Source organism: Carassius auratus, chromosome 44 (assembly GCF_003368295.1).
Source record: "Carassius auratus strain Wakin chromosome 44, ASM336829v1, whole genome shotgun sequence".
Taxonomy (NCBI): Eukaryota; Metazoa; Chordata; class Actinopteri; order Cypriniformes; family Cyprinidae; genus Carassius; species Carassius auratus.
In genome coordinates, this window is record NC_039286.1 from 770,837 (window position 1) to 892,732 (window position 121,896).

At 36.2% G+C, this 121,896-nt stretch overlaps 3 protein-coding genes across 6 annotated transcripts; all 3 read left to right on the forward strand.

Moving 5' to 3' along the window:
• Positions 1-38,503: 38,503 nt before the first annotated feature.
• Positions 38,504-67,761, forward strand: LOC113062037 (splicing factor, proline- and glutamine-rich-like). 2 transcript variants are annotated; one of them, XR_003278496.1, is made up of 12 exons: positions 38,504-39,194; positions 39,654-39,842; positions 39,957-40,258; positions 40,355-40,450; positions 40,738-40,934; positions 41,052-41,136; positions 41,217-41,331; positions 41,421-41,469; positions 45,606-45,715; positions 66,898-66,950; positions 67,035-67,114; positions 67,302-67,761. XR_003278496.1 is itself a non-coding variant. In XM_026231544.1 (10 exons), the coding sequence occupies exons 1-10, from the start codon at positions 38,667-38,669 to the stop codon at positions 51,253-51,255; spliced, it is 1,791 nt and encodes a 596-aa protein (XP_026087329.1). In that variant the 5' UTR covers positions 38,505-38,666; the 3' UTR covers positions 51,256-53,429. The 2 variants fall into 2 exon arrangements, 1 of the variants encoding a protein (XP_026087329.1); XM_026231544.1 differs by lacking the exons at positions 66,898-66,950; positions 67,035-67,114; positions 67,302-67,761 and adding an exon at positions 51,136-53,429 and having other exon boundaries at positions 38,505-39,194.
• Positions 67,762-72,504: 4,743 nt separating this feature from the next.
• On the forward strand, positions 72,505-89,916 carry LOC113062040 (zinc finger MYM-type protein 4-like). 2 transcript variants are annotated; one of them, XM_026231547.1, is made up of 27 exons: positions 72,505-72,690; positions 73,671-74,225; positions 74,526-74,578; positions 74,667-74,831; positions 75,649-75,721; positions 75,835-76,081; positions 76,168-76,297; positions 78,926-79,141; positions 79,222-79,372; positions 79,472-79,587; positions 81,571-81,789; positions 82,568-82,718; positions 82,856-83,031; positions 83,324-83,489; positions 83,581-83,733; positions 84,292-84,329; positions 84,420-84,558; positions 84,723-84,829; positions 85,311-85,482; positions 85,688-85,894; positions 85,991-86,094; positions 87,102-87,255; positions 88,082-88,233; positions 88,321-88,435; positions 88,513-88,752; positions 88,831-88,948; positions 89,117-89,916. In XM_026231547.1, exons 2-27 carry the CDS (start codon positions 73,745-73,747, stop codon positions 89,331-89,333), a joined length of 4,260 nt encoding a protein of 1,419 aa, XP_026087332.1. In that variant the 5' UTR covers positions 72,505-72,690; positions 73,671-73,744; the 3' UTR covers positions 89,334-89,916. The 2 variants fall into 2 exon arrangements, with proteins under 2 accessions (XP_026087332.1, XP_026087333.1); XM_026231548.1 differs by having other exon boundaries at positions 75,844-76,081.
• A 13,446-nt stretch (positions 89,917-103,362) lies between these two features.
• LOC113062038 (zinc finger MYM-type protein 4-like) lies at positions 103,363-121,355 on the forward strand. Of its 2 annotated transcripts, XM_026231545.1 has the most exons (29): positions 103,363-103,764; positions 105,385-105,630; positions 105,736-105,817; positions 106,082-106,294; positions 106,483-106,538; positions 106,647-106,775; positions 107,287-107,323; positions 107,546-107,753; positions 107,834-107,960; positions 108,079-108,294; positions 108,417-108,567; positions 116,005-116,120; positions 116,228-116,437; positions 116,629-116,779; positions 116,905-117,080; positions 117,205-117,373; positions 117,528-117,656; positions 117,797-117,825; positions 117,938-118,070; positions 118,216-118,325; positions 118,517-118,688; positions 118,807-119,013; positions 119,096-119,196; positions 119,304-119,433; positions 119,655-119,806; positions 119,893-120,007; positions 120,086-120,325; positions 120,402-120,519; positions 120,591-121,355. In XM_026231545.1, the coding sequence occupies exons 1-29, from the start codon at positions 103,471-103,473 to the stop codon at positions 120,808-120,810; spliced, it is 4,437 nt and encodes a 1,478-aa protein (XP_026087330.1). In that variant the 5' UTR covers positions 103,363-103,470; the 3' UTR covers positions 120,811-121,355. The 2 variants fall into 2 exon arrangements, with proteins under 2 accessions (XP_026087330.1, XP_026087331.1); XM_026231546.1 differs by lacking the exons at positions 103,363-103,764; positions 105,385-105,630 and having other exon boundaries at positions 105,794-105,905; positions 120,591-121,353.
• Positions 121,356-121,896: the final 541 nt, after the last annotated feature.

Below are 121,896 nucleotides of genomic sequence, written 5' to 3' on the forward strand. Positions count from 1 at the left end.
GGGTTTCCTCTGGTTTAATAAAAGAAGTGTTTGAATCATTTAGTCAACTGTTCATTCAATGACACTGATTCATTCAGAAATGATACAAGAGCCTTTTTGAGTGAGTCACTTAATCATTTGGCTAATTTTACTGATTTGTTCAAAGGAATGATCCATTCACAAATGGAGACTACTGCTTGTTGTCCGCAGACAGTAAACGGTCAAGCCTGTTTTGGCTTTCCTTGGGAAACTTTTCTTTAGCAGAGAAAAAATATATCAAATAAGTGAGTGGCAATATTGTTTCTAAAATCTTCCAATACTATAACTTAAACGCCAAAAAAAATGTGTTACTGACAATTGCAGGTTGAAACACACCACAGAGCAGCTTGTAACTGAAATAACCCAGACCCCACAGCACAAAACACACAGCTGGACAAAGAGCTTTTGTCTTACAGGGTTTACTACAACAGCTTTACTAAAACAAAACTGTCCATACCTATTATGAATTTGAGTGAAAAAAAAAAAAAAAGATGAGGATCATGATGATGATGATGAAAAACTGACGCACTTCAGTGAATATAAAAGTCCATTACTGGACATTCCATGCCAGCCACCCACATTCATTAGAGCTCAGGGAAAATAATGAAAGCAATTTGCAGTTCCCCAGGAGCATCGAGCAAAACATGTTCATCTCTTTCCAAATTTGTGAGGTGTTTATTTATCATGGCTGTAAATTATGCATATTTCTCTTTATAATGTTCTGAAGCCCACTTGCCAAATATGACATTATCTTTCGACCAAATCACTCACATTATTCTGATGGCATCACCTTTAGACCTTCCAAGAGGGTCATATTTTCCAAAGACTCAGTCTGGCTGCGGAAACCGTTGATACGACTGGTGGCTGCTGGGGGGAAAAAAAACTGTAAATTATTCGTTCTGCCATACAAGAATGATTTTTCATTTTCTCCTGGTTAAATATTTACTTTAATGGAGGAAATTGCACACATATATTCACTGGTCACATAATCAACAAATCACACTAAGTGCATAGCTGCTTCCCAATTCTCCTTGTGAAAGTAATCAGGCCCTAATTCTTCCCGGGTGGTGATAGAGGTAGCATATCAATGACAGCCTATGAGGCTTCCCCATCATAGTTTGTTGTCACTTAAGAAATAATAGATTTTCCCAGATCAGGAGAGGGATGAATATTTATGGGGTGAACAATTTATTAAAAGCCACTTTATATTCTCCTTTTTGCTTGATTGGTTCTCATGGAGCGTCAATGAGGCTGTGTTGATCTCAAAGCATACACTGTGACTGAATTAATGGACTTGCATTAGAAAAAGAATATCTGTGGAAAAGCAAAGACAGAGTATGTGACAGTGATTGCAAATCATTTACATTTTTGCTAATTGGGATGCACAGCATCCTAGCTTAAACATCTAAAGCATAAGTGCAGTAAGTGCAGTTGGCTCACTGTAACAGTGAAAAAACAGAATGAATATAATGGTAAATGTGTACATATTCCAGAGAAACAATTAAACATAAAAGGCTAAATATAAATTAATTAGATTGTGTAAAGGTATAAACTTCGTACACTTTGACCAATTTATTTATATATCCCTTCTTATATATATATATATGTATACTGTATATGTATATGGCAAAAGAAAAAGATCCACGACAGCGTTTCTATGACTTTCCAAAAGAGATTGATTATGTTGGTCAAAAGTCATTCTCTCAGCCTTTGTATCAGAAATACTCAAAGAACGGCGCCGACTTGTTTTAAGTAATTTAATGCCAAGGTAAACAAAGTATAGTGTTATAAAAGTACATTAAATGTGAGTTAAAAGTAAAAAACTGCTAGATTATACGTTCATTTTGAAAAAGGGTCCACGGTGCTGCTTTGGACCCATGACTATTTAAAAACAATTTTTACCATTACTAGCTAAAAATAAGTATAATCTAAAATTGAAAAGCATTACAGAAGCCACAGCTAAGGAAGAAAAGTGACAGTGTGGGGTCTAAGTGATCGGATTAAACCTACAATTCTTTACAGTCCACCCTCAACTGTAAATAACATCACATGCGCTGATATTCACTGCTTTTATAAGCCAGACAGAGTAATGGAAATCTTTTCTCTTCAGATGTAGGCCTATTAATAACTGTTAAGAGCACTTTTATGACATTTTGATGGTAAACATCAGAGGGGCTCTGAAATAACAATGGCTTCTGGATTGCTGCAATTAAATCAGTAAGTCTTGATTAGGGATTTGAGGAGGTGTCAGTGTGGACCATACCTGAAAAGTGAATAGTTTAATTGTCTGTTGTTACCATGGTGATGTTGCGGCATTGGCATTCCAACAAGATTCATTTTTATGAAGAAAAACTCCAAGCATTGGATTATTCTTCAGGAAATGCATCATATCAGACTTTATAATGTGTTTGATTTAAGCAAAGTGGGTGCAAATGAAGTATCTTGTTTTTAAGACATTACTTAAACATGCATTTGTCTGGTGTTTTTATGCAAAATAATTGACTTTGAATACTTTGAATTTAAATGCATTACCGGTTTCTCTGAGAATCAAGCACATGACCTTAGTTTTGCTGCTGCTGTTTAATTATTTGAACTGCAGGAATGCTACAGAAAGGTTTATGTGGGCCATTGTGCCCTGAAAGTATGTGGACTATGTCAGGAGCTATTTCAGACCATGTTCCATTTAGACTTGATTCTGTTCAGTTTGGAGTTTGGAAAAATAAACAATAAACAAATTAATAAATACATGAATTCACCATAAAATACTACTTAAATGTGATAGTAAAGATATACAGAGCCCCACACATGGCACGCAGGGAAAAAAAAGTAGGATAAATCGTGTACAAGATTTACTATTTCATTCCCTCGATTTATAAATTGTCCGCATGATTTACTAATTTGTTCCCTCGATTTGATAAATCGTGTACACCATTTATAAATCGAGAGAATGAATTAGTAAACTGTGTGCACGATTTAGCAAATCAAGGGAACGATATAGTAATCGTGTCCAAGTTATAGTACATCAAGGGACCGAATTAGTAAATGTATTTATTTATTTTTTCTTGAATGTCATGTGCGGGGCTCTGTAAAAATACTTACATTTTTAGATTTTTTTTTTTTTTAAATAAGTACTGTTCTTTTACACGTTCTATTCATCAAAGAAAGGAAAAACAGTATGTTTCCTCAAGAAAATTAAGCAGAAAGACCTTGGTGAGCACATGAGAGCGTAACTGGCTTACTTCTGTCATGCCAGTGGAAGGCTGAAAATGTTTGTCCAAAATTACTAACGATAATGAGCAATTATCTGTTTTACCATCTATAGCTCAGCTGGTTGCAAAGGCCGCTGTGAAATCAGATCCTCTCTCTCTCTCTAAGCATTAATTAACAGTGAAAAAAAGGCATTAGATTGCAGGACTCATTGTACTTAACATCAGGGGAATAAAAAAATGAATAAAACACTGATTCAATATTGAATGAAGCTGTGCTGAGGCTTCTGCATCAATGGACTGCTGATGTCTTTTAAAGACCACCAACATTTTGTATCCAACACAGCAAAGAATTGACAAGTGGAAGCACAACAGGAACAGGAAATACTGCTCAGGGTAGAGTTCTGTGTCTGTGGTTCAGTTAGGTAAAGTGGATGACTGAGAGTTTCACGCCCCCGACCAAAAGAAACAAGGAAACTCTGAAAAAGCTCTGTTGATTTTATAAAAGGCAGTTCTGAGTCTTTGAATGAATCTCCATACATATTACATTTACATTTACTAGACACTTTTATCCAAAGCGACTTACAAATGAGGACAATAGAAGCAATCAAAACTAACAAAAGAGCAACATGTAAGTGCAAATGACAAGTCTAAACACTTTTTTTTTAAAGGAAAATGCATTTGCACAGCAGTGCTGGTGTTGCTGAGAATTCAGTCCATCCCTAGCCGTCTGCTTTCAGACCAAACTAATGTCCCCTTTGGAATTTGGTAATCTATGGAGGAGTTCATTTTACAACACAGCTGACACAATTACAAAGTTTTAGATTAATATACTATCATAAAACACCAATCAATTCCTTGATAATGGCTTTTCTGAGTAATGTCTTCATCAATAGACAAACTGAAAAACAAAAAATAAACCTCGCCAGAGGTGCAAGAGGCCAACAAATTGCGTTTTTTTTATTATTATTTCTTTATTTTGTTTATTTCTTGTTTGTTTTACCTTCTAAAAATCATACTTATTAATTGATTCGTGTTTGTTGCATCACTATCCATTTTCCATTTAACAGAAATTACCGACTTAAAGTGGTCATATGATGCGATTTAACATCACTATGTGATATTGTAATTACTATGTAATATTTGCATAATGCCGCTCCAAATTTTCACGCAAAGAAAAAAGGCGTGGTTTCAGTAATCGCAGTTAGTGTTGAAGCAGCCATGTCACGGAGATGCTGTGTGTATCTAGACGAAGGCAAAAGCACTTTATATGGCCTTCCAAAAGTAGATGCATTTAGGAATCTTAAAGATTACTTACAACAGAACAGCAATGCATTTTATGGACTGTCACGAACTGTTTCGTGAACCTTGGAGAGGAGGTAATTCAGCTACTGTAAGTATGTTTTGTTATTAGTTTAAGTATTTGCTATTCAATGTTCAAATGCAGAGTTTTGCGCATTGTGTGTGTGTGTGTGTGTGTGTGAGGGCGCGTATGTAAGAGAGAGAGAGACTGGGTCACATCACAGTGGAGTCAGCTGTCTTAACCGTCCATGGCTTGTGTACTGCAAACACATACGAGCTTCATCACTTTGTCTGTCACTCCACTCTGTTCCCCTTTTTAGGCTTGACATGATGGTAAAAGTAAGGACATTATTAACTGTCTTTACATTTATTTTGAAAGATGAAGCTCGAAATTATGGAAAGGGACATTACCAATGAGTGCTTGCTGTGTTCAGCCAATCACAAAGCAGTTGGTCAGTTGGCCAATCAGAGCAGACTGCGTTTGTCGGAAGGGGGATTTTACAGAAAACGACACTTTTGAGAGAGGCGGGGTGAAGAGGTCCTACAATAATGTACAGTATTTGAAAAATAATGTTTTTTTGTTTTTTTTTTTACATTAAATCATGTAAACATATTATGTTACACCAGATAAACAAAATAATGATCGTTAAAAAAGCATCATATGACTCCTTTAAGTCATATGTTGAGTTGAGAAAGTACATTTTAAGTTAACATTGTATGCATGGTGATCAATCATACAAAGGCAACTGTCAAAGTGAAAAGAGTTTTCATAAGTGAGTTTGATGGGATGTGAGATACAACTGAGAAAAGTTGGAGAGCACACAGCTCTACTTAATTATAGACAAGGTGAAGCCTTCTGTGAGATTTAATGAATCTCCCACACTATAAGAAACTTAGAATCTGTCACTCTTCCATCTGGACTCCCACACAGCCACCACAGAGGGTTGTTTATAGGCTGTAGGTAACCACAAACCATCTTTAGATTCCTGTTGCAACTGGTTAAACCTTTGGCTTGTTAACCACACAACTTCACGTAATAATGCAGCTCACTTGAAATGTTCACATCTTTTATTAAAATATTTAATTTGTGTCTGAAAGCTTGTTTCAGCCTCAGAAAAATACATTTTAATTTTGAAAGTTTTTCTCATAATCATACTGTAATTTGCAATTCTGACTGAATGTGACCAGGGTAATTATCATTAACTAAAACTATTAAAAACATTGTCAATCATGGAACTTAAACTGAAACTTTGTTTACCTTAAACATTAGATGAAACCTTAAATTAAAAGAAATTTTTTTTTGGCAACACACTGGAATAAGTTGAAGCACTAAAATACTAACTTTAAATAAATAAAAATGAAAATGAAAAGTGAAAATACTGAAATAAATCAAATTCAACCTAAAAAGTAATAATATAAAAAAATAATAATAATACAAACAAACATGAAAATGAAAATAGAAAAACAAAATATTAATAAATATTATAATATTGCAGAAATAGTATTACAATTTGTATTTTTTCACAATTGCGAAAGCAGGTTTCCGTGTACATCTGGCAATCTCTGATCCAGATATGTAGCATTTGTTATGAGGCATTTATCCTTTAACAACGAGGATGCTTATGCTTTCACCAAACTCTCCATTAATGACTTTATACTGAAAATGAATTATAATGAATGGCTTGTCAAAAGGATATAGGTCTCTCAGTAATTACAGGATCGACTGACCGTGAGAGATTAATTAGCATTGTCCTTATAATTACTCAGAGATCAGCAGGGCTATTGTTTTCAATGACAGCGAAATGTGTTTAGCCTCAGATTTAGGTCAGTGCATTAAAAAGCATAATTGAGGTGCCAAATGAGCCTAATTAATGAACATACAGTAATTAAAACTCAAGGAAAGGAGAATCGTGTAACTCGGTTTGCTGCAAAATCGAAATATTACGAAGGGTGCTAACCTGATCTACAAGGCACACAGAGCTGGGATTTGATTTACTGTCACCTTCATGTATTTACACAGGTATTTGAAGCCTATCTCTCACTGGACGTGATCCAGGCTCCCCAGCAGCGCTGTGAGTAATGATCCTCCATCAGTCTTGCTCTTCAGCACTACCGCAGGGAGGATCTATGATTACAGCATCTCTGCTTCAGCCTGCTACAACCACCTCGCCGACACTGACAATACTGAGACGATGGCAAACATAATTTCCTTTGAAATTAATGAATGGTAAATAATTACTCTACATACCCAGAGAAGCTGCTGGATGGGAAGAGGAAGAAAGGAAAGAAATATGACAAGACAATCTCAACACCTCCAGCAGCAGAGGAGGGCAGGCATGAGGAAGAGATGGAGGAACTCTTTCATGGCCTTCAGGGAACCAGATATATGTTTGCTGCGACTGAACGCTCCTTACTTCTGCATGGAGTTCCTCCCCTCTGTCAGAGCTACAATCCTCATTCATTCATCAAGAGAATCAAGAGCAGAGGGCCCAGTGTACCCTGCATTAGCATATCAAAGCCGCTCTTATTTCTAATTCCATCTAAAGAAATTGTTAAATGAATATTGTTAACTGCTGACTAGCGCTAGGATATTGGATAAAAGCATCTAAGTTCAAGAGGAGGTGGTGGTGGTGTGATCAAAGGAATGGTAATATCTGCATAAAACAGCGAGGAGCTTTGACAACACTAAGCAGGAGGTACTAAGCTAGACTTTTTGTTTGCTTGTTTTAGACTGGCTGCAAGGGAGATGTGGCTTTTTATCCCATGATCGTGGATTTAGATTTTAACAGTGTGGCTTTTTTTCATTGCATCTTCATCCAACTCTTTTTTAACATAAGAACTTCAGTGTACTTCAGTGTGCAAGGCGTCTGGTTACTTTGGTATTTTACCTGTACAAAAACGGCGTTACGTTGCTTGATACTGAAAACTGGTACTTGTTACATTATTTTTATCTATTATCATAAATTAATTTACTGCATTTTTTGATTCTTTAAGTTATTTACCCATAGCAACTAATAAATCTTACATATTCACCATAAATACTTACCCGAATATACTTCCAAAATACAATGGATAGGTTTCTTTCTTATAATTATTATTATAAGTTGTGACTCTATATATCAAATTTTGCCTTTATATCTCACATTTGTGACTATATTTTACAATGTCACTTTTTTCTTCATACTTGTAATTTTATATTTCACACTTGTGACTTTATGGGCCCTTTCATGCATCCGTTACAATGTGACGCCAGGCACAACGCAAGTGTTTTTTGCTAGTTTCAGGCCCACGCAGTTATAATTTTCACGTCCTGCACCATGTAGTTTATATAGCAAATTCATTTGCACCTATTTGTGCACCCAAATAGACTGCGCCATTGACCAACAAAAACTTGGTCTAAAGTCTGACGCAATATTTGTTTTTTTCTTTTTCAGTTTTTATAATAGATGGATGCACTTTATTGGACTACAAAATCTCAACACCCATTCTCTACCATTATAAAGCTTGGAAGGGCCAGGACATTTTTTAATAGAATTCCAATTGTATATTTATCTGAAACAAGAAAGTTGCATACACCTAGGATGACTTCAGAACTTACTCACAATTGCAATTTTATATATCAAAATTAACTTTATATCTCACAGATGTTATTTTACGTCATAACTTTATTTCTCTTAATTGTGACTTCATTTCTCACAATGTATCTCAAGCAAATCACACACCTCTAAACTGCAAAGTTAGCATCAAGTGAACAGGGGATGCATGGTGGTTGCTGATGAACATAATAGAAAAAGATCAACTAAATGAGAATATTAAATAAATGTGACTTACTCCATGTGCTTTCTAAAATATGTTTGAGCATTGTCTAATTAACCTCATGCTGTTCAACAATAAAGCCATTTAGAGAATTCACTCCACTGAGGCATTTTTCAATTCTTCCCTTTTAATTTAATTAGAGTTACAGAGTAAAGACAAGGTCACCTCGACTGTTACAGCCATCTATTCTGGATAAATTTCAGCTGTGGGAGCCACATACAAGTTAATAGGTCGTTCACAAAGGAAGTGTTCTTGCTTCCTGTCTGCATTAGTTGTAAACAAGCCATAGCTCCATGCTTTTAATAAAAGTAGGTAAACTACTGAGATGTCCAAATGTGGATTCAGACATGCCCTAAGTGCACTTGTGCCGTGCCCTTTAGACTGCGTGCTTAGATCATTAAAATATGGCCCTATGAATCATTCATTCATTCAAAAAATTATTGACTATTTTTGTCTTGTTTCCAAGTGCAATTTTCTAAAGATTCTTTGATCAAGATATACAGTATCTATTTGAAAAGTGAAATGGCATATGATATAAAGTCTTGTTTTCTGGAAAATGTTTCTAAAAAATGTTTTAAGTTTAAACAAGAAAAAAAAAATATGTGCCAATGGCTTAGGAAAAACAAGCTAAATTCAAACAAAAACCAAGTTTATTTTTACTACCCCATTGGCAGATGGTTGCAGTTGCTTGTTTAGTTCCTAAATGAGTCAGTGAATCATTCACTCAACGGATTCATTGATCAACACTGATTCATTCAGAAATTAAACAAGCGACTATCTTTATGAGCAAGTCATTTAACCATTTATTAAATGCTCAATAGTTGGTGGATTTCGTTTGGAACTTTTTTTCATTGGCAAAGCAAAAGTAGAACATGTAGCTGAAAATTGTGTCTAAAATGAGGGCTAAAGGATTCACTAAATGACTTTTTTGTTCATTCAATTGCTATATAAAAGCAATATCAAATTCACGATCCTGTTTGTTGGCTTAGATATCAGGGCGGCTGTATGTGCCTTTGTGTGATGTTGCTAATATATTAGAAAATATCAGAAAATGTCTTTATATACACTGTCAAGATATTTTCCCTTGAATTAAAGAGAAAACAAAAGTAAAATTATCTAAATCCTGGCCATGTGTATGAAATGGAAATTAAATAATTTATTTTGTTCTGTTTTCACTTAATGGACTTTTTGTGCTGCTCAAACAAGAATAGTTACACTAGTATGTTTAGTACATCCCTATGAGGCCCACGAACGCCTGCACTTAAAAAACAACATCTGACTAAAATAGCTGAGTAAGGCCTAATGTATGAGAAAAATTAACAGCAAACCAGAATTTGCTTGGAAACCACCTGGAAAAACAATTCTCTGGGGCAGGTTGTTTGCTTCATATGACAGGAATCCAAATGTGTAGGATGGTAATGTGTTCATTCTGAATTGAGGGGCAAAGGTACAAAGAGAATGCTAATGGTGAGGGTTCTCATCAGGGGCATGGAACTTGCAGGAGATCCCTGTAGTTTGGTAAATCGTGTTACCGTGGCAAAGCAACATGTGCTGGGTAATACAGAGGGCCATGCTAATGCAGCACAACCCACTTCTCATTTCAAGCTCCATTTGCTTGTCTCTGAGAGAGGCAGTGCTTTCTCTCACACTTTTGTCTACCGTGTCAACACAGCACATTCACACCAACACTGACAGTTTAGGGATGATGAACTATATAAAAAAATTAACACATGTTATTATACTTAACTGATAACTGTTTTCTGTTTTAAAAGATTCACATGAACATCATAGGAAGACAAACATGCTAATAGAGCCAAAAGGTGTCTGGACATGACAGGTATAAGAGAACAACACCCCGTTAATGTTTTATTTCTATATCAAACCATGATGTTACCGTACATTATGTACATTAATGTACATAATGTTACCGTTACCGTACACATAATTCCAAATATGGCTCTTAGATACAAAGCTACTAGTCAAAGTACAGCAATAATACCTTGATAACATGCACTGGTAGGGAAAACAGGAGAAACTGTGACAGAATATGTTACTAAAAATACTTTAGTTACATTTAGCGTTAAATAGCCTGCATATAAGATATCAACATGATTTAGAGGGAAAAATGGATGATATAAGGCAAACAATATGTTCATGATTGCTACAAGATAATCATTTACTTTTGTTTCTTGACTATTTCATCAAGCACAAAAACCCACTCATCTAAATCATGTGACTTTCTACACCTAAGAGTTATTCTCTCACAAGCAGCTGAAATAGCATTCAGTAAGTGCATTTGAAACACAAGAAAACTATTGTTAGGTATGGTCTTCAGAAGAACACATTGAACTCTGTAATAAAAACTTGTTTTAGCCCCTGAACAGATTGTTCTGACTTTCAATTTAACAATTGAATCAATTCAATTGTTAAACTGAAGGTCAGAGTCGAATCTTTTTGTAAAGAATATGCTGAAAGAAAATGTTCACAAAACTTTCGTTTTGTCAAAAGTTTGTACTTTTTTGCAGTCTTTCTGCACATTGATTCTTTTAAATCGTATAAGATACATTAAGATGTGGTTCTCTCCTCATTTAACATCAGTTATCAATCAGTATGCCAAAACATAGTTTTTAAGAAACTAAGACAGATAAAAAATAAATAAATAAAAAGAAAAACTTTAATTCAGCAAGGATGCATTTGATAAAAATTAAATACATTTATAATGTCTCAAATATTATTTTAAATAAATGCTGCTGTTTTAATTGTTCTATTTACCAAAGATTCCTTTCAACAAGAATATTAAGTGGCACACTGTTTTTAAAATTGATTATACTATCAAATAAATAAATAAATAAATAAATAAAGCCATATAATAATCACCAATTGTAATTGAATTGTAACACTTTACAATACTACTGTTTTATTTTATTTTCAATCAAATAAATGCAGCTTTTTTTGGCATAATAGACTCAGCATAATAGATAGAATGTAAAAACCCTGTTAAACCAATTCTCACTATTAACTAGTTGCTTATTAGCATGCCTGTAAACATATTAGCTATTTATTAGTACTCATAAAGCACATATTCCCCATGACCATTTTATACATCCCTAATCCTACCCATTACCTAAACTTAACAACTACTTTACTAATTATTAATTAGCAGAAAATGTGTTAATTGAGGCAAAAGTCATGGTTAATGGTTTGTTAATAGTGAGAACTGAACCTCAAGTGTGACCAAATGTTGAACCAAAAACACTATCAATCTTTGACAGGGATTCATTCAAGCACCAGGTGTAAGAGATATTTGTTCTAGTTTAAACACACAAGGTCACTTTTGGGGTTGTACAGCACTGGGTTCAAATCAAGTTAAAGCAAAATATAGTGAGAGAGCACAAGGCCGACGCTGCTTTCATTTCAAGGGCTCAAATTTTCCACAGTGGGCTAAATATGTAGACATTTTGACAAACAGCCCGCCAGTATAAGTCAGTGGAGAACTGGCAAGACCCAAAAACAGAACAGAGGTAAGTCTCTATGTTCAGTCCCATTTCTCACCCTATGGAACACTTCTGTCAAGTACACAGCCTTTATTAAAGCTGCCCTGAGCAGCACATTCAACCTCACCATCAAACAGAGTCATAATTCAAGCACAAGGTTGGGGGTTCAATTCATCGGGAACACGTGATAGATAAAAATTGATAGTATAAATGCAATGTAAGTCGCTTTGGATAAAAGCATCTGCTAAATGCATTAATTATTTTATTTTCAGATATAACATTTACACCAAATTTTCACCTTTAATTATAAACATGTTTGAGCAGACAACAAGGGTTGTAAAATGACTTTCCGCATTTACTATACTGGAAAGCAAAAAGTTACAAATTAAAAGCAATCTCCCATTTAATTAACATAATAATAATAATAAAACAACTAAATTATAATAGTATTTACAAATTAAATAAATAAACAAATAATGAATAATGAAATAATGATTAAATAAATAATGCAAAATGCCAGCATCAACCTCTCATCGGAAAAAAAAAACTTTACAATTTTCTTCATCAAAATTATTTGTTAATTTACTGAAAAATAAACATATTTCAAAAATAAAAATCTAACTTTGTCATTTTTGTTATGGTTCGATTCTGATAAAACCTCATTTCTGCCAGAACCACTATCCTCAAAGATGCAACACTTAGCATACAGTTTGGATTGGCGGTACACTCTTTGTACCGAAACATACCTTAAAGATGCATGTTAGTACCTAAAGTGTACACATTAGAACCTAATAGGTACAAAAGTGTATCTTTTGAAAAGGTACTGCCCCGGTGACAGCTTTGTACCTTTTTTTTCTGAGAGTGTATGGTTCTGTTCTGGGCATGAACTCTCTGTGCATACAGAGGCAAGCAATAACCCCCAAAAAACAAAACCATATGCAGATATCCCCCAACACAAACTGACAAAGAAGATCTAAATGCCTTAAGAAATAAGCATGTTGCCATTACCCAATGATCCAACAAGTATGTTGCCTAAACCCGCATATAACATAGCAACAAGCATGTTGCAACCAGATGACCTAATGAGTATGATTCCAAACCTGAAAAGCTTAAGCAACAACATGTTCTCAATTACAACCAGATATCTTTTAGACAAGCATGTTTCCAACAGAAACCAGCAGCCTTAAGATCAAGCATGTTCCCAATACAACTATACAGTAGCTTTAAGAACAAGCAACCAGATAACCTTGTAACCATCCAATAACAACCAAACAGCACTGGAATAAGCATGTTTCCAATCGTGTCCAATACTCAAACAGAATCAACACTTAACCGACCTCACCAAACAACACCCGCTCACCATTTTCTCCCCAGAGCTGCGCCCACACTGTGATCATTATTGTTATTCCACCCACACCATGATCGTTATTTCCTCTCTATCACCACAAAGCTACCCAAATCTGTGCTGTAGACTGCTATATAAATAAAGGTGACTTGACTTTATAGGTCAATGCATGTTGCCTTTTCATAATTATTGTATGTGGATGATGAGGAGGACTACCCTGTTTAGAACGCAATCGTGAACAGACATAGGGGGGCCGTGCTCCCTACCTCACACTGGGGCCCGTCTCAGCTTGGGATGGCCATGACCAGGAGGATTGATCTTGAACATCTTCTGCAGCTGACCTTTATGCAAATATACAGGATACATCAATACAGCTTTGTAACAAAATCTATTAGCTGTTCAGGAATAAGAGGGTAAAGATCTCAGGGATGCTATTAACAGCACATTGAAATTCCATATATCTAGTTGCCTAGGTTACACAAACTGTAGTTTAGCTAAGTTGGTCGGTTTCTTAACTTTCGTGACATTTCTGTATGCATTCTAATTGCATTCTAAAGTAAAACTTTGGAGGCTATTTTTTTTACCTCTGTTTTATCTGGAGGTTCGGGTGATTTGTAAATGATCATGGTCTGACAGTGAATGAGTTGGCTCTTGTTAGCTCTTGTTAGCTCAGATAAACCCAGCAGACAACAGGATGAGTTCATGAGATTTGTTTCTGGCGTGGGTGACATACTAAGAATGATGTCCATTAAAGTTCAGGACTCTTGATGCATAAATAATACTGAGAGAGAAAGACAGACAGAAGGAGAGAGAGCATTGTCTCCAACTTTTTTGCCTTTCTCATCCACTGCAGTCCAATAAAGGACTAAGAAAAGAAAAAAAGATAAACACTGTGACTAATGGAATTGGTACATGGCCACAGGCTAAAGGAACAGGATCCAGTGTAAATCGAAACTGACAGATGCACAGAGGAATTATGCAGATGTGTTTATGACTCAAGATGAGAACAGACACATGCATGTATGGCCACAAAACAAATCATAAGCATAAGACATTTGCTTTTTGCCTAGCAATAACAAAGGAAGTTTATAAACTAAAGAAAGTACATTCAGGTACTGAGAAAATAAGCATGTTTGTTTTTTTGTTTTTTTAGCTAGAAAGATAATTCTATATTTAAGGGGCACTGAGTTATTTGTCCCATAGTTAGTTAGCATCAGTTAATGCATATTTTACAGAATTAATATTGTTGTATTTATAGGATTAATATTGGCTAATGTTAATTTATTAAAACATTTCCCTCAAAGTACATAAACTAGTGTTATTTATAGAACTCAATATATTAAAATGTATTTGTATGTAGAAATTAACCTGTAAATGCAAAATGAAACATTAAAAAAAGTGTTGTTTATTATACATTTATGATGTCTAATTTTAAAACGAACAAATAGTTAAACGTTATTGTGAGGTGTTCATGTATGTTTTTAATGTTTTATCAAAGTTTTGTACAGATTAAATGAAGACTAAACTTTTGCTCTTGCATGTGCCAGGGCAACTTAGGGAACTGGCAACAAAACTAACATGATTTATAATAATGAAGAAATTTGTTATTAATAACTAAATGAGTTTTAATTTTAGCCTTGTTCTGCTAGGGAAAAAATATATTTTTAAAACACTTGAAAACTATTAATATAGTCATTCATACAAACTTTCTTTGACAACTTGGATGACATTTTCTAAGTGAAAAAAAAAAATTATCCATGTACTTCCGTCACACAAAATGCCTTGCCAACAGTTATATTAGTTGATACATCATCATATTAGCTTCAAGACATTAAGTACTCAGTGCCTGTTCCATTACTGGTGACCCTATCAGCCAAAGCCATTCAACATATTTCATTCCACTCTATCCATGAAAATAAGCAGAGCAAAAATTATAGACATTTCTGTAGGCAGCACAATAAACAATTATTAATTAACAAAAAAAGAAATAGCCATACATCTATACATCTCTACATAAATACAGTCAGACCAATAACCCAAAACACATTTAATTAGCAATTCTAGCATTTTTCCACTGCCAAATTTCACAAAAGAAAACCTCTCACCATCTAGCCTAAAAACTTGTGCGGCAATGAATATCATCACTCTGATCTGTGTGCAGAGCCATCCCAATACAGTATCTATTATTAAACACAGCATGGAGAAACCCACAGGGAGGGGGTGCAGGGGAGAGGAATTTGGGGCACAGGACTCAGCTCGATTTAAAGAAAAGGTTAGAAGTGCAAGAAAATCCCACCTGCTGTTTTTTCAGCAGCATGGGATATATATACATATATTAATGTTGAGTTAAATATATAGAATTTTAAACTCTCTTCCACTCTGCATGAGGTTAAAATTCTACATATTTATACAAGACATATATACTTGCATAAATAGTATATTTTAAAATGAACAAAATGACTTTTACCACACATTACTAATGCATCTTTTACATAGTTAATTTAAAAAGTAGGTTTAACGTTAGTTTCTAAATATTTTTCATCCTGAATACACAGTTCATTTATTTAAGTTTCATTTCAGTTGATGTATTAACTTGGATAATTGAATCTTTTTGTAGATTTTCCTACTTTTTTTATTCATGCAAGTTTTTATTTAAGAAATAAATTAATAAATATACTAAAATATTATAAAGACTATACATGTACTTTTAACCCATCTCTGTATATTACGCCATGAGGTTAATATCAGGTATAATGCATATTCAAATAACATTTACATGTTAAAATGAGATCTCAGTTTTATATTTTTATGTTTTAAAATAATTTAACGGTTTATTATTATTTATTATTTTTAGTACAGCTTTGTGGTCAACTGTGTTATTTTTTTTTATATTATTATTTATTAAATATGCTATATGAAGCTGAACTTGATATATTTCTCTTTTACCAAGTACACTAAACAAAAACTGTACCACTAGAATGTTTTATTTTGGATTTTCATTATGAATTTTTAAGTGTTGTTGTTTGTTAGGTCAGATAAGACAACTAAAGAAATATAAATCATTTTGCACACAAAGTCAAGACATTAATAACAAAACGTGTGTGATGATGCCTATGGAAGGAGGCATGGAAAGAAAGCTAAAAGAGTAGGACAACAGCTCATGATCAGGTGTGCTGGTTGACAAGCCTTATAAAAATACAAAAAATAAATAAAAATAAGAAAAGTTTCCAATTTTAGTTTTACACTGGTGCAAGAGTTCCATACGCTTCCCTAAGCGTGAACCGCTACTTCCATTTTTGTACATCCACAAATGGCACCGATGACCTTTCAAAGTTTTGACTGAGAAGCGAAATGTGAAGTGGCAGGTAATTACTCATGTGTTGTGGCTGCCTGTCAATCTTGCCTCCCTAAGCCATTGTTATTTCAGCCCAATGCACTTCACGTACCTTCCTTGATGTGCATTTCTTTATTTAGGGTTTAAAATGGACATCCTGGTCCTTTGTCCTGTTTGCAGACAACAGCTCAGTATTATACAAAAAAATGTACCAGGTCACTTTAAAAGGGGCAAATGCAACTAATGCAAGCAGGGTTTACATGTACAGTTAAAAAAAAAAAAAAAGAAACGTTTAATGGCAACAACACCATATCCTATAACCTTCATAGGAAATTTTCAGCCTCATAACGAACTTGCACACAAACGCATCTATATATCCCAGCTAAGCCCTTTTAACTTTTTGTCAACATAACTGTTCGTTGTCCCCAATGGGCGCTCAAGTCTTCATCTCTGCTACAAAGGCAGAAATTTGCAAATGTAAAGAGTGCCTCTCCCCAGGGCACCAATTAAAACTTTTTTTTGGCTGAACAGCAGCATGAATTCCATCTTTTGGTAGCTTTCTTCTTTTCTTCTATCTTCTAAACTCGTAACAAACTCTTGAAATCTGCACAATAGAAGGCTATTAAAAACAAGAGCCCCGGTGATAAAGATGGAGGAAGATGCTATTAGTCACGCATTAGGCTTAAATTAGGGAATCGTTTCTGAATGTATAATCGAATATCTGGCGCTGAGAAATCATTATCATATGCTTTGCATTAACTTGGGTCATAGTGTATCCAGTGAGCTGAACGGGAATGTGAACTAGATTTTTTTAGCAGTCTTACATACATGTCATCCAGTTGTGCACCGCAAACCAATTTACCACACTGGGCCACAGGTTGAGATAAAATGTAAATGCGGTATTTGTATTTACGGTGGACTGGGAAGACAAATATGTCTCCAAGTACAAAGAGAGGCAGATGTATCACTCTACTCAAGCTGTTTTGTTTGTCGACACTGCCTACAATCTGAGGAAGCCAAACATGAGACGGCAGCAGGTGGCTCTGGTGCATCGTTTTAACATTCATTTGAGAGATGAAATCCTGACACTGAGAAAAAAGAAACTCGTGGCACTGATGCTCCTTCAGCACAGTTCTTTCACAGCATCAATCTGCCTTCTAGATGTCCATCTGTCTGTTGCTACAAGAAATGTGGATTATCTGTGATGGAGTGCTTGAAGGTCAATCATACAATCAATGAATAATTGCAGATGGTGATTGTCGGACATAAATCAATGGACAAATTTATGTGAGACTGTTTGTTAATGGTGCCAGTGGCAAAAACAAATAAACAAAACATACAGGAACATTATACTAGCTTTTAATTTCTTTTCCAACAGATCAGAAAGGGTATTTATTTTGAACATCATAATGAGCACTGGAATTCTATGCAGTAACATGCAGGGTTGTGTGCTGCTTTCATAAAATTCACAATTTAAACATTTTCTTGGTCAGTGTCAATAAATAGATTATATATATATAATAACTATTTTGAATATAAAATTCTACTCCATTCTATTCAGCTTATTTTTCAACATGGAAGTAAGCCATTTTCTGTGAATGTGTGAGACTTCTTGTTCATTGGCTGCTGTATGGAAACAAATGAGAACAATAACAAAAGTGCAGTAAACAGTAAAACTGTGTGCACTGCAACCAGTGTTTTCATGGTTTGATTTAAACTCAACAAGTTGGGGGAAAAAAATAGCCAGTTATCTGTTCATCCAGTGAAGTGCTGAACAAAGACATAGAGACAGAAGCCTTTAAATCCTTTTTGGATCACAAGGTAAGGAACAGTATCTGGGCTGTTGTTAGAAGCAGTGGGAAACTGTGGCATTTCTTGAACCAAATCCCTTCTGCCTGAAAGCACTTTGTCCCAAGTGATCAATCTTGATTCATGCTTTTTCTGCAACATCATCTCAACTAAAGGAAAATATCTTGTATCCACACTGTACACAGTTTATAAAATCTGCAGTGCTCAGAAGAAAATATATTAAAGCCTGTATGACTGCAGTCAATAAATATCATAGGCAAGTTTGCTATATATATGTTTTTTTTTTCAGACAGACTTTAAATTTGATATGGGGATTGTACTAGAATATATCAGGTTTTAGCTGATATATCATCTTATTTACAATGGCAGTGGTACAGATGCCTGGTTCCCAACCATTCATGGCATTAATCTGACTATACTGCACTATGAATCTTGGGAAAATATTGATTAATGGTCAAATCTTAAGTAAGGATACATAAACAATATGGACAAAAGCAATGGACCACTGTCTTAAATATAGAATTCAGGTGTTTCAGTCTGACCCATTGTCTCAGATGTCAAAAATCAAGTATTTACAAACATGTAAAAAAAAAATCATTCTGAAGTGCCCAGAGAATGCAAGTGTGATAAACTGATATGGTGCCACCTTTGTCAGTTTTGTGAAATGTCATCCCTTCTGGATATTCCTCAGTCTACTGTAAGTGGTGTTACTGGAAAGTGGTAGCATTTAGGAACAGCAGCAACTCAGTCACGAAGCAGAAGACCACAAATTCCAAACTTCCACTGGCATTAAAATCAGCACAATAACTGTGTGATGGGAGCTTCATGGAATAGGTTTCCATGGCCGAGAAGCTGCATGCAAGCCTCACATCACCAAGTACAATGCCAAGCGTCAAATGGAGTGATGTGAAGCATGCCCCCACTGGACTCTGGAGCAGTGGAAACCTGTTCTGTGGAGTGACAACTCATGCTTTTCTGTTAGGCAGTCTAATGGGCAACTCTGGGTTTGGCAGATGCCAGGAGAGTGTTACCTGACTGACTGCATTGTGTAGACTTAATGGTATGGGGCAGATTTCACAGGTTGGACAAGGGCCTTGTACTTCCAGTGAAGGGAAATTTTAATTCTTCAGCATACCATGACATACCCGGACAAATTTTATGCTCCTAATTTTGTGGGAACAATTTGGGGAAGACCATTTTCTATTCCAGCATGACTGTGCCCCTTGCAGTGCAAGAAGAACTTGACTGGCCCACACAGTACCCTGACCTCAAACTCACCAAACAACTTCGGGATAAAATGGAATGGAGACTGCAAGATTCCAGGCCTTCTCTTCCAACATCAGTGTCTGACATCACAAAAGAAATGGAAGCTGAGTAAATAAAACAGGGATCCTATTCTCAAAACATCTTAAGGCTAAAAGTAACCCTTAACTTTCCAAATTTGGGAGAAACTCTTAAAAATAATGGGTTTACCAGTACTAAATTTGATCATTGATTTGATTTGATTTTAGGACTCCTACATTTTTGCTCTAAAAGTATTTCACAAAGTGTTTTAGCACTAAAACCAGCTCGTAAATCTGCCAATTGCACCATCAGTTAATATCTTGTGAAGTGAAAAGCTGTGCATTTGTAAAAAGCCTCACTACAGAGCATTCACTGGTGAGCAAGTTATGTAATATTTCTAAAAGTGTTTGGGTGAAAAACAAACTCATCTACATCTTGGATTGCCTGAGTAAATTTTCAGCAAATGCTTATTTTTTGGACTATTCCTTTAAGAAAATGAGATAATAATTAAATTAAGCACAAAACCTGTGTAAGACATTGGACACGCACACTCACAAAAAAGCATTAGCATCTCCTGCGCGATCCCCGAGGTCTTCTTGAGTTTCAAATATCTCCAATTCTTCTCCCCTGTGACCTCAGAAAGAAAATTGCCTCCTAAATCATTATCATCTATGCCAGTTGCCATGCAGGGAAGGTCAGACCCAAGGGGAAATGCACAACATTTATATGAGACTGCATCTGCGTGACTGCCACCGTTTATCTTTCCCCAGCACCTTAGAACTTACCCTCACTGTTCACCACAAATGAGAAGCAGGGTGAGCCACAGTGTGGGACCATACAGTATTACCCCAAATCTATTTGCAGAATTTGAAATAAACATTTGGGGATCGGGTAACTGCAATGCAACCCACCTGTTACAGATCCCCTTTTATATGGTTTTCTGTAGTCAAGCCTGGCATTGATTCTTAGCTATCTTAGCTATCAACGATCACTGAATGCAACAAATTACTGTATACTTAAAAAAAAAATATTTCTAGATGGAAAGTATTGTTCATGTTCTAGTGGTTTTGGGGTTTTGTGTTAGGTTTTCTGTCCTTCTATTTTGTTATTTTCTGTCATGGTTCCTGATGTTTCCTTGCTCCTCATGTGATCATGTCATGCTACCCTTGTCTGTGTGTTATGTTCTTAAATAGTCGGTTTTGTCATGTGTTCTCCCGTCTGAGTATTTAAACCTCTTGGTTGTCATGTTAGAGTCAAGAGTCAAGAGGTATTTATTTGTCATTTGAATAGTTAACACTGTAGAAAACTTGGCATTGAAATGGTTGTGACGAGGCTCAGACATACAGTGACAATAACAAGACATAAAAGACATAGACGTACGTGGAGAGCACTGAGGTTCTTGAGTGACTACAGTGCCCATAGACAGAAAGATATTGACAGAGCATTATATGCCCATAAGTGGAAGTAACAGGTACAATAAAGGTAGTCAGCGTTAAGAGTTATAGTGTTAATAAGTAGTCCTGAGGTAATATTATGATTACTGGGGTAGAACGGTGTCTAAAATGTCATTGAAGAGTGACGCAGAGCTACATGAAGGAAAATTAAAGTGTTTTTTTTTTTTAGATGGAGGACAGTATGATGTCTTGAAGATAGAAGCTGTTCTTCAGTCTGGTTGTCCTTGATTGGATGGATTGGAAATGTCTGCCAGAGTGCGGTGTTTGATGATGCTGCAAGCCTTTCTCATGCAGCGAGTACTGCTGCATGGTGGGAGTCGTGGTTTCAAGTTTTTTCAAGTTATGGTTCAGTTTTGTTTGTTTTGTTCTTGTTATATGGAATAAAGCTGCAATTGGGTTCATCTACAACTCACCTCCAGTGGTATTCATTACATCTAGAGGACAAATGTTGCTTATGTAAAAAGTATGAATTAATCAATATGCACCGACACTGTAATATGATTCTGACCATTTAGAGCTTTAAGTGATATCAGCATAAATCCTGTTCATTTTTTTTTTTTTTTTTATGTAGGCCTATTGATAAGCGACAATGTAAAATATGACTAACATATTTGATTAAGTAAAAAATATCAATTCAGAACTTCTAAAAAAAAAATACATTTAAAACCACCATAACCTGTATGATGATAATGGACAAAACACAACTTTAAAAGGCATTTTTAGTGGGCACTGTATATTTTATATTTTAATAAAATCTTTATATTTAATTTAAAATCTAGGACCGCTTCAAAGTCTTTTTGCAAATGAAATCTAAACCAGCATAACCTGGTCTGTTGGTCAGGTAAAAAAAAATATACAAAAATAAAAAAATAAATAAAAACTTTATTAAAAAGCATTTACGTAAATAAATTATAAAGATTTATTAAATATGGTTGAATTCTCTACTTTAAGTGTTAGGACATCTTTGGAGGGCACTTTAATGTTTATTTGTGACAACTAGGATACTAGGATAACTTCTATGTTTTTATGAGCAACATAACAAAACTTTCACATTTGTGAACTAAACTTGTTAAGCTCTCCAACAATTCTTGATTGATCATAATGAGGGAATTGGGAGAAATGCTTGCCTTCCGAGTGAAGGGTGCAGGGCAGTTCATAAATCTAAGTCAATTCAGAAAACTTTGCAGGAAGTCAGAAATATGTGACAACTCCCCTTGAGGCACGTCCTGATTTTGCCAAGTTCGATGTGTTCCTAGGTCAACATATTTTGTTGACCATGGAACAACATTTTACTCCAAAAATATATTCTTAACCATATCCCTACACCTAAACCTAACCTTAACCATGAGTAATCCCTAAAATCAGAGGAAATGATAGATGAATGACACTGATGTACAAGCACCAAACACTGATTTTAAGCGTAAACTTCACAAAATCTAAAAACTGGTTCTTCAAATCTGATTGGTTAATCACACTGTTGTTCCAGGGTCAACAACGATGTTGTCCCAGGAACATGTCTCACTTGGTAAAATCAGGTTCTGCCCCCTTGAGACATTCATTATTTTCTCTAGGGTGAATTTGCCCATTTCATCAAGAAATAAACATAGTGATCAAAACCTCTTCAATCCTTAAGTCTTCTGCATTTCATAAGATTTCGGAGGAGTGCACATTAGCATCATGCTTCTGTGTGCAGATTTTCCAAGCACTGCTCCATTAATGCAAAATTGAATGTGTTCCTTTTAATCATTTCAGTTCAAAACCTTTAGCGGCCAAGTTCAGTATACAATATTACAACTAACTTAAAATGCTCCCGGCATAAATTCAAGATGTGTACAAAATACAAAAATGTGTAATATAATAATTAAAGGCAATGTTAAAGCATTCACCCCTCACAGCATTTGTGTGTTTTAATATCCAAGGTTAAATGGCTCTTGACGTAATGAGTGCTCTGATCTCCTGTTATCGTTCTCTGCTCACTTTTATCCCCTAATTGACTCACTTAAGGGCCATGTTGCGTTATTCAACAGCAGAAATAAATAGCACTTTGATCTCCCAACTATGGGCCCATGATCTTGAGGATTATGCACCCATCATTCAGCTCAAGCGTCGTCTCTTTTTCTCTAAGGATACCCACTCGACTGTGTGGGCCCACTCGAATACTGTGGGTGGACAAAAGCCACAGCCAATGACCTTCAATCAGTGCATTATCGCTGACGTCTGACTGCTTACTTTGTACATCTCTCAATACAGTATAGATTAGCCATCTGTAAAATAGAGTTATTGAAAAAGATTCCTTTGCAGCTTTCAGTGGATCTGCGCTTTCATAAAGCAGAGGCTAATTCAAAGCTTGGCTCTTGACACACAGACTGTTTGCAGGCTCTGTATAACCTCCTGAGATCAAACTTGAACTTCAAATGACATTTTCACTGAAGTAGATACAATTACATATATTAAAATATACTATTTCTAATAAAATAATGAGCATATAAAGCTATTAACTACAAATTCCTTGTAATTCTATCATGCATACTGCACCAAACTGGGACAACAAATTTTGCTAAAAAAAAATCCATCTGTTATTGTAAAATGCAAAAATAAATTCAGTTTATGTTGAAATTAAATACATCTAAATAAATTCAGAATTGAATACCATTATATTATCAAATTCATTTCATGGTGAAAACAGCAAATATATGCATGTTTTAAAAGCTTTTTTTAGACACTTCTCATCATGATGTTACTGTTTGCATTTCAGTTTTGGAATCAGATATGAGCAAATGATCTGCTACAGACTAATCACACATCATATAGACTATTTATCAAGTGCAAAATCTTTTTAAATTATTTAAGCAAAACCTAATTAATATGTATGAGCTATACTGTACCCCCACCACTTTAAAAAAAATCACTTTAAATAATTATAAATGAGGAAAGATAAAAACAGCTATGCAGTTTTGAAGACATAAATTGAATGTGCAGGTTTGTCTTTTTCCTCAGCAAATTCTGCTTTATCAACAAAGAATCAGGCCTACAACAGATTATCTCGAAAGGAACATTAAAGGAAACTGCTGTTATGTCAGAGCAGCTGCAAAGCAATAGACCCTGATCGATTTCTTCTGCTACCGTAACATTATAGATGGCATTGCCTCAGTCTTAACTGAAATGTTTAATTGCAATGCAAATGGTAATCCCAACATGTTGTCATTATTTCAGTGCCTGAAGAGTTGATCTCTTCCTATGTCATTTGGGTTTTGACCTTAGTTAAGGTTAGGAATTAACACAATGGGCCCCAAAACTAAAAAGCCTATTTATGATTTTCAAAGAGAGATGGTGGATCTTTTCCTCATACTTTTACTGGACAAAAATTAATGCAGCAGATCATGAAGTCACCAAAACTGATAGATTTGGTCATGATTCACTTTCTTTGCAAATACATATAAATTTCTCACCTTGTGTTTCATGGAACAAAGAAAGTCTTAGGGTTTGAAAGGTTCAAGTACAATGGTGAGTCATTCATTTCTGGGTGAACTATTTTCTTTAAGTTACCTCTTCCCCTGAAAAATCACCTCTACCTGTGTTGTCAGGAACATCCACTAGAGACTCCTTATCCTATCTTAGCTCAAAATGTTGGAGTGTAGAAGAGAGGAGTCCTGTACAGAGCGGACAAGAAAGTGTGCTGCTATCCCCCTCCATCACTGCCTGGTTGGTTACACAACTCAGCAGCAGAGGAACTAGATATGTCTGCAGCAATATATATACTTATATTATTATAAGTTTTTATTATTAATGGTTAATGACCAAATGAATATTTGGAGAATACATTTTGATTTGATTCAGCTTTTAGAACACTGAGAAACACTCCCATGGGTCTCGAGTTTTTAAATGCAGTAATATTAATTCTGAAGTGAAGTCCTCTGAGCTTGTTTTTATCACAACGGAAAACTGAGATGCAAGATGGCATCATTTCATTAATCAGTTTAGATGCCATATTGAATTTAACAGGGATGAAAATAAGACTATAAGGGATAGTCTAAAAGTATATTTACAATGGTATGCACTGTATAAAGTTATTAGATCACATTTTATTGGCCTGAAGGATGTTTAGTCAGCTGAACAATCTGTATGTTGTTAAACAACAATACATTCCATTGATCTCATAGTTCTTGTAGTGTCATTTTGATCACAATTTGGCACTGTCCTATAGGCCTAAAGAGTGTGATTCTGCAGTGTGATATGAGAGGCAGTATTGCTGATTTGAGCAACTCAGAAAATCTGACTGCTGAATGTTGCAATTGACCAGTCAGAATAAACAACGCTATCTCACGACCAATTCGTACGTTTTTTACAAGGTGGCTTATTCGTACTAATTTGTACAACGCCACTCGTACAATTTTATATGACCCAAGTGATGGTTAGGTTTAGGTCATTCGTACAAATTCATATGAATTGTGCAACTCGTAAAATACGTACTATTTGGCAAAAATCGTATGAATTTGTACGAGTGTGGTCGTACGAATTCATACGAATAAGCCACCTTGTGAAAAATGTACAAATTGCCGTGAGATCGAGTTGGAATAAAGCATACCAAAGGGCCATGTAAAAAGACTCGCCAGAAGACCTCCAATCGTAGACAGCTTCTTCAGATGTGTCATAAATAATCTTCTGACAAACAACATTACTGTTTGAAATGGCAGTTCTGACAGGAAGGTCTTGCAGAGCATGGTAAAATGGACCCACCGGGCAGTTTTAACTATAACTGGGGCCCACCTCCCTGCCAGTGAAGACATCTACACTGAGTGGAGAAAAAGGAAGTCCACTGACATCAGGAAGAGGCTCACTCATCCCTCACACAGCATGTGCACTCGACCACCCTCAGGGTGGAGGGTGAAGATCCTTCCAAAAACTATAAAAACAACAGTTTCACTGTGTAGGCAGTTTACATTTCACAGAGGTCTCTGTTTTTTTCATGCATACATAAATAATATATGAGCATACAGACTAATATGGATTATATGGGCCAATAAATTGCACAAGTTACGTTTCATAATCTGTCTCTAACAAGAAGCAAATTATTTTATATTGCAGGATATTGCTCGGTCTGATTTATTCTTACTTTTTTTCTTTACTTAGTTTATAGTCTGCATGTACTGTCTCTCATGTCTATTATTATCCATGTTGTGAATAGATTTTCGAAATAGTAAATGTTTGCTCCAAGGTTTAGCAAGAGCTGTTTTTTTTTTTTTTTTCGACAACAGACAATAAAATGGACTTGGTACAAAGGTTAAAGCTGTAATGGCATACTATCTTGAGATGAAAACAAACAAAAAGGGAAATCGGTCTGTTTGATTAAACTTTCAAAATAATAAAACAATACGTTGTCATTTTCTACACAGCAAGTTAATGTTTACGTATTTAATCATTTTTGCTGAATGTGTTTTAAATATTAACTTGATCTCTGTGATCCAGTGTTATATGTAGAGGTTATTGTGTCTAGCAGTAATAGCCAGATAGTCAGATGGATACAATCTTAAATATTTTGCCTGGTCTCTCAGACATCTGTTTTGTGCCATACAGCCACCATCATCAAGCCAATACAAGACAATACTTTAACACATAGTAACCAAAGAGAGGTGTCAAATAACATGAGAACATATGGTAAGAAAATAATCACACAATTATGTAATTATATAAGAGAATGAATATATCCAAAATTATTTTGATGGCTATAAATTGGTAAAATAATGTGTATTTATCTTGGGTGTTTTACATGATACGTTCATTTAGTGTCTCCTTGAAGCTGAAGAAATAAAATGTTTGATTCAATATATCTGGCCCTAAATCTCTCCTCAATGGTGCAACACTAGAGCCATCAAGTGGCTGATATACATAGTCTTTCCAGCTCAACTAATCTTATATCTACTAATGACATTCACCCTCGGCACCCCTTCTGATAATTCAAAGAAGGGGAATATCTGTTTGCAATCAATCTGCATGTGCATAAATTTTTACACTAGTATTCTGGACAATCTTGTTTTTAATATAACAGCTTCTGCCTAGGAGTGTAGGTCTATAATATGAATGCAGTTATGGTAATGGAAGTGATCCAGACGAAATGAAGTGCAAACTAGTGTTTTAGGCCAGAAAACGTACTTGAAATTGAATTGTTAGCATTCAGTAATGTTCAGTATAATCAACTGGAAAGTCCTTGAAATGTTAGTGCTACAGAAGAGTAGGTTACTTTAAGATAGGTAAGTAAGAAACTTTAAGTGTACAGGTGCTGGTCATATAATTAGAAATATCATCAAAAAGTTGATTTATTTCACCAATTCCATTCAAAAAGTGAAACTTGTATATTAAATTCATTTCTTATACACATAATATATTTCAAATGTTTGTTTCTTTTAATGTTGATTATTATAACTGACAATTTTTTTTTTTTAATTTTATGAGATTTAGTATCTCATAAAATTAGAATATTCTGAAAAGGTTCAATATTGAAGACACCTGGTGCCACACTCTAATCAGCTAATTAACTCAAAAAAACCTGCAAAGGCTTTAAATGGTCTCTCAGTTTAGTTCTGTAGGCTACACTATCATGGAGAAGACTGCTGACTTGACAGTTGTCCAAAATACGATCATTGACACCTTGCACAAGGAGGGCAAGACACAAAAGGTCATTGCAAAAGAGGCTGGGTGTTCACAGAGTTCTGTGTCCAAGCACATTAATAGAGAGGTGAGGGGAGGAAAAGATGTGGCAGAAAAAAAGTGTACAGGCAATAGGGATAACCGCACCTTGGAGAGGATTGTGAAACATAACACATTCAAAAATGTGGGGGAGATTCACAAAGAGTGGACTGCAGCTGGAGTCAGTGCTTCAAGAACAACTACACACAGATGTATGCAAGACATGGGTTTCAGCTGTCGCATTCCTGTCAAGCCACTCTTGAACAACTGACAGCGTCAGAAGCGTTTCGCTTCAAAATGGACTGGACTGCTGCTGAGTGCTCCAAAGTTATGTTCTCTGATGAAAGTAAATTTTGCATTTCCTTTGGATATCAGGGTCCCAGAGTCTGGAGGCAGAGAGGAGAGGCGCACAATCCACGTTGCTTGTTGTCTAGTGTAAAGTTTCCACAGTCAGTGATGGTTTGGAGTGCCATGTCATCTGCTGGTGTTGGTCCACTGTGTTTTCTGAGGTCCAAGGTCAACACAGCCGTATACAAGGAAGTTTTAGAGCACTTCATGCTTCCTGCTGCTGATCAACTTTATGGAGATGCAGATTTCATTTTACTACAGGACTTGGCAACTGCACACAGTGTCAAAGCTTCCAGGACCTGGTTTAAAGACCAAATGTTTCCCTGTTCTTAATTGGCCAGCAAACTCGCCTGACCTTAACCCCATAGAAAATCTATGGGGTATTGTGAAGAGGAAGATGTGATATGTCAGACCCAACATTGCAGAAGAGCTGAAGTCCACTATCAGAGCAACCTGGGCTCTCATAACACCTGAGCAGTGCCACAGACTGATCGACTCCATGGCATACCGCATTGCTGCAGTATTTCAGGCAAAAGGAGCTCCAAAGAAGTATTGAGTGTTGTACATGCTCATACTTTTCATGTTCATACTTTTCAGTTGGCCAAGATCTCTAAACATCTTTTATTTGTATTGGTCTTAAGTTATATTCTAATTTTCTGAGACTGAGAATTTGGAATTTTTCTTAGTTGTCTTGTCAGTTATAATCATCAAAATTAAAAGAAATAGACATTTGTAATGAATGAATAATATCCAAGTTTCACTTTTTGAATGGAATTTGTGAAATAAATCAACTTTTTGATGATATTCTAATTATATGACCAGCACCTGTATATTAGAAATCTACTTGAAATGTAATGGTAGTACTCAGGACAAGTACAACAGAGTGTACTGAGCACACTGAGTGTACAATCAAACTGAAACAGGCAATGTCACACTGAGGGTCAGTTACTAGATGCCACACACTTCAGTTTAGAGCTGAGTAACAGGTTAGAGTCAAAACCTTAAGTTGAAACGATTCGGGGCATGTTTCGCTTCAGGCCAACAAACTTTCATTTGAATATTTGACTGTCGAGACAAATGCAACACATAATAATGAGTTAAACAAAAATTTTGCCTGTCATGCTGAAGTAATTAACGAAAAATCATTTAAATTGACAGTGCTGAGACATTAAAGATGCTGAACCCCTTTTTTAAATTGAGTGGATTTGCTCTGAAGCACCAGCAAATGAATGTGTTCTCATCATGGTAATTAACTCGGAGTGCACTGAGCAGAAACAATTTGTTCAAAACACACTAATTGATGTATGTGTTTAACATTTATTTATTCCTGTATTAGTTACTAATGTCAGTAATCATATTTGTTTGATTTTCTCAAATGTGTCAGAAGCAATCAAATGTTTCAAGCAGAACTCATTAGTAACAACCAAGAGCACATTCTTGTCATTTCAAATGGCAAGGCTCAACAACAGCTGTCTTCATTTAAGAAGTTTCTTAAGGTATCTCATGAAATGAAATGACAAACATGAATGCTGTGATCTGTAAAGAGTACTGCATAATAATATTGCATACAAAAAGGGAAGGAGAAAGAAGGATAATATCGCCCCATGCTTTATATGATCTTGTCTTTTTAATAGTTTAATTAATTGCAACTTTAAAACATATTGCACTGTTAAATCATTGATTAAATTAAATGGAAAAACTCTCCTGTGCTTCTCCAAGGAACCTTTAAGTTATATATATATATACCCTTTTCTTAGTGTAAATACATTTTTAATAATCTAAAGAACATGTTCCACTATAAAGAACCTTTTGTGCATGGGAAAGGTTTCATAAAAACCATAGAACCATAAATATCAATAAAAAAAAAAGAAAAATCCAACAATTATGTAATAAATAGATCCTCACTGAAAAGTACAGACAAGAGACATGTTAAAGTTCTTACGAGGGCTGATACTGACCTCTAGTGTACAGAAAAATCAAAGCAGAAGGTTTGTGCAAACCCAGCAGGCAGGTGAGTGTTCAGACTATGTCCATAAAACAAAACAAATGTAATTCAAGCTCAAGAAAGTGTTTTTGTGGCACTGCGTCTTTACATAAATATTGTGAAAATGCACAGAATAGCATTAACTCGTATGTGTAAAGGACAGGACTAACCACCCCTGGATTACACCAATGCAATTGTGAATAAAATCAAGTGCCTCCTTTATAAATGCCCATGTAAGAAGATCTAAATGCCTTATATGTTTATATGTACTAAACTAAAGTATAGTTCATGCTGATAGGTACCCAGACAAAAGAATGCAATGCACTGTACTAAATCACTGTATCTGACACAAGTAGGTGGTATATTCACATATGTTTCTATATGATTTAGGCTTGATTTAAATATTTCAACCACTGATTAATACTCTTTTCACTATATTAGTCCCAGACACCTTTGGCATCCTGTGTAGCTAGCTGCTGTGATTTAATTCTTTTAATCTTGCATCCTAAATGAGTATCGTGCATACTGTAAGTCGCATCAGCCCAAAAATATGTCATGATGAGGAAAAAAACATATATAAGTTGCACTGGACTATAAGTCGCATTTATTTAGAGCTAAGAACCAAGAGAAAACATTACCATCTCCAGCCGCGAGAGGGCGCTCTATGTCTTCAGTGTAGACTACAGGAGCACTGAGCAGCATAGAGCGCCCTCTCGCGGCTATAGACGGTAATGTTATCTCTTGGTTCATTTCTCTTGGTCCATGTCAAATTAATTTTGATAAATAATCGCACCTGACTAAGTCGCAGAACCAGCCAAACTATGAAAAAAAGTGTGAGTTATAGTCTGGAAAATACGGTAATCGGGGTGCTTTAAATATTTCAAATGCTTAAAAAAAATAAACCTGGCTACTTTGTTTAATCTTTTCCTGAAGATACAAAAAGCCTACATGGTAGACAGAAATACACATACATTTAGACAACATTACAGCTTTAAAAAATGAATGAAAGCTTATTAGCATTGAATTGGTATACAGTTTCAGAGCTAGTGTCACCTTGCTTTGGAACTACAATTATGAAAAGCATGTTCTCAAACGACATTTGCAAACGCCAAGTATTCCATTAGCTGGCGATCAGGAGTAAGTATAACTCACATATCAAGCTAAATTCTTATTGCCTATTGGAAAACCAACATTTTTGTTGCAATGTTTGTGCAAACAATGTTCAGGTGTTATTTTTCTATCTAGAGAATGGTTAGCGATGTGTATTGTGCTACAATGGATAAAGGCAAAAAGAGAAGAAGAAAAAGATGAAGTGGGGGAAGTTTCTGTCATCTTCTGCAGATGTAGTAGACTTGGCCGGTATACCTTCTGATAGTGCCAAAGCCTCCTCCTCTTCCTATTCCTGGTAGTGCAAATTTCCATCTCTGCACCCGGCCTTCCAAAGAATTCTATCAGTGATTCTGCCTTGTGTGTCCCCCACCGAAACAGATGAGTCCTCTCGAGACTCACACAACCATTGCCGACACACAAACTGACATCTCTACTGATCCATCTTCCTATGCTTCCAGAGGTTGATCTGCAGGCTGCAAACTATGAGAAAGAAGCAATAAGAGGTTAGAGAATGTTTTAAAGCTATTACAAACTTAATGGTCATCCATCTTTTCCTGTATACATTGAATTTCTAGTGTGTAGTTAAAAACTGTATTGTTATCTTATCTCCTCACAGACGTAGATGGAAAGCAGAGCTCCGCTTCCAGCACTGAGGATGCTTCCTCATCCGCAGACAGGAGATCCTTCGATTTGCTGACTGCAGCCATGGAAATGGAAGCCATCAGCAGTTTGAAAGTTTATGTGCACTTTTGTCTGGTTTAAAAAAAAAACGGCCATATCATAAGGGGAAATGGTTCTAAAAGCGGGTATCCACAGTGATGCAACAGGAGAACCATTTTTTTGCACCACAGAACCTGTTAAATAGTGCAGTGGAAAGAATCAGTTGATACAACATTCTTCCTGAAATCATTAAGAAAAAGTTTTTAAAGAGTGTACATTTAAAATCTCATAGACAGTATTATGGTTTATTCTATTCACAGACGTGCCTGGAGAGTTAAGCACGTATACCAGCACTGAAGGTACTTCCACATCTTCAGAAAGCAGACCTCTTCCAGCACTGTGAGTGTTTAGTCCTAGAGTGATTAGTCCGAAGAGAGTGAGAAAAATGATCTCCTGGCTGAGCTTCAGGCCGCAGTGGTTCTTGAAAGTTAATTTGTGAAACTTAATATGTGACACATTCTTTAAAAAAAAATGATTCTTTACATGTCATCTCATTCATTCATAAAGCATCATACTCTGTCTTGTAAATTACTTACCTTCATGACGTCAGTAGATCTGGATGACTGGAATGCAGTGACAACTCATCAATACACATCAAAAAATACAGCTCAGGTAACATTAGCATCATGTAATATGAGAAAGAACAGCTACATGCTCTTCCATGTGAAGACGTAAATAGTACCACACAACTTACTGTTAAATAACCTTCAGTGCTTCGTTCAGTTGTATTAAGTCACCATTGTTTTGTAGTTGAGCAGCGACTAGTTTTTAAAGGGGAAAGGAACCACATCTGAAGCTAAAACATCAGAAGAAGAATACACTCTAAGAAATGAAATGTTGTATTTAATTAATAAATTTATGTCAACCGGTCCCACAAAACTTAGTTGCTTAAATGGAAAAGGTAATATACAATTAATTGTAACATAATGTTTTAAGTAAATCGTTCATAACGGTGTTAATTAAATGGTACATTACACAATTATTTTGAATAAATGTAAATTATTGTCTTGAATTTAATGACTATAGCTTGAACTAACATTACCTGATTAAGTTATATCTATTAAACAGAAATAAGCTAATGTTATCCATTTGTGTTGATTATACTTGCTCGGTTTAAAAAGAAAACTACTCAAGTCACTTTAATTAACTTTATTCACCTTTGGTTTTGAAATATAATTAAGTCAAAAAGTAATGTTGACCTTCAAGGTACATTAATATATCTGGGATTATCATGACTGATAAAATTATTACAAATACATAAGCAAACCTTACATACGAATACAAAGTGTACAAATACAATTGAAGACACCAACATAAATCCACGTATAAAATGCAAATAGACCAATATAAATAATAATTCAAAAATATAAAACTTGTTTGTGAATCTTCACCATCCGATAATGTTCAATCCCAATATAGCTTTATAGTAAATTGGAACTTTGACGTCAACAATGTCTAACAGGTGTTGCCTACTAAAATTAAAACTAAAGAGGCAAATCCTTGTTTTCTATATGGAGGGAGGTCAAATTAACTGAAGTTTACAATCAAGAGGATTTATGCTGCAGAAAATTCTCACTTCACCGTTAGAACATGTTCAGACTTTACATACCTGCTGACTTATCAAGAACATTTTTATGAAAAATACAAGGTTTATAGTTTGCATTAAAAGGAGAAATAGAAAATCAGCAATGTTTACGTAACAAAAAAAAAAACAATCTTCACCTTAAATAGTTTGAGATGGTTTCATTATAACAAACCAGTGTTTGTTGTATTTCACATCTTTTGATTATGAAGAAATCAGAAAACAAGAAAAGTTTAAATGCCAATTACCACAACCAACATTGTCTTTAGATTGCTAGATGTTTTGTCTAGCAGCAGTCCAAAATCCAAAGAACTGAGCCTCCCCAAGCAAGTCGATGACCAACTGCAGTCCCGTCTGCTTATTACAAACCATCATTGATTATAGCTTTATTTTGTCAAGCAGCAGTCCAAAAATAAAAGTAACAGTCAACACAACTAAAGTGTCCAAAGCCGGGTCCAGTCTTGTCTGGTGCAGGTGATTTTAATTATGCAGTTTGTTTTTGAGGACCTTGCACTTTAGTTGAGAGCTTGTTCCCATCCAATTCCATAAACACTTTCTGAAGAAATTCGAATGTGTATCGCAGCTCCTTGGGATAGCTCAGTTTAAACAGTATCAAGCCAAACAGGACTGCACATCCATTTGCAATCTCTCTCAGATCTCGCAGCACTGTGCAGCCTTCAATGACGACGCCAACATCCTCAGGTGGATCTGAAGCATCTGCTCCATCATGTCGAACAATGTAGACACCCAAAGCCAGTCTCTCCATTTCCGTCATTGCATCAACACCAGTATCCTCAGTAGCCTATGACAAAGAAAGAGAGCCATTATTAATTATGCATCTATGACACTAGAAACAAACCCAAAAGATGTTAAGTTTACAATTAGAGAACACAATCCCAAGAAGTATATTTGCTTATTATTTTGCCTGTGTTTAAATAAGACAGATTTTTTTTCTTTGGCTTAACTTTACAAAATGTTATACATTAATGTAGGAATTGTTGTCCATTATGTTTTTGGTTGATCAATCATCATATTTGTTTTTGAAAATTTGATATATTGCCAACATTGGCAAAAATCAATATAGCATAACATGCATGTTCTGAGCCTACAACACATTTCAGTTCACAGGTTTGTGAAATGAAAATATAAAAATACATATTTTTCTGTATCAATTTGTTTATGATTGACAAAGAATGCGACTTACCCAGTAGTCCTTAATAAGGCTGTCAGGCTTTTCAATCAAGTAGACGCACAACGCCTTTAGGATGCATGTCGGTCGTAATTCAACACTGGGATTCTGTGGGAAACCAACAACTGATTTTGAACATTTTATTTGAGGAAATTGCCATTATCATATTGACAAATCTATTACGACCTTATTCTACCATGCTTTTAATTAATTGATTTGTGCAATTTTCATGAAATGTCAGTTGTAAATCTGCATTTGTCAATTGCCTGACACACACTCATTCCTTTTAAGGACATCATTTTTGAGAAAATAATTTCACTGTTTAGCGAGCCACATTTTACATAAATGGCTCAAGTGTTTCTCAAGCTTATACCATTGACATCTTGAAGGAGGCAATACTGTTCAGTTTGAACTAAAATAAACGTAATTGAATGGACGAATGAGAAATTGCATCAGGCAATTCAGAAAAGCAGATTCAACAATTCACAAGCGGAGTTGCAGATGTTCAACTGACATTTCATGATAAATGTGCACAAAATTTAAAGTATCCTTTTTATAAATTAAAAACATTTACAGAAATACATCTCTTTGTACAAATCATAGAATTTTGTATTCGTGGATAGCAAATCATATTTGTAAATAGTGTAGTATTTGTATTCGCAAATAATTTATCTTTCCATAGAAAGGTTAAAGACCATAATAAAAAAAAAATAATAATTAAAAAAAAGCATAATTATGTTTAGAGTAAATGTTAAACCCCCAGGGGTCGGAGCCCAATACACCCAAAACACATACCATGTCCATTTCTGCAATGATTACGTCGATATCACGTCTTGCTGTTCCCCACTTCTTTTTGAATACCCTCAATAGCTGGCTAGAGTAATGATCCAGTCGGGACATAAGGGTTTAGTGGTGATGAGGGTGAATTCTGCATTTACCTGTATTAAAACACAAATTCACTATGAGTTTCTAAAGTTAAAACAAATATATTTAAAATGATCACATATGGTGTAGATAAGGCATGTCAAACTCAAACTCTGTGGGCTACATCTGGCCGTGGTACAATTATATCCAGTTTGCCTTTAAAGTGGAGCTGGCGTGTCCATAATAATAATAATAATAATAATAATATTAAGACAGCACTATGAGACTGTTTGGCACTCAGTACCATTTCTTAATTTTTGCCCTCTCTGAAACTTGAGTGTGACACCCCTGGTGTAGAGGGAACATGAGTTTGCTTTTGGCTAAATGTTTTTAGTTGGTGGCTCAATGTATCTGTAACCAATTTATATGGATGTATGTGTAATGTGCATTGTAATATAGAGTAGAACAACCACATGCATGGATTCTTACCACATTGCCTCCAAACCTTTGTCAATTGAATATGTGCTCATTTGTTTTATACCCAAATACAGTATTTAGACATTAATTCCACATATTTAAATTAAATACAGATGATGAATAATACTTTACCTGGCTCTCGGAAAACAGGCCTGGCCATCTGTTTTTGAACTCTGCTATGAAGGGCATATCTTCCAACAACTTCCTGTCTTCTATAGGCAAAGGTTCCTTCCATTTTACTTTTGATTACCTGTTGGTTTTTCTTCTTTTTCAATATTACTTGTTCTGTAGTCCTTAAATGTAAAACATCAACATGACATCAACTCAAATAAGTTTTAAGTGCATTCCATGTTTTGAATGAGCATGGGCATTCATAATATGTGCATGGATATCTGGAGTGTCCCTGACCCTAATGGCCATGGATTAATTTATAGTGTTTCAGTAATTGGTACCTTGTAGATTCACTTTCAGGACACTGTTTGCACCTCCACATTCAGAGCCTAAAAAAAAAGACATGAAAGTGTTAATGATATAGAATCCCTTCCAAATCTATAGCAATTATATTTGAGCCACTGACTGGCTCATCTCATGATGGGTGCAGTGTATGCCCGCCTTAACAGACAGTAAGGCTGCTCAGATCACGATCAGCCGATCGTTAATGTGCATCTCGTCAGTAAAGCCAGTAAAGGTTCTCTAATCAGCGGTTAATTCCATCAGGTGCGTGATTTCACATAGATCAGTTGTTACTACACAGAGTCGTTGTTAACTGAGAAGATGCGCAAATAAACGCTCAAAATGAATGTGGATTTGCGCATCTTCTCAGTTAACAACGACTCTGTTTAGTAACAGCTGATCTATGTGAAATCAAGCACCTGATGGAATTAACCGCTGATTAGAGAACCTTTACTGGCTTTACTGACGAGATGCGCATTAACGATCGGCCAATCGTGATCGGAGCAGCCCTAACAGACAGCAGCACTAATTTAATAATATAATGGAGTTTAAAAAACAAAACAAGAACAATACTAGTTTAAAACTGTAGCTAAAAAAAAACATTAAAAAAGAACATGGCTATGCCATGTGCTATATTAGGCTAATGTTAATTATCAATAAAAAGATAAAGCGCATTGTTTAAAGCTAAATTACAACACAACTAAACTAAACTAACTACACAGAATTCTAATATTTCGGTAATTTAATGACCACTTCAAACACTTAACTATGACAAGGATACAGGCTAATTCTGTGTTAATTAAGCTAGCAAGAAATCGTTTTTAACTATCAACAAAGTATACGTCGAAGCACACAAAAACATTTCACAAATGTGCAATTGTAAAATATATTACTAAAAAAACGTTCTACTTACCAAATAATTTATGGATGATAACGGATTTAAAAAAGTTGGCCAAGGGCAGATGGAAAATGGATGCTTCTTGCTTCCTCCCGTGCATGTGCGAAATTGCAAGTACGGAAAGCGCTTTGGGACAATCTTCATCTGCTAGTAGGTTTAAAATGATCTGGTTAAGTTGGTTTAAATCTGTGACATTTTGTAGACTTGAAATATTATACTATTAATTTAATGCAATGAAACTTGCTTATTTTTACTGTATAAACATAATACTTTTAGTAATTTTACCATAAAACTAGTATTTAAATTGAACTACACCCATGCTTCATTTCTAAGAGTGTACAGATGAACCTACAAAACAACAGAAAAGATGTAGACAGCGAGGTAAATATGTACAGTGCATCTGGAAAGTATTCTCAGCACTTTTTCCACATTTTGTTATGTTACAACCTTATTCCAAAATGGATTACATTCATTACTTTCCTCAAAATTCCACGAACAACAACCCATGAAGACAACGTGAAAGAAGTTTGTTTGAAATCTTTGCAAATGTATTAAATAAAACAATAAATAAAACGAAGTAAAATCAAATGTACATTGCACGTGTACAGTATTTACAGCTTTTGCCATGACACTCAAAACTGAGCTCAGGTGCAAGTGTAAAGAGTTTATTTTTTATTGTCATTTTAACTTTTGTGTTATTTGAGATCTAATTTAAAGTTTATATATTTTAAATGTAGGCTACTAAATCGCAACTTCATTACATAATGGGTAATAACTAATTATTTAAATACATATGTAAGTTTTATTAGAAAATGTCTGTCAGTATATTTGACTGCAAACTTTGGCCATATTTCAAAGACAATAAAGATGTTGCCTAAATAAATAAAGATGTAAGCTACTTAAGCCCAATTTAATTCGGTAAAAAACCCCTCTTAAGTTAATAGCATGCAATTTAGTGTCTGAAAACATTACATTCAGTTGGCACTGTATGTATAACAAATTCGCATTTACCCATTGTAGTTTACTACTGTTCATCAGCGACACAAAGTATCGCGAGAACATGAGTGCCACGAGAGCGCGCTCGTAACTCTGCGGACTTTGGGCGGAGGCTCGTGAGCACGTCAGTTCCTCCCTTTTCTGTGCTCTCCTCGCACAACCAGCGGCCATTTTACACAGCAAGCCTCGAGAGTGCAGGGTACCAGCTCATCTTTAGTTTTTGAATATAGTGCGTTATTTCACGTTATCTACTACTCTCGAAATTTTTTTAAAGGGTTTTCTAGTCTGCTTGTGTAAAAATGTCTCGTAACCGTGGAGGATTCCAGCACCGAGGCCGCGGAATGATCGGGATGCGCGGTGGCATGGGAAACCCTAACTTTCGAAATCAAAACCAGCATCCTTATCAAAACCGAGGAGCCCATATGGGTGGCGGGTTTAAGCCGAATCAGGGAAACCAACCCAACCAGGCTTCTACGCCACAGAAGCCGCAAGTACCCATTCAGAACAAGCCAGTTGTCCAATCACCTCCGGCGCCAGGCCCTGGTCTGGCCCAGCAGAGCAGCAACAAAGGCCCGTCCCCACAGCAGACCACCAGTCCCGCTCAACCGAAAATCCAATCTCCACCGCCGCAGAATACAGTGAAGACCCCGGACCTCGGTTCCCCACAGAACCAGCCCAGAAAGAACCAACCCAAAGTCGTGGTGGGAAATGGCCAAAAACCGCCTGTTCCCGTGAAAAAAGAGGCCGAGCAGACGCCAGCACCAACACCACCACAGCAGCAGCAACAACAACAGATTATCAAGAGCGAAGAGCGCTCTCAGACTCAGGTAAAATAACTTAATACTTAGAAAAACATACATAAGTGTTTTTGTTTGTTTGTTTTTTTGTAATAAAGTGAGGTATTTGGATTAGTTACATTTATAAACGTATCACTTTTAGCACACGTTTGCTCGGTAGTGCAGGAATAGAGACAGATCCGCCATTTTGTCGACGCTTAAACAAAGGTTGAGCTCCATACTGCTCCGCCTGGCGTCTTTGTCTGTATAAAAAACATTGAAACGTGATAGTTGGTAGGTTTTTCTTTTTCTATTTTACGTTATGAACGTGTTTTAACTAATTTTTGGTAATATTCCGTTTTTTTGTTGTTGTTGTGCCCTAGTTGTTAGATAAAAGTAGATTATGTTTGGGCTGTCTTGTCGAGTGCTTTAGTTTGCACGCATTACTTATGCTCAAACTCAGGTTTGCCTTAAGACTTGTGTATTTGTTTTGTAAATGTCTTATTCTAGGAATTGAAGGCAACGCTGTCTTTGCTGCGCAAGCCCGGGGAGAAGACCTACACTCAACGTTGCCGTCTGTTTATTGGGAATTTACCAAACGACATCACTGAACCTGAATTCAGAAAATTGTTTGCAAAATATGGGGAGCCCAGTGAGATTTTCATCAATCAAAGCAAAGGTTTTGGATTTATCAGACTGGTAAGGTTTTGATCTTTAAGTAATATGTAAAATACCACATTAATAAACGTAGTTAAGTTTAAATAATGTGTAGTTATACAACATTTAAAATATATATATTTATTTTCATTTTAGGAATCCCGTGCCCTGGCAGAGCTCGCAAAAGCTGAACTGGATGATATTCCGATGAAAGGCAGACCACTTAGAGTTCGTTTTGCCACTCATTCTGCTGCACTTTCTGTGCGCAACTTGTCTCCTTTTGTGTCCAATGAACTGCTGGAAGAAGCCTTCTCTCAGTTTGGAATGGTGGAAAGGGCTGTGGTTATCGTAGATGACCGTGGCCGCTCAACAGGGAAGGGCATTGTTGAGTTTTCTTCAAAGCCAGCTGCACGGAAGGCTATTGATCGGATCAATGACGGAGTGTTTCTTCTCACATCGTAAGATGAAATTCTCCCAAATTTGGCAGAAGAGCGATATGTGTAAGATTTATAGAACTTTGCTTGGATTAACCATTTTATTTTATCTTTTTGTAGGTCTCCTCGTCCAATTGTGGTTGAATTGTTAGAGCAGTATGATGATGAGGATGGTTTGCCAGAGAAGCTTGCACAGAAGAACCCAAGTTATCAGAAGTAAGTTCCAAATGCTCCATCACACATATTTGCATTCTTTGACTAGAATCAAAGTCTTTTGGGATAAGCAATCAGGTTTAATTAGTATGTGGTTATAAAATGTAAAGGTGGTGTAACAAGCATTTGAGTGTGGTCAGCTGGCAGCTGTAACGGATGTTATTCACCACATGCCTAGTTTTGTAGGATCAGCAGATCTTTCTTTATTTAGATTAATATATTTTTCCCTCTTCATGGTTTATTGGTCATAACGATAGACAGAATTGTTAACGGCTTTGATTTGACCTCAGGGAGCGAGAGCAGCCTCCTCGGTTCGCTCGTCCTGGCAGCTTTGAGTTTGAATACTCCCAGCGATGGAAGTCTCTTGATGAGATGGAGAAACAACAGAGGCAGCAAGTGGAGAAAAACATTTGTGAAGCCCGTGAGAAGCTGGAAGGAGAGATGGAAGATGCCTATCATGAGCATCAAGCAAACATGCTGCGACAGGGTGAGTGTCTGCTGAGTTAGTGTATTTATGTATGGCCTTTTTTGCTACTTTAAAAAAAATATTTTATTAAGATTATGGGTTGAATAATATATTTGGGTGATCATTTTGTTTCAAAAGACCTTCTTAGACGTCAGGAGGAACTTCGTCGCATGGAAGAGATGCACAGTCAGGAGATGCAGAAACGTAAAGAGATGCAGCTCAGGTATGTTTGATGTAATGTGTTGTGGTTTTGTAAAATCTCGTTGTAATGGTGGTTAACCTATCGGTTGTTCTCAACCCAAGGCAAGAAGAAGAACGCCGTAGGAGAGAGGAGGAGATGATGCGGCAGAGAGAAATTGAAGAACAGATGAGGCGCAAACGTGAGGAGTCTTACAGAATGGGCAACTTTATGGATAATGTAAGTAATGCATTTAGAAAGCTTTTAGCATTGACATACAGAGATGGTTAAATCCATTCAAGTAAAATTATATTTTTGTTTCTCTACAGAGAGACAGGGAGATGAGAGGGAATCCTAGTGGAGGCCTGGGATTGGCTGGTAAGACACATCTTATTTTCTTGATGGTTCAGTATCTAAAAATTCCGTACTTTCACACTTTTGTGGAAAAATTCTGTTAAAAATAAATTGCTGAAAAAAAACTGTATACAATTTATTGTATGCCTTCTGATCACTGATTTTGAGTTTACCAGTGTTTCCCACAGGGTTTTGTGAGACTGTGGTGGGTGGACCTCTGTCCCACTAGTGGGGTCTGGGAGGTGCCCCCCAAGTGAATTTTGTACATTTTAAAAGAGCTCCAATTCATGTTCAAAACAAAAGAAAAAAGCTGGTAAATTGACTTGAAAATTACTTGAAATTTAAAGGGGACTCAACTTTTTAGGTTTTTTATACAATGTCTTTCTAAATTACTCACACTGGTGAATTTGAAATCCAAACTATTTATAATATATTAACATTAATAATAATTAGGGGTTTAAAAGTGTAGCGGAATAAACTTGTACTAGATGGTTTGACAGATTATCAACAAAATTGATACAGAACATCTTCAGATGGTCCTAACGGTTATCAATAGCTTTTTGATAGATCCAACCTTTTCGAATAACACACAAATTAATTGAAAGGGCTGTGGACAAGTGCATGCAAAAGCCCATCTCCAAAACGAAAACTCAAAACTAGATGAACACATGCACCATGTGACTGTAAACAGGCATGCAAAGTTTCATCTCACCATAGGTGGTTCTATAACAATTAAAAAGGTGTCAAAACATAACATTTCTATTGTAACTGACTTCAAATTGCAATAAAATTTTCATATTATTAAATATTCATTAAATCTTCATATTATATGATATATCTCTTTATTCTAAACAACATTCCGTCTAGGGCCACTGCTGTCAATCAAACTGTTCTTTAAACATTTGAGATTATAAAAAAAAAAAAGAAGAAGTCTGTCGTTAGCCATTGGTTAATAAATTCTGGGCTTTGGGCAACTCCAGCTTCTGTGAAAACTGGTTTACAAACACGTCTAGTAACAAAGCTAGTGAAATACTGTAATCATTTGCCCCTTTGATAGTTTTCACATGACTACACATTTACAGGAATGCCCACATGGAGGGCAAAACACGGTTTTCTTTGGATATCTTTGTTTTATACTTTTTCGAGAGATGATCTAAGTACATTTGGACTGGAACAGATAGAAAATTGACAGTCTTGTGCTGCAGTTCTATGCTTGTTTTGCCCCCAGGTGTTTGAACGTATCAATTAAAATGTTGAATATTATGCAAATGTGAAAGCAAAGCATAACTGCTTTATGCGCACGCTAAACTGACAGCACTACTTTCATTTAATCCAAACTGTGTACATATTTAAAAAGCATTTTAATTTTAATGCCAAGAGTAACATTTAAGCTAGCTTGACTGTATATTGTGGCTTGGTTTTAGTTTGTTTGACAGATACTTAGTCAAAGCAATGGCGCAAAACACAATGTTAAAGACGTTTTATGTTATAAGGAGAAGAATGTATTTTATTTTTATTATGAAACTGGTGGGACAAATTATACTGGCCATTCTGGTTAATTTGATTAATTTTGGTTTAACTTGACTGAATTAACTTTTTTTTAGGGAAAAATCTATTTATCAAATATAGCACAACAGGAGTTTTTAATAATGTGTATCTCACAGCTCTCATCGTTGTTGCATTATATATTTTTGCCCTTCACAAGAATAAACTACTGAGCTTCAATCATAAAACTAAGCATAGACCGTAATCTTACTAAGAGTATGAAGAGCAATAGATTGACAGCATGTGTGTTTTGTTATTTAGTCTGCATTTTATGTAGTTTTTCCCCTTTTGAGTGTGATCTACTTATTTTCATATCATAATATAGGCCATTAAAAGCCTGATTTTATAAATATACCACAAAATATCAGGGCTCAACATTAACGCTGGTCCGGGACAAGTGGATTTTGTAAAGGGGCAGGTGAAAGAATTTAACTTGCCAGACCAGACAAGTAACCTGATCAATATTAATAACAAACAGTAATTAGGGCAGCACCGAAACTTTGGCACGAATGATTCTAATTTTATTACTTTCAGTGTAAACGGTGATTAATAACGGATAATGGATTGACAGTATCAAGGTCGTGTCAGTTGAGTCTTGTGCAGCTGGTGAGAAATCAACACTATAAGTGCAACAGCACACACAAAGAAACAAACATACTGCGGTAGAAAAAATATATAAATATTGTATATAATATATGCAACATCACATGACCAGGGGTGACATTTTCCCAACTTTGAGCTCAATTCCAAATGTGATAGTTTTTTTTACGACTTTAAGTAAATTAATTAACTGATTGACATTTTAGAGATGTTATGGGTTGTTTTTGCTCCATTTCGCTAACAAAAATAGTTCTAGGCAAAGCCACGGCAAAACAGGCATGCATCTCTGAACAACACACAACAGTCTTTCGTTACTAAATGATTCGTTTTTGAATGAGTCAATGATTCGGTGAGCCATTTATAAAAACGGTTTATTGAATGAATCAGCCATTTGAACAAATCGGTTGAATCAATGATTCACGCATTAAGACAGTGACTTGCCAAAACCTACTGCTGGTTTAATTTCATATTTAAAAGTATCATTGCATTTTTCCAACATTTCATATTTGTATCTCAAAGTAAAACATAAATCTAATAACATTATGTATGCATTTGGACAGATGTAGTTTGTTGATACTGTTTTCATTTGAATAGTAACAATCATAGTGTCTTATTATTCTTAATTTATTGATCAAATTTAAGAATTTGATGTAAATAAAGACATGTACATTTAATCAGTTGAGGAAAATATTGTCCTTCGTAAAGTTAAAGTGTAACAGCCATCGAATTAAGTCAAATATAAAAAATATGCTGATTAAAGTAATACCTGTTATAGATAAATTACATATGTGGCAAAAACATTATTTTTTCCCCCGTACAAGTAACTTTTACTCGGACAAGTGAATGATTGATTTACTCGTCAAAAAGACAAGCTCATGCCAAAGCTTATTGTCGAGCCGTGTGTGTGTGTATATATATCTATCTATCTATCTATCTATCTATCCATCCCCGGGAACACATGATATGTAAAAATTGATAGCCTGAATGCACTGTAAGTCGCTTTGGATAAAAGCGTCTGCTAAATGCTTATATAAAATTTTTATATATATATATATATATATATATATATATATATATATATATATATAAGGGCCGGGACTTTAACGCGTTAATTGAGATTAATTAATTGCACAAAAAATTATGCGTTAATTAAGATTAATTAGTTACAGAAAAAAAAAAAAATCCTGCATTTTTTATAACTTATTTGTCCACTGGATGAGTTTCGGCGGACCTATTATACTGAAGCACCAACTAGCGTTCGCAATCGCATATCACCGCAGCACATCAAACCTCAAGTATCACCTCAACGCAAAACATATACTGTAGCAGCTAGCGTGGACTTTACACTTTGTTGAACTATGTATTATTTTGTTGGTGCAACTGGCAGTTTATGTTGAACTCTTTATTGTTTTGGCCAAGGTTATTGAGAGTTGGACTTAGTATGTTATGGCCTCTGAAGCAACAGAGAGATGTTTTCTAATAGTCAGGGTTTCCAATGTTCTGAATGTAATTGACAGTATTGTGTTTTACTTAAAAAAAAAAAAAAAAAAAAAACACTTTAAAGAAGGTTCCAGCACCTATAAGCTACCTGAATTTCTGAAATGTACTATTTCTAAATTGTTTCTAAATATGCTATTGCTACACTTAATGGCAAAAATTGCACTGGTCTGCTAGACTTGATTGAACAAAAATAAACAATATTTTGTTGCTTTAAGCTTATGTATTCAGTCATTATTCAATGGTATACTATAAATCCATGTGAAAAAAAAAATTACTTCTCACTGTTCTCAGGTCAAATATTTATATGCGATTAAAATGCGATTTCGATTAATTACAAAGCCTCTAATTAATTAGATTAAATTTTTTAATCGAGTCCCGGCCCTAAAAAAAAAAAATATATATATATATATATATATATATATATATATATATATATATATAAAAAAAAAATTTTATACAGGGTTATTGATGCTAATGTATGCATTTTTTTTATTTATTTTTTTATATGTAAACAGATATGGCGTTTGGGTCACCCGGCCAAAAGTTCCCATTGGCAGGAATGAATTTTGAAGGACACCAGGGAATGGGGGGACAAGCATCAGGGGGCATGGTGCCCAACGAAATGGTAATGTATTCCTGAGTTGAAATCAAGAGTGAATGTGGTGCGTGTGTGTTGTATGCCTGAATCTTTGAATTGAGCTGTTGTGGTTCATAGGAACCAAGGCCATTTTGTGTTTGAAGGTTTAGTGTGGAAGTAAGATGTGGATGGATTATTTCTAGACCAGTCAATGGGCAGTGTGTTTTGATCCCTGTTGTGATGTGATTATATTGTCTCCATTTAATGGCAGAAGTCATTGCCAGCGCTCAAGCTCAGCTGCCCTCACTTTCCTTCTCTTGTTAATTTGGATGTCTATCTGTACTAAAGCCCAATCATTTTTATACAACTGTTTACTTGTAAGTCCTGTCTAAATTGCAAAAAAAGACAGGCATGTTTGCGCTCTGTTTGATGTGTAGTCTTTATATTAGCAATGTGCCATCTTTCACACACAAAGCCTGGTGAAACAATACCTTATGACATGCTGTGCTTGTTTGGTGGTGAAGTACTTTCTAGGGTTTTTTTTAGTTTACTGTTGCAAATCCATGACGAAGTCATGTCACTGCTGCGATGGTACCCACGTGGAAATGCTTGGAGCTCTTTTTTTTTTTTGTAGTGCCGACAGACTGTGTGGGCATTTAGTGCAGATAGAATTAAAAGCAACTTGATCACAAAATGAATGTGACTTGAAGTTATAGTGACTGAAAATGATGTGGCTGAGCTTTCGAGGAGCTGGTTGGAGATATGTTGGTTGGCAAACATACTTACATTTTGTTGATCTTGAATGGTGAGAGTGGAATTGGGTTTGACCCACATTTACTATAATGAAAAGAGATGGGGAGAATGTCTCTGAACATTGCACGCATTTCTCTAATCAGCAAGAAATAAATCGGTTTGTCTTATCTAGTGTGCTTTTAGATATTGCTGTTTTAATGTTAAGAGTTTAAGCATATGTCTTAAAATTGCTACAGCAAGTTTAATGACGTGGCTAAACTGACTTTTCATTTAAGCCTTTTAAGTCCATACAAAGTGAATTTGTACTACGTTTACCTGTCCTGAGGCCTTGCTGGGAAGTGTTTTGCAGCAGTAATTCAGCAGAAAGGCCAGTACCTTACAGATTTTTGCATTGTTGAATTTGTTGAATCAGGTTTTTTTTTTTTTTTTTTTTTTTTAGCTGAATGTTTTGTAGGTCCCTATGAAATCAGTTAAATTTTTTTCCAAATTCAATATTTTTTTTTTCTATTGAAATTTTTCTGGACTCCTTTTTAATGGTGTAATTTTATTACAAAAGCTTGTCTAATTAAAACCATGAAACTTATTCAATTTCACAAATTTCTTAAGTTTAATAAAAATTACATGCTTAGGGCCCTATGAAATGTTTTCGCACCATATGTTTATCAAATTCTGTCTTTCAGCATGTCTGTTTATTTGAATGCATACTTGTTTTTTAATATAGCCTTATCTAATGTTTCCTCCCTCAGAAATTCTGTTGCTTATTTCAAAATTTCTGGTTATCAAATGAAGGCATATAACATTTAACCTGTTAACTGTCACTCATGTTTTTGAAGATAGACTTGAATGTGCATGATACAAACCTAACTTTTTATAATTCATGACTGAAAACATTTTGTAACATGATTTTGATATACCATTTACATGGTAATGCAATGTCTGATTTTAAAATGGGTTTTAAAGGATGAATTTTGAGATTTTATGTTTTCAAGTGATATATAACTTCTGATGATTTCTAAAATGTGATAAAGACAATGAAGTATTTTTTTTAAACAAAGGTCAAAGGTCCTTTTGTAATGTAGATTTCTGAGGGTGCACTCTTGTCATAAATTCATCTATTAATTTACCTACATAATTTTTAACAAAAGACATTGGTAAAATATATATTTGGGAGTCTTAGACCTTTTCTAACAATATATAGTTTGTCAAGATTAGATTTGATTGTAATATAGTATAGTCAACGTAGGTGTCCCGTATACCGAATGGGGTGACAATTAACAGGTTAATTTCATTTCTTTCTATTTTTTTTAATGAAATAAACTTTATTTTTTGGTAAACAAATGGGATTTGCAATTAAATTTAAAACATGGAAGAAATGTGTAATAAAAAAAAAGTTTGTTTCATTCAAGTAGTAGTAGTCGATGTACAATCTACTGAACAATAGTAATATACATCTTTTACAGATATCTTCAAATTACACCAGACTTTTATTTTGATGGGTTGCTGTGAATAGCTATATGACTCTAGTTTTACTCAAATTAAATGGTAAAATGGCCGTGAAGTGACTTAGATCAGTTCTGGAGATGAATTTCATGTATTTATGCCCTGATTTAGTGAGATGACAGACGCTGAAATCACAGCTAGCATCACACGCACTTCAGAATGTGTGTAGTAAACAAAACCGCACATCTGTGCCGTTCACACACAGACAAACAACATGTAGAATACATATTTAAATAGTATTTTTGCAGCTTGATATTTACAGATACAAGCCCATATAGTAGTTTGAATTAGGTGTAATGACCTACTTTTAATTCAACATTTTACAAATTCTGTGACTTCCGCGTTATTCACTAAATTCCATTTTTATGACTGGATTCCCTGATTGTTAACGTTTTCCACATCGCGGAAATCATAGGGCCCTACTTTTGATGCGTTAGTTATAGGCAGTGTTAATAGGAACATGGGAATTGGCCTTTCCTTCCAATAGGCTTTAACTATCAATAATATACCTCCAACTTTCAGAGGGCTTTTAATAAATAGAATGTGTAAGAGAAACATTTTTATATGGGCATTCTCTCATTTTGTTGTTAAATGTAAAACCTGATATTTGTATATCAACAAGTTTATGATATTATTAATACAATACTGTTAGCTAAGCAGATATGCTTATTTTGTATTGAAATTGTATGAATTGTTTTAAGTTTCTGAAGGCAAGTATTTTCTTAAGTAAACATTTTAGTCAATCTCATTTTTAACTCTTAAAGTCAACATGAAATCAAAATGGACACCTTCTACTTCAATACACGTTAGTGTTTTTACTATGCATCTTATTCTTTTTATTTTATTGTAATATATATCAAATGTTATTACTTGCTTCACCTCTAAAATTGTCTTTGTTGGCACCACGGCCATCTACATTTTGTCATATGATTGCTGGTTGTGTTTTAGGAGGGAAAAAGTCCTCCACTGACCTTCAGATCTGACTTTGCCATGAATTGTTTTTCCCCTTGTTGACCATTTGACTGCTAAAATGTTTTATGGGGGAAAATAAATGTTGCAAGTGCTGTTTCATGTTGACTTTAAGTGGTCAACCTATTTTGCTTAAAGTATTTGACTCAAGCGGGTATAATAGTAGCTATTTTTGCAAATTCTTAATGTGTGGTTGCAGTGTTTAACCTTAAACAGCCAGCCATATAAATTCTGGAAAAAATACTTTTTTTCTGTTGTCAGTCTAGATGGGTTAATGTTGAACAGTTTGAAATTAGATGTAAATTAGTAAAATGCTGTTTGCAGATATTCAATTTCATACAATTAACCAGCATCACTACTGCATGTGGTGAAAAGTACCAGAAAAACGCTGTTTGACCAACTGAATTGACAAATTGAACATGGTTTAACACATCAAATATAGAACAATTTGATTGCTAAATAGTTTGAATTTAAAAATAAGTACTTTTTTTTTTCTCTAAAATCACCAAATCTCTTTGAAATGAAAAGGTGACCATTTAACACTTTCACATGTAATGTGTATAATATTTAAGTAAAACCCTTTATAAATACTTAATGTAAGGATTTTAGGAAACTATAATGTAATTCGGTAACACTTTACAATTAAAGTTCCATTAGTTAATCTATTAACTGACATGAACAACCGATGAACTACATATGTAAGGAATAATTGACTCCTGGCCATTTAATTATTTGAAAAATAGGTAGCCGAGTGGCAGTTACACCGAGTGTGCATTATTTCTATTAGCATTCATTATTATTATTTCTTATAATTCAACGGTCTGGAGTCAATTATTCCACTTATACTATGGTTACCACACCAAGACATTAATCATGATATATTTAAAGGGATTCGTCCGATTATTCGATATCGTGAGTAGGATTATTTCTTCCTCATCTCATCCAATGCCTCTTTTGCTAGTTCCAAAATGTAATTTTAAAGCTGGTAATGGAGGCTTAAGCAGTTGATGGCATTCTAATGCAATTATTAATGAAGTTATTAGAAAGAGAGCAAGAGCAACAGACACACACGAGAGCGAGCTTGTGTGAATTAGGCTAACATACCTATGTGCGTCCTTCAACACTTCTGCTGCAGCATCTCTAAACAGCACTGTTATTACCTCGCCAGTGAGTAATGTCATGTGTAGCCTTTAAGTTGCTACACCATATAGGCTAACTGATAAAATTGTGAGGGCAGCGCTGACAACACCTTTTTGTGCAAACTGCGTGACCGTGATTACAGTTTTACTATGCAAAGTGATATGGAACTGTTATGTGGTTAAGAGAGCTGTCTGGAACTACATTCGCAGTGCGTTTCCCAGAAAATGATTGCACACTTAAGAACTATCGTCAGCCAATCAGATTCAAGCATTAAAATAGCCCTGTAGTATAAATTACAGCATATTCATCTTTGTTAATGTTAATGAAAAAAGTTGTTAACCCTCTCAAGGCAGGCGTTGCAGATTTGCAACAGTAAAGTAACTAAAAACCTTATTACTCCAGATACATATTTTATGAATCTGGAGTACTAAAAACTTTACTATAGGTTACTAAATTTACTAAGTTACTAAAACTTAATTTGAGCCTGAGAGGGTTAATTCACAGTGTGTTAACTAATGTAAGCAAGCACAACTTTTGACTTTAATTAAACATTAAGATTAATGCTGTAGAACTATTGTTAGTTCATGTTAAAGTAGTTAACTAATGAACCTTGCTGTAAAGTGTTACCCCTTAGTTCTTAAAGCTAACTTGTTCATAATGTAGGGGTTTTGGTAGTAGCCCATATGGCTCGGATGGTTTTTGTATCAAAGTAAAAACCTCTCTGCCATTAATGAGTTTGGGCCATCCAACGCGTTTCTGCTTCAAAATCCCTCGTGCAAATAGGTCTAGTAATTGTTTCCTGCAGAATTTATCATAGCAGCGCTATTGGAATGTAATGTAATGGGATTTGACTAATGAATACATTACCCTCTCTTCCTTTTCCTATGTCACCTGTGGCACCTGTGGATCTGCGTGTTGGAACGGTTTCGCCGATTGTTTTCCTTGGATCCCACTTTTATAATACTTTGCTCAAAATACTCTTGGAACTCATGGAACTTATTACCCCTTTGTTGCTTTTCTCCCATACCCATGGACATAAACTCCATAATTTCTACAAAACTTACTTTCATACCCAACTGATATATAACTGAAAATGGTCCATGTAGCGCAATGAGCGTTTCCTGCAAGGTGGCCCAGGGGGTCCAAGGGGCATGGGTGGTGGAAACCCAGGATTTGGCAGGGTCCGTGAGGAATATGACGGATCTGCCAAGAAGCCACGCTTCTAATCTGGCACTTTAAAATCAAAGTTTGTGTGTGGAAATCCAGAGGCTCGGTTCTGGGGTCACAATTGATGTATTTAAGTTTAAAGAATTTTCTTGCAGTTTTAGCCTGAAAACTCATCCCCTTTGTGGCAAGACTTTTTTTCATCCTATTTTTATTTTGTATTCTTAATAGGTTTAATAAAACCATGGACTAATGGTTAGCACTGGCTTAGTGCTACAGACATGTAATCCCCTTTCTTACTAGTCTTTATCTTGTCATGTTACTTGTGTTATACTGGTGAATATTGTAAGTTGTTCTGATCTTGCTATGGCTGTGTTCTGTGCCATTCACATTTAAAATACTACATGTACATTTTCAATAAAGAGTGCAGTTTGTTTTCCAAAACCCCAATCAGGTGTTCTTGGCACAATGATTACATTTGTGAAGTATCAGGCATCGGAGACCAGACACGTATATAAGACAGGCATTTAATGCATTTTTTCCATCTGAAAAGTTGTTGCATATGGACCCCCTTATATTACAATTTAAAGGGGTGGTTGATAAGCTTTTTTTTTTTCTTCTCCCGAAGGCTTTGTGTTCAGTGGAGTGCAGTGTAATGTGATCATGCTTTGTTTTTAAAAACTGCATTATTTTAATTTTAGTTTATTTTAAGTTCCTGATTCTAAGCCCTTCCATCAGAAATGCACAGCATTCGTTAATCAGGTTGTCCAAAATTGTCACACACCCTTACCATTATGGGTAGTTTCATGTTTCCGGGGCCAGGTTTGATGTAAACATCTGGGTTAGTGAAATGTTTTAGTCCATAAACCTTTTTTTCTCTTTTTCGTCAAACCGCAGTTTTTGCAAGTACCCGCAATTTCATAGCATAATATTGCAAAAATATCCCGCATATTCCATCGCATTTTTCAAGAAAACCTGCCGCAAAATCAAGGATTTTTGCCCGCAACAATCACAAAAATAATCTGCGTTTTTCTGGAGGGACTGATACTACAGATATAATTACAACTAAGTTTTTGGTACTGTTGTGTAACAAAACAGTGCAATCGTACAACTATAAAGTTGAATCGTCTTCTGAATGAAACTACAACAGTGTTAGTAGCCTAGTGAGAAGGGGGTGTTGGGGAATCACCTTTTTTTTCTCTATTTCATCAAACCGCAAATTCTCGCAATATAATTTGGCTCCACTGTCATGTTACAAATCGGGAAACTGCTTCGCGCTTATTTTTGTTGGCATATAAGAATGATTTGTGCGCTTCAAATTTCACCCTGGTTTCACCGCGGAGTTTGCAGATGATGTTCACGTCACGTAATTACGTCACTTCATAAGGTTCCCATGGCAATAGGGGGAAAATGGTGCTTTACTTGTGTGAAGTAAACGCAACATTTTTCAACTTTCTGCTAATATATATGTGAGTATTTTGCAATGAAAATACAGGGATTATGAAATCATGCTAGCCCCGCATATTTTGCTTGCTGAAATCTGCGATTTATGTGGCAAAAGAGCGGCGTATTTGAAAGAAATTTGACCCCGCACAAATATGCGGCCTTTGGCTGATTATGTATTAAATCAGGCGATCGCATAATCGCGTTTTTCTGGAGGGACTGTCTAACAGCAACATTACACACTAACTAAAGTTAAATCTGAATCCACCACCCCATTTAAAGCTTGTATTTATCATTGACTTTTTGGAAACCTAGCTTAAACGGTTTAACTTGGGTTTTTTGAAAATGTTTACTTTGGTTTACAAATTATGCCCATTTCACTCATACCAGTGTTTCCCACACACAGACTTTACTTGGGCAGCCCGCCCAGGTATATTACTGGTAGCCAAAGTATATTTGGAGAAACATTTTTACTTGTATTAGTTTTATCGCCTTACACTTTTTTTTTTTTTATCCACCCGCAATAATTAAACTCTGCAATCGATTAACTAGTGAAAAACTCCCCTCTCCCTACATGTTTGTATCTGCTCGTTCTGTATATGTGAGAACAGTTTACTCCTATTGACATTTCCATGTGCACTGCAGAGATGCAGTGGATATTTCACAGACAACCACATGGCTTGATAGTGTGCGCTTCAGTCACATTTGCAACAAAATAGATGTGTGCGAACTGTAAAATGTAATTGAGACATGCACAAATAAAGCAAAATACCTCCGGGTGAATTTACTTGAATTTAATGTCCAAGTCTTCAATACATGAAATGGTAAAATAAACGTCTTAAACAATTTAAGATGTCTTATATTTTGGGGATGGTAAAACACAAATCGCGATGCTGCCCATTCATTACTAAATTTTAAAAACCCTTTGATAAAAAATAAATGGCAGCACTGCACGTTGCAGTGTCCAAAGGTGCCGCTGTTGCATGTTTTAAAGGCTCAGGCAACAGCGCTTCAGACTTCTTTATAGTGATTCTCAATCAATGTATAGCTCACATTTACAAGCGATTGCTTATGAGCTCAAGTTGAGTCGACTTTTATAATATTTTAGACGTTTTAAGAATGCATATTTTTATCTCTTATCTGATGGATCAGCCCACTATAACTTTCAAAATTAGTGTATTCTGGTGTATTTCTGGCTTTTTTTTATATACATATGATTAAAAGCCACAAGTTGTTGCTGGTTTCCTGGGCATTATTGGTATTTGTTACACAATTTATATCATAGTAAACTATTGTAGTTTCTGGCTGGAATGCTTCCCCACAGGATGAAAAGTAAAAGAATATTATTTGACATTTAATATTAAGATTTTACTAGTATCAGTAAAATATGTCTCATTCATTGAGAGAAACACTATATGACAAAGCAAGAGGAACCCTACCATTTAAATGCTGTAATTTTGCATAATTTACAATGCATGATGATTATGCAATTAAATGTAATAGCCCATGTAATAAAAACGAATTTCAGTAAATAAAAATTACACAATTAGGCCATTTGTTATGTCACATGTAGTAGATAGTTTTTGTGCTGTGGGTAGTAAAAGGATTTTTCACCAAACTACCACCGCAACAGTGATTCAAACCTGTTGGAAGTACTACATACTCCGGTTGTGTGTGGCTCATATGCAGTCCAGAAGCAGCACAGACACATTGTGCATTTATCCAAAATTTTAATCTCAAAATCACAGTACAGTTAATCTTTAAATATAAACAGTCTATTCAATGCATTTTACTTGTAAATGTATATATTAAGTTGCTTGAGCAAGTGGCAAGACATTTAAACATAGCTTACTACCTTTGAACATAACAAAAGTAGGTTATAGGCTATCACAAATATTTTAAATTAAAACTTATTAACAGAAGCAGTGAACTCATGCTTTTTTTTTTTTCATTTGCAATTTAAAACTTCATAAGCAATCCTGCCAGTCTTGAAGAGTATTATATTTTCTAAATCCAAGAGTGCCATCTATTGTGTCCTTGTTTTTTGTTTTTTTATTATTATTTTTGCTGTAGACCTAGCCAAAAAGTCATGTTGACTGTGAAACAACAGACTTGTGCATTTAGGATAGAAATTACTTAATGTTTGTAAAAAAAAAAAAAAATCCATGTTAATTTTCACTGTGATCAATGCTCTGTCACTTTCATTCAGCGCGTGCGGCACAGCAAGAAAAAAAAAACACACTGTGGGGAAATAATCTCCTGGAATGCAGTCAGACAACATCCATGTGCAGTGTGAATGCTCTTACCTGTTATCATGGGCATGAATAAAAAAATGCACCGAAATGGGAGTGTGTGTGAAACAGGCATTAGAACCCAATTGGTTCCAGAACTTTCCTAGAACATTGTTCTAGCTTCAATCATAAAATATAGTAATCAATTTTATAGAAAAATAAAAATAAACACTGCAGAAGACAAGTTAACGGTCATCACAATTGTTGAAAACTCTTACACTGCCCTGACCAGAAGTGACCGGATTCCAGAGACAAGCAATTTGGCTGTTCACATCAGATGTGACCAGATCACTCAAATACCACAGCCATTCAGAAGCACAGAAGTGCACTGCAGTTTATGATCTAATTCATAAATATTAAACCTTTTTAACATAATTAAAAGTGCATACTGAGTGACAAATATACCAGCTTTGTTATAGAATAAACTTGTTGGTTCACATCAAGTTATCAGTTTTAACATTTATTTGGTTTTCAAGATCTGAGATTAAATTTGTTGTTGTGTCATGGTGTCGCGTGTAGATCGGACACTGTGTTAGCCACATGATGGATTATCTATAGAGGCAACAAAAATGAAGGTTTATTCAGTTTTTTTTTTTTTTTTTACCAAATTACATAAAATGTCCCTGCTCTGTTTAAATTGAATTCTTCTAATCTAGTTTAGGATGTAGATTTTTCTCGTTTCCTTTTTTTATATAGTTTATACTGGAAAAAGCAGCGGTTTTAGATGGGCTATTTTGTGACTGATTGAAGTGTTTTTTGCTGCCAACTATAAATGCATGTGGTGTTTATTTTTTATTGATTTAAAGCAACTTTATGTGGTCTTTGAAGTTTTTTTTTTTTTTTTATTGGTTAATTTTTATTAAATACCAAAAAAAGCTGTTTTTACAGTAGATAGAAGTACACATGTATTTGTTGCCCCTAGTGTCACAAAATGGATTTTTTTGGGGGGGGTGAAGTGAACGTATAATGTATAAAGATTTACTTGGTTGTATCCATACATTTAAGATAAGATTAAGGATCCCCATTAAGATGCTATGAACCCTGGGGATGCTATTAACTCAACTGTTCTGTGAGATTTGTTCACGTGTATTTCACTTAATTGGCATACAGCATTTTGGCTCTTGAAAGACACCTTGGAAACTTGGAACTTTAATGGAGTTCTCCTGATTAAAATGTTAGATCCATTGGTCCATATTGCCCCGCTGTAGTTCTTATGCAACAAGTGCTGCATTGAAGTTAAAGACCACACACACTTGTTCATTAAGTAACATGTTTCTTAGAGTGATTTAATTTCTAAATGTTAAAAGCATAACCATTTCTAGTTAAGATGTTTGACTACAATAAAAAAGTTGAAAATATTGCTACTCCTCTCTGCTTGAAAGCAAAAAATATTAAATTTTTTATTTGTGTTGTGTGTACTATCCTCAGCACCATCTCATGGATTCAGTTGTTTGAATTGGATTATGGATCCATTGTCCTGCATTTGAAACAAAATGCTACAAACTTAGCAAATCTATTTTTCGATATGCCAAGATAATGAAATTGATTGCTTTAGTTTCCCTCTTTGTGTGATTGAGAGGTCCACCATAGAATGTAATATTTCTATAAATATATTTAAGCTGTAAACAGCTTAACCATCAATTAAATGTAAACTTGGAATTGGCTATTATTTTTATTATTCTCTTCATATAACTCATCATTATATAACACTATTATAATATAACAGTTTTCAGAAAGAGTTTACACCTTTCAATTAATATAACAGATTCATATATTTTTCAATATCTTTGTAAAACATTCTAGGTCAGATAACAATAACGGCTAATAAAGGTTCTCCACTGTAATTGTATGTTAGCTTAACTAAAACACATTGCATTTTTATATTAAGCTTGACTTCTATATTTGTACTGGACAGTTATCAAATAACTGGATTAACCATGCATTTATAGCTAGTAATTATATATATATATATATATATATATATATACACACACACACACACACACACACACACACACACACACACACACACACATACATATTAACAATTTCATTTCACTTTGCATGATGTGAGAGACCTACAATTGTTTGGGATTTTATAACTTCTGTAAAAAAAAAAAAAAAAAAACCTCAAATCTTAACTCTATATTGTTATTGCCTTGAGTGACATGGCTACTAATTAGATTTTCTTCTGCATTGTTTTCTTACTAAAATTTGTCAATTTGAAGGCCATGTGTAATATGACTTTAATTATTAGCACAATGTGTTGTTTTTCTTAATTGAATCACATGGCTTATGTTAATAAAGGTAATTTTGACATGAAGAATGGAGCTGGAAAAAGGTAATTTCACATGCAAATTTTGAAAAAAAATTTTGTTTATTGTGTTGGTTTTCTATACATTTTTTTCCCCTTAACAGGTTCGTGACTTCCGAAGTATCTTCAAGTTTGGAACCGTTATGGATTTTAGCCATTATTAGTATCAGCTTTAAACGGCATACCCATGGACTGTTTAACAGCTGTCTAATGCATAATGATTTTAAAATAGCTATAATGTCTTTTCCAAAATACAAGGCTACATAGTCTCATTCTACCAGGAGTCAGGGTGTTTAGGTTTTTTATCAGTCCACCTGGAAGTAATGAACAAGTTCTCAAGCTTCTTCAGTGAGAACTACAAAGAAAGAACTTGTTGCTGGATTTGCCATCATTTGTGAGTTTTGAAGAATTAAATCTTCAAGAGCTTTAAGACAATTGGAAGCAAGTAGACGATTCAACATTTTCCCTGCCGGTATGGTATATCTTGTTTTTAGAGCTATATCTCCTCTTAAAAACCATGTGTGAAAACATACCATGGTTGGTCACTTCATGTCATGTCGCCTCCTTTGGTTTGGGTTGTCGGTTTTTGGGCATAATAAATAATGTGAGACTAATTTGCTACAAAATATGACCTCCTGGCATGTAACTATTCTACTATTATTTACCAAATCTTTGTTGGCCTATTTGTCTGACTTGGAACAACCATTTTGTATATTGCTTCATCAATACAAGTGTTGCATCATTACTAGTTATTGTTGCTGCTTATATCTTTTGTGTCCCAAAGTTAGTTAGTATTACATTTGTATTTCTTAATTAACAGTACATCCTCTAAATGTCTTTTCAAGAACCCTGTTTTTAGAAAGGTAGTTAGTTCGAGGACAAGATTCATAGAACAAGAATACATTTTTGTATTCACACAAACTTTCCAAATAATGTTAGCTTTTTTTCTTTAGATTACTCTGATAATGAAACTTAAGAAAAATTGGAAGCTGAAATTGAAAAGAATGGTCATTAAACCATAAGACAATTACAACTGTACTAAAAACTATTTTAAAAACTTAGAATATTTTTTTTTAAACCATAGTGGGTCATATTGACCCAAAACAACATAATTTGAGTCAATTTGACCCACTTATTCATGGTTACAAGACCTAAAATAAAAGCATTTTTTTATGTTATTAGTTTATCAGACACTTTCATCTAGAGAAACTTACTCTTGACCTTGACAAGCCCATGACCTTATAGTTGTAATTGCCATGACTTAGTTCAAACTCAATTTGTCTTTAATCCCCAAAGGTGAGATGTTTATTGACAGCACACAGATACAGGATGCATTCCTGGGGCCCAGCATGAAAAATGCTCTGGTCAGTTGACTGAGTTGACATTGCACGCACAGTTGACACACGCACATAAAGTTGCCACTTGGACAGTGCACTATAGCGAATTCAGTTCTCTTTTGCTTCAAATACACACAAAAAATGCCTGTCTCTGCAAGTGTTCAAGTAAACCGTTGGTAATGTTTCATGGTCATGTCTTTAGTTTTACACCAACATTTTGGAGAAAATAGTTTCAATATAGATCAGTGCTTTAGGTCTTGAAGTGACAAAAGTCTAATAAGATTTTTGTGAATCTGGCCATAGTTCTAAATGTAATCTGTAATTGTAGGATAGCTGCTAATTTGTGATTTGTTATTTTATTTAAATGTGCTATTCTGTGCTCCTTTCTGTGAGCAACTTTCAGACTAGATTTTCTAGATTGCATTGCAATCCATAATTTATTTTGCTTCATTATTGATTTTAGTGAGGAATCTTGTAGTAATTCAGAATGAATTACTTGTTTATCAGTTTAATCTATCTAATTGCAGATTCTACTCTCTTCAAGAAACCAGTGCTTTACCATATGAAAACTGCTCTGGATTGTCATTGGTTGTTGGCAACTGGATTTTGTTTGGATCTTTTAGTTGTAAATTCACAATTACATAATACTTGCTTTTCCAAGCATAAAGGAGAATTTAACTGCTTTCAAGTTGCTATGCGTTGTCAGGGAAAAAAAATATTTGGTTTGGGAAGATCAAAACCAAAAAAGTCAGATTATTCAAAATATTTAAATATTCAATGTTTAGACTAAGGCATTTTGGATCAGCAGGAGGCTAGGAATTGAATGGGAATAATAATCGCCCCTCCTGTCTCCCTCCTGTCTTCATGCCTTCTCAAAATATTTTGACCTTCTTGATGAAAGCCTTGGATGTATGGGAAGCGTGTTCTCATTCCCACCTGAAGCAGGTGTAGCTAGTTATTTGGACTTAAACAGAAAGGAAGAGAAAGATAATTTACTGACTGCTCTATTTTCAAGAACACACCACCTCCAGGCTTGGTAAGTGCACAACGCATGATTATTTTACAGTCTGCCAAGTCCTACAGGCAAACCCATTTTAATAGTGCCTGTTTGATAGTGTTGGGGAAATGGGGTTTTTGTTTTAATTTAGCTCCACAGTTTACTACCATAGTTTTTAACACTTCAATCCAGATCAACACTTGAAGAGGAATAAAAAAATTACATAACCTGTTAACTGTCTCTCACATTTTTGAACATAGACTTGAAAGTGCATGATCCAAACCTACATTTTTATAATTCATGACTGAATACATTTTGTAACATGATTTTGATGTACAATTTTTATGATAATGCAATGTTTGAATTTTAAAATGGGTTTCAAAGGATGAATTTTTAGATTTTAAGTTTTCAAGTGATATATAATTTCTGATGATTTCAAAAGTGTGATAGAGAAAAGGCAACAAAGAAGACTTTTCTTCGGACAGGTCAAAACTTCTGATTTGATGTATCGTTTTTGAGGTGCACTCTTGCCGTAAATTAATCTATTACTTTTCCTACATCATTTAACAAAAAAAAAGATTGGTAAAATATCTGTTTAAGAGTCTTGGACGTTTCCAACAATATATAGTTTGTCACGATTAGATTATATTTAATTGTAATATAGTAAAGTACATGTAGGTTTCCCACCGAGGGGACCGAGCAACTTTAGGCCACATTTAAAGGCATATGTCACTCAGTGAAAATTGCTTGCCCTCATGTCATTCCAAACCTGTATGATTTTTTTCAGATTTTTCTGCATTTCCCAAGCCCCATCAAAAAGCTCCATACAAATCTTAGAAATCAACAGTATATTCCAAAACCTGTTAAGTGCTCAGGAAACAATCCTTGAAACAAAAAAAAAACATTTCAGAAAAAAAAATGAAATAATTGTACTACCTAATGTGTAAAAACTAATGTTTTTGTGGAAATAATGATTCTTTTTCAGGATTCTTTGATTAATAGAAGTTCAAAATTACCTTTATTTGAAATTGAAATCTTTCTAAAATTGTCCTTTACCTTCAGTTAGGAACAATTTAATGCATCCTTACTAAATATAAAATTATACTTTGCATTACAAAATTAATTTGAATGGTAGTATAGTAGTAAAATTTGAGATATGACAATTTAGGTTTCCATAGTCTGCTCAGAGTTGCCTCAAAATGATCGCATTCAGATGGCTCTAAAAAAAATTTTTTTAAATGACCACACCTTTAGTTAGGGCTGGGCAGTATATAAAGTTAAAGATATATTTTTAATAGGTGAAATGGTATGAGGCAATACCGCCTGTATAGATATACAGTAGTTTGATAAGAGCGCATCTAAATAAGAAGAGGTTACAGAGTGAGCTCCTGCAGGGAAAAGTTCATAATCCAGTTTGTCCTAAACATTACACGTGCTTTACATTTAGATGGATACTCCTTCCCAAAATGAACATTTTGTCATTAATCACCAGCCCCCATATTGTTTTAAACCTGTAATAGTTTTGTTCGTCTTCAGCGTACAATTTTAGATATTTTGGATGGAAACTGGGAGGCTTGAGACTGTCCCATAGACTGCCAAATAATTTACACTTTCAAAGTCCAGAGAAGTATGAAAGACATCGTCAGAATAGTCCATCTGGCATCAGTGATTCAATTGTAACTTTGAAGCAACGAGAATACTTTTTGTAAGCGAAGAAAACAAAAATAATGACTTTAATCAATTCTTTGTCAACAGTCTCTTCTGTGTCTCTCCATATCATCGTATGCCACAGGAATGATGTAGAAGAGCATACGAAGCATACGGTGATCTGGAGGTATCCCAATTTTAGGGATCAACTTTTATTTTCGTTCTCAATTCAACAAAACAAAACCAATTCAGACAAACAAAACGGGAAAGGGGAAGCAACAGACGGCAACAATTGACCTTTTATGGCCATTATTATATAGTCCAAAACTTTTGAAGATAAACATTGCTATGCATCGATGGTACAAGGTTTAGCCTTATGCAGTCGTGCTGTAGTACATTCACAAGTCACTATTTTAAGGAGGCAATGAATCCAGAATGTTTTGGTATACATGAGTGGACTAAACCACTTTTGTAGTATTGTCTTCTATGCAGCTGTAAAACCAGAAAACAACATTCTCTGCCTCAGAGTCCATAGGTTGACAACAATTGGACATTCCCAAAATTTGTGGAGAAAAGTACTTTATACAGAGTTACAGATATGCATTGTCATATAATTTTAAGCATACAAGTGTATTTTTATGATGGCAGATAGCAGTAATGGGGTTATCAAAAATAAAATGCATTCTGTGCTCTAGATTATTTACTTTCGTTTTAACATTAGTGACTTTTACTTCTGCCTTAAAATGCATTATTTTTGTATTCAAATTGTAATTTTACAATGTTAGAATGTAATGTCATTTTAGCCCTTTTTTGCATATGATGTATAGCGTAGACTGCTTTCACTTTCATTGCCTTTAATGTAACCATTGTTTTATTGGACAAAATTGGGCAGGAAAAACAAAATTAATATATATTTTTAATCCAAATAGAAAATGTAGAGACTACCGAGATGTATATGGCAATTCAGTTAAAAAAATACAGACATAACTTTTTGGCCATATTGCCCCACCCTACCTTAGTCACATGGGTTTGGAGTGACGCAAGGGTTTGTAAATGACGTACTTATGATTTTTTTTTTTTTCCCTGAACATTTCATTTAGAGCCATTGGAATATTTTTTATAGGGTAAAATTCAAGACACATTTTTAAGCTAGTAAATGTAAAAAAAAAAAAATACCTTGCTTTAATTTGAACATCTTAATTCATTTCTGAAATTTCAATAGGCTAGTAGGAATTTATAAAGAATATATCACCTAACATTTGCCAAATTTTTAAAATCAACCTGCATGTAGGTAGTACTGTATACACTGGGACCAAAAATTTCCATGTGCTTTGATCGTGTGACCAGATTCTATGGTTAAGACTCTTTTTCCCCTTGGCAGAATACAGTGGAAACTTGCCTTTTCAGGCTCCTGAGAATTTAGCAGATGTGACAAGAGCTTGTCTCTGTCTGTACTGTGTATTGAGTGAATGGTGGTGCTGTAGCTGAGCATTAGGGGCCAGTGTCCAGCTTACCAACAGACTCCAGCAGTTGGTAACATTGAGGATTAGTTCTACAAATCAGTGGACAGTTGAGCCTGGACTTATTTGCATCAAGAGGTATGCTTGCATATCACCGGAAAAGGTAAGTGATCTTGTCTTGTTCCATGCAAATAAAGTACTACTTTCATCAGCCGTGTTGAAATACTACCAGGGTTCTGGCATCACACTCCTGAAAACGGATTCATGGCGCAGAAATTGTTTTTGTAAGCAGTATTTGAAATGTGTTTGGTACTTTGGCGCTCTCTGTGTATTTCAGCTGTTGTGTAATATCTTCCACACAGTAGCTGTCTTTGGGGACAGCAGCAGCATCGCTACTTCATCAGGTACAACGTATTTAAGCACCTCACACTAATAAAAATCCAAAGACCTCATTAGTGAGGTGGGGGCATTCTATTGACTGGGGGCATTCTATATCTGAGATGCAGGGATAAAACTAAATATGGTCTGTTTATGGTGTAGGCTAGGGTCCTGAGAACTTGAATCTGAATACAAATGTTCAGAAATGTATTTTTTTAGTCCAGTTTTTGCTTTAAACTGCACTCAAATTTCATGATACTTGTGTGGGGCTTTCTAAACTTTTTATTATTATTATTATAATGCGTGATTTAAGCTTAAGCAGCAAAATCTGACACAATTGCTGGTTCGCTGCTTTCATGTATACAGAAACTGGAAAATTTGGGGTTGGGACTTTATTATTTTACTTGCTTCAAAATGTATTTTCAGCCGTCATTACTCCAGTTTTCAGTGTCACATGATCCTTCAGAAATAATTCTAATTTGTTGATCTGAAGCTCAAAAACATTTCTTAATGTTAAACAGTTTTGCTGCTTCATTTTTGTTGAAACAGTGATACATTTTTGGTTACATTTTAAGGTACTCTTGTTGCCGTTTCATTATACAAATAACTAATGATTAATATTCACATGTGCATTCTGTAGGGTTAGGATTAGGGTTTGTTGCTTGTAATTATGCATAATTTGCTGTTATTACTAGGGCTGCCACCTAATAGTCGACTAACCGTTAGCTGACGAGAAGAGGCTTGGTCGACCAATATTTAATTAGTCACTTAGTCGCAGGAAAAAAAAATCCACACGAAGTGGCGAAATCCTGCAGTCCGTGGCTGACAAATCGTTAATGACTGATCTATGTGGCCATCGGGCTGAACTTCCATATGCTAAACTAATGTTCATCAACCTCAAAAAGTCAAAACTTATCATCTGAAATATGTATGTTGTGTAGCAACTTTACATGCCAGCTAAATCTTATGTAAGCCTAGAAAAAGTGTCTGGCGGAGTGTGGAAGCCGAACAGTAGCAGGCTTTGTTACTGCATGACAGATGGAGGCGCCAGTGCGATCATTTGGTCTTCAAATACTTCAATTTTGGTCATACAGATAAGACATCTTTAATGCATCTTTAGTATCTGTAAAGACTTAATTTGTGTGCACTCAGAATAACAAAACGCTATATTTTTTTTAAAATAATGAAAGCAAATATAATGCACTTTCTGCCATCTCGGTCTGTGAACTTGAGTGCGTCACTTCGAAAATTTGTGTATTCTTGCCTTACAAGAAATTGATCTATACCAGTGGTCACCAACCTTTTCGAGCCTAAGATCACATCCAAAGTCCAAATGTAAACCAAGATCTACCATTTGCAAAAAATTATATAAAAAAAGGCCACAATTTAAGTTCTACTCTGACATTCTTGTTGCCTGTTAGTTAGATACTATTTGTATAGTTAAATAATTTGCTAGTGACTATACAAACTGCCGACTATAATTCAACATTTTCAACAGTAATATAACATAAATGTTTTCACAGACTTATTACTTGTATATTTCACTTTTCCTTTTAAAACATTTATCAAACACTTCAAAATGGAAATACTAAATAAAATATTGACAACAGTCATCCTTCAATTTTTCAAAAATATTTTCACACAAATTACAGACCTACATTTATCTTTAGCTACAGAAATTGAATAATGTAATCAAATGTAAAACAGCATCGCATATTTGACTGTATAAAAAGATTGTTCTTAAAATTACAAAAGCTTTTTAATCCGGAGCAGTGAGTGATTTATTTGCTGTTGCTGTTCGATTAATATAAAGCGGAGGCTCGCGCTTCGGTGCCAGGTGAAAAGTATAAAGAAAGCAGTTGTTTTACAGACACATGAAAACTATTTGATTGGACAGATATACCCCTCTCCCTCCTCTAGACACAATTTACTACACACAATAGGCTCACACAAGGTGCATTTTAAATTAATAAATAATAATAAATAAAAATATTGTTTACATTTATTTGTGATCGCGATCAACTTAAAATGCTTCCAAGAACGACTTGTCGACCGCGATCGACGGGTTGGTGACTCCGGATCTGTACAGATGCTTACTGGGGAGATGATGAGTCATGTGTCGCTGACTTCATCTCTAAAACCGAAAACGGAAAGCACTAGTGTAACAATAAATGAAAATGTTAATGCAGTGTAATTGCTGTTTTTTCCGTAACTCAATCATAATTATATTTGCTGGTGCGCTGTGGCAAGCCTTTTTTTTTCTGAATACGCTCGAGCGCTTATTAGGCTGTGTAGGCAGTTAAAGGCTCATTGTTATGATTGATATGGTTTATTAATAAGTGAATAATAGAATTTAATTGAATAGTCAACTAATGCTTAAAATGAACGACTACTAGTTGACCAGAAAAATATTTAGTCAAGGGCAGCCCTAGTTATTACTATTAAGTACAGTAAGTACATGTGACCCCAGGTCACTGTTATAGTGTTATCCTTTTTTCCAGGATTCTTTGAATAGAAAGTTTAAAAGAGCAGCATTTATTTCAAATATATATTTTTTTAAATAAAATAATCACTTTTTATCACATTTGTCTGTATTTAGCAGTTACCCCAGTGATGTGCTGATTTTGGGGGTGGTTCATATCAGTTTTCTATTCGTTTTGTTTTGACAAGTCCTTTTTGCTAAGGGCAAGAATATTAGATTCCTTGAAAACACCGCAGACTTGCCACTCATATACCCTCCGAACTCTTGAGTGCTTAGACCTGGTCTATCAACTGTTCTAGCCTGCAACAAACCAATATATTGGATAGCCCTTACGATTGTTGTTTTGCTGTTGCAAAAATTTATTTATGGCAGTGTAAATAGTTCTTTCTCTCCTTCTCTCACTTCTCAATCCTGGCAGTCTAATGAGTTTGATTCATATCAACATGGATATCACCGTAATGCTGTCTCCACTCTTTATAAACTTCTATAAACTTGTGGACTGGGGTGGGAAATACTCTGTGAAATGACTCTTGTTTTTAAAGAACATTTATTTGGTGTTTTCTCCAAATCTACTCTGATCTTTTATTCTTCACACAAGTTTTGCGCTCATGCCATTGATTCGTTCTCCAGCAGTGTATCACAGCCATGCTAGTGAACCGACTGTATTAATGGAGCTTGTGTGTGTATTCCTGCTCCTGTGGATGATCGGGGTGCTGGATCAGCATTTTGACCGTCTGGATGTGTGTGTACATGTCTGTTTATCTGCAATGTGATCCATTCATCTTGGCCCCAATCTGTCATTTTAATAATCCTAGTATGGGCCATGAGTTTTTAGCTCTATGGAGTGTGATGCCAGAACTAACCTTGTGACTCGGGCTGCCTCAGAGAGGCCGATCTTTAACACAACATCCTTATCTTTTAGAAATTTGGGATTGTGTTTGAGGTGCTGTCAGTATGGAGTTCAAGTGTCATTGACCTTGTCAGTTAATGAGCTGTACAGCAGTTGTAACAAAGTGTTTCTGCATGAAATTAAGTCATATTTGCTCTTCAGCTGTATAATAAAAAACAAAAAAAGTTTTTTTTTTTTCCTTTCTTTTGTTTAACTTCAATATACCTAACCATTTACTTGAATATTATGTGCTTGAGTAGTTTCCATGTAAGAGTGAATTTCCTTTTTGGAAAGAGAACTAAAATAGTTAATCATTTCAAAATGGTCTACTGAATCCTTCACCCAGTGTTTTCCAAAATATTGTTATTGTTAATTATAAAAGCCTGCTGTAAGTCAGAAAGCAGTTTAGGTTGGACTCTGTATTCTGGTTTACTTCTGTATCCTCACTGCCTTTCTCTCACTGCAGGGACCTCGGGGGATTGAAGTAGGTTAAGCAGCATCATACACTTTGGTATAAGGGTAAGCATTCACCAAACACTTTCATATGTCAAAGAAATGATGATCTTGCATGTTTGTGTGATGGGGTACTTTTTTTTTTCTTAGGTCAACCAAGGAACCTGTTCTCTCAGCAATTGAGCGCTATTGGCACTGAATGTTCTTGCACAGTGGACCATAATTTGCAGGTCTGTGAAATAATTGAACATCATTTAACAAGATTGACCATGTTGGTAAAGTTTTAGTTTTTTTTTTATTATTATTATTATAAGAAAAGGCTACTTGGTAATAATCTTAGTTTTAAATTAAAGATGAGAAATGTATGCAACTAGATAACTAATTTGTATCTCGTTTCTTTCTGTTTGTCCTATATAGTCCTGTTGGAGTGTGACGTGATGTGGCAGCTTGGGAAATCTTGAATTCAGCACAGGATGCATCATTGTACCCAGTTTTTAAATAAACTGATAAGATCCCTATGTCTGTTTTTTGAGATTTTTTTTTAGATGAAACCATTGCATTTTACATGGAACTGCAGAACCTTGATCTTGTAGCTGATTTGATGTATGTTTTAGAGTTCTTACTAAATATTAAGATTTTGGTTTAGCACAATTTGATGTATATCCAAATAAACTTGATTGGACTCTGCTTAAGAGCTTGTTCTGTAGGTCTATAAACACAGACAGACCTCTGTAACCCAGTAGCACCCAGGCTGCTGTCCAGTATCAATTAAGGTCAGGGTGCTATGTTTCTCTTGTTTTATCACTGTTGTGTCCTATTGTCTGACAGCTACTTCTGGAAATTGTTCAAGGAGGAAAATAAACCTGCCTTCTGAGAAGCTTGGTGCAGTAAATGTGGGTTACGTTTTTTTTGGCCAATGTTTTTTAACTAATACACTAAAGGGGATAAAATATAAAATTCATGTATTTTTAGACTGATAAATTTGATTGCTTAGTCATAATTTACTAACATGTCTGTTGGCAGAGAAAGTTTCAAGTTCTATGTGAGACAGATCTAAGATTACACAGGAAAACGGTAGAAACGTTTCTCTAAGAAATTGCTAGTAGACTTTACAATTCAAAATAATTAAGTAGCACATTTAATTAAAAGGTCTTGAAGTAAAAAGCTAAACCTACTCCAATGGTCTTTTTTTTATAACTTTGAAAAAAAAAAATATATATAGTGTATTTGGATTTGAGTATTCAGGTTGGGCCTACATAATCACAATTTATCTGCCAAAATTGGGATTTATTTAGTTTCGGGTGATTCAGAGACAATCCTCAGATTTTAACCCCATGTTCCAGGATATTTCAGAAATGCTCAAGCCTTTCTTTGTGCTGTAAGCAAAGCAGACAATGGATCTAGGGAAAGGGAGAACGGGAGGGAATATTTGTGTGACCAATGGGTTACCTGATGTATTTTTAATGCACATGAATGATTGATCGCTGTCCGTGGACACATGCTCCCCCAAGGGCTGGCTGCAGTCTGGTGATGTCGGTGTAGATATGAGTGTGATGAGGGGATCTTCTGGACTGAGCACAAACACTGTGGAGTTAAAGCATCAGTGGGCAATGCAGAGAAATTGTACTCCGGTCCAGACATTCTTGCTCTCCAGTTCTGTGCACCCACTTCCTGGCTCATGCAACCGAGATGATTTCAGACTTCCGTCGCTGTCCAGATCAACACATGGTCGGACCACCGCAGTGCCTCTCAGGTATGCTGATAACTGGTGCCTTGAAGCCTGATCTTCAGCATCAGCAATAGATAGGGAATTGACTACTGTGTGATATCAAAATTGCATAGTAAAAAAAAAAAAAAAAAATGACATGAAATTGCATTTTATTAATAATATTTAAGCAGGTTTTAATAATCATGCTCTTCATTTAAGAGAACTTTACATTAAATTTTTATTTAATTATTTTAACTTTTTAAAACTGAAAATGTTATGAGTTAATGAATACTTACAGCAACTTAATCCCCAGGATGATTTCAATTTGTTAAAACTTCAGACGTGTACAAATGCGAGTGCAGATACAGCTCTTCATCCGTCAGTAACGGGAAGTGTTAAATCCTCTGCACAATGGAGAAATGCTTCAGAAATCTGAGAAAAACATTCCTCTTGCGTGGCAACACACCAAAACCACTCACGGGGGAAAAACAACAGCTATATTACGCATGTTACCCAATGACTGCAGCCAATGTTTCCAGTGTTTCTCAATGTTGTACAATAAATGCTGTGCTGGCCATATTATAAAAAAAATCAGCAGAAGAAATAAATATATGTCATTAACAAAATACTTATTTTGGGGGAGCGTGACACCACATTTTACAACCTGAACTCACTAATGAACGTTATATTTTCAAAATGTAAAATATGTTCATCATAGAATCCCTCCTACGTTGCTGAATTAATGTGAATTTCTTTCAAAAATAAATCTTACAGACGGCAAACTTTGAATGGTAGTATTTGTCAGAACGTTATCCTTTCATTTCTTCAGCTAATTGAAGATATTCTGTTTAATTCTCAGTATCAGTGAGCCCTGCTTGTTCACCCCAGGCCCGAGAGCAGTTTTCGAGGGGTTTTCAAAAAACCTCCATCCCCTTCAACACCAACCTGGCCCATCTCTCTCCTGCAAGACCCTTGAGAAACCAAAGACGCCTCGGCAGCGTTATCATCAAGTGATGCACTTCTCTCAGCCTCTGAAGCCTGTGCCAAAGGTTGGACAGGCCTTTACTCACAGTCAGCAGCGCGCCACAGAGAACAGAGGCCTGCAGCCGTTAGTGAGGCAGCGCAGGCAGCCCGTAAACCTACAGACTTTATCTGTTAGAGGAAAGACTTGCCTTCCCACACAGCATTTACCCACATCTTCATCTAGTGCATCTCGCACACAGCTGCACGTGTTCCTGCCTGCAGAGGGTGCAGGACAGGAAGAAGACCGGGACAGCGAGTCTGTTGATGAGGGTTTCATGGATGAGCTGGATAACAGAGTCACCAACCTGAGACTTCAACAAGATCCAAAGACCCCCAAACAGATCAAAATATCCCTGACAGGTCAAATGGTCAAATTAACTTCCTAGTGTCCTGCTTTTAATTGTAGCATTTCATATTTTCATGTGTGTTGTATGCTAACACCTATAACTACAGAAATGACAAGTTCAGTATTTACCATTTTGAACACTAGTTTAAATATTTGCTCTCAAGCAATTTATGTAAATCATAATTTATGTAATTACAATAAATAAAAAATTATGATTAAAGGTGTGTTCTGATGTTTAAAAGGAAGGAAATGTTCCTGACATTACGAAACGTAAACTGTTAATATAAAGGTACTTTGTATTTGTATGGAAAACTATCTGTTAGTTAGTTAGTTATTATTTTATTTTTATTTGTCTTTATGATTTTAAGTGTGCTGCCTTAATGATTTACTGCTCGTTTTGTTTAATAATAAAAAGACAGTATAAAAGACTAACCTTTCACTCGTTCTTTTGTCACGTGACGTGACTGCATTGGATAGAGAAATTAATTTACTAACTTCTTTACAAACAGGCGCATAGTCATTATTATTATAATTATTATGTACTCTTACAGTTACTGCGTTTCTGGTAAATTTTAGCTTTTTACTTAATACAGTTTATAAATGTGTGAATTTCTGTCATGAGGGTTATTTTCCATACACTGAATGTTGTAACAAAGGTAATAAAGAGTTATTATTATTATTATTATTATTATTATTATTAAGTCTCTTTCTGGCTCGGACTGCATAGGTTAAAGGTTATGGGTATGTCACGTGATGAATGAACAACTCGAAAAAACCTGAAGACTCGATAGAGGCTTAATTAGAGACTTAACAGCTAGTTTGAAGGTTTTGGGGACAAGAGGAATTAATAATAGTCAGAAGAGGATCTGTGACTTCTGGAAGCACCCCTTTTAGGAGCTTAGGTGGAATAGTTCTAACATACATACACACATACATACATATTGTGATGGGGGCCCTGCAGTAAGCCATAGACTCAGGACCCAGTGAGGCCTTAATGCGGCCCTGATGACACACCATACAAAAAGGTGTAACAATTTATCCAATACCAAACTGACTAAAATATTTTTTTTCCACATCTTGCTAAAGTTTTCAGACAATGAGCCATTCACACTTCCCATGAAGGACTGATTATAGTTCTTTTGTATTGTAAAACATGATACTTGACTCTGAACTGCTGCTAATCATTATTTTGTCTATAGTACTCTGACTATTGGGACCCGTCTCACACCTAGATTGCCTACACTTCATAATTTTATTGTGGTTTTGTCCCCAAACGAAGAACACGCACACACATTTTGTGTGTGTGTGTGTGTGTGTGTGTGTGTGTGTGTGTGTGTGTGTGTATATATATATATATATATATATATATATATATATATATATATATATATATATATATATATACATACAGTACAGACCAACAGTTTGGACACACCTTCTCATTCAAAGAGTTTTTCATGACTATGAAAATTGTAGAGTCACACTGAAGGCATCAAGGGCTATTTGACCAAGAAGGAGAGTGATGGGGTGCTGCGCCAGATGACCTGGCCTCCACAGTCACCGGACCTGAACCCAATCGAGATGGTTTAGGGGTGAGCTGGACCGCAGACAGAAGGCAAAAGGGCCAACAAGTGCTAAGCATCTCTCGGGGAACTCCTTCAAGACTGTTGGAAGAGCATTTCAGGTGACTACCTCTTGAAGCTCATCAAGAGAAGCCAGGAGTGTGCAAAGCAGTAATCAAAGCAAAAGGTGGCTACTTTGAAGAACCTAGAATATGACATATTTTCAGTTGTTTCACACTTTTTTGTTATGTATATAATTTCACATTTGTTAATTCATAGTTTTGATGCCTTCAGTGTGAATCTTCAATTTTCAAAGTCATGAAATAAAACTCTTTTAATGAGAAGGTGTGTCCAAACTTTAGGTCTGTACTGTGTGTATATATATATATACATTCACATTTAGTCATTTAGCAGATGCTTTTATCCAAAGCGAGTTACAAATGAGGACAAAGGAAGCAATCAAAAACAACAAAAGAGCAATGATAAGTAAGTACTATGACAAATCGCAGTTAGCTTAAACGCATTACAGGTAGCAAGGGCTTTTAAATAATATAATAAAAATAAGACAGCATAGATATATATTCATATAAATATATAAAATGTGTATTATATATATATATATATATATATATATATATATATATATATATATATATATATATATATATATATATATATATATATAAATATATATATATATATATGTATATATATATATATGTGTGTATATATATATATGTGTATATATATATATATATATATATATATATATATATATATATATATATATATGTATATGACGTTATATATATATATATGTATATGACGTTATATATATATATATATATATATTTTTACTACACATTTTGGGCTGGTACTTTTTTTTTTTTTTAATGGGCGGGTCTTACGCAGTTGGGCAGGAGATATTAAAACCATGATTAAAACCAATCTGGCAACACTGCGTGTTGTGCGGCTCACCCATCATGCACTGCTGCACGCATAGGGGGAGGAGCTTTCGCAGCTAGTTTCAATCTAGTTTATGGTTCAGCATCTTTTGCAGTATTTTAATGTTTTGATTCAGAAGTGATCCACTGTGCACCTTGCAGGAGCTGTTGATCGACTGTCTTTTTAGGGGGTTTCTTGTAAGAATACGTCAGGCGTTCAAAGGTGAGTACGTAAACTGTTGAAAAGATTGGCCCGCGTGTTGTTGATCATCTCTGCAGAGATTCGCTGCAAAGCATGCATGCCCTGCAGCGTGTTGAATGGCTACAACATTCATGTTTTAAAGCCTCATGTCTGAGTATTTTTTTTTTCATTTCTATCGAATAATAGATATGTGACTTTAATATAAAATAGAATTAATGCAATGTTGAGGTTTTTAAGTATTTTACGGTATGTATGATCAGCCTGTGATATTAGCCAAATATACATCCTTTGACTGCATGCCGTATGCAGAAGTTGCTAAAGTACAGAACTGTTTGCTGCAGCAGACATTAGGCTAAAGTCCAATTCATTCAAGTCAAATTCTCTAGACATGATGTTTTTATGTTTCCAGTTCTAGTTGAATTTTAATTTTCTAGTTTTAATTAAAATCAATAATCAGAAATAAATAGTTGTGTTTTTATTTTTACATAGTCTAGTGTGACAACTTACCTGCCGATGGGGCAAGTTGTCACAAGTGCACATTCTCTATTCAAAAGTCTACAACTCCGTAATGATATAAGATATGAAAATGTAATGAAAACAACATATGTTCCCAAGACCATGACATTTATATCATTGTGATTTACGGTGCTCATTAAATGTAAGACAGTTTGAAAAGTGTGACAACTTACCCCGCTCTCCCCTATAGCTTTATAGCAAGATCCAAAAACAAGGGCGTATGAAGCAAAACATCACATAGTAATTTTCTACCCATTCTAACCTGTGCTTAAAGGAAATCATTCGTTTTCATGTTTGAACTTGCAGAATTTCTCAAAAATGTATAGTGCACTAATCCAAAAGTTTGCAATGCATTGCACTTGCACTTGTACAAGATTAGCTGTATAATATTGTGACTATACAGTACAGGCCTGATAGAGAGCCTCTGGCCATTCTTATTGTTGAACTCTGCCCTGTTGATAAATGTCATAATTTCTCACTTTCAGGAGTGAAGTCTGGCCCCTCACAGTCTACAGAAGCAGTCTCACCGCTGGACTCAACGTCTGCTGCAGGTGTCCCAATGGCCAGTGAAGATTCCACAGAACAACTTCCAGGAGACGCAGCGGATTCAGAAGTGAAGCCAGAGGCAGTGGAGTCATGCCTGCTGGATGGCAATGATGCTGGTGTAAGTAAACCAAACCTTCAAAACAGCCTGATGGAAAGCCATCAGATGGAGCAGGAGGAAGTAGAGAAGCTTCAAGGGGAGATGGAGGAAGATCTGGATTTAAGACAACAACCGGGTATGGACCATGAAAGGGGACCAGAAAAAGCCAATCTAACTGACCAGAATGAAGAAGAAAATGCACAGGGACAATCTCAGCAGAAGAATGCTGAAGAAGTAGAGAAGAATGAAGAGGGGGAGGTTGCAGAGGATGCAACACGGTGTTCAGAACAGCTTGTGATCGCTAAAGTCGAGGACTTTACCAATGAAATGGCAGTAGATGTGAACCAGACTGAGGATCGCAATGGGAAGATGGAGGTAGATGGATCAGATGATGCAGGTTGGTGTGACCTTTCTGCCTGTTACAAGATTTGTGTCCTGTTTAGATGACTTGCAAACGCATTTTGGTCATTAACTTATGAATATTGATTGATGATTCTGTGTTTTGATAAATGTTCATTTCTGAACATTACTTCACAGCCACGGAAAAGCATTCACTCATATTCAAAATGTTTTTAGATGCTGCGTAATGTTGCTGTATCAATATGATTTATTAATTAATTTATTGACATTTAACTAAATCGAATCGAGGAACAGACCTGTTTTTTTCTGCATCATTTTTTTTTTTTACATTTAACAGGAAACTCTTTTTCTAAATGCATAAAAAGGGAGAAAACAGAGCCATCTGTCGTGGTGAGCACTGTCATTATTCAATGTTCATCATTGAAGTTCATGTAGGACGTAAACTCCTAAAACTAAGCTCCTCTCTTTCTAAATCCAGCAAACACAGTCAGTGGTAAAAACGGAGTTAAAACCTCAAGTGGCCCAGCTCTCTGATGCCCTGCCAGTGAATGTGAAGGATGAGCCAATGGATGAGGAGTATGAGAAAGTGTCGGAGCCACTGGGCCCAGTGGGAAACATTAAAGATGAGCCCAACACAGCAGCTGTAAGTTTCACTAGGGATTTCTTTTTTTAAAATAAAGGTTAAGGTACTTGTATGATTAAATTTGAAAACTCTCTTATGCTTTTGAGGTCTACATTTGATCAAAAATACAGTAAAAAGTCATGTGTACCGCAAGTCAAGTGTCAGTGTTTCATGATGCTTTAAAAGTCTATCTAATATGTTGACTTGCGGTACACATGACTTTTTATTTTATTCATGGTATGTAGTAGTATATAAACACACAAAACTACAAAATGTGGCCTGTATTTTGTTACTCCGTTAATACATCTAATAGGGCAACATGTCTACATTAATATAATAAAATTCTATATGAAAATCCTACATTTCTGACACAATACCACCGTGAGTGGTACAGTTAGTGTTACTTATGTTATGTTAGGTATTTAGAAGTATTCTGACTGGATATTATAGCAATGTTTCTCCAGTTTTTCACATCAGTGTTGGTGAGAATAGTAGCACTGGTTCATTTGGCTTTAAAATACAAATCAGTGTGACACTGTGACCTCTGCTCCAAAGCTTGCAGGCTGTTATGTGTTATGCCTTTACGGTCACTTTTGGTCAATTGAATGCAGTTTTGCAAAATAATAACTGTACTAGAAAACTAAATTACTTTATTTTAATGGCAAAATGGTATTTAAAATGCAAAATAAACAATTAGATGAGTTAAATAATTGCGACAAGCCAAACATGAGCTAAATTGACATTGCTTCCGGTTAAATAAGCAGTACTGTTAAGTAAGGTATGAAACGTTTCATGAAACTTTGAATGGTAATTTTTTTCATTGTGTTCATGTTTTCAGGAGTTTAGCCAGACACCTGATGCGATCAAGATCAGCGCAGTTTTCTCTGTAGGAGGAAATTCCACATCCATCGGTATGAGCCCTGATAATATATTACAATGTTCCTTTACTATTTACTAACAGGATGATAAATGGTTTAATAAAATTAGTGTTGCTTGTTATATTTCTTCCATATTTTTCTTCAAGTCACTGCAGCTCCAGCAGCCGTTCCAGCAAAGGCGACAGCACCACCTACACTACCCCTTCGTTCTCTGGCCCATGCCAATCCAGTTGGTGTGGTCTGCACAGGCTGTAATAAAGTCCTCTTAAAGGGAGAGACGGCTTTCCAGCGCAAAGGCTGTCCTAAACTGTACTGTTCACCTCAGTGTCTTTGTAGCACCTCTGATTTGGTGGTCAAATTACCTAAGAAGAAACAATGTCACCACTGCCACAAGTATGCCTACAAGTCTTGCTTTTATTTTTTCTCTACATGCCCTTTATGAATGCAAACGCCTTTTGACAAGTTCTCTTCCCCTGCAGAGAGATTCTTGACCCGAAGGATTTGATCAATGCCCCGGTGGAAAAGTCAGGGACTTTGAAGGATTTCTGCAGTCAGCAATGCCTCAGCGCTTTAAGCTTCAAGTGCAGTGTGTGTCAGAAGACAGCAATGGTAAGTGACCATCTCTATTTGTGCAGGTGTTTCCTGCACTAGATCGCCGCTACTGAAAATGCGGCCCGTGAAATGAATCATGTTTTGCCCCTAAAGGCCTGTTCACAACAAGACAAATGGAAACATTTGAAATGGGATAAGCAAGTGTTACTGAAAGATGTGCAGTGCATTGTGTACTTGACTCTCCAGGTTTTAAGCGAAAATTGCACTCAATATTAGCACCAAACATACTGTTGTGAACAGGCCTTAAATTAAGGTGATCTGGGTACTGTGAAATAATGTCAAGACAACACATCTTTCTTTTGCGTTATCTTTTCTGGATGGACTCAAAAACAAACATATATCTCAAATAAGTGTTTTGAGTTCTTCTAATAATTGCACAAAAATAGGTAACATCTGGCTAGCTCAAGGAACCGCATGTCTTTAATTTCAGGTACATTTGACTTGAAATGAAGCCGATATTTAGTGTATTTAACCCTCTTGAGGCTCCAGTGAGAGAATTTGTTGTTATTATTATTATTATTAATAAACTGATTAACTGTATTGACAAAGTACTCTTGGTATTTATGGCTTTGCAGATATAAGTTAGACATTGTGCAACGCTGTAATGGGTCTGCTGTCAATTGTGGACTCAAATTAACACACTTACACAAAGTTGTGTCAAGGTGCACTTTGTGCAATCTTTTTTTTTTCTGTGAACTTTCAGAAGCATATCCAAGAAAATACACACACGTATGTGTGTGAGTGTGTGTATGTATGTATGTATGTATGTATGTGTATATATAAACTAAATGTAAGCATTTTTGATTGATCCTTGATTAATAATTATAACAAAAATGTAGCAACATGTGTGAATGTAAATGTATGAAGTGCATACATTGTTTAAAAAAAAAAAATATATATATATATATATATATATATATATATATATATATATATATATATAATACAACTAGTAACAAAATATGCTTTAATGTAAAATTTTAATCAGTTCAACAAATTTGTCGGCAAAAACATATTTTGCTCGCATCTTTCCTCAGGTAGATTGTATATTGTTGATCATTGTCACTCTGAGGTCTGACAGGCTTCCCAGCTCATGAATTAATCCCATTGTTGTTGTCAGTCAAGCGACTGTGAGTAGGATGCCTGCACAATAGAGATTACTTTGCGAATCCACTGATATTAGGGCTGGGACAATAAATAGATAGACAAGATCTTGATTTCCAGGAATGGCACAAAGCTCTTTGACATGGTTTTGACCTTGTGTCTTTTATTTTATGTCTTTCTGTCTATCTGCATGGTTGTACAGCATTGTAAATAAACTGCGAACAAAAACATTCTTTTTTTTAAGTCTTCTCACAATTATTTTTTTTTTTTTTTGGTTTCCTCAGTTGCATCCCACATTGATAGGTCTTTACCTTTACCTATCTGATGTGAAAGACATCAAACAAAAAAAAATATATATATATATATATATGTATATGTGTGTATATGTATGTATATATATATGTGTGTGTGTATATGTATATACATACATACATACATACATACACACATATATATATATATATATATATATATATATATATATATATATATATATATATATATATATATACATACATACATACATACATACCAAGATATTTTTCTTATGATACTTGTTGTATAATCTTATCTTTAATTGTAATGTTTAATGATTCTGTTACCTAGAATTTTCTTGAAAATTTAAAAGCATATGGACTTTGTCTTTTTAGTACTTAAAAGTATATAAAAATATATATATATATATATAATTTAAAATTAGAAATTATTCCAATATGCTGATCTGTTGCTCATGAAACATTTCTTATCAATGCTGCTTAATGGGTTAGTTCACCTGAGAATGAAAATTCGTCCATCTTCTACTCGTCCTCGAAGCATCCTAGGTGTATGTGACTTTCCTCTTTCAGAATAATCCAATCGAAGTTATATTAAAAACTGTCCTTGCTCTTCCAAGCCTATCACTGGAGGTAAGCAGGTGTTTGTTGTCAGCAGTTCAGAACACGTGAAATAAAGTGCGCACATCTGTAATAAAACGTCCCTCACATGTCTCCAGGGGGTGAATAAAAGTCCCCTGTATTGAATCCATGCATTTTTGTAAGATAATATCCAGATCAAATTTAATAAACAGTTATTTTTCTCACTTCTGTTGACTGTTGGGAACTGTGTGCAGGCAGATGTCGTAATTTGTCAGCGCTGCGTTTAGTGAAGTGTGCGGAGATAGAACAAAACAAAATGCTGGTCACGAATTAGAAGCACAAAAAGAGGATTTGTAAAAAAAAAATATATATATATACATATATATTAAAGAAACTTTGTTTCCTTTACTCCTACATTTCCCAGAGGTGCGTGCGTGACTCATATGTCTTCCATCTTCCACCTGCACGTCTTCCAGTTCCCAACAGTCAACTGTGAGGAAAAAAAGTGTTTATTACATTTGAAATCCTAGTATTTATCTTCATAAACGCATTAATTTATTATAGGGGGCCTATAGTAAAAGTTTAGACAATTGTGTATGCCTGCCTGTAAGGCCTATATAGAAATAAAATCTTTAAAAGATCAAACACCTTTTTTTATTTCTCATAGACTTACACACATGAAGTGAACTTAATGGGCTCCATCCATAAGCTGTGCAGTGACCGCTGCTTTAACCAGTTCCGCTCCTCCAATAAACTGACTATGAACAGCTGTGTGAACTGTGGAGGATATTGCTATGACACAGACGGTCAATGTCCGACTCTGCAGATAGAGGGCAGTCTTATAAAGTTCTGCAGGCAAAACTGCCTCATAGGCTTCAAAAAGGTAATTGCAAGTAAATAACTAAATAATGCTCCATTAATTTGTTGAAAGCCATTATTAAATAGATTGATCTTTCTTTGTAGAAAAGTTTGAAACCTGTCACCTGCAAACTTTGTCGTACCATGCGCCCGGTTGCAGAAATGGTGGACAGTCTGAATACAGCAGGAATCAGGGAGCTTTTCTGTTCAACTTCCTGTGTCACAACGAATAAGGTTCAGACTGTCAGTTCTTCAGGTAACAACCAGTTGTTCTTCAAGATTCCAGATTCTTAATGATTTTCTCCCTTTTTTTTTTTTAAATATGCTAAAATGTCCTTTTTTGCATACTAATAAGGTGCTCCGGTGGAATGCAACAGCTGCAAGCTTAAACTAGTGCCTCAGTATCATCTAGCCATGTCTGACGGAAGCATCCAAAACTTCTGCTCCTTGTCATGTGTAGTATCATATCAGGTACAGTTTACTAATCTTTCTGATTCAAAGGGGACATCGGATGCAAAATTACATGGTGTTTGCATATAAGTGTGTCTTAGTAGTGTGTGAACACAACCACCCGACAACAATAAAAAAAATAAAAAATCCATTCACTCATTTTTGAATCCCCAAAATACCTAAGCAGACTATACTTACTGGTTTTAGATGAGCCAGCTCAGTCATTTCTGGTCAACATTCAAGATGGCTAATAATCCATTCACAATTTGAAGAAAAGTGTTGTCTAAGAGGACCAAACGTTCACCTATACAGTTTAAGGAATGACAAACCTGAGTGTAAAAAAAAATTAAGTGTAAGAGTGAATTTACTAAATTGTGATGCAAGTCATTGCTATGATTGACCGTGATGAGCTGTAGCAATGGATAGGCCTGTTGCAATAATCAATATATTTATACCTTAATCATTTTTGGTGACTAAATCTATTGAATATTATATTTACTTAAAAATGAATGTCAACATGCTTTTGTATATTCCACTTGCACCTGTGTCTTTTGCAGCTTCTCGTACATAATTATGGTGTCATCATGAGGTGCTAGTTCAAATAAAAAAAATGCTTCTACAAAAAAAAAAAGTTTCATTTGCAGATATGGCCTTGTTTAGGGATCTGACGGACATCTGACTTCTAAGTAGTGATTGAATTTTTCAGCAATAGTGTGCACTCTTCATTTACAGAGAAAAGAAGAAAAAATCTCTTTGTGCATTTATCTTTTTTAACTTTATTTTGCACTTTTTGTAAGAAAATGATTAATATTTATTCAGTTCTTTTAAGGCATCTAATATTTTGATACTTAATTTCCATGTTCTAAATATTCTTAAATTAAAAGTTTGTTGTCATTTGGAAGTGTGTAGGCCTTCTTGCATTATTATGCTGTTACATTAGGATTACATATTTAAGTGGCATAAAACGGTCTTTAAAATGACAATAATATCGCTTATCACAGTTATTTCTGGGGCAATATATTGCACAACAAAAAGTTGTTATCATGACAGGCCTAACAATGGATGGAAGCCGATTCAAAAACAAAGCTGTGCTTTAAGTGATTCAGACTAAATTCAGAGTAAGTACAGCAGTAAGTCTGTGTTGGATGAATGTATTTGGCAGCTTAAAAGATAAAACTTTCAAATGTAGTTTAAATCTAAAAATATTTCAAAAGATTTAATGTTATATAATAGTTATTCCATTAATAATAATTATCTTGTTTAATTTGTAGTTAATTAACCCTTATAGGCTGGGCCTAATTATTTATTTTTTAAAAGACATGAGACTTTGTGACTTCCTGCACTTGCTATACTTTATACTTCAGTGCAGTAAAAGTACTAAAATTTGTTATACTAGTAATTCCATAATAAATTATCAAGTGTTTTGATTTCCTGAGCGGTATGATGTCACACCGCTCAGACCCCGCCCTCAGCCAGTTGTGCGCTGTCTACAATTTTCTTTAAGCTTGAGCAGCTTTAGCGACAGCAATGTCTCGAAATCAATGCAGGTGTTTTGTAATTGGATCTAAAAGAGAGTGTTGATATTTTCCCTACATCAGAGCCACTGAGAATGCTGGCTATTTCTGTGAAATAGTTATTTTGTTCAAAATGCCTTAGTTTATGAAAAGGCTTTGTGTTTGGAATGGCAAGTGGCGTTAACAGCTCTACAGAAGAAAGGGGCAGGATGAGCAGCAGCTCGTTATCATTTAAAGAGACATGCACCGAAATGGGTCGCTGTGAACAGCGCTGTTTTTTTTGTTTTGGTAAAGTGTTTTTTTTTTTTTACACAACCATTGAGGAATTTAAACCAAAGTATGTTCCGGACAGTTTCATGAAGAGCCTAAAGAATCATACCAATGTGGAAAATTGTCATCCGATGTCCCCCTTTCAAGATATGTCATTAACAGAAGCGGAGCTATTTTGTTACATTTTGAGTTATTTTTGTTTGTTTGTTTTTTACTTCAGGAGTCCTTCAGTAAGACGAAACCTAACGTACCAGTAAATGCTGTTACCTCTACAAGCAACAACACATCTACCCCAAAAACTGCTACTCTCAAACCTGCTTCCTCAGACTCCAGTTCATCAGTAAAGGCTTCCAGTGGTCCGGTGCAGACAGCCACCAAGATCCCCTGCTCTCAGTGTCTGAACTCGTTCTTTCACAGACCAGAGCTCCTGGAGTTCAAGGTACTCCTGTTTACTAGTTTAGACTGGCACTTATAAAATTGGTACTGGAACTGGTACTGTAGTAGTGGGTGTTTAACAGGCATAAGTACTTGGTGTAAGTGTGTTCTGTTCATATGGTTTCTTCATTTTTTTGTAGTATAGCCTGATCTCATTAATTGTAAATTGCAGTGATAGTTTTTCATGATTTGATGACATTTAACAATATGCAAAACTTTTTTGTATATCAATAGTTATTTTAAAGCTAATAACTGATATACTGGCCGTTTATAAGATCTGGATTTTCTGAGGCTAATTACAATTTTCTTTAATGGATTAGCACAGCCTTATTGAATTAATTTGAAATTAAAATCAAAGTTTGTTTTTAATATTTATAAATCTAGTGGGAGTGGGATTTGTATTTATACATTTAGCAGACACTTTCATCCAAAGCAACTTACAGCACATTAAGACTACTTTTTTTTTCTATCTGAATGCGTGTTCTCTGGGAATTGAACCCACGACCTTTTTCGCTGCTAGCGCAATGCTGTACCACTGAGCCACATGAACAGTATATATAATTATATGTGCAATAATATGTAAATTTTACTTATTAGACAATTATCTATAATTAAACATTAAAAAGTCTAATTATTTGGCCAAAATCGATGGGAGTCCTGATGTGTAACACATGTATGTTTGTATTGTAACACTTCATCAATAATCTAATCAGTAGTTTGTATTTGTCTGATGAGCAGTCGACTCTTAACCTAACTGGTTGCTTGTTTTCCTGATCTTTCAGAGGAAAATGTATGCTTTCTGTGATAACGCTTGTGTTGAGGAGTTCAAACAGATCAACAATGTCATGGCTCGCTGTGAATACTGTAAGCTTGATAAAATTGTCAAGGAAGTGAAAAAAATACACCAGATTGACCGCTCTTTCTGCAGTGAGGGTAAATACTAAAAGCAAAATCAAGAGATTATTAGTGTGTTGTTTGTTTTCTTCTTCTTTTTGCAGCATACATGCATGTCTTGATCTCAAGTTGTGGTTTCTGATGTCACAATTGCTTGTTTGTTTATCCCTGTACAGGATGCAAGTTACTGTATAAGCATGACCTGGTCAAGCGCTGGGGGAAGAAACACTGTCGCAGCTGCCTTTACTGTAGCGCATCTACTCCGACTTCAGTGACTGAAGTGATTAATAACGTAGAGGCGGAGTTCTGTGGGAAACTATGCTTGTTACAACACAACTTATTAATGCGTAAGGTAATATTTGATTTCTTTTGACTTATTCTGCGAAACAAAGTCAGAATCAGAATGAGCTTTATTCAAAGGAATTTGTTGTGGGGTTTTTTTAAGTGCTCTTGGTACAAACATACATATGACATTTAGAACAGAAAGAACATTTAAATGAGACTAAATAAATCATTTGGTGTGCATCTGGAACAGAAGATTTATGTACAGATTTGTGCATTATTATTAGTTCGGTGCTGCAACATTACTTTAAAGACTTTATGCTGTGGATGTGGCTTTCTAACAGAGAGTATGTTTCTGCCAGGAAATAAAGTGCTGCATGTGCAAGCAGGCCAAAACGATGACCGAGACTGTGAAGTGGCTGGGTGAGATCAAGCATTTCTGCAGCTTGCAGTGCTTGATGTTCTTTTGTAGTCTGCAGGGAACCACCGGGGCAGTCAGACCTGCAAACAAACCTCTACCCACACAAGGTGTGTAGATTTTTGAGTGAGTTTTATTAGTCCTTCTGATTCATATCTTTTTATGTCTGTATTTAATCTTTCTGTGACTGTTTTTCCTCAGGGACAAGACCAGCACAGTCTCCAGGCCCTCAAAATACAGTTAATCGCACATCACTGATAACTAAAGAGGCCACGCCAGTCATTGCCGGTGTTCTATCACTCTCAGGTGCATCCAGTGGACAGCCAGGTGTTTTAGGGAACAGCGGTCTGCAAGGTGACTAATTATTCACTTTGAGGGATGCACAGTGTATTCCATATTTTAATTAATATGTAATATTTATTTATTATGAATGTATATTAGTTGTATGTATTCTTTTTTGAATTATTATTATTATTATTATTAGAAATTGAATTTATTGCATTTATCTACCATCAGATTATAATGGATTTTGTGCATGCATCTTTCTCTTTTTACATTTGTATTTCTTTTGCCATTTGTCTAGCAGTCATTTCATTAAATAACTAAAAATAAACGAACTACAGCCTATATAGCTATAGCTATCTGAGTATCTGTGTTATCATACAATAATACTGATTACCTTGTTCGTTTGTTTTTTTATATAATTTGTATGTGGTTAACATTTTATCAAATTGTATCAGCCATTACATTATAAGTAATTGTGAACTAAACAGATCTGTGAGATTTTTAAAATCGGTGCTTAAACAACATGTTGATAATTACATAATTTAGTTTGACGTCTGTTGTCAATTGAGGAATGAACTGGTTATTTTCTGTGGCACATCTCTCACATTAACCTTTTTGTGTCCTCAGCCTCTGTTCCAGCTGCTACAGCAAAAAGTTCAGTAAATGTGAGTTTTTCAAAATGTAAATAATCCATTTGCTTTAGAAAAGTGTATAAAACTCAGCCAATTCTCATTTGTTCTCTGTCTTGTCTCCAGGTGGCCAGCACACAGACAGACGGTGAGAAGGCTCCAGCGCCTCGAATCCTGAAGAACAAAGCCTTGCTGTGCAAACCATTAAGTCAGAACAAAGGCACATCCTGTAAACCCAATGTGTGTGACATGAACACACAAACAGGTATTAGGAAGCACTGTTGCAGACATGTTTCTTTTGGGCATTGCATATGTGTGTCACTCATATTGTGTCGGCACGTCACCTCTTGATTCGTCACCATAATGTCCACTATATAACACTTTAACTTTTGGAATATAGTTAATGCATGTTTTTTTTTTGTCCTCTAGATGGACCTCCTGTCATAGTGCTGCCTGTGCCAGTGCCAGTCTATGTTCCGCTTCCCATGAACCTCTACACACAATACACTCCGAAGTCTGTTGGGCTTCCACTTCCGGTTTGTATCTCTACCACTTTCTGTCTTCATTATTATTCCCTGTTTGTCCTTATCTTCATCTTTGATTATTGAAGCTATTAAAGCTATATTTGCTATCAGAATGAGTATGTTAATCTATTAGGGAGTGTTAAAATTTTTTCATTGTTAATGAAAATCTCAACTAAAATGGAAAAAAAAAAACTAATACAAAACTCTAAACAAAATGTATCCCTCAAAATGTAAAATAAACTAAAATACTAGTATCATGACTAAAATAAAGAGGAGAAATTTAACACCATAATACATTTTTAAATAACTAATTTAAACAAAAACTCAAATCTGAGACTAGAAAACTGAAAAGTGAAAGCCAATGTTACCAAGTCAAAATGAAAATAAAAACTGCACGTATTAAAGTATTATAATTTAATCATTTCAGGCTCTCCTCCTAATTACACCACTAGTGTGTACTTGTGCCTTCATGAGTCTCTGTCTGTTATTTCAGGTTCCGGTGCCTTTGTTCTTCCCTACAACTCTGGACAGTGCTGAGCGCATTGTGAAGACCATTCAGGATATCAAAGAGAAGATCCCTGATGACCCTCTGGAGGCCGACCTCATCATGATGGCAGAGATGGTGGCTGAGGATGCAGAGAAGGAGAAAAGCATCACTGTTCCTGGTAAACTGGGGACAATTGGTAGTTTTAATATTGCTGAAACTTCTTACAATTTCAGCTAACATACTGATTGAACAAAACTTATGAGTTTGGTGTTTGGGCACTGTACAGGCTTTATACTTTTGGAGATATAACAAGATATTGCAGGTGCACACGTTTTTTTTTTCTTTTCTTTTGTCTTTTACAAGCCTCCTGTTTTGTTATTCAGATCCGACTAGTAACATAATGGATGAACTTGATCTGGAAGCCCTGTCCGGTAATCTGAGTTGGGAGGAGGACTCTGTGTCTTCTGCCCAGACATGGGATCAAAACCCAGAGCCTGAGATGCCTCCTCCGTCCCGATCTGACACACTGACCCCTGTCTCCACCGCAGCAGAAGAGCCACAGATGGACTTGGAGGCAGATTTCCCAATTGGTAAGAGCTTCTGCTGTGGTTAAGAGGTCTAAACATACCAATACAATCCAAGGCTTCCATTCATATTTCATTATTCTTTATCCTTTCATATTTCAGAGAGCATTGAACTTCTCAAAGAGCAAACACAAGAGGAGACAACAGATTCTGTCAAACGGAAGTCTCGCAAGAGAAAACATGACGGCTTCCCTCAGAAGAAACGGGTAAGAACAGCTTAAGCGGAGTTCTTCTTAACTTGCCACCATAATGTCCGCCATATAACAGTTTCAGTTTTGGAATACAGGTTATCATTTAATATTATCATATTCCTGTTTTGTGATATGAACCAATTTTCTACTGCTTTTTAAAAGCATTTCTATTGGTAAGCGAAATGACACTACCATACCATAGCTGTAATTTCAGTTTCAGAGGACAGATAGAGAATGACGGTGGAGCAGCAAGGTGAGAGGGGGCACTTGTTATAAATAAGTGTTTTAGAACCGGCTCTCTTCTTAGTGCAAGCTTCCATATTGGCATTTGTTTTGTCAAAAGACGCATGATTGAAGGGCTAAAGCAGGAACTGCGTTACTGCAGGTAGGTTTATGACGAGACCAAGGCTGCTCTATTAGATTTGAACAGCATTCACAAGGGGCTCATTAAGGCCCAAAAGGCTGTCCGTTTGCAGATGAGAGAGTCACAGGTGAAAACACAGACGTTGAGGAGCAAACTTGACTCCCACAAACCCCAGCAGTGGAGTGTAAGAGTGAGGATGCTTTTGCCCAGACTAGCAATGTAGGCAGTCAGCAAATAGAGCTATGTTGCCATCCTGACCTTTAGTTTTATTCTCCCTCAAAGGAGCTGAAGCTTCTGTTTGTGTAGAGTTGGACGCAGCCAGATTGTTATGGTTGCTTGCTTTTCCATGCCGTTTTTCCCCAGAAGTATAAGAAGTAGGCATCCAATACCAACTGGGATAGTGCGAGGGGCAAATTTGAACTGCCTTTGAACCTGCGGCACTTTATCATTAAGACCGTTTCTCTGAGGTTCTCTGAGGCAAGAAACAATGTTGGCCACAAGCTTTCACATTATAAGACAAAACCAGTAGATGACATTACTTTAGTCTTAAGTTTCACATGATCCATCAGAAATTATTATTCTATGCTGATTTGTTGCTCAAGAAGCATTTTGTTGTCCTGATTTATATTTCTGTGAATTGTTTTATGTTGCTGTGTAGGCCCAAAAGAAGGCAGCTGTTGTTCCAGTCAAATCAGCATTAGACAGCCTCTCTAACCTCTCAACACTGCAACATGAGTACGCTGTAAATGCTTGGAAGGAATGGGTACGCTGGAGGAACGTCCAACCCAACATGGAGACCCCCCGATTTGGCTGTAGGTCTCTCTTTTTCCCGTATTTCTTCCCAAAAGAAAGTTCCACCATGTAGAATGAACAATTATGCATGAAATTATAAGATTAACCATGCTTCCTCATTGAAACAGTTTCACTCACCAATGCTCTTCAGTAAATGAGTGCCATCAGAATGAGAGTCCAAACAGCTGAAACACCACAATTATTCATAAGTGATGCACATGAATCTACGCCATCAATTAACGTATTGTGAAGTGACAAACTGCATTTTTTTGTAAGCAACAAATCCATCAATTGAACATTTTAAACCATCACTTCTGGCCAAAATACAAGTCCATAATAATGCTTCCTCTGTCGAAAAAGTAAATCCCCTGTTTTTCTTCACAAAACATACTCGAGACTGTTTTGGACTCGATGCTTGTAAACGGTTATCTGTCCTGATTCAGATGTTATAAATCAGTGCTGGATTAATTAATTGAGGAATTGGTTACTTGCAAACACATTGCTTGTGGATTAATGTGATGTTTTTTTATTAGCTGTTGGGCTCTCATTCTAACTGCAGAGGATCCATTGATGAGCAAGTGATATAATGCTAATTTTTTCCCAATCTGTTCTGGTGAAGAAACAAACTCCTCTATATCTTGGATGGCTGAGGTCGAGTACATTTTCAGCAAATTTTCATTTTGTGGTAAACTATTCCTTTAATGTGTTTTTCAAGGGATAGTTTTTTAGTATATGCTTTCACAGGGAACTGAGCATTAGCCTTATTTCTGCATCATGCTCTTATAGTTAAACTACAGAATCTTTAACATGCCATTTAAGCATTAAACACTTCCTCTTCATCATTAGCACGCAGTATGACACTAAAGGAGGACTTGCTGAAGTGTTGCACAGCTGAACTAAGCTACGGCCTCTGCAAGTTCATTTCTGAAGTGCGTCGACCCAACGGAGAGAAATACAGCCCTGACAGCATCTTTTATCTCTGCTTGGGAATCCAGAAGGTAAAATGAGAAGAAACCACACAAACTGAACACATTCAGTCATGTTATATCGTTTTTTTTTTTCTCTCGTGTCGTTCATAATTGTAGTACTTGTTTGAGAACAATTGGATGGAGAACATCTTCGTGGATGTCTTCTACACCAAATTCTGCCAGGAGCTGACCAACATCCTCCGAGGGTGGAAACCAACTATTTCGTCCAGTGGTGAGCAATTGAAAACACAAATGTGTGCTGAGCTTGTTTTGCTGCTGCTCCACAAGCATGTCTGTTTGTTTGCTCAGGTTACGTTCATTCTCGCGTGGAGGAGTATCATCTGTGGGACTGTAAGCAGCTGGGGGCGTTTTCACCAGGTGTGCTGCTCAACACGCTGCTCTATTTCTTCACCAAGTACTTCAACTTCAAGACGGTGGAGCAGCACCGTCGCATCTCTTTTGGCCACATTGTACGCTGCTTTCAGAGCAAGGGTGACACAAAAGTGGCCTGTTTGCGTTTCTATCCCCCCAAAGAGGTTGCAAGCACAGGTCAGTGGTCAGTTATACGGGCTTGGCTTGACTGTTTTTGAGTTTGTTGTATCACTTGTTTGTTTTGTTTTACTTCAGTTGGCGTCCCTGCAAAAAAAAGGAAGGAAGATGATGACACCATATATGAGATAAAGGAGAATGCAGACAATCCTCTTCACTGTCCTGTCAGGCTGTATGATTTCTATCTCTCAAAATGGTATGCTTGTCTGAAATTCCAGTGATAGCTGTTTTGAACTGCATTTATTTTAAACTAAAATGTTAACTTTATAAAAGTTTTACTGTCACTATTGATTAATATAATGCATTCTTGCTTAACAAATGTGTTATTCTATTATAACAAGTTTCATAAATGCATTCTGTCCAGCTCACCCAGTGTGAGGCAACGCACAACCGACTTTTACCTGAGCCCCGAGCGCTCCTGTGTACCCGACAGTCCCATGTGGTTCTCGACCACCTCTCTGAGTGATGAGGCTCTGGACAGCATGCTCACGCGAATCCTTGCAATCAGAGAGCTGCACCTGGAGAGAGACCAATCACCCAATGAGACGGATTCGGACAGTGACTCGGACTTCAGGCCCTGATTTTGAAATGAAACGTACAGCATAAGCGCACACTAAATTTGCAGGATTAAGAAGTCATCTTGGTTTTCTCCTAGAGTATTTCTACTAAGATGACAAAATCTGGATGCCATTAAATAGGCCTTAAGGATATTGATAGTGATTCCAATGGATGTAAACCAAGTGTTTTGTCATTGTATTTTCCATGTTTAATTGGATTGAAGTTAATGAGGCTGTATAGTGTTTTTTGTGATCAAGTGTATGGAAAAACAATATTTGATACAAGCGGCTGAAAAAAAAAAAACATTTCAAAAGGTGCATATGGTTGTATTAATTTTTTTCAGATGACAATGCATAGGTTTATGCAATGCCACATTACACAAGTAATATTTTATAGGGTTTCTGCACATATTTTTATTAAAATGAAACACTACTGACATTGACTGCACCTTTTACAACAGGCATTTAAAACAGTGGCTGGTGTATCTACTCATTAAAAGGAATATGGGAGGGTTTTTCTTTCCTTTTTGCAACCTGACCACTTCAGGATTTAATTATTGTATGGTCAGGCCTGCAATTTTTTGGATAAAAAAAGACTATAAAACTATACGGGAGTCTTTCTTGTTTTTTTTTTTTGTTTTTTTTAAATATACTGCTAAGTCGTATATTAAAAGATGAGATATCAAATAAAATCAGTTAAAATATGCATTTTGCACACAAAAAATGTATTTGTGCATGCTGTCTCGTTTTAAAATATCAAAAAATAACTAAATGTAACTGAAATAGTTATAGTTACTGATATTCTGTGTATATGTATTTCAAAAACACGAAAGTAAACAAAAACTTCACCAAATCGAACTGAATCATTTTAAACTGTAGACACGTATTATTATAAAGACCTTTTGAAGTGAATTGGTATGTTTTAATCAGTAAATATTTTACTTTATTAACCTTAATCTCTAGCTTCCACTTCAGGGGGCCTTTATTAACCGCCCGGAGCTGTATGGAGCACTTTTTTTTTTATGAGGATGGACACAGTTTATTGGACTGAATATCTGCCATTATAACCCTTGGAAGAGCCAGGACATTTTTTTATATAACTCCTATTGGATTCGTCTGAAAAAAGAAAGCCATATACACCTAGAATGGCTTGAGGGTGAGTAAATAGTATAATTTTAATTTTCCTTGAAGTCTACATAATTCACGTGACGTTCAAGCATTTTGAACTTCCGTTGGCGCTTCTCTCTCTCATTGGCTCAGGTTTAAAGCTAAGGATAAACACGTGAAGAAATGAATTGATTCAACTATTATCTCTACATTGTATTAGTCCTAAAATGGTGTTTTCGTGTGTATATCCAAGATGTTTCAACATAGCTAAACCCTTAAGATTACGTGCGCGGACATCAAAGGGAGATACACCTTTATCATTTCACACATTCCCTGTCAGCAATCCTGAGCGATTGAAGCTATGGCTGCTGGCCATTCGCTGGGATGTAAATACACCCATGGAAAAAATCAATAGAAGCTTGCTGTGCAATGAGCATTTCAGCTCCGAGGATTACCAAGAAGAGAAGGGAAAGTCAAGGCGACTGAAATCATCAGCTGTGCCTCTGCCTGCGGTGTTTCAGCCAAATGAGGTTTGGCTATACATTCAACCATACTGTAATATTATTGTTTTACGAAGTTTTTAAGTAATCGCTTATGTAACTTGTACATTTTTTACTTTTTTTTTTTTCTTCTAAACTTCTAAATCCTCAGGGTTAGCCTACTCCGTTTTTGCAATTAGTATATAGTTTGTTCTCAGTTTACTTATTTTATGAAAATAAAGATGTTTACTACAGCTCTTGCTGTAAGGTTTCTGTGGCTCAGTGATTAGAGCATTTTGTTAACTGTGCAAAAGGTTGCAAGTTCAATTCCCAGAGAACACGGCCACGTTGATATGTATAGCCTGAATGCACTGTAAGTCACCTGTCTGACAAATACCAAAAATTAAATGTTAAACTACTTGTATACTATTGTAATTACACTCCAGTCAGATCACAGTAATGTGAATGCAAGATAAAATTTACTACACTGGCTCTCACATTGGGGCTTGTGGATTATCAGGTAAAAATATATAGAAAATGTGAACAAAATGAGTATATGTTTCATTCAGGGAACATATATGGTTTATTTATATTATATTGTAGTAAGCATTTGTTGATGCTATTGGACAATTCTCTTTAAATTCAACATATGTAATTATATACAACTATTATATTAAATGTTTGGAATTTAACTGTGTTATGCTTGTTCAGAGATTGTTTGTATAGTTATCTTAAATACAAAGAACACTATTATAACTCCTCTAACGTTATCCCTCCCTAGTTTTACTTACCGAGACTCGATAAACCTTGTCCCTGATGCTGGCCCTTACAATACCGGTAAGTAAACCAGCATCTAAGCTGCACTGTTCTACACGTCCAGATTTATAGAGGTTCTCTCCTCGATCTATGGTTTTTCTATTGCCTAAGAAAAAAGGATATAATAATGGAAACTGATACGGCCATAGCTAATGTTAGTGCTTCTGAAATGGTAAATGCATTTTTTTTCTTTTCTGGGCGAATTAGCAAATAGTTTGCAAACATACAATCAAACATAATACAGTGAAAGATAATCTTTAAAGTTTATTTAGGGCACAGTGATAAGGCATAATAATCTTAATCACAAAGAAAATAATATTAAGGTTTATATAAAATAACAAAATAATAAACAAATAAATAAAACATTAAGAAAAAAAATATTCAGAGAGACACCCAAACAAAATTAGTTTCTAACATTTTTGAAAAAAATTAATAGGCAATATTCTCATGGAAAAGTGTATAAGTGTTCATACACAGTGCAGATCATAATGAGTTTTTTAAACAAAGTTTGAGGAAGCTTGATGATGACGTTGATCCCCGACCATGGTGTGCTGTAGTCAGGGGGGCAGGGTTTCATTTTTTTTTTTTAACCACCCATTGGCTAGCGGACCCCCACCTATTGTTAGCATTCCATTGATTCCCATTCATTTTGGCGTCACTTTGACAGCGAATAACTTTACATCTGAGGTGTTTAAAGACTCCATTTGTCCATTAATTATTTCTAAAGGAACACAAAAATGTATAAAAAGCTCCATTACCTTGTATCTTACGTTATGGTCCCGTAGAAGCAGTTTTTGTAAAAAATAGGCTAACGATTGCGTCATAACCAGCGACTCTCTGTCGCACAGTAGAGAAATTACCGTATGGACAGGAGGAGAAGCTCGCAGGCAATCTTTTACTGTCTATGAGGCTATCGGGGGGATGTGGAGGCATGAAGTCTAGGGAGATTATTAATCATAATAATTGCTCCTGTTCACGCTCGCCTTCTCTGGAAGATTCGGTGGGTTATTCCGATTTCTCTTTGCACAGCCATTAGAAGACTTACAGGTTGCTCACGTGACATCTACGTCATCAAGCTCAGTTTGAGTCTGTGCAGAACGCCTGACCCCCAGGAAGTGCGTGCTTCTAATTGACTTCACTTGTCTCCGTTAAATCCAATGGGGTCGCTGTGGCCATTTCTTTTACTGTCTATGGCTGTAGTCCGTTTATAGCCTACCGTTAGCATTTTAAATCTGAAGGCTTTATTTAGGCTTTGTATACATTTTGGAGTAATTTGTAAAGATTATCTTGATAGATAAAACGTGTAAGGGTCATAACTCTTTGTTGAACACGGATCTTATTTTTTGCGATTTTCCAAAAGCCTATGGGGAAAATGCATGGCTTTTTGATCAAGGTAACACATGCGCCGCCAACTTCCGGGTTGTCCTACAAAGTGACATCATAACTTCGGCACTCTATATTTGTGGTGGTACTTCCCTCAATGGGGAGTGAAAGATTGTTTTGTTTTATTTATAATACTAAAAATAATGCTCCAATGCAAATTTTTCTAATTGCTTATAACTTTATTTACATAATTAAACATAACCCGTGAACAGAATTTTACAAAATCTATTTTTTTAAATGTCCTTTATTAAGAAAGAAATAAAAAACTTTACATTTTAGCTTTTAAACCATTATTTAAAACAAAAGGATGAGTCAAAAGTTTGATATTTATTTAAAACATTACTGTGTGTTGTTAAAAAATATGGGTCAATTTGATAGATTTTCTATATGAGTGGTCTGTTACTCTCTTTGAAACAGCTTACATCTGCCTTTTAGGGAAGTTGTTGCCTAATGGTTAGAGAGTCAGACTCACAATCGAAGGGTTGTGAGTTCGAGTCTCGGGCCGGCAGGAATTGTGGGTGAGGGGAGTGCATGTACAGTGCTCTCTCCACCCTCAATACCATGACTTAGGTGCCCTTGAGCAAGGCATCGAACCCTGAACTGCTCCCCGGGCGCCGCAGCATAAATGGCTGCCCACTGCTCCGGGTGTGTGTGTTTGTGTGTGTTTGTGTGTGTGTGTGTGTGTGTGTGTGTGTGTGTGTGTGTGTATGTGTTCACTGCTCTGTGTGTGTGCACTTCGGGTGGGTTAAATGCAGAGCACAAACTCTGAGTATGGGTCACCATACTTGGCTGAATGTCATGTCACTTTCACACCTAGTTGTAACATTCCGGTCTCTCTCTGAAACCAACACGGAAGTGACTAAAATTGCAATTCATTGACTGGCCGCTAGAGGCTGGCTCCAAAATTGAGTCAGTGCCATAGACTAGAGCTGAAGATCTTTGCCCAAACCTGACGGGACCCGATGGGTTTGGGCTTACTTTATATCATCTTACGCGGGCTCGGGTCGGGCTCGGGCTTGCGCTCCGGTCATGTTTGGAAAAGTTTTGACCGTGTTTATAATGAGAATAATGAGTGAATATATGACGCACCATCAGTGAGCGCAGGAACGCGCTGAAGCCATCTACAGTGGATTCAATCATTTTCCTCCACAAAAACATAGGCTTAGCCTAATGTCTGTGAGTGAAGGTTTTTCAAATGATAACTAAATATTCATTGATTCTTAAAGGTCCTATGACATGAAAGTTTCACTTTCTGAGGTTTTTTTTAGATTAATATGAGTTCCCCTGGCCTGTATATGGTCCCCAAGTTTCTAGAAATTTGAATCGGTGTAAATCAAGATTTTTCTATCTTTCTCTGTCTTTGAGAAAATGGAAGCTCAAACAGGCTGATCTTGAATCTCCTTGTTGTGACGTTGCAACGAGAATTGTTACCTCCCCTTTCTCTGCTTTGCCCGCCCAAATATTTACATATAATTCAGCACAGGCGTTACAAACAGACTTTTATGATATGGATTCGACAGCAGCGGCACAAACAGTGAGTAACAGTGTTCATTAATGTCTGATCTGCGATCAGTGATTTCTGATGTGTAGCTAATCATTCAAGTTCACACAGACTTTCTTTCTAAATCATTTAATACTGTTTGTGCATCAGTGAATCAAGCCAGTGACTAAACGATCAACTTCACGTTGTTTCTCTTAGTAGCATGAAACAAATCTGTTATTTAAATTGTGATTTAACTACAGAGAGCAATCAAAGAAAGCTCACTTTTTTTCCGGAGCTGTCACACATCGCGAGTATATCTGCACACTTGCCCAAACTGCCGTTACAATGAATGACGCTGTTATGCTGCACAACGGAGCTCTTACTGTATTCATGTGTTTGCTGTTAGCTGTGGTGAAAGCATTTTGTGAGATAGCATGTTGCAATAATGAAAAGATCACTGCATCACTCTGTCTACTCAATGCTCATCACTGCAGCCTTTCATGTGATGGGGAAAAGATCGAACATTTTTTTAATCCACACTTCCACGATTCGTTAATCTCGACTGCTGTAATAGTAAAAAAAAAAAATTATATATATATATATATATATATATATATATATATATATATATATATATATATATATATATATATAGAGGGGTTCCACATGAACGCATTTCGAATGCAACGATGTCAGCCAATCACAACAGTTGTGGTTTACTCGGAGTCTCACAGCAGACACGCCCCTTCAAACAGAGCATTCAAGCCAGGGGGCTAATATCAGGATATAAAAATGCTTTTTATTTCTAAATTTTAAATGTAAAAATCATACTAACAATATAAGTACACCTAAGAGAACATTAAAAAGCATTTAAAGATAAGGAAATTATCCATGTCATGGGACCTTTAAATGCATTATGTAGACAGATTATTTACGCTAATGTTGGCATTGTTCTTTTATTAAATGTCAGCTGCTAGTGGCGAAGCAAATCCGGCGGAGCCTTTATCTTAATTTCGTTATTGCCAAATACCCATCTTAATTAAAAATGTATCTTAAATTAATTTTTTTTAAAGACTCATTTTTATTGGTGTGTTGGTCTATTTATACGCTAAATGAGCCTATGCCTATTTGTTAAGCTGTTACAGAGGACTTATTTCTTTATTCCAACTTCCAAGTGGCCTAGTCTACGTTAGTTATGAATAAATTATGTTAAACATCTACAAATGACTCATTCTCATCCTAACTTTTAAGACCCGATTACAGCTCTTCCATAGAATGTCCATGATAAAAACCCCAACTTTACAGCAGAAAAAAAAGTGTTTACAGCCCAGTACAAAAAGTGATTTTGGTCTATGTAGCTTATTTTGCCCTGCATGACAATGGGTGAATTCATCCATAAAATATTTATTAAGCCTTAAAGTTCTGCATAATTAAGGGTGTGGCCACTTAAGTGACAGGTGGATTGCTGCTGCTGCTGTCACCACCATAGAGTTAGGTGGGCATGGCTTCAGCAACCAGCTCCCGCCTCTTTGTCCATTTTAGATTATCCAGGAATGACACTCTGTGATGCACTGCCAAGATGGCCACTGCTGGCTCTGCCCACTTTGAGCTTCAAAATTGCATTTCAGAAATCTATGGGTGACGTCACTGACAATATGTCCATGTTACCATGCAGTCTATGGTCTACACTGAGGCAGGGGACTGCTTACATCATGTAAATATAAGTAAATGTAATGTTCATATCTAGTTCTCGATGGCACAGCACACGGCTGCTTTAGTGCTTAGATCTCCAATGTTTGTACTGTTTTTGTTCGTTCTTCCTGTTTTAACAAACACAATAAATTTCAACGGGGGTGAACTGCTCAACATTTTGCAGAACACACCACAAAATCTTTTACCGGATTTGAATTATTCAGACGTTTTACCTAATCAAACGGTGCTGATCAAACGTTTCAGGACGGGCAGATGGGGATCAATCATGGGGACAATTAGGGCCAGATTCGGGACAACGGTTTAGATTTCGGGACTGTCACAAATTTTTCTGGACGTCTGGTCACCCTAACTAGAGCTCGTTGTCATAAGTGCAACACAATTTTTGCTTCTAAGGGTGGAAACACAAGCAATCTGTCAAAGCATCTTTCAAAAGTGCATTACGTGCAGACAGAGAAATGCAAAGTTTTCGACTGCCTAGCTAGCTCGTCTCTGGTTGTTGCTCCATCTACGTCAGGTAAGTATGCTAAAATCAATGTTGAATCAACGTTGTTCACGTCATTTAAAATATCCCTGGTTTGCTAACCTTACGTAGAAATTCTGTTGATTTCTTTTGGGAGAAACGAGAGAACGAAATCAACATATTTTCTACTTGTTTTTAAAATTTAAAATTTATCTTTCTTCAAAAGAATGGCTAAAGAGTCCTTTTGCAGCCTACCTACATGCCCCACCCGTGTTGCTTTGTACCACTGAATCTTCTTTAGCAGAAAAAAATAGTTTATTTCATTTGTTTTACGTTCATTTGTTTTTTTGTATAATAGTTGTTTGTTCAAACATGGCTGTTTCTTGCACTACAAATAATTGTTTTATTAGTTTTAGGCCTACATAAAAAAATTAAGAAATGTTAATTCTGTTCTCAACTCGTTCTTAAAAAAAACACACACACACACACGCAGTGTGAAAGTGCAAAATCTAGTTACCTGGGAACAGTGGCGGCTCCAGACAATTTTGATTGGGGGGGCAATGGGGGGGTCCTGGTCTTTTCAAGGGGGGTCTCATGAAAACCAACAAAAAATACAGTGGACACGGCTAATAACTGCATATTTCTGCTACTAAACTACAAAAACACCTTTGCAATGTAAACAAATGACAGGCTACATTTGTTATTCATATCCTTCACACTGCACTTTCATGTCAGGTATATTATGCATTTTTATTGACATTGATATTTTTACATTTATTTCCAGATAGATATTATTGAGTTTACAGGCTAAAGTGGTCTTGCTGTTGTAAACACTGTTGCTATTGTAGAAAAAATATTTGCATCACATTTAAAATCTGAATTGTTTTTATTTTTATAATGATAATTCAGAGAATGAGAAAATCTGAATAAGCCTTACCAGTGTTGTGATAATTATTTTTACGAGTTAAAAATAAATAAGTACTGTAATATAATAAAAGTTTATTCAAATAACATAAAAAAGACCAGACCCCTCGATGCCTGTGAAACTTTTCTCCCTCAAACAGCACGCTAGTGTTACTTCTACACTACAGGCTACACACAGCAATATAAACAACGTATCTGCATGTTCTCACATCGTTCTTGTAAAATAATAATAAGTAAATAAACATCAAAATCACTTCGCTGAGAATGAAACACCACTTACCAGCTGCCACGATGTTGAAAATATCCTCTAGCAATTAAAAAATGCGCGTGCAGCATGAGGAATCTTTCCCGGTTGGATGAGGTCGTAGTCAGGTGAACGGTCATCATGTTAGTCATTTTATTTACGGCTAAATTATTATTAATAAATTGTACTAATATTATGATTGGGCGTGGGCAGGCATTCACAAAAGTGTATGTTATTACAAAAAAAATTGAGGAAATTTTGCTTTGACAAAAGGGCACTTAAGGGGCAAAGGAGCAGGTGCTCAAGTGAACCGGTTCTTTCGGACAATTCGATCAAATAAACCAGCTGAAAAAAAAAATGGTTCACCGGTTCTTTTGCGCTCGATGTAATGCCGTCATTGGCGATGATTGCCCTTCATTCAAGCCTTTGGTTTACCCGCACTTATAACATTAGCACAGAATCAGTTCAGAATCAATCACCAAAAGAATCAGTTCGGTTCAGATGCGCTCTGTGTCAGTCTGCTTCACGCTGAATCACGCATGCGCAGTTATCATCAGCTCATCTGTTCTCGAATCGGACGCGTCCGACAGAAACGGTTCTCGGTTCAGTGTATGAATAAATGTCGAAATAATTATTATTTATTATTGTTCTGCGTCGTTTGAAGAGAAACATTTTTGGATCTTTATCCCGAATATATATATTTTTTAATCAGGAAGAGGCTGGGGGGTCAAATGGGGGGTCAAGGCATTTTTTGGCAGGGTCTTGAGACCCCCCAAGACCCCCCCTGGCGCCGCCGGTGCCTGGGAACAATTGCCGGGACACATTAGCCGTATATTTACCGGAATAGCAGTGTGAAAGGAGCTCTTGTGAGACTGGGGAAAGTCATGTCCAACAGCTGGTGTCGCTCAGGGATGTGTTCTCTCCCCACTGCTCTTCTCCTACACCAATGACTGCACCTTTAAAGACCCCTCTGACAAGCTCCTGAAGTTTGTAGACGACACTACGGTCATTGGTCTCATCCAGGATGGTGACAAGCAGTGTTTGGAATAACGGCATTTAAAATAACGGCGTTAGGTAACGACGTAATTTTTTCAGTAACGGGGTAATATAACTAACTACTTTTCCCATCGTTACAACGCCATCAACGTTACTGAACGTTAAATGCGGTGCGTTACTAAGCATTGATTTAATAAACTATGCAATCCGAACGTACCCCTGGCTCACACTGTCACACACACAGCAAGTAAGCAGGTGGGTTAATAACGAGGTAAGCGATTATGATTGGCTAAGGCAGAGTCATGTGTTTCATGGTAGCCAATCAGAGTCAGTTTTTTTACACACATGCCGGCACATGCGCCAGCGGCGCCAAACACACACACACACACACACACGCAACAGCTTCACAAAGATTCGCAGCAGTAGCAGAAATGGTGAGTCAGGAGCAATCCAATGAAAAGTTGGCATTTTCAAGGTGGAGATATAAGCACTACTTCAAATTCATTGTGGTCAAAGGCAAGAACGTGCATGTAATGTGTACATGTAATGTGTGACACACGCATCTACAAAGCTAGTGGCCAGAAACACTTTTCTTACAAAGATAATACTTGAAGTGCAGGATAAAGCTCTTGCTGTCTGATGACGTGCAATAAATATCGAAAGCTATGTACGAACCCCTGTCTGTTCTACTCATTTCAACTGACTTGTGAAAACTGCAAAAAAAAAAAAAAAAAAGAATCTTTGACATATAGCAACTTTTTTTTTTTTTTACTGTAACACAAATAGTTACTTTCCCTGGTAACTAGTTACTTTTATTATAGAGTAATTCAGTTACTAACTCAATTACTTTTTGGAACAAGTAGTGAGTAACTATAACTAATTACTTTTTTAAAGTAACGTTCCCAACAGTGGTGACAAGTCTGCTTACAGACAAGAGGTTGAGCAGCTGGCTGTCTGGTGTAGTCTTAACAATCTGGAGCTGAACACACTCAAAATAGTGGCGATGATAGTGGACTTCAGGAGAAACCCCCCTGCACTTAACCCACTCACCATCATAGACAGCACTGTGGCTGCAGTGGAATCATTCAGATTCCTGGGAACCACCATCTCTCAGGACCTGAAGTGGGACAATCACATTGACTCCATTGTTAAAAAGGCCCAACAAAGGTTGTATTTCCTTTGCCAGCTGAGGAAGTTTAACCTGCCACAGGAGCTGCTGAAACAGTTCTACTCAGCCATCGAGTCTGTCCTGTGCACTTCAATAACTGACTGGTTTGGTTCAGCTACAAAATCAGCCATCAGAAGACTACATAGAACGGTTCGGACTGCTGAAGGGATTATTGGTGCTCCCCTGCCAGTTCATTTTAATAAGGCTAATTTTTCATTATATAAAAACCTTTTTAAAAATTAAGCAAATTTTTGAATCATGTAAAATTAGCTAAAGGACCCACATACCCCCCCACCCCCCAAAAGAAATACCCCTTTTTTTTATATTCGATCAATGGTCTTAAAGGATTAGTTCACCCAATAATCAAAATGATGTAATTAATAAATCACCCTCATGTCGTTCCAAACCAGTGAGACCTCTGTTTATCTTCGGAACAGTTTAAGATATTTTAGATTTTAGTCCGAGAGCTCTCAGTCCCTCAATTGAAACTGTGCGTACGCTCTACTGTCCATGTCCAGAAAGGTAAGAAAAACATCATCAAAGTAGTCCATGTGATATCAGAGGGTCAGTTAGAATTTTTGGAAGCATCGAAAATACATTTTGGTCCAAAAATAGCAAAAACTACGAGTTTATTCAGCATTGTCTTCTCTTCCGTGTCTGTTGTGAGAGAGTTCAAAACAAAGCAGTTTGTGATGTCCGGTTCGCGAACGAATCATTCGATGTAACCGGATCTCACTGGCAGTGGTTCTGTCTCTGGGGGTCATCTAGTTGACATGGTGTCTGCTGACATTCAGGGCTGTAGAGGTTTTCTCCAGGTGCTGATCCCATCTGGTCTGGATGGAGACTGGATCTGTGTAACTGCAGTGACCATATATGGATACGGACTGGATCTGGTACCGCTTTTCTGGAGTTTAAGCAGCCAGCAGAGCAACCATCCAATAAAGCATTACAATAATCTAACCTTGAGGTCATGAACGCATGAATTAAAGGAATAGTTCACCCAAATATTACCCCATAATTCATTGACCCTCAAGCCATCCTAGGTAATCAGATTTATATTAAAAAAGGTCTCACTTCCATTATAAAGCTTGGAAGAGCCAGGACATTTTATTTTTTTATATATATATATATATATATATATATATAACTCTGATTGGATTCATCTGAAAGAAGAAAGTCATATACATCTAACATGACTTGAGGGTGAATAAATCATGGGTTAATTTTCATTTTTGGGTGAACCATCCCTATAACATTTCTTCATTTGACATTTATAGTAGAAGTTATAATTTAGATATATTTTTAAGATGGAAAAATTAGGTTTGACAAATGCTAGAAATGTGGCTTTCAAAGGAGTGATTGCTATTCAAAAGCACACCTAAGTTTCTAATTGATGATAAATAAAATAAAGCGCAGCCAGATTATTAAATGCAGAAGATTTAGGTCTGATAATTAACCCCTCCTTTGTTTTGTTCAGAATTCAGCAGTAGGAAATTACTAGTCATCGAGTTTTTATATCATCTATTCACTCCGTTAGTTTTGTGATTTGGTAAGTTTCATCAGGCCTTGAATGATTTGGTCATGGTGTAAGATTGTTTGTTTGTTTGTTATTATTTGTGCATTTGATACTAGTTTATTTTCTATCAGATTTTGTGTGTGTTGTGATTACTTTTTCTTAAATAGAGTTAACTGATAAATTTTAACTGTGTAAAATAATGTGTTTCGTGTTACCCCCAGTGTGTATAATGGACTATTATTTGTTGTAGCCTATATAAATGTTCCTTGTGTTTCATTTAGGGTGTTATGCTTGTATTTTTTAGTTGACTCTTTGTTTGGCCCAGGTTTGGATTTATTTAGTTTCAGATTTGGAGTTTTTTCGATTTGTATAACTTGGCTTTTTTATAATAAATAAATTTATTATAATTATAATTATTTTTATTTTTTTTGAAAATCCTGTGTTCTTGCCTTTTACTGCTTGGTTCTTCACATGTTGCATAACTTGCATTGGTTATAATTTTATGTCTAATAGTATTGATCTTGGAAGTAAAGAAGTTCACAAGGTCATTACTGCTGTTCTGTTGAGAAATGTCAAATACAGCTTTGATGATTCTATGTAAGATTTGTAAAAACTTAAAAGAAATTGCCAGCCTGATAGAAAGATCAACAAGCAGAAGACATATTTGTGAAGGTGTGAATAAATGTGCACAGAATGTTTTGTAAAGGTGTAGATTTACTTTACCTTTTATTTCATGTAAGTTCATAATGCATTTAACCAACATTAATACACATAATTTAATGTCACACATTTTTATATTTATGAGTAGTGTGTCTGATTATGCATATAGTTCACGCAGTGAGTTGTATATGTTGTGTGGCAGACCTATCTTTGAGTCATTTATTACTGCAAAATTTAATGGTGATAACTTGTGCTTTGTGATTATGTATATTGAGTGAATGTAGGCTGTAGTTCTTATGGATGAAGGGCCCGTCAAGAGGTAAAGCCCAGGGGCCCCTTACAGTCTTAATGTTTCCCTGTACACACTGATCGGAGTCTTCTTTTTTTTTTTTTCTATTGCAATCTTTTAAAAAATGAAGATAGAAAGGCAATAATAACAAATCAGTAATGTCAACTCAAATACTTGGAGAAACAAATATAATAATATTAAAAATAAAATATATATATTTATAATCAATTAATATACATTTGGTGCATTAAAAATCATTAATCTGATAAATGTAAAGTTAAAAAAAGTTATTTTCTCATTTCTTTTAATGTGTAAATTAAAATTAGGATTTTCTTTTTCAATTACGATTTACAATTGTGGATAAAGAATTCAGAATGTTCTTGTTTCCCTTTTTGCAGAAAACACATCTTCACAAAGCTTTGCGTTCTTTTTTTATGCTTTATTAATTCAATGACACAAGAACATGAGGTATTACATATCCATATAATCAAATTAACATCAGCTGCCAGAGAGAAAAATAAAAAAATAAAACTTTAAAAGCATTAAATGTTTTCAGTTTTTCTTGTTGTTGTTGTTTGCTAGAGATTTACATATAACTTGGTCATTTATAAAATGTAAAATTTGGTTTACTTTGAGTCCATTTTTTATGTATATGGAATTTTCCTATCAAAATAAACAACTGTATAATATGTTGTTCTTTTCAATTAAAATGTTCGTTTTCTGTTAAAATGTTGCGTTCACGAGTTTGGAGTTCAAGCTTTCTGTCGCATGATGACGCACGCGCCCTAGCAAAATCTCGCGTTAACTGACGCCATTGTTGTTTACAGAGAGGGAGGACGCTTGTGCGGGACGGTTTCTTTTACTGTCTGGGGAGGTGGCTTGGTTTTATTAATTCATTTGTAACTGTTTTTTTTTCCTCAAAAATGGTGCTTACATGTGCCTATCCTGGATGCCGCAACCTGTTTAAAAGCGTAAGACTACGCGCGTCAACTCAAACGGGAAAATTGACTTTTCACCGATTCCCAACGTTTGAGCCAGATAGACTGCATTTATGGTTGCTTGCTCTTCAGATGGATATTAACACACCCATGAGGTTACTCAAAGTATGGAGGGTCTGCAGTGAACATTTTTCCTCTGATGATTTTAAATCCATCCGTGGGAATCAAGTCTTACTTAAATCATCAGCGGTTCCCATGTTTGTTTCACAAAGAGCGGAGGTATGTAAAAATGACAGATCGTCAGCAGCTGGACTAGAAACAAACATTGGCGTCAGTTCACGCGTGATTTTACTACTCGGAAACGTCATCATGCGACAGAAAGCTTGAGCTCCAGACTCTTGAGAAAGTCAAAATAACAGAACATTGTAATCTATATTGAATGAAGAGTATATATTGATTTTTTATTTATTTGTAACAGCTGGGTCTGATGGAGTTCACCTAAAATGTATAGAAATTGTCTTTTCGCTTACTAAAATAGATTTTTCAAGGCAGTAGAAAAACCGGTTCTTCAAAGATAAAAAATAAAATAATTATAATTGTTGTTGTGGGGTGATTTAGATAAGGACGAAATTTATTTTTTAGTTGTTTTGAATCATTTTAAGTCTTATAATGTAAGTGGATGGGAATCGCGGCTAAAAAATACAATAATTGTATATCTATATATCTATCTATCTATCTATCTATCTATCTATATATATATATATATATATATATATATATATATATATATATATATATATATATATATATATATATATATATATATGTATATATATATATATATATATATATATATATATGTACACAAACAAAACTAATTTAAACCTTTCGGACTTGTGACGATACATTGATACATTGATGTGTAAAGACACAAAACAATCAGTCTGTGCAAGAAACTACAATATTTATATCTGTTTTTACCCCTATTCACTCAAGGTATGAACTGTTCGAACTCTCCTGAGCGTGTGCTTCTGCGCGCGTTCGCAGGCAGGTGCACAAGGCGTCTTCTTGCTTTACTTGCTTTTGCAGACTTATAAGTGAATAAGCGCCACCTATGTCTCAAGTGGAAATTGTAGAAAGAGTGACAATGGTCCATTTGGTCCTTTTGCTGTGCCTTAAAACCAAAAGTTTAAATTAACTGACCCTCGGGTTATTAAAAAATGTAGGACCAGATTTAGAGAAATTTAGCATTAAGTCATTTTCTCACCAGTGGATCCTTTACAGTGAATGAGGCCATATATGAAATATCCTCTACAGTGAATGAGGCTGATAAAAGCATCGCAAAGAAAATTGATCAGTGTCTTGTGAAGTAAAAAGCTGTGCATACATAGGAAAAAAAACTTTAAAAACGTTGCTTCTGGCCAAAATAACAGTACATAATCCATAATAATGCTTCGTCCAGTGAAAACTCTTTCCTGTTGTCCTCTTACATCTGCATTAGTTTAGAAATCTTTTGGATTGTTTTTGTTTGTAAACGGTGCTTGATCTGTGCATACTAATACATTTGTTTTTGTTTTGTTTTTTACACCAGAGACAGCAGTATTATTGTGTTATAGCTGAAAGCAATGGTTGAAGATATATAAGAATTTTTTTTTTATATAATTTATTACAAACACACAGCTTTTCACTTCGCAAAAGGTTAATTGATTGATTGGGATGTTTTTGTCAGCCTTTTGAACTCCCACTCTTGACACCACCCATTCACAGCAGATGATCCACTGGTAAGCAAACAATGTAATGCTAAATTTCTCGTAATCTGTTCTGATGATGAAACAAACTCTTTCAGCAAGCTTTTTTTTTTTTGAACGATTCCTTTAATACTGTCTGCTGCTGTTTTAGGAGACTGTGATTGAACCAGACGCCCTGTCAGCAGACAACAGTTGGGACATAGAAGAAGAAGATGATGAAGTGTATTATGCAGATGATTTTGAGTCAACTTCAGGAAAACAAAAGAACCCCAGAACCTCCCCTGAACAACATGGTCAACTCATTTTGAATGTTACAAATCCACCTACAGAACCATCTACATATCTATCTTCCTCTGGGTCCTACTATGCTCTTCCACCCACACGGCACTACCAAATGGCAAGTCCTCAAATAGCTTGACACACAGTTTGAAAATGAACAGGTTGTGCTGTTTAACTTTTAAATCACAGCTGTTATGTTGCTCCACTAAATGTTTTCTGACAGAATGATCCTGCTGAAGCTGTGCTACAAATGGAAGAATGTTATGATGTAAACGCCAACATGGATTCTGGTGCTTATTCAGAAGGCAAGCAGGATTTTAGTTTTGTTCCTGTGAGTTTAGCCTCTCCAAATTTAGTTGCCATCCTGCATCCTGACGGTGAAGTAGACATAAAGTAACTGCCTGTCTTCCATTTCCTTTGAGTTTAGACGGTTATGTTAATTATGTGTTTTATATTGAAATATTAGTTCTCATTTAGAAGTTCTTTTTAGAACATGACTTATTTTTCTGTGACTGGTAACCTAAATTTAATATGTGAAATGGATAAATGTCGTCATTTCCCAATTTCAGGTGAGAACTCTGGGCTGGACTACATGTCTGCAGCAGGTGACTTTGTGGCCAGTGAGGATTCCAAAGGATATCTGGACATGTACCAGGAAGAGGACATGGCCCAGTGTTCAGAAGAGCTTGTGATCACTAAAGTTGAGGACACTAATGAAATGGCACTGGAACAGAATGAGGATTACATTGGGATAACGGAAGCGGATGGACCAGAAGATTCACGTAATTAAACAGATGTTCTTAGTAAAACTGTGTACTTAACACTCTGTCCTAATCAAAGTGGTCACAATTTTGCTGTTTAGCCTGGACTTTGCTGGTAGTTGATTCAAAAGTCTGCTTGTTTTGTCTATACATTAAACCAAATTATTAAATTCACGATAAGTGTGATAATGTTTGATTTGATTGTATAGAAACACAGAGAGCCAAAGACATAAAATGCCGGACTATGGAATCGTCTGCTGTAATGGTGAGCACAGTGACGTTTTATGTTAACCACTAAAGGCAAATGAGTTTCATTTTGTTTGCTAGCCCATAGAGCACTTCTAAAAAAATAATATCTATTTTTTCTATCCAGGCTGATGACAAAAGAGTTAAAGCAACCCAGCCCTCTGTCATAATGCCTTTGAAGATCAAGGATGAACCTATGGATGAGGAGTGCAAGAAAGCTCAACATTCCCCAATGGGTAACATCAAGGATGATGAGGTGCTTACTCAAGAAGTTAATGAACTATACTGAAATTTAAATTAACCAAATGATAGGTTAAAGTACTTTTTTTTTTTTTTTGGTCATTAAATTACATAATATATACAACCAAAACTACTGTTCAGAAGTTTGAAGCCAGTAAAACCTTTTTTTTTTTTTTTGTTTAATTTATATTAATCAAATAATCCTAAAATACGTATCATGGTTGAGCAGCAGTCAGCATATTTGCATGATTTCTGGAGGATCCTGTGACACTTGAAAAAACAGCTTTGCCATCACAGGATTAAATTACATTTTAATTATATTTTTATTCTTCTTTCTTCTTTCTATTTAATAGAAGATGTGACAGCATATATGGCAGTTAATTAGAGTAAAAAGTATGCAAACTATATGCATTTTAGTTTTCCTTATTTATTCTCTGATGTCAACCATCTGTTATCCATTACTGTTTATTACACACATTTCTGTAAATCAACAATTATGGATTATCCCAATATGTTCATGCTTTCAGGATTTTGACCAAACACCAGATGATGTCAAGATAAAAGGTGCGTTTTATGTTGCTGTAAATGCTGCATCCATCAGTATAAGCATTATGGTGGTCGTAAGCATTATATATTTTTTAATACATTTGTTCCAAACCTGTATGACTTTCTGTCATAAAGTTCACAGTAACCATCCTTCAAACTGAATTAAAACACATTTTTGGGTGAGCTGTTCTTTTAAGTGTCTGAAATCAGTTTTTGTATTCTTACATCTTCATGTCACAGGAGCTCCAGTAGGCATCCCAGAAAAGCCACCATCAATCCCAGCTAAATCCATTCATACTTTAAAACGACATGGTGTGTTGTGCGCAGCCTGTAATAAGGTCATGCTGAAGGGTCATACAGCATTCCAGCGTAGTGGCTCTTCTAGACTTTACTGCTCACCTCAATGTCTCTGCGGCTCCAAGAAGAAAACATGTCACTGCTGCCTGAAGTATGTTTACAACATTTCATTCAGCTGTAGTTGTATGTTACCGGAATGGATTTGACTTAATGTATATTTTTTCTTTTCAGAGAGATTTGTGATGAGAATATCAAAATTGCCCTGGTAGACATGTCAGGGACTGTAAAGGAGTTCTGCAGTCAGAAATGCCGCAATGCTTTAAACTTCAAGTGCAGTGTGTGTCAGAAGAAAGGAGTGGTGAGTAGACATCTGTGCTGAAGAATATTCTTGTGTGCTCAGTCGGAAATTATAAATGCATATTTTGTTGCTGTAATTGTCTGAGTTTTTAAAGATCCAATATTGCTGTTTCTCATAGACTCATAGTCATGAGGTGAATTACATGGGCTCTATCCATAAGCTGTGCAGTGACAGCTGCTTCAGTCAGTTCCGCTCCTCCAATAAGCTGAACATGAACAGCTGTGTGAACTGTGGAGGATATTGCTATGGCATAGATGGTCAGTGTCCGTCCCTGTGGATGGAGGACAGAGTTATGAAGTTCTGCAGTCAAAACTGCCTCACAGCTTACAAAAAGGTGACCGCAAATTAATAGTAATAATACTCATTAACATATAATTCTTTGTTTTTGGGGGGGGGGTCATTTTTGTGGTGAATTTTAAGTATAAATAAGCTGTATAAACTCATCTTTACTTTTAGAGGAGTCTGAAACTTGTCACCTGCAAAATGTGTCATGCCCTGCGGCCAGCTGCAGATGCAGTGGACAGTCCAAACTCAGAGGGCATCAGGGAGCTTTTCTGCTCCACTTCCTGTGTCATGGCGAGTAAAGTCCAGACTGGCAGTTCGTCAGGTACTTTGATCACATTTACAACACAACCCAGTGTATTTAATTGTAGTGAGGTGCAGATACAAGGTTTAAAGTCAGAGTGCAAGTACTTTCTTTACATTTTATATTTAGTCATTTTGCATATGCTTTTATCCAAAGCGACTAACAATTGGGGGATACATAAATTGATTCTTCTTAAAGAGGCAAACAGACATGTGAAAGTGCTTGTAATACCAAGTTTATACATTGTTCAAATAAGTACAAGCTAGAAAGAGAAGAAATTAATAAAGAGAGATAATATTTTTTATAAAAAAAAAAAATTAATGATAAAGTCAAGTAGCTTTGAAAGAAATGAGTTTTCAGCTGTCGTTTGAAAGTTCCGCATTCCGTATAGGGGTGGGAAGATCATTCCACCAACCAGAAATGGTGAACGCGAATGTTCTGGAAAGTAATGTTGAGCATCTCTGTGATGGTACCACGAGGCATCACTCACTAGTGGATCTCAGACTTCTGGAGATGTAGATTCGTAGTAGTGACTGGAAATAGGTTTGTGCTGAGCCTGTGACTGTTCTTTATGCAAGCATCAATGTCTTGAACTTGATGCGAGCCACAACCGGTAGCCAGTGTAAGGAGATCAAGAGAGGTGTAACGTGGGCTCTTTGTGATGTTGTGCAATGCAAACCTGCAAGATCGAGCAATCTTTGCAATGTGGTCTTTGAAGGTCAGCTGGTCATCAAAGGTTGATGGGGTAATTGTAGAACCTAGCTGGATGGAGAAATCATACTGTACGGTTGGAATGGCTGTGAAGACAAGAGGCTGAGTCTTTGCCAGGTTGAGCTGTAGATGATATTCTTTCATCCATGCCAAGATATTCGCCAGGCAGCCTAAGATATGTGCAGCTACCATTGGATCATCTGGTTGGAGTGAAAGATAGAGCTGTGTGTCATCAACATAGCAATGGTAGGAGAATCCATGTGCATGTATGTTGGGATCCAGTGATGTTGTGTATATGGAGAAGAGGAGGGGTCCAAGAACTGATCCCTGCTGACCCTAATGACCAGTGAGATAGGATTCAAACCAGGAAGTGGAATCTTTGTGATGCCCAGTGGTGAGAGGTCAGACAGAAGGCTCTGATGATTGACAGTGTCAGAAGTAGGGTTGGGTACCGAAACCCAGTACCAATATGGCACCGGTACCTATGGAACCGGTATGCACAGAACCGAATCAGCACGCAGATTTCAGTGCTTCATTTTGGTGCCTATTAAATGCCTGAGCAATCGATTAAAATATTTGTCTTGGTTCTCCGAAATGTACACACGAAGCATGGGCGTCGCTAGGCTTTTTTAGCATGGCTTCATAAACTGTACACAAATTCGTAATCGCTTCAGAGTCAGTCCGCTTAAATTTCATATTAAAACGGCGGCAGATCTGTCCTCTCTCCGTCTTTCAGCACGCTCTTTAATCCACAGACCGCGCGGAGCAGCACGAGCGGACTGGAAAACAAACAGAGGACACGAGTTGTGTGTTTATAAATAACTGGCCTAAACCCCTTTTCTGGGGTTAAAATACTAATGTGTCTAAGACTGTACTTTACAAACGACATTGTTGCTACTTTATAAAGAACGGGCATACAGTCATTCACAGAACTGATTAAAGACAGTGACAGACAACACACATTTTAACAAAATATCAGAGTGATTGACAGAGATACAGTAGAAACATTATGTGTGGTTTTGTATTAAATAATGACCCAGATTGTGAAATACATTTATTAGCCTTAGAGTAAGGGAAGCTTGGGAAATGAGGGCATCCAAGGAGCATGTGAATGCTATGGATTTATGTTAAATCTTTTATAATGTTCTTTAATGTTATCCTTTTTAGGTGTGTTTTAATTTAATTAATTAATTTATTTTTATATAAGTTTCGGTTCAGGCACCGTTTAGGCACCGGTATAGTTTTAAAAGTTCTGAAATGGCACCGATATCGAATAAAACCCAATCGATACCCAACCCTAGTCAAAAGCAGCAGTTAGATCCAGCAGAATAAGAACTGATGATCTGGAATCAACTTTTGCAAATCCACAGGGCTTCCGTGACTGACAGTAGTACAGTCTCAGTTGAATGGCCACTCCTAAAACCTGATTTGTTAGCATCCAGTTTGTTGTTCTGTGAGAGAAACAATGATACCTGGTTGAAAACAACTCTTTCGGGGGTTTTTGCTATGCATGGAATGAGAGAGACAGGTCTGTAGCTATCCCTAAGTAAAGTGTTTAATGTAGGTTTTTTTTAAGCAGTGGTGTTATCCGAGCCTGCTTGAATGCAGTGGGGAAGGTGCCTGTGAGGAGAGATGTGTTGATAATGTGTGTGTGTGCTGGTAAAAGTGTCGGAGAGAGAAATTGCTTGTAGGAGGTGTGAGGAGATTTGGTCAAGAGGGCATGTTGTAGGGTGGCTGGAGAGGAGAAGATGTGAAGAAGACAGGAGTTTTAGGGTTGGGTGTGGTTGGTTTGAGGTCCTCTGTGAGGTCCTATGTGTTTTTGGTGAGAATTGACTACTGATTGTTCTGGTTTTGTCTGTGAAGAATGTGGCAAAATCATCGGCTGTTATAGAAGTGATGGGAAGTGGTGGAGGGGGACTGAGGAGAGAATTAAATGTTTTGAAGAGATTACATGTGTCTGGGGTACTGTTACCCATATTGTGGAAGTATAAAGATTTGGCAGTATGGAGAAAGAAGAAAGGAAGGTTTGATACATACCAAGGTCTGACAGATCTTTTGATTTGCACCAATTTCTCTCTGCTGCCCTGACTTTGGGCCGATGCTCATGAAGAACATCAAATAGCCAGGGGTTAGAAGGGGTAGCACACACTGGCCTGGAGGAGAGAGGACAAATATCTAGATGAGAGGTTAAAATGGAGCATAAAGTGTCAGTTCCTGCATTCAGATCCAGAGACAAGAGATGGTTAGGTGAGGGAAGAGAGGAGGATACTATGGGAGGGGGAAAGATGGGAGGAGGAGAGGGAGCATAGGTTTTGTCCGAGAAGCAACCTCCCGTTCTCTCTCGTGAAATTATATTAAGCCTTAAAGATCTGCATAATTAAGGGCGTGGTCACTTTAGTGACAGGTGGATTGCCGCTGCTGTAACCACTGTTGAGCTAGGTAGATGTATCTTCAGCAACCAGATCCCGCCTTTTTGCCCATTTTCAATTGTCCAGGAGAGTCATGCGTTGACGCCCTGCCAAGATCTCGATGCCCCGCTCTGCACACTTTGAGCTTCAAAAACGCTCTTTAGGAGTCTACGGGTGACGTCACGGACACTACGTCCATGTTTTTATACAGTCTATGGTTTTGTCTAAAAGTAACTGGTATGGGGGTCGATGGAACACAGGTAGCAAAATGAAGTTTAAATGTAATGAAGAAATGGTCGGAGATATGTAGGGGTTTTACCAGAATGTTGTCTGCAATACAATTGCATGTGCAAATTAGGATGTGCAAAACAGTTTGTTGCCTGTTTTGTGTGTGCTTGTAGTGGTAAGTCGTTTGAGATTAAATGAACCAAGGTGTGAATGGAAGTCTGTAGCATAAGGCTTGTCCAGATGAATGTTGAAGTCGCCAAAGACTAAAAGTGGACTGCCATCCTCCGGGAATGAGGACAGCAGCCCATCCAGCTCCTCTAGGAAGGTGGATAGAATTTGTAGTTTTATAGGAGCTTTGACAGTGATCACATGAGATTCAAATGAGTTATAATTGCATAAGAGAGAGTTAAAGGGGGGGTGAAATGCTATTTCATTCATACTGAGTTTTTTACACTGTTAAAAAGTTGGATTCCCATGCTAAACATGGACAAAGTTTCAAAAATTAAGTTGTACATTTGAAGGAGTATTTTTGTTCCCAAAATACTCTTTCCAGTTTGTCACAAGTTTCGGAAAGTTTTTTTTGAGTATGGCTCTGTGTGACTTTAGATGGAGCGGAATTTCCTTATATGGGTGCTAAGGGCACTTCTGCCGGAAAAGCGCGCGCTCCCGTATAGCGAGGCTGAGCAGCACAGACATTTCACTGATCAGAGCGAGAGCGTCGCGAAAAGTCACAAAAGAAGTGTGTTTTTGGTTGCCAGGGCAAGACAACCCTGCACAGATTACCAAAAAAAAAAACAGCATTAAGGGACCAGTGGATGGAGTTGATTTTTACAGAGCAACAACGGAGTTGTGCAAGTGTTTTTGTTTGTTCCCTGCATTTCGAAGATGCTTGTTCACAAGGCCCAGTTTGACGACGGATTTGCGTATCGTTTATTTCTTAAGGATGATGCAATCCCAAGGAAAAAGGGTCACGATCGTGTGTTAGAACCGCAGGCGGTGAGTAAAACTGCTTCAAATATCTCTGCCTCCTTGTTAGTGCGTCCCCTCCCATGCCGGAGACCCGGGTTCGAGCCCCGCTCGGAGCGAGTCGTTGCTGCTGCTGCTCTCGTTCAGTTTCAGCCTCTGGATCTGATTCTGGGTCATAAATAAACGGCTGAATCTGACTGTAAGCCATGGTTTGTTTTGGGTGATGGGTTTTCCCTCACGGTAATGTCACAGCTTCCAAACGCTCTCAACGCAAAAGCCTATTCGCGCTCGTGATTCTTTAGCTCCGCCCACACGTCACGCCTCCAGTCGGTCGTGTTTTTTCGGCAAAAATCGGTACAGACTATCTTTCTCTTATGAATATAATAAAACTAAAGACTTTTTGGATTTATGAAGGATGCAGTACTACTCTATATGTACACAAGATTAACAGGATATTGAGTGAAAACGAGCATTTCACCCCCCCTTTAAGAGAAATGAGCAGACCAGTGCCCCCACCCTGGCCAACCTGACGGGGTGTGTGAGAAAAAAAAAAAAATGTGTCCAGGTCTCAGTCAAGCCCAAGATGTTGAGTGTGGAGTTTAAAGAAAAAGCAGAAATGAAGTCTGCTTTGTTGACAGCTGACTGACAATTCCAAAGACCTACAGAGAAAGAAAGAGGTGCAGTAGAAGATGTAGAGATAGGATGCAGGTTAGCAACATTGTGTTGCTGTCTGCATGCGAGAGACAACTGGAATGGTTTGAAATAACACGAGATAAAGATGGAAAAGAGAGGACAGAAAAGGAGAGTTTGTATAGGGAAGATAAAAAATATACTTAAGTGCCTTGATGGTTTCGTTGCTCGGTGAAGTCACGCAGGTAAAGTCACAGGTCTTTACACTCGTTGGTCTTCCCACAAGGGAGGCTGAACCCTGATGCTTCAGCGTAAGTGCACAGACATCAGATAAATACACAGTCTAAGACACTGTGAAAACAGCTGTGGCCGCCTTTTAATTATCACAGCCTATAGCAGGACAATTCCTCAAATCGAAACCACAGTTTGAATTTTAATGCCGGAAGGGCACATTGCAAATTACACAGGCCACTTCTTAGCCGAGCGCAATAATTAAAATGACTAGTAAGTGCAATCAAAAATACAAACGCCAACGAAAATGTAAAGTAGAAATAGGCAGGAAGCAAAAATTCCTTCCTAGGGGCAAGTAATAATTCAAACAGCAGATCTATAAACAAGTATTACACAAAACACTCATGCTCAACCGTCTGTCTCTTCTGTTGACTAATACCTTGTCCTTTAAGATATTAGCCAATACATAAACTACCATTCAAACGTCTATAGTCAAATGTTTTCTATTTTACAAAGTTTAAAAGAACAGTGTTTATTTTATGTCTTTTAATCAACTTAATGCATATATAGAGAGAGAGATAAATCATTATTGCTTGTTCCAAACCTGTATGATTTTTATTATTTCTGTGGAACACAACAGAAAATATTAAACTCCATTGACTTTAATTGTATAAACAAATTAAACATTTTTTTAAATATCTTCTTTTGTGTTCCACAGACAAAAGAAAGTCATACAGGTTTGGAAAGACTTGATGGTGAGTAAATTGATTTTGTGTGAATTGTGACTACATTTTATTTTTTGATTAAACTATTCTTTTAAAAACAATGCTAAATTCATGATATGCGGAGTTTAGTTCTAACCCTGATCAAACACACCTGATCATGTGAATCAATATATTCAAGATCATTAAAAAAAATCACAGGTAGGTGTGTTTGATCAGGGTTGGAGCTAAACTCAGCAGCGCACTGGCCCTCCAGGACAAGATTTGAGGAACCCTGGTATAGAGTCTATACTATCATGAGGCACCCCAACACAGTTTTGTCTCCAGTCTCTTTTCTCTGATGCTGGGTACACACCAAAAGATAAACGAGCTAGCTATGTCCTGATTATCGTGATGGTTCTACAGATTATTTTATCAGATTTTCCCTCGGTGTGTAAGATTGTCTGAACCTGATCGGAAGAATGTCAGAGCCACCACAATCGCGAATCGTAAATATTCAACATGTTTAATATTTACGATCAGAAATCCTGATGTGTGGGGGGAACCCCGAGAACAAACACATGCATGATCACGTGAAACGAAACAATATCCAGTTAGAAAGCGAGATGATGGAAGACGGAAGCAGTCGTGGCGCAGCAAAAAGTGAAATTGATGTGGAAAGCAGAGATGGAGGATCAGCTTGTTGATTCGTGGCAATAGCACGAATGTATACAACAGTCGAGACTCTGGCTGAAAATCTGTTTGTGTGTGGTGTGCTGTCTGTCACATCATGGCACACCACACACTATAGAAGCAAAACGGTTAAATCTAGGAATTTTTATTTTTTGTGGTCTATCACATTTTGAAAATCTTATAAGATGTAAAAAATATTTTGGTGCATACCCAGCATGACATACAAGTTTCAGGTCTTGGAGTCTACTAATGAGTTGATGATCTGAATCAGATGTGTTTGACTAAGGAGACATGCAAAACATGCAGTGTTGGGGTGCCTCCAGGACCAGGGTTGGGATCCACTGGTATAAATATTCACCTGTGCATAAGAAAATCCACTGGATTAATTATTTTAGTCAGCACTACTAATATATATATTTGATGAACCAATTTGATCAAACCAAATCATTGACATTGATATATATATACTTTTTTTCTGAAATATAAAAAACGAATTTCATAGCTTTTTTAATTTTATTAATTTAAATGTAATTTAATTATTCGTTAATGCATTTGATCATACTTTAGTTTGATGACCAATTCTAACTATATACAGTGACTTTTGCCTCGGTAAACATACTGAGGCAAATAGTTGGGTAGTTTAGGCGTGTGGTCGGATTAAGGGATGTAGAATACGGTCATCCAGAATAAGGCATTAATATTTACCTTATAAGTACTAATAAATAGCCAATATGCTAGTCATATGCATGCTAATAAGCAACTAGCTAATAGTGAGGATTAGACCCTAAAATTAAGTTTTTATGAATTTATTCAGTTTTACATTTACAACTGTTTTGTTCCGTTTGGAAAATGTATACTTGAATGTCTTTTATTGTCTGCATGCAAACAAGATGTTGCTGTGGAATGCAACAACTGCAAGCTGAAACTAGTACCTCAGTACCACATATCCATGCTTGATGGCTCCGTTCAGAACTTCTGCTCTTATTCTTGTGTACTAGCATATCAGGTACAGTTCTGTCATGCCTGCCACTGATCTTCTTTAAAATATTGTAGTAGTCGTACTGATTGATTTGAATGATGTCAGTTTGTGTTGTTGCTTTTTGCTTGGTTCAGGAGTCCCTCAGTAAGACGAAACCTAAAATGGCGGTAAAAACTGTTACCTCTACAAGTAGCAACGCATCTACCCCAAATCCGTCTTCTTCAGACTCCAGCTCATCAGTGGAGACTAGCACTACAAGTGGTCCAGTGCAGACAGTCACCAAGATCCCCTGCTTTCAGTGTCTGAGCTCATTCTTTCACAGACCAGAGCTGCTGGAGTTTAGGGTACTCCTGTTCACTAGACCTACTTGTTTTGTTAGGCCCATTACAAATACTTAATTACAAATATTTTTTTTGTTCCTGATTTTGGTTTGTCAGTATTACTATTAACCAACCTATGGTTTTATGTTCAGTTGCCTGATGTCCTGGTTGAGTAGATGCTTGTAACATTATTTTTTTTTTATCTGATCTTTCAGAGGAAAATGTACGCTTTCTGTGGTGACACTTGTATTGATGAGTTCAGAAGGATCTACCGCATGGAGGCTCGCTGCGAATACTGCAAGCTTGATAAAACTTTAAAAATAGTGAGAAGGATAAACAAGGTTGACCATTCTTTCTGCAGTGAGAGTAAGTTATAAGCATAACTAGGATCTTGTTATTATTTTATTGTTTGGCAGTATTTTAATATTTAGCTAATGACCATATCAGTTTGTTTATGTGACCTTGTGTTTGTGGTTTTCTTTTCTGTACAGGATGCAAGACACACTTTGAGAATAGCCTCTTCAAACGCTGGGGAAAGAAACGCTGTTGCAACTGCTTCTACTGTAACAGCACTTCTAAGACCGTAGTGACGGATGTCTTTGATGGCAAGCAAGAGGAGTTCTGTGGGAAAGATTGCTTGTTAAAACATAATTTGTTGATCCGTCAGGTAATATTTGATTTAGTTTGTTTGTTTAGCTGTTTAGTTATGTAGGCATTAGACTTAAGGCATCATGCAACAGATGTGGCCTCTGAAAGTAACAGTAAATGTTCCTGCTGCACACTTGTGACAGGAAATAAAGTGCTCAATGTGCAAGCAGATGAGAAAGATGACTGAGACTGTGAAATGGCTGGGTGAGATGAAGCATTTCTGCAGCCTGCGGTGCTTGATGTTCTTCTGCAGTCTGCAGGGCATCACTGGAGCCGTGATCAAAGCTACAAGTAAATCTCTAGCCAAACAAGGTATGTCTTCCTGCAGATATTTGGGTGTATTGGTCTGCTTTTATCCCATCCAGTCTTTGTTCTATAGAATCTGTAATTGGCTGGCTAAAGTTATTACATCCTCTAAGTTTCATTTTCTTTCATCTGGAGTCCTGTGCTGTCACTGTCTCCACAGGTGTGGCCCCAGTATCCTCTGCAGTTCCTCGAAGTACTAAAGAGGGCACACAGCCCATTGCAAAAGTCGCCTCGCTTTCAAGTGCATCCAATGAACAGCCAGGTGTTTTGGGAAGCACAAATCCAAAAGGTGATTTTCCTCAGAAGCATCAACTATCTAACCCTCATGTTAAACCTGAACAGAACACTTTTGCATAATCCATATGATTAAAGACTGAGATGCTTTGTTTCTTGCTCAAATCATTCACATTTAACCCTGTGTTTCCGCAGGCTCTGTTCCTGTAAATGTCACAGGAAATGTGAGTTCAGAAAAAAAAAAAAAAAGGAAAATTGCAGTGTTTCTGGAATTAGTGTGTCTGGATCAGTCTGATTTGCTGTAAACAAATATCTTGTTCTTTACCCTGCTCATAGAGACAAGCTGTGAAAGCTTCTGGTTTGTTATCCAAAACCCCAAATGACGACAAGGAATTGCCTTATAAGTCCATGAGCAAAAACAAAGCCACGTCCTGTAAACCCAACATCTGTGATGCTGAGACACAAATAGGTACTAAACAGCTCCACTGTGACAATGACTTCACTTTTAGCAACCTTATTCCAGAAAAATCTTCCTCTTTTGTGTTTCATCCTTTAGTTAACAACTACTGTTTTATATTCTGACGTTTTTTATTTTATTTTTTGAAATCTTGCAGATGGTACTCCTAAAGTAATAGTGCTACCTGTGCCAGTACCAGTGTATGTGCCAGTTCCCATGCATCTCTACACTCAATACATTCCACAGTCTGTGGGGCTTCCACTTCCGGTACATCTGCTATCTACCCTTCCTCCTCCTACTAACCGAGTCAGAATTATTTTCTGTGTTAACAGCAAATCACAAAAGCGTATTTAGCTTTGAATACTCCTTTAAACTTGTTAAAAGTAGATATATAGACAGATGCCTCACTGGCTCAATGTAGTTTTGTAGACTATGTTGTAATTCTAGCTTCTATGCAGGTTCCGGTGCCTTTGTTCTTCCCTACAACTCTGGACAGTGCTGAGCACATTGTGAAGACCATTCAGGAAATCAAAGAGAAGATCCCTGATGACCCTCTGGAGGCCGACCTCCTCATGATGGCAGAGATGGTGGCTGAGGATGCAGAGGAGGAAAAACAAATCAGCTCTAGTGGTAAATCATGGAAAATTTGAGGGTTATGGTCTTTAGGCTGTAGAATACAAACTGCGAATGCACATTTAATTGTTTTGGTCACATGCTTATCTTTGAAGCCACCTGTTTTGTTGCTCAGATCAGACTGGTAGCATAATGGAGGGCCTTGATTTGGAAGATCTATCTAGCAATCTGAGTTGGGAGGAGGACTCTGTGTCTTCTGCCCAGACACAGGATCAAACTCCAGAGCCTGAGAAAAAGCCTCCATCCCGATCTGCCACACTGACCCCTGTCTCCACCGCAGCAGAAGAGCCACAGATGGACTTGGAGGCAGATTTCCCAATCGGTAAGAGCTTCTTCTGAGGTCAAAACAGATTTTTTTTTTTGTCTTCGATTCATATTTCATTCTTAATCCTTTCACATTTCAGAAAGAATTGAACTTTTCAGAAAGCAAATGCAAAAGGAGATAAACTCTGGCAAACAGAGATCACGCAAGAGAGGACACGATGGCTTGCTTGAGAAGAAACAAGTAAAAATTAAAGCAGGATTATTTTTGACCACCAACCAAACTCTTAATGTACCATATCATTATGGAAAGCTAAGTTTCTTAGAATTGTATGTTTTGTTGGAATGTAGGACAGTAAGTGTGCATCAGCCACTCAAAACAGCCTCTCCAAACTGCAACATGAATACGGAGTCCAAGCCTGGAAGAAGTGGGTACGCTGGAGGAACGCCCAACCCAACATGGAGACTCTCAAATTTAGCTGTAAGCCTCCATTTGCATTTTATCCAACATGTCATCCCAAAAACAAGTTCTGTGTTATATTATATTCAGTTAAATATTATATTCAGAACCAATACTATACCACATTATATTGGGTAAAATGAATAATCAAATAAGTCAACAATAAATATTTTGGTTCATTATTTTTATTATGAGATCATTTTCTGCCATTTGAGCACTGAACACTACTTCATTATCATTAGTGCGAAGTATGACACTAAAGGAGGACTTGCTGAAGTGTTGCACAGCTGAACTAAGCTACGGCCTCTGCAAGTTCATTTCTGAAGTGCGTCGACCCAACGGAGAAAAATACAGCCCTGACAGCATCTTTTATCTCTGCTTGGGAATCCAGAAGGTAAAATGAGAAGAAACCACACAAACTGAACACATTCAGTCATGTTATATCATTTTTGTTTTATCTTGTGTCGTTCATATTTGTAGTACTTGTTTGAGAAAAATCGGATGGAGAACATCTTCGCAGATGTCTTCTATGCCAAATTCTGCCAGGAGCTGACCAACATCCTCCGAGGGTGGAAACCAATTATTTTGTCCAGTGGTGAGCAATTAAAAAACACAAATGTGTGCTGAGCTTGTTTTGCTGCTGCTCCACAAGCATGTCTGTTTGTTTGCTCAGGTTACGTTCATTCTCGCGTGGAGGAGTATCATCTGTGGGACTGTAAGCAGCTGGGGGCGTTTTCACCAGGTGTGCTGCTCAACACGCTGCTCTATTTCTTCACCAAGTACTTCAACTTCAAGACGGTGGAGCAGCACCGTCGCATCTCTTTTGGCCACATTAAACGCTACTCTCGAGGACAGGCCAACAACAAAGTGTCTTTCCTGCGTTTTTATCCCCCAAAAGAGGATACAAGCACGGGTCAGTGGTCCGTTATACCTTCGATAATGTGTTTTTTGTTAATTATTTTTCTACTTAATCACTTTGTCCAATTTAGACGGTGTCCCTCTAAAGAAGAAGGAAGCTGAACAGCAAAGGGTGCTAAAAATACGGCAGAATTCAGACAATCCCCTCCGCTGTCCTGTCAAGCTGTACGAGTTCTATCTATTAAAATGGTACGTCAGCATTTTGTTTAATAAAATGATTCATGGTGTATTTGGTTGTCATACTATGTTGTTTCTTCCAGTTCGCCCGGCATAAGACATGACACAACCCAGTTTTACCTGAGCCCCGAGCGCTCCTGTGTACCCAGCAGTCCCACATGGTTCTCAACCACTTCACTGAGTGATGAGGCTCTGGACAGCATGCTCACACGAATCCTTACTGTCAGAGAGCTGTACCTGGAGAGAGACCAATCACCCAATGAGACGGATTCGGACAGTGACTCAGACTTCACACAATTTTAGTACCGCAATATTGAGAAAAACTTGAATATGTCCTCTGGGATTTTGACTGTTGGTCTGAATGCTGGAAAGCAAGTGGTTAGTCATTTTTTTTTATTTTTTTTTCATTTTCAATCTTCTTTTAGTTACAAGAGGATACAACTATACAGTGGGATTGTTGTAAGTCACCACCTTTGTATTATATTTAAACACTAATGGCATTGACAGCATCATTCCAAAAGAAAGATATTAAAATTGTTTTTCATTGTAAGCCATGTTGGTCAAAATACATGGAATGTTCCTGAAATTGACTCTTGATTTATTCTTTTTTTTTTTATGGATAAAAAAAATTTAAGTCGTCTTTGTTGTCTGAAAGAGGAACAAACATCTGCACAGAAACACTTGACGCATAAACCTACAAATTTTTTGTCATGACACCCTGGTGGTGATTCTAGAAATAATTTACTTTATAACTATGTCAGTATAATTAGAAAAGACATTGTATGTTTTCTTGCTAATTAATTTTCTACTTGGCAATCAAAACTGATGTTATGCTGCAGCAAATATATTCACACTGAAAACAATTGGTGTAGACTGTACAGTTTACTTTGAAACAGTTTACACTCAAGAAGTGCTAGTGCATTTCACAAATAAATATAATTTTTTTTATAGATGCTACATCAGTTATTTTTACTGAGAAAAATGGTTCGGAGCATCATAAATATTTTTAAAATGTTGACAGACATCAGATTGAAAAGTGGTTTGGTACATTTAAAAAAAGACTTAGACGCAGGATCGGAATGCATAGAGTGAAGTACACCCTGGCCTTAAGTAGATATACAGCACTTATGCATAAGCCACATGGTTTCCAAATAATTTGTTGACATTACTTAACATTGTCACTTTGTTTGTCTGGAGAATCTGGTGTTACATATTCTCTGTAGTGTGTTATTGCAGACTGCAACATACCAGCAATCAAGTTCCTGGATGTTTTATATATGTGAGCACAGTTCTCTCCACTGGAGTACTCACTTTCAGGGCCTGTCCAGTTATCTGGTTCCTTTGTAGTCCGGTAACTGAATGAAATGATTTAATTGTGAGAATTTTCAA

Bases quoted from the DNA above. Each gene is read 5' to 3' on its own strand.
- LOC113062037 (XM_026231544.1), top strand. From the start codon at position 38,667: ATGTCTCGTAACCGTGGAGGATTCCAGCACCGAGGCCGCGGAATGATC. The intron at 40,259-40,354 runs GTAAGATGAAAT...ATCTTTTTGTAG, and splicing joins GGAGTGTTTCTTCTCACATC to GTCTCCTCGTCCAATTGTGG. The intron at 40,451-40,737 runs GTAAGTTCCAAA...ATTTGACCTCAG, and splicing joins AAGAACCCAAGTTATCAGAA to GGAGCGAGAGCAGCCTCCTC.
- LOC113062040 (XM_026231547.1), top strand. From the start codon at position 73,745: ATGGCCAGTGAAGATTCCACAGAACAACTTCCAGGAGACGCAGCGGAT. The intron at 81,790-82,567 runs GTACTCCTGTTT...CTGATCTTTCAG, and splicing joins CAGAGCTCCTGGAGTTCAAG to AGGAAAATGTATGCTTTCTG. The intron at 84,830-85,310 runs GTTTGTATCTCT...CTGTTATTTCAG, and splicing joins CTGTTGGGCTTCCACTTCCG to GTTCCGGTGCCTTTGTTCTT.
- LOC113062038 (XM_026231545.1), top strand. From the start codon at position 103,471: ATGGTGCTTACATGTGCCTATCCTGGATGCCGCAACCTGTTTAAAAGC. The intron at 105,818-106,081 runs GCAAGCAGGATT...TCCCAATTTCAG, and splicing joins TTCTGGTGCTTATTCAGAAG to GTGAGAACTCTGGGCTGGAC. The intron at 116,780-116,904 runs GTAAGTTATAAG...TTTTCTGTACAG, and splicing joins CCATTCTTTCTGCAGTGAGA to GATGCAAGACACACTTTGAG.